Consider the following 144179-nt stretch of genomic DNA (forward strand, 5'->3'; position numbering starts at 1 on the left):
CAGTACATTGAATTCAAAGGGAACATAATCCAAAAGGGCACAAGGAAACACCAGGCAGCAGGGAACAAACACAGTGGGACACAAGGAGGTTGACATTATACAATGATCCAGCAAACACACAGCGACCAAACAGTGACTGACTGGGAAGAGGCCACACCTGGGTGGAGAACATAAGGTAGCTAATCAGTCAGAACCCAAACACAATGACATCACTTGGAGGTGGAGACACAAGGAGGAATACCTGGAACGCAAAGACAAGAGTCAAAAAACAACACAACCGATTTTATATATAAAAAAATCCAGATAACTACACATACTAGTCATTTCAATGTCACACTGGGCTGTTGGTGCACCGTATGAGTTCCTGTTCTCTGCATTGTGCTTTAATATAACCTGAAAATGTACAGCTGAATAAAACTTTATCAGCCTTTATTATGAGGCACTGATACTGTAACCTTGTTTTGTCTAAAAGCTGCTCAGAGCAACCTGACCCTGTCACCAGCAGGAGAGAGACAGGCTCATAACCCAAGCCAGGCCGTGGAGGTCAGAAACCCAATCAGCTGCACCTTCCTGGGTCACTGAGAAGGCCACAGAGAGTGAATGTGGGGGGATAAAAGCACAGATTGGATGAAAGGAAACATGTCTGTGATGAACAACAGAGTAACTCCATCTGCTTCACCTCACATGGGGAACAGGGACTGGTACAGAGAGGCAATATCCTGTCAGCGAGGGATCATTTTAGGACACTGCGTTTGTGGCAAAAAGGTTTATGTTCATTTTAGTTTCACAATGGGGATCAATAAACAACCATTTTGTTTCATGCCTACATTCGTTATCATAAACTTGTCATTGCATTAGACTAGAGCTCATGAAAGTTTTTACACAATTCAAGACACAAATAATGCATTGATTCCATAAAAATTGATAAGGACATTTACATCTTTCTGTAAACATTACAGTGAGTTTGCCAAACATTTCTAGTTTTTATTTATTTTATTTTATTCGAAATGATATCATTCAAGTGGGAGCGCAATGTACCTCCCCCTTCCTCGCTGACCTGCTGTACCCCCTGCACCCCCACCCCACTCTTCTCACGCTATAGGGGGAGCTTTTTATTACTCAAAGTCAAGAGATCTGATTGGCTATCGCAACTGACAGCGCGGACGGAGCCTGCTCTGTTGATTCAGCCGTAAAGAGACATAGATATAGAGCGAGAAATTCAGATGGAGGGCAGGAAGTGAAGCTAGAGAATCTGCCATCTGAAATAATCAAAATGCCCATGTTTTGAGTAGTTTACGGCTGCTCCTATCGTTCTATCCGAGAAAAGGAAAATAGATTTTATAGAGTACTGAAGATTGTCCTTCACAAAGGTGAGAAATGTAAAAAGCTCACAGAACAAACGCCGTAAAAAGTGGATTTTAAACCTACGTCTGGGGAGAAGCAGAATCTGCTGATGTCTGTAGCGACCACTATGTGTAGCAACCGATGTCTTTTTAACTTTACTGAACTTTCAGAGGTATGTTAGCGAGCTAACTTTGTTTTTGTGGCTGTGTTTACAGGGTGTATAGGGGTGCGAGTATGTGCGAAGCGTTCTTTGTGTGGCACGGTGGCACAGAGTGTGCCACACATACATTTTGTATTAGTCATGAAGAGACATAGCCTACATGTCTTTGGGACAGGTGAAGTCAGAGAAATTCCAGAGAAAATTGAAGAGAAAATGTAAATTGTGACGCCTGAAACTTTATTCATTTCTTCACAAGCACCAATACTTATCTATTGTTTTTTTTTTTTTATCTTCTTCACTAATAGATGCTTAAAGAAATACTGAAAGACTATTATGTAACCTTTACTCCTATGAATAAGGCCATAACATCAAATAACAAGATGACACATAACTAAGTGCTAGAATGTCAGATTGAAATGCATTTCCTCCATAGGCTCTCTATGGGAGTGGAAATATTAAGAATAAGCCTGACGTGATAAGAACATGATGAGGGGTATTACTTGTATTTGAAGGGTAAAAGTTGATATAAATGTCTTTAAAGACATTTCTTAAACAATTTAGTGACAAAGTTATCTTATTTAGCGTTAGATCTATGACCTAAAGTGCATTCATGTGATGGATAGCATTAAGTTTTACTCATATATAATTAGCTTGCATGCTATTTAGCCTCATGCTCACAACATAGGCAAGGCAAATGTATTTGTATAGCGCATTTCATACACAAGGCAACTCAATGTGCTTTACATGATCAAAAAGTGCAACAGAAAACATTCAACAGCTTAAAATCAATAAGAAGATTTAAAATCATCAGTAAAATCATTTCAAATCAACATGACTAAAAATCTCTCTCTCAATCATACATAGTAGAGGAAAAAAAGCGCCTTTAACGTCGATTTAAAATTGTTCACAATAGATGCTGACTTCAGCTTTGCCGGCAGTTTGTTCTACTTATTTGCAGCATAACAACTAAAAGCAGCATCACCATGTTTACTGTGAGCTCTGAGCTCCACTATCTGACCTGTGTTCATAGATCTGAGAGACCTGCTGGGTTTATACCTGACTAACATGTCACTGATGTATTCTGGACCAAACCCATTCACTGATTTATACACCAGCAGCAGAACTTTAAAGTCTATTCTGAGGCTGACTGGGAGCCAGTGTAAAGATAAAGGCATGGACCAGTTTCTCCTGATCTTTCTGAGTCATTAAACCTTTCACTCTGGAGATGTTCTTTAGGCTGTTTTTGTGATAGATTTGATCTGACGCTGAATGTCAGATCTGAGTCAATCAGAACACCAAGGTTTTTGACTTGGTCTTTAGCTTTTAGAGATCGAGACTCAAGATACTTGCTGACAGCAGTCCTCTTTTCCTTGTTACCATAATCACCTCCATCTTGTCATGGTTTAGTTGAAGGAAGTTTTCACTCATCCAGCAGTTTACTTTTTCTAAGCAGTCACACAACACCTCAATATTCCTCCTTAATGTAACCCATAGTCATCTGGATTCAGTGATAGATATAGTTGTGTGTCATCTGCGTAGCTCTGATAATCAACCTTACAGTTCTGTGAAATGTGTCCTAGAGAAATCATATAAAGGCTAAACAAAAGGGGTCCAAGAACAGATCCCTGAGGAACCCCACAGGACATTGGTAATCTGTCAGATTCAAAGTTGCCAATGCTTACAAAATAACATTGCTCCTCCAAGTAAATGGTAAATGGACTTGATTTTATATAGCGCTTTATCACCACACTGAAGCAGTCTCAAAGCGCTTTACATATGAGCTCATTCACCCAATCACTCTCGCATTCACACACCAGTGGGACAGGACTGCCATGCAAGGCGCTAGTCGACCACTGGGAGCAACTTAGGGTTCAGTGTCTTGCCCAAGGACACTTCGACACATAGTCAGATACTGGGATCGAACCCCCAACCTCTCGATCAGAAGACGACCCACTACCACCTGAGCCACGGTAGGATTTCAATCATTGCATTACTTTTCTATTAAGTCCAACCCATGTTTGCAATCTGTGCAATAAAATGGTATGGTCTACACTGTCAAATGCAGTACTTAGTTCCAATAGAATGAGAACAGATACTTTTCCTGAATCATAGCCATAACATGAGTTATCATTGCACACAACTGCAATCAAGAAACACGCTCATTCAATAATGGTTTTTAATTAACCTGTTCAAAATAACTGGAAACTTAAAATTGATGATAGAAATAAAGCCATGGAAGCCCCTGAAGAAAAGGTGTGACTTTAGCATTAAAAGACAGTGAACTCGTGTATGTTTTAACAAAATTTTATTTAAATGTTATACATAAAATTTAGCTTCTTTTTTTATTCAGCTAAACAAATATTTATATATTGTGTATTTTATAAAAAAAAGAAACATTTCAGACATTTTTAAATAGTATTATTTCTTCTTATTTACAATTCAAAACAAAACAGGAAATAATAACAGTACCAATGCAGTTTGAATTATAAAAATGTTACAAAACATTAGCTTTTGTTGGTTGCGTTTGAAAATTGCGAAGCTGATATTTCCGGAACGTTAGCAAGCATACAAAGTAGCAGTGTGAGGTTGCTCTACATTCAAATAAGAACAAGAGGTGCGTCCAACTCCTCACATTCTTAGTTTTTAAATCCCTGTTTTGAAATGTTTTTTTTCTTCACATTGTTTATCTTTACACTCATTAACAGTTTGAAAGACAACAGCCGATGTGAAAATCATAATGCACCAAAAGGTTTTACTTTTCACATCCAGCTGAACGCACCTCAAGCTCATTAAGGACACTGTTGTCTAAAGGGGTCAAGGTTGTTGAGAGAAGGCGTGTGTGTTTGCTTGAATGTGTGTGTGTGTGTGTAAGTTAATGAATTACTTTGCAGGGTAGAAAAATTCATACAACACGAGGATCAAGTCTCTAAAACCAAATAAAAAAAAAAAACAGAAGCTATAATCCAGCAGCCTAGCCTCTACTGTAGACGGTCAAAGTTCAAAAACAGGACAACAGACTACCACAACCACAGTCTACACACTTTTTCCCCTTGTTTTCTCTACATTACCCATCGGTCACAGTTCCACAAGTCCAAAAAACCACAGTCAGAAACAAAGAAATGAGCCAAGCAGAAGCTCAAACTGGCACAAGGAATCTCTGAAGAGTCTAGTGGTCACTCAGTAGGTGCTGTGGCGCTCCGTTCCTGGTTGTCTTGTGTGAGGAATCTGGACAAGAGCGAGAATAATAAGCTCACATTGGAAAAGGGTAGATGCAAAAGAAAAGACTGACTGCGAGGGACGGACTGTGGTTGTGGGAAAAGCCAAACCAAATGGATGTATTTCAAAAAACCTGATGACACAGCACATCTGGTGTGGAAAGACTGAGCAGAGAACTGGCAGACAGAGCATGTATTGATATGCCAAGCTGTTTTAACATTTAATAAGTAGCGGTACTTGTAATTGTAGAGATCTATAATTCAATTTTGACATGTAATTCCAAATCCACATACAGTATCCATGTAATTTTGACTAGTTGCAATTCTAATTATTGATATCTACAATTCTATTCTGACTAGTAACACTATTAATTGTAGATATCAACAATTCAATTCTCACGAGTGAAAATCACCATTGTAGATATCTGAAACTTCATTCCAACTAGTCAAAATGTCCCATTGACTTCCATTCAAATTTAATTTCAGATATCTACAATTCAATTTTGACATGTTACAATTCCAAGGCCACACATCCATTATATCATGTTGACTAGTTGCAATAGCAATTGTTGATATCTACAATTCTATTCCCACTTGTCATAATGTTAATTGTAGATATCAACAATTGTTCTTACATTTCAGATATCATAAATTGAATTTTAGATATCGATCATTTAATTCTGACTAGTCAGAATTAAATGACTGATATGTCAGCTTGGGAGTGTAACTCGTGAGAATGTAGTTTCAGGTATCAGGATTTGCATTTCAGATATCTACAATATAATTGTTACTAGTAACAACTTTCTTCTACATATCTAAAATTCCTTATATAACTAGTCAGAATTGAATTATAAATATCAAAAAAGAGACTTTCCACTAGTTAAAATAACATATCCCATTAAACCCACAGCCATGTCATGAAGCTATAGTGACTAAAAAGGGCTGAAAATTAAAATGAAAAAAGCAGCAATAGAAATCCATGCAAATGGCAGAAAATGTACCATATCCATGCAACTGGAATGGTAAAGCAGCCAAAAAAACAAGAGTAAGAAGAAGCCACAGTTTGGTAAATGAAAAGGTCTGGAGAGTCAGGGGCTGTTGTAGAGCGAGACCTGTTCATTCATGATGCTGCACAGCTCGGTCAGCATGTCCCTGTAGTGAGCTCGCATCTCCTCCTGGTATTCCAGCTGGTCCTCCTTAATCAGACGCTCATTCACATCCAACGCCTGACCACACGCTTCTGCAAACTGCCTGCAGGGTTGTTAAAGGACGGATTAGCTGTAGGATGTCAATGCATTCACTGAAGTTCAGTCTTCTGTCCAGCCTTTTAAAGCTTCTGTAAATTATGCAGGACTTATAATCAGGAAGTAGCAGCCACAGGAATAAGGTGTATCTAAATTTATGAAATTCATACATTCATATAATTAATTTAAAACCCAGCTAAGAAAATGGCTTTTGAATAATCAGATCTGCAATTATCAGCCCTGATAGTCATGAGTTCTCTTGCATTTTATTTTATTAATATATTTCAATTATATTTAGAACATTTGAATGAAATTGAATTATCGATTTAGATTTGAGCCAATATACACACTTATCTGAAACATAAATACACACTGGAAAAGGTTCATTCATGTTAAAATTTGATAGTTGGGCAGAAAGGCTACCGACATTCTTCACAGAGGAACATGAACTACTTTAATGAAACTGACTTTTAAACTTTCTAGGAAGATGAAGTATAAAGTTTTTATAAATGTTTTAGGCTGTTTTATTTTTTATTGTACTAATGTTGATAGATTTTGTTTTTAGGGGGACTTTTACCAGCTGTCCAGGGACAGCAGATGAAAATGAGACATTAAAGGAGCCTAGGGCAGGATCTAGAAATCAGATTCCATAGTGACACCACAGTGGTTAGATTAACTGCAGCCATCAGCCAAGCCGCCGCGGGGGAGTGCATCAACTGTTTATAGCTGATGCTAGAGGATGGATGCCCGACCGAACCCTGACGGCACCGGACGGGTCGGGTTCGGACAGATATTTAGTACTAGTGTTGGGGTTTGGTCACAGTGTCGTTTGCACGCAGCGTTCTTCCTTTCCTGCTGCAGCTGCTACAGCTGCTATAGACCTGTAGAATGCAGCTTAAACTGTATAACAGTGAGAGCTGTGATCCACGGGGCAAGAACAATGGAGCAGAGGACACATTTAAAGGAATACACTGTTGAAACAGTCCTTTTTCTGCCCAATAACACGGATTATCCTTACCCTTAGGTCACTTGAGTGCACTGCGCCTGTTTATGTTTGACGTTCGCTTGTTACCCGTGCACTGATCTGATATTAACAGTTGTTTGTTAATAAAATTGCTACTTACCACTAAAACAAACAAAAATATGTAATTTCTTTGATTAAAAAAAATGAGGTTCTTACTGAAGAAAATGTGGCCCAATCCGCACTTCAACTGTGACACGGTTATTTATTTACACGCCGTTCATGTGACGGTTTACTGCAAGACCTGTGCACATGCCTCTGCATACGTCTGTGGAACTAAACGGTAGTTTAGTCCACTGTGCTTGTCTTATTTCAGTCTCCAAGCGCACCAGCGTCATTTGATGTCACGTCTGCAGAACTGCGCGGGAAATTCTCAACCCAGAACAGCATTACAAAATGTATCACACAATCTTTTCAAGGCAATAACGAGAAACGTCTGTTGGCTCATTCTCTTTGGTTTAGAGCACTTCATCACACATTAGCATTAAAAAAAACTTAAAATGATTGTTTATTTTTTTTCAAATCCTGCCCTATGCTTCTTTAAACTATAATTTACTGTAATGTTGATGAATGCACATTGTCCCTGTCAAATAAGCAATAAATAAATAAAATAAATACACTTTTCAGAGAATCATTTTACCTGAAAATCTCCTTCAGAAGTTTCACCTGGTTGTCCGGATATTTCTTAGCATTCTTCTCCTCCAAAAAGGCCCTTGCATAGGCCATAGGACCTGCATTTACCTGTGTTTGGATGATTGCGCTGAGATTTACTAAAGAACAAACAAACAGCCAACCCAACTGTAAGAGGTTTATTTCACACGACTCCTCACCTTGACACTGACGCTGCCCTGCAGTTTTAGCTGCAGCCGGATCATGTCTACCTCCTCCATGTTACAGAGCTGATTGAGCTCAGAGACTTTACGAGACATCTCATCGATGGCCACTTCGATGGGGTTCATCTCTGTGCTTTGCTGCTCCACCACCTGGATACGCTTCTTCAGGTATGGAAAGCTGGAACACGCTGAAGAGAATCCAAAGATAAAGATTAAAATGACCTTTATTAGTCCCACAAAAGGGGACATTTGCACAGTTTCAGCAGCAGATAAATAGAATAAAATAAAATAAAATAAAGCAGCATAATAAAAAATAGAAGATAAATACTGTACACACAGGGGGCTGTACACCGTACAGAGAGAAAAAGGAAATACGTGGCAAGAAAGGAACATTGCACAATAAAAACAGAATATATAGACAATATAAAAACAAAATATATACATACACACACTAAACTAGCGCACTGTCGGTGGATTAGCTGCCAATGTGCTGGTTATAGACTCTGACAGCTGACAAAAGAGTTTAAGCTTTTCTCAGTCACAAGAAGCAGTTGTCGCAGCTCGTGATCTGTTAAATAGTACATGTCGTGTTTATAACATCAATCGTGTTTTATGTTTATGTGTTTCCTAATAAAACCACCTATTTTTCCAAAAGGTTCTATTTCTTAAAATAAACCAATATGGAATCAGCCATGTTTGGCTGGATGTGACGAAGCACAGTTGTTTCAGGGGCCGTGTTTTGCTTTAGCTTTTACCTTCTTATAGTGATTTCATTTATTGCTACAGAAAAGACAAGAATGTGTCTTGGAGGCTTGTTTGATTAGTCTGGCACTGTTTTGTGAATCAGAGCAGCATTATTTAATCAATGACCAGCTGCAGAACGCTCTGCATGACTAGAGTGAGCAGGGATCAGATGTCCTGGCTCAGGACACAGAGTAGATTTTCTAGTGATTCCCAGAAGGAAATTTCCACCAGAGACCTGTGCAATGGCTAACTCGAAGGCCAGTCCAACATAATGTTAAGTTGTATTGTAATTAAGCCATAATAGATGATAGTGCTTCTATACATCAGTTCTACAAGCACATTTTTATCAGTTAACATTAAAGCAGAACTAAGTAACTTGCGCTCCCTGTAAAGGTCCCTTTTGGTTATGTCACTGACGTAAAAACACCGCGCCGCCTGCCCCTCCCCACAGTAATATGCGCACATTTGCTCTCCCAAGACAGTAGCAACCGATCACTGAAAAATCCTAATACAACAGTAAGGCTGCTTTCACACATGTGACCATGTGAACAGTATGAGGAAGAGAGACAAGTAAAATAAATGAATGATGTGGGAGAAAAACAGAAGGGAGTGTGGAAATGTGTGTGATGTGTTTGTTTGTGTGCTGACAAAGCGGCTCTGAAAATGGATAGATAGATAGATGGATATTTGTGTGTGTGCTGCCTGATGGAGCGCTGGGTTGTGAGTGTGTGTGCGTGCCTGATGCCGCGACAACAGTGTGTGTGATTGCTGTGTGTTGCTGCTGAGCTGTCACTGCATGGAGTTGCTCCGTTCCTCGGACAAAGGTCTTCTCAACCATTTTTTTACTGGCTCTGCCATGATATGAGTTAGAGAAAATTGAATTTGTAGATAACCGTGTCCAGCCTCGTGGTCATAATCTAGCATTAGTCTGTATTGGGCTGCCGTAAAGCAGTACGTCTTGCCACCGGGTCGGAGACAGGAAAGTTGCAAGTGTGGTTTTCTAGCCAGAGGCAGCAGGGGGAGATGAAAGACCCCCCAATCACCCCATAAACACTTGTATTACCCTCACAGGGACTATGAGAAGGATTTATTAACGTGAAAAAAATACTTAGTTCTGCTTTAATAAGTGACAAGAGATTACGATTGATTTGTTTATTTAATCATCAATCATCCGTCAACAAAAATAGTTCCACAAGTGGAGACCACGGTGTACTGCTGTGTAGTTTTCCCAAGATGTAACAGTAATTAACAGCATTTGGATCAGCTGTATAGGGGAGTGATATGTTCTGTTGTTTCTCTATATCAGCACTCTTGTAATGTCTGCTATCCAATCAAATTACTTGGTCGCAACTAACTGTTGTATGATTGTAATTATTAACTGAGGAGGAGGTAAGATAGCACCGACCATTCCTTCGAGAGGAGCAGATATTTTGTACTCATGGCTGTTTGACAAAGACCTATGAATGCCTTACCTTACTAAACCTCTAGTATCTATACGATCGAGTGTGCAGGTAAAGTTCACCACAGGTGCCTTTAAAGTGTGTGGGACTAAATGTTGACTCACTCGTCAGTATTGTGCGTCTCTTGCATTGCTCCTCCACATCTCCATGTTTCTTTCCCGACAGAGTGAATGGCGTCTCGAACACAAAGCGATTAATGTTGTGATGCCTCTCGAAGTCGGTCCTTTTGTCCTGTTGTTCTTTCTCATCAAAGAAGGGTACCACATAAGTTACCTGTATGTAGGCAAACTTAGGGTCCAAGTCTTTGGGGTTCACCTGCGTTTTGCAATGTACCAAAATGCAACAAACAAGCAAAATAATAAGAAGAAGAATGTGCTTTATGTAGTAGTAAAAGCCTAGGCCCTAGGGCAATGGAGTCTACACTTAAAAGCTGGTCATTATTCAGTCACCTTATTAGAGTCCTGGATCATCTTCACATTATCAGCTCCGAACTTGTCTGAGTAGAGTTTCAGTAATCTTTGTGAGATCTCAGACAGCGCTGTCAGCTTTGGCTCCTTGTAGATGAACTCTTTGCTTTCTTCCTCCTCAAAGAAACCCTAAAACATATTGTACATACAAGGGCACAACAATTAACAGAATCCAATAGAAATGAAATGTAAAGTTTATGTGTGATGTGGTTTTGTTTCGCTCCCTTGTGCTTTTTTGAGCCACAGGTGGTAATACAAATATGGCCGTTTTTGTTAGAAAGACTGAGCAATAACAGAATGTTGCTTTTAAGTTGTGGATCACAGCAAGCAGGGGTCGTTTAGCTCAGATGTAAAATGTTAAATATGAATTCATTTAGAAGTTTCCTCCTGACACCTGTTGTGGCTTAACAAAAACAATTCTATTTAAAAGCAGCTTTTGAATTGGGTATAATGGGAAGTAAAATGGACCACAGCAAGCTTGTGACAAACCCTTTTAAAGGCAAAAACACGCAATGTTAATATTGGTTGAAGGGGAAAAGAGGGGAAAAAGAGGTTAGCACAGAGGATTATGGAAAAACATACACAAAACTTACCGCAACCTTGACCAAATATAACAAAAAGGAAGAAAAGAGCAGATACAAGCATTAAGAAGAGAGACTGAGACAGTGAAACTGGCCTCACTTTTTAATGCTGTGCTTCATTGACAATATGCTGCAACTTTCATAAACCATCATAATCATTCACTTACTATCCTTTTTATTTATCTATCTGAGACAGCGTTTGTGCATTATACCAGTGGTTCTCAAACTGGGGGACATGACGTTATGACAAGAACAGCCTTGCTAAACCTTGGGGGTAAAAATAGAAAGAAAAAAAACTTTGTGCTAAAATAACATTATTATTACTGTTCTAAAATATGTGACGGCACATTTTAAATTATTTTCATTTTGTTTTGAAGAAGAATAATTACACATTTTCACCTTTTTCAATAAGGGTTAAAAAATTTTTTTTTACCCATTTTGTTGAAAAGGAGGGAAAAGGTTTGAAAACCACTGCAATATTATGCATTGACTAAGAAATATACAATAAAACATGTGAGGGACCCTTAGTCTTTGGAAAAACACTGACTTACATACAAAGAAGTTCAAATTTCTCCAATATTCCAAACTTTATCTCCATAATGTTTTAAAGATAGGTAGTATATCAGAATGTAAAATAATAGAGAGGAGCAACAAATCATTCATTTAGTATTGGGTGAGTTATTATTGCGTTTTCACATATTAAATCAGGCCAAATTCACATATTTGTTGAACATCTTGAAATACAGAAACAGATCTTTTTTAAATATCCCTTTAATCTAACAAAATGTTTGAATTCCCATTATATGTAGTGTGTAAATTATACTGCGTCAGTGCTCACCTGGCCATAAAAAGCTACACGGTAGTAGCGACCAAAGAGCCGCTTCTCAGAGTTCACCACCTCCGTCACCTTCAGGTAGGAGCGATGGATGTCATAGTAGAGCTCTGATAACCTCTGAGAACACACAAACACTCAAGGTTTAATGTCCACTCATAACACGTATACGCCTTAATTCATTTACACATACAGGACCAGGTTTTACCTTAAAATCTCTTCTCTTTTCAAAGACGACAATCACAGGCTTGTTGATGTCAGCGATGAGCTCGTAGCGCTCTGATTTCCACAGGTAGTCCACGCAAAGCTCCAGCTGCTCCACCAGGGTGTCCTAGGGCCATTACATCACATGTGGTGGGTTTAAAAACCACAATAACAACACTAACTTCCTAAAAAGATAACAATATATTCAATCAGAATCACAATCAGAATGTTTTATTGCCATTGTTGATGAACAGAATTCACAACTAGGAATTTGCTTTGGCGCACAGGTGCTTAAAAATGGTGCTATACTGGCTCCCAGTCAGCCTCAGAATAGACTTTAAAGTTCTGCTGCTGGTGTATAAATCTGTGAATGGGTTTGGTCCAGAATACATCAGTGACATGTTAGTCAGGTATGAACCCAGCAGGTCTCTCAGATCTATGGACACAGATCAGATAGTGGAGCCCAGAGTTCACAGTAAACATGGTGATGCTGCTTTTAGTTGTTATGCTGCAAAGAAGTGGAACAAACTGCCAGCGGAGCTGAAGTCAGTATCTAATGTGAACATTTTTAAATCAAAGTTAAAGGCACTTTTTTTCTCTACTGCATATGATTGAGAGAGAGATTTTTTGTCATGTTGTTGATGTAATGATGATTTTACTGATGATTTTAATTGATTTTACTGATGATTTTAATTGATTTTACTGATGATTTTAAATGTTCTTATTGATTTTAAACAATTGAATGTTTTATCATGTAAAGCACATTGAGTTGCCTTGAGTATGAAATGCGCTATATAAATAAATTTGCCTTGCCTTGCCTATAGCAAACAATAGAATAGATAAAATAAAATAAATAAAATAAATAAAATAAATAAAATAAATAAAATAAATAAAATAAGGCATTCAATAATGAAGAACTGCTATTAATGATGACGGCTAAAAAAATTATATAATAATGAAATAATGTGAGAGGGAGAGAAAATAATTAGATACAAAGTGGAACAACAACAATGAACTGGATCACTTGAGAACGCACCCAAGAAATGTCCCTGAAAAATTGTAAAATTATTGTTTTTGTTTTCTGTTTTTTTTTCCTGTATTTTTGTATTTATTTATTTATTTATTACATTTATAAGTGGTTTGTATGTCATAAATTATAAATAAAAACAAAGTAAAAAAAAAAAAGAAGAAGAAAGGAAATCGAATGTGAGAAGAGTTGTTAGCATGAGACGAGATAATGTACGACCAAATGACAGGATGTGAACATGAAATGGAAAAGTACATGTAGTGAGATGAAGTAGTATTTGAGAGACATGTCTGATCAAAATGAATCAAAATGTACCCCAGAAAAGAAATATGAGATAACTGAGATAACATTAAATGTGAAACTAAATAATTGATTAGACACAAAATATGAAATATCAATGGATGAGATGATATAACGTAAGAAATGAGAATAAATAGAACAGTATGATTGAATGAATGAATTAAATTATATTTCATTGAATCATTCCGTGACCCTAAAAAAAAAAAAAAAAAAGGAGCAAGCGGGTCAGAAAATGGATGGATGGATAATGCTTTTAGATGATCAGATTACAGGTTAATAAACAGGGAGAAGGAATAAAGGTTTGACAAACTCTGACCTCAGTATAGGGTGTGTCTTGTGTCCCTGTGTCTTCCTTCATAGCGCTCTCCTCTTTAACATTAGGGCTGATACACATGAATGCTGCCCAGCCCAATGAGAACGACGCTGGATTCCAAACACATAAAAAAAAAACACCACATCAGCACAATGGAAACATGTTTACCAGAATCTTCCCTCAGATACACATAAAATCAGTTTTGAACAACTATTCTTTAATGAAAGCACAGGGAACAATTTTCGACATCAACGCATTCCGTGAACAGCATTAGAATATTTATCTATTTGTATTCTATTTGTTGGAAAAACAGTGAGAATAAAAAGGCCCCCAAGGCAAGAACGGTGCTCATCGAACACGTATGAAAGTGTGTGGAAAAGACAAACCCACTCCTCTGTCACTCCTAATATCTGCACACCCACAATCACCCCAAACAATGGATCTCTTTTCCTTGTCTTTCTTGACTCCCAGCCCCAGCCCAATCTCCCAGCAGGACCCCAGGCGCACACACTCACTGTCTTGATCTCGCGAGGTAGTTAGTAAGGAGCTACATTTAAACACAGGGCTTTCCTCAGGGGACACACTGGACATCCTGGCCTTGTCAGCTCTCCAGTAGCCTGTTCAGTGGAAGGGGGAGGAGGGAGGTTTACAAAGGTTGTGCCCACTTTTTTTTTTTTTTATTTAACACAAGGCTTGCAAATCAACCATGCTACTGACATGTCCAGCGAGCTGCTGGTCCACAGGCTTAGTGAATAAAGCGCATGCAAGAAAGATGTCAGAAACACGTGGCGAGTGATTGACACGTAAAGGATGGAGGCGAGAGAACGAGCGACATGCCGGCCAGAAAAGTGCAGAAAATATTGGTGTGAGGTTTGAAACAATGCATATGAATTAGATGATGAAAAGATGTTGGCTACAGACAGCAGCCAATGACTTTTATTGTCACATAAAACCCTTTCAGATACAAACATTAACATTCCCTGTGTTATGAATGACTAACAGTGCCACTGTTAGCAGAGAGAAAATGGCTTTCTGGAGATATGATAATAGGGATAGATCTATGAGGCAGGGTTGGGGTCAATTACATTTTTCAGTTACAATTATGTTTCAATTACCCATGTGCAATGACAGTACAATTCGATTATGATTACTGTGACCAGCATTTTTTCCAATTACAATAGATTTTTATCCTCCGAAAGTCAATTACAATTACGTCCTCAATTGCTAAAGTTCAATTACACTTACTGAGCCTTTAATAAATAAACCCCATAAAATGTAACCTTCCATTTGTGTTAGCTTTCTGTTAGCATCTAATATGACAATGGGTTCTAAATCAGCTGTAAAATACACGAAAAACAAATATTTATTTCCTATCTATTGGTTAATTTGTTAGGCTTCCTAATCAATGAAAATATAGGTTTTAATATTTTTGTTGAGGACATATAAGCCTTTATTGTGTCAGTATAATCCATCGATTTCAATTTTTTTTTAATGGTAAAATGTGTGAAAGCTTGATATGAAACATGTTTTATTAATTGTTAACTACATATGTGTAGAACTGTAACATGGTTCCCCAGTTTTGCATTAAATTCAAATTTTGATAGAATTTTCATGGCAATTACAAAGTGAATTACGTAAACTCAAATTACGATTTAATTACGATTACGACAGCAAATCTGCAATTACAGTTATAATTACACCATAATTGTAATAAATCATCAATTACGAGATCACAATTATAATTGACCCCAACCCTGCTATGAGGTTTTCAAAAATGCACAAACAGAGTTGCAATAGCACTGCTTATGCATGGGCTGGCTCACCCATGCAGCAGGAAGCTTAATGATAAATATAGTTGCACGTGTGCACTCACCTCTCCTCTTCAACGATTCAGCGATGAGAGCAGAGATGTGGATGTAGCACATCGCGGCCTTAGTAGGAAAATAAACCACGTCAGTCCCTGACCTGCACACATCTTTGATATTTAGATAATGTCACACAGTCAACCATTCCTGACCTCAGAGAGGTCTCCATTACGGACGTGAACCTTGGCCATGCTCTCCAGCCATGTGCGTCGAAGCTCCGGTGTGCTCGCATAAGAGTTGGCAAGACTGTACTGCAGATCCACCAGCATTTCTGGATCTTTCTCATGCTCTTTCATTTGTGCTGTGGCCATCAGAACAGTTCTGATTCGTTTAGTCAGGTCTTTCACCTCAGCAGGAAAAGGCGTGTTCTGTAACGAAACGTCAGATGGAAATAAAACACTGCAAACAGGGCAACAACAAAGCCATTTTCTTAGCAATGAACCAGCTTTACCTTAAGTACTGCATCTCCATTGGCAAAGTTATTAATTATTGCCAAGGACTGTTGAAACCTGGAGCCTCCAATACCAGCATCGGCTATCAACTGGCTCACTGCTTTGATTACCTGAAGGACAGAGAGAAAAAGTATCACTAATTCATTTTAGCAAAAAAAAAAAAAAACGAATTCCCACATTATGTAACAAACTAAGGTATAGCTGTTGTATTTTTTTATTACAATAGAACTAATAAATAATCTTTCAAAAACGGAAAGTTTTTAAAATGAGGGAAATTATGAAATCAGATTTGTGTCTTTATTATTCAATCAAAAAAAATATTTTCAATCATAAAAAATCTAAATCACTTCAATCAAAATAAACCACTTAGATAAAAAAAAAGTGTTCAAATGCAAAAAAATATTTGAGAGCCAAATAGCATTTGAACACTTCATCTTTCTTTGGTCTCTTTTTTTTTTTAAATCACTGTGTTTACTGAGTTTTCATTTGTTTTTCATACATATATAGAAAACAGTCCGTACAGAACATTCAATACAAACCACATTACCCATAACCCCCCACCCTCCCTCCCTCCCTCGCTTTGCCTCCATCCCCCACAGACAGTAAACTACAACATAATAGTAATATTAGTGGTATTGTTAAGTATTCAGTAATGCATTCACTCAAGGAAAATACAAATGACAAAAAGAAAAAGAAAATAAAAATAAAATAATAAAAAATAAAATCAAATCAAATTAAAATAAAATAATAAAAAATCAAATCAAATAAATAAAAATAAAAAATACAAATCAAAATAAAATAATAGCAGTAAAAAAATAAATAAATAATAATAATTGAAATAAAAAGAGAGAAAATAAATATGTAATTTAAGTTAAAGTATAATAGTTGTAAAACCAGGCAGTATACATGCATATATATACTGTACATTTTCTTCCTTTGATTGAAAATAAATACAGTAAACTGTTTTATATTGATTTTTTTTATTTTTTATTGATGTCATCTTTTTTGTATTTGGGCCATATTATGGGAAGTGCATTTGTGTCTTTATTATTCAATCAAAAAATATAACATTTCAATCAAAGAAAAAAAAGTGTTTGAACAGAAAAAAATGTGAGCCCCAAAAAATTGAGTTTCTTTTATTGAAGTGAAAAAAACTCTTACAGCTCTTTGTTTTTACTGAAAGTATTTTTTTTCTTTGATTGAATAATAAAGACTAAATAAAGACGAATTAAGATCACATTGAGATGAATCAGATTAATCAAAGGAAAGATTTGGTGTTATTTATAAAACACCGTATGCTGAGTCATACTGACCTGCAGATGTGAGCGTACGATAGACTTGCCCTTTGTAAACTCAAAGTTTTTCCTCATGACAAAATACAGCAGGGCTGCCGCCTCCATCTGTGTGGAGCTGGATCGATGGTTACAGCACTTGAGGATTTCATAGCACAAGCAGCCACACAGGTCTGCTTTACCCTGGAAAAATGCACCAGGGAACTAGACACACAAAAAAGAGAATAGATATCACATATTAGATCTAAAACACAAGGAGAAAATTATTATTTTTTTAAATACAAAGCATAAATGTTGCACCTTTTGGACAAAAAGCCTGAGTGCAGCAAAAACGTGCCGCAGAGTAGCAGTTGATTGGTTGATTTGAAAGTAAAGCATGTAGGTGTCCAGCACCTTCTTCATCAGTGTGTTCTGTCCATCATCCAGCAACAGCTGCTTCTGAAGGGAAGCAGAAATTACATTTAAGAATGCAATATTGTCGCTGCCACCAGGGAGCAGTATAACCTATAGAGATCACTTTGATAACAGCCATGTGTATTTGAATCTTGGTTGTATAGCATAAATAAATGATGAGAGACCTTGTGATGATGAACAAAAAGCTCCAACACATCCAGAACTGTGAGAGAAACCTCTGTCGACAGGTTGGCCTCGATGTCTGTAGGAGTCAGCGAGTCTCCATCGTGGATAGGTCCGTCTAAAATCAAAGCATACCTATCGTCAATACAAGCAACACGTTCCACTTTGTCCTTGTGTGTGTTTGAATGTAACCTGAGTCCATCATCTGCAGCAGCTTAGGGTTGTTCAGGGCGTTCTTGCCCCTGATGATGGGCATGGTCTGGGAGCGAGCCTGTCGGTGGCCGTCTCCTCCTGATGCCATCCTGGAAGCACCGGCAGGAAGTAAGGCAACAGCACAATTTGAGATACACCATAGAACATTTGTTGAGGACACAAAGCATGGAAAATCACACACTACACCAGATATGAACACATTTATTTTTTTTGTGGCCCCCAAAAGCAAATCCCCCAAAATTGTAATTCCAAAAATACACAAAATGACTCATAACTCATAAAATGACAACAAAGACAGACACAACAACCATTTAAACAAACAAAATGACTACAAAAACACATTGCAGAATAGCTCCAAAGACACATAAACTGTTAACAAAATTACACAAAATGACAGGAAAATACAAAAAACAACAACAAAAATACAGAAAGTGACCCCAAAAAACGCACAAATCGACAACAAAAATGCAGAAAATGACAGAAAAACACACAAAATTACAACAAAAACACAAAAACAAGTACAATACCACACATAATGACTCAAAACACACACAAAATGAGAACAATCAAAACCACAGACAAAGACAAAATTGTATTAATGCACATTTTCGCCATTATTCGAAATGCTGACATAAATGTTGATATTGTGGCCCTCGGATCAGATACAATCACTATGGGGATCAGGTTAAGGAACATGCATTATACAACTATAGTATAATAAGGACACAATGGTCACGTCAATGAAGAAGAAGAAGAAATAAAATATTTCCCAGTGTATGTCAGGTTACATCTGTATTTATGAGTCATTCTATAACTATATAATGAATCCATATTAACTCCGTAAACAAGGCTGGGGTGTTATTCTGGTGGAGGGTGATTACCATTGAGGGAAGAGGCTGGAGGGTTGAGAGGACTGAGGGTGGTTAGAGGACTTCATGGTGCCATTGGCCTGGGTTGACTGGGCCAGTTTTACTGCTGCTGCTAGTTTCCTGTTCACAAGCCAACCACATCAAAGCTAGCATTATAACACTCTTTCAGCAAAATTAGTCTATTATCCTAAAAAAAACAAAAAACGAGTGGCATGTGCAGCTGTTTGAAATGGCCTTACACTTAAGACAAACTGTGACCTTGTTTCATATTTATACCAGCTTGGTCACGTAAGGCTAAATCAAATGCTGAAAGCATTCAGGATCGCCAATTTGACCTTGGTTTGAGGATCAAACAGCTCTTACAGAAAGGCTGGAGGCACAGCGATGTGTCAATGGCTTTAGTTTGTGCTGGTGCACGTTTGTGTAAAACACACAGTTGAGTGTTCGTGCAAAGCATAAACCTGAGGGTTGGCATTTATGCTTAACATTTAACAGCACAGAATATAAAAGATTTCAGTACAATGAGCTTTGGATCAGCAAATCATGTCCCCGATATGGTAAAAACAAAGTCAAATTAAAAATAATATCTAATTGAAGAAAAAAAAACAAGTAAGATCATAGATGTAGGAAAAATAAGAAATGATGTGAAAGCCTGTTGGCACAGCTGTTCTATCTGTCCACAAATTGCTGGTGTTGCCCTGCTGATCATAGGGAAGCACAGGGAGACAGAGGGTTACAAGGTCAACAGCATGCAATATCAGGAGGAATGATGTGAATAATAAGCAGAAAACTCAGAAAATGAATGTCAACTAAAAGATATCAGCTCATCATTCCAGACAGAGAGCACTGCTAGATGTAGCAATTATTAACGTGCATTTCTGTATGAAATAGCATTTATCTACTGGGTGTGGAGAACGTGCTATGAAACAGCACTGAAAAATGCCTTCATTATGGGCGGGGCTCCTGGAGCAACTAAGACACGCCCAGTTTATACTATACAATCTTCAGATAATAATTTATGCTACGCTAACTACCTACTCAATACTAACTATAGTGTATATCTAACTTACTATATATATTCACAATTCTCTCAATCTAACCTACTTGAGTCGTCACAGATTGCACAGTACATAAGTGCTAGTTTTTATCAGAGGGGCGGGGCTAACAGTGACACGAGAAGCCACAAAAACGACCAACATTCTCAGCCAACAGCAAAATTCAAACGTAATAGCCAGATTAGAACCCATAGAGGGCAGTCACTCTTACATTTTTACAACAAAATATGCCAAATTGAAATGACTAAGAACAACAACAGCACTTCATACCCAAATACATCTGTTTTCAGCAGAAAAATGTGGGTTTGCCATTGAGCTACTCATTTGATTCACTCTGTTAAACATGGTTTACACATGTTTACCAGAGCTCACCATTAATAGTTTTGTTTTTAGATTCAATCTGCGTTAAATAAGCCAGAAACTGAATGAAAAAAAGGGAAACTGAATGCACATGTTTCTGTATTTTGCCCAACTCAGCACTATCGGAAAGAAAATGCAGCTTGTTCGACAAATCCGTGAGCTGTAATAGCACGTTATGAAGCGGTGATCAAACTTTAAACTCTCATTCATTTACCGTAACAACCAAAGCAGGGTTACATGATTATTGAAAACTATATATATAAAAACCATTTGTGAGCAGGGGCTTTATTGGATTATCTATTGTCTGACATGGCATCTCCAGAGCTTGGCTACGCTCTGCTGGTGTATTTCATCACTGCTGATCCTCAGTGGGTGCTCACAGTGACTCAGCCAGGCATCAAAGAGCTAACACAGAGACACACTGACACAGACACAAGACTGTGAATCCCCCAATGGCTCCGTGTTACAAATGAATGTTAAGTAGCTAAAAGACCTAGACGGTCTCAACAACGTATTAGAGCCAGAGCTCTGCTTCCAGCAGCTATCTTTATTCGCTTAATGCCTCCACACAAAGGAAAGCACAGACTTCTCCTAGCCTTACGCTGGCTTACATCTCAGCCTCCTATTGCTGTAAGGGGAAAAATGAAGACTAATTTAATTAGCTGGGAGGGAGGAGAAGATGGAAGAATCGTGCAGTGCCAATGGCACCGCTCCAGTGAGAGCATATGCACACGCGATACGAAATAAAAAACCCCAGCCTGCGTCTGCCAACTACTACAGTATGATATCCAGCAGTGATTCTCTGTGAACAGCATGATCCAGGGGTTTCACCCACCCCTCCCTCCCTCCCTCCCTCCTCCTTTTCTCTTCCCTCTTCTTGAAGCTCATCCCTGAGTGTGCCCACGCATACAGATCACATATTAGTATTTCTGCCTGACTGTGCCACATTCATTTGTTTGGGTGCATTTTGGCGTGTCTGCATGCGTGTGTGTTTGAGGCTGTATTAACAGTTGCGTGCATTCACGTGTGAGTATGATTGTATGAATTATGTATCACAGGGATAGGGTGTGCCACCTTTTGGCTGAGTTAATGAGCTGTTTTCCTATCTGCAGCGTTATAATGAATGCACCGTGGTTTGACTATTCAACAGAAATGCAGCAGCAGCAACACATGCTCACCTGGCGATGTGGCGTTTCCCCAGGAACCGGAAGTGCTGAAGACACAACCTGAGAAATCAAGCAAACGTTTTAGATTATATAAACTACAGAGACCATGGAGCCGAGAAGGGATTCTTGGATGAGGGGAGGAAACAAGAGAATGCCTTAGGGCACTATTGCACTTCTGATGGGTTTTTTTTTTTTAACGTTAAGGCCTTGAAATAGTACCACCAGTAGTACGTAGCTTTTTTTTTTTTTTTAAAGGTGTCTATTGGTACGGTTGCCCTACGGACAACCCCCGGTGCTATTGGTACGTTTACCAAAGTACGTGTACGCGTCTTAGGGTTAGGGTTATGTTTAACCTTAGTCACGTGACCTAAACTGGCCAATGAGGGGCGCTGCGTACGAATAGAATGTCGGTATATTGATACGGCAACTGTACGGATAGCCACTGCCTTTTTTTTTTAACCTGAAATAGATGGCACACTCCAGTACAGTAGGTGGCAATATGCAGCTATAGAAGTCGGTTTAAGCAGATGTGCATTTCTGTTGTTGAGGTTAAAATGATGAATTCTTTACATAACAACATAAAGAGCTGATTCAATTTAAGAGAATGTACAAAAAGAGACTGATAATACAATATGAACATGGTGTTTAGTATTATTTGTTTTCCTATTCTGGTACTGAGAGTAGGAATTGAATTTGTAATGGATTATTTCTAATAATGCTGTAATATCATTATCTCAGTTAGTGTAAACTTGGCAGACCAATTGTATGATGTTTTGATTGAGGCTTTATAATCATTTTTCTTTTCCCTGCTTCTTTCTGGAAAATCAATGTAACGAGGTTGAATATTCCTTGTGAAATGACATGATATTCCTGTACTATGACATAATGTAAATAAATGAAATTAAATTAAATGAAACATGCTCATAACCAAGAAAGAAGAAGAAGAACAGACAACTGACTGCCAGAAACCCCAAAACATCATCACTATATTAACTACCCATAAAGAACACAGCAAACTAAAGCTTTTATTTTCTTTAATGTAAACAAATTGCAAATTTAGGAGTCAAATCTTAGCTAATCTTCCCACTGTAAAGGAACACAGAAAATCCCTTTGTGACCCAACCCATAGTTTGAGAAACTCTCTCTTGGTGGATTTTTCAACCCCATTATGTAGAACAAAGACAGACCTTAATGTAGGAATCAAACAGGAAACACAAAAATGACTGGTTTTTTTGCACTCATTCGAGGGTAAGGAGCTCCCTTTGGAAATACAGTGTGTTTTTCATTCTCTCTTTCTCATTACTTTCATCTGTCCTTGTAGTCTCCTTCCCTTCCCCTCTTCTCTCATTCACCAATTCTCATCCCTGTCAGCTTCACCAATCATTTCACCAGCACATGTGGGCAACTTTCCACAGTCAGGGATGAAGAGCTCTTACTCTAAAATGTTGAAGAAGTCAGAGATCTCCTGATGAATGGCTCGGTACCAGTACGAAACCAGCACATCTGGAAAAAGACAAAAGACTTTGTATCACAAATGGAAGCAAATGTACTTCGACTAATGTGTCAGTGAGGCTTTTATAGAGAGCCAGGAAATGGATGAATGTTTGGCTCAAGTTAACGCAAATCCATCCACCTATTCATTCATCTTTTATACTCGCTTATCCTGATGAAGGTTTTAGGGCATTCCATTCTTTAAATCCATGACAAGCCACTTGGTCCATCTCAGAGTTAAAGCATTAGGAAGGACCATCAAAAGCCTCACACGCACAAATACACACATACAAAGACTGTCAAATAAGTGTATGTGGGACTCCACTTAAAATATGAGTTATTCAGGCATCAAAAAGCATTGTTTCACAGCCAAATACACAAAAATAGAGAATGAGAGTAAACTATTTGCACCCTGAAATCAAATATATGCGTTCACACGGTTCTTGCAGGTTTTAGACAAGCTTTTGTTTCCTCGTGTGTGGATGTCACAAAAAAAATGCAACTTCTCACCTTCGGATATGGTTTTCATGATGTGTAGAAAGCACATGAGGAGACTGCGGGTCTCAGCCTGGTCCAATTTGTCACAGCGAGAGCCGTAGCCAATCAGGGACTGAGGTCGGGCGAACTAAGGACAAGCATTCAGACAGGAATAAAGTGCCAGATGAAGAAGTGGTGCTATAAATCATGGACGCTCAGGTCATGACCTCAGTATTTATTCAGGTACATTTCTGTGCATCAGTAACAAGGAACTGCTAAGATAAGCACAATGAGTATGTTTATACGAAAAAGGCAGGATTTAGCAGAGTAGTTAAGATGTATGTGATGCACATGGCATATCTTCATGTTTCTTTTTTTGCATTTTGGATCACATATCATTTTCTTGGTCGAACAGTTATTTTTGCGTAAGTAAAAACTAAAAAAACAATATTTTATTAGTTAATATGTTTTAATTAACTGTAGACATTTGTCTGCAGAAACTGAAACTGAAAATTTGGCCACCTAAACACTTTAAATCACCAAAACAACCCAACCAAAATAGGGTGTTGTAATGAAGCAGCACACAGTCATCATCATAAATACAACGGTACTAATAATTGGCAAAATAAATTATTTTGGTGTTTCGGTTTTCGGCCTTGGTTTCTTTATTTTTGGTTTTTGCCAGGAATTGGAATTATCTCATTAAGGATCAGGCAGCATCACCTGCTGCAAACTTATTGTTATCCTGCATGTTTCTTCTTCTTCTTTGGAGGAGGAAAAGAAGGAGGAAATCCTCCTTCCCATGCGTGAACATTCACCAAATTTTGCTCAAAGGTCCAGGCCCATGTCAGATCACCTCAGCTGCAAAAACAGGCCAATCGTCCTAAAGGGGGTGCTACAGCAAGCCTTTAAAGTTCAAAATTGTAATAACGTAACATATAACATATCATATCTTCATAACAGATCAACCATATCTGCTACAGATTTGCAACTATCACCGAAAGTTCCATCAGCATTACTGAAAAAACTATGCAAAAATATGAATTTCATCACTATGTTATTTTCAAAACTATCTCCACCCCTAATTTTGCTCAACTGACACCAAAGTTGACAGTCCTAAAACGATCAAACGATCTGCACAGTTTTTTGATTAATCAGAAAATGAGCCTACAGTATGACAAAATGTTTGACTGTAAACGGTTTATGGAGCCAATAAATCATTACTTAAAACAAATGACCACCATCTCCACATTTTTGGGGTGCAATGTGTGTAGTTTTGTCTTAATAATTTCTTTTTTGAACGCTGTGAATACTTATGTACAAGTGATTTCTTCGTTTTTTATTTTTGATAAATTTGCCAAAAATCTCAAACAAACATTTTAAGTTGTCATTATGGGGTATTATGTGTAGAATTTTGAGGAAAAAAAGTGAAATTAATCCCTTTTGGAATAAGGCTGTAACATGATGAAATGTGGGAAAAGCGAAGCGCTGTGAATACTTTCCATGTGCACTGTAAATAGGAATGCTGTTGTGTTTAAGTCTTTTCATCCTCTCACCTTCTCGCATCCATCCATCTTTTCACTGTTCCTGTCACTGTTGCTAGGGTTGGAGTCCATGCTGATCAGGGAACCTCGAGAGTCTGCCTGGTTACCCGTAGCAACTACCAAAGATGAAAATGCTGGAGTCGGTGTGGGGGGAAGGGAATTTGGCATGACTGTCTTGATTCATACCTTAACAATTAATGTGGGCCCTACAAATACACATCACACATCTGGCGGTGCTACCTGTTATAGAGTTGAGCACTTCTTTAGAAAATGAGGCATCCACAGAGTTGCCATGGCGAGTTAAAGGAGTCACGCCACCAGCCACTCCGCCTCCCACACTGAGGTCATCTCGAGAGCCCTGCAGGACGTTTGGATGGATGAGCACCGAGAGGAAAGCGTAGGAAACATGACTTTGAACAAATTGGCCAACAAGTTTTATATTGACAATGGTCAGCCAACAATGCTTTTCAGCAGCTAACATGTGGTTATAAATGCCATAGGCTAAGGAGAAATCTAGAAACTTTGATAAAAACAAGGAGTTTGTATAATATACAGAAAATCAACAATTTTGTATTCTATAATGGAATTCTTACTTGATCACTTGAAGTGAAATATATTGGAAAAAGGTCTCTGAGGAAGAAGCGAGGCATGTTGTCCAGAATCAGGCCGTACAGAGGCAGATAGAGAGATGCAATCCTGGCCTGCTTTTCCTTTAGAGCAAACATTGTGTTAGTCTCATTAAAACTATAATGCTTGATAACATATACTTAACTGTTACTCTCATATACAGGTGTTTATCACACCTAATGGTAGAACACTTATGTCTTTATGAAGACAATCTAAAAACTTTTACAAACTGCTTCACAGACTTCCCAAGGTGCGGCTGGAACACTTATCACTGCTGAAAATATGAATCCCACAAACCGTACTCAACTGTTTTTATTATGTGTAAAGTCTTGAGTGCAAACTCAAGACCCGAGGGCCAAATCCGGCCCTTAAAAGCTCTCAAGTAATAATGACGGCGAAAACATGACTCACTTTGTAAGTCACCATCTGATTCAGTTGTAGATATACAAATACACACATTTTTTTTCCAGGGCTCACAGTTTTCTCACACTTATATCACATGATGGCAGTCATTTCTAATCTCAAATTGTTGTACGTACTCTCAAATATTCCAAAATTCTACAATTTTCCTCAAATTATTCCCCCAAATTAAATAAAAAAATGGACAAACTCAAGGAAATTTAAGATCCTGCAGGGATTATTGCCTGATATTTTTGGTGCCTTACATACTTTAAATACTATTATTTGTGGAAGTGCAAACTAGGGCACAAGAATGATGAAGACGCTTGTTTTCCCACCTATAATCTGCGGCCCACTTCAGATTCAACTGGTCCGTATTTGGACCATGAACTAAAATAAGTTTGACACCCCTGCTTTAATGGAATCATAGTAAAACCCTGCTACTTAACAAGTAACATTTTGTTAATTTTTTGTCATTAAGGCACAACTATGTTGGGACTATTCAAATATAATACCAAAACCTTCTTTTCTTTTCTCTGTGTATTCAAGCTACATTGCTTTATGTTGTGCAGTGGGCTGCCGCACATGGGCACTGCAGATGGTCATACAATGATAAGTGATTCTGATAGATAGACAGGTGTATAATCTATCTACCTTGGTGGCATAGCGTGAATCCAAAGAGTGTTTGGCCATTAAAGTTTTGAGAGTGGCCAAAGCGAGGTGTCTCAGGTCCTGCTCATCCTGGAGGGCCAGACCAAGTTCCCGAAGCAACAGCCCCGTCAGGAAATGCTTTCTGCAGAACTCTCCAGTCAGGTTGTACTCAGGCACTGACACTAAGGAAAAATCACACACCATCAAGGAAAGTTAAGCGAGGCAACTATTAGCGTTACATCTAAACAAAAAAAAAAAAAAAAATGGCAAGCAATGTGACAAATGACCTATAATATGAATTTCATCACAACTTCATGATGATGAACAAATGGATGACAGAAAATGACACAAAGGAGTGAATGAACATATTTACCATGACTGCTTTGTGGTTCAGGGGATGCATGGTCTGAAATGGGCAACGATGTTGAAAAAAGATGACCGAGAGAGTTTTGAGAGGAAATGTTAATACACAAATGTGCACGGGAGTAACTGGACGTATGACACTAATAATAAACAGCTCAGACACAGATGCTCACCTGAGATACGAGCCGAAGGCAAGGGCAGGCTGAGAGGAATGTAGTGTTCATGGTTACACACGTCTCTCAAGAAATCAAACTTCAGCTCGCATAAAATCTAAAAAAAAAAAAAACACCCAAAAACAAATATTTTGATCAGTGCTTTGAACTTTAATTAGGCTGAAGATGCTCTTTTGGATAATTGCATATTTTTCACCTTGCTGTCAGTAGCAGTGATCATGTTAATGTAGTTGCTGATCAACTTGAATGTGAAGCCTCGGTCCATCAGAGTAAAGCAGCGCTGCCAAGAAACAGAGTCAATATTATTTGTTTAACTTGATGGATGAATCTCTCAGCAGGGTCGGTGTCAATTATATTTGCAATTGTATAATTGATAATTAATTACAATTAGGTGTAATAATAATTCTACTTGTAATTTTAAAAATCTGTTGCTGTCGAAATAGTAGTTAAATTGCAAGTGAGTTCAAAAAATGTACTTTGTAATTGTAATTGCCATGAAAATTCTATACAAGTTGTCTGTTAATTTGACAGTTCTATGTACAGCTCTACATATACAGTATGTAGTTAACAAATATTAAAGTATGTTTGGTATCAAGCTTCCCACATTTTACCATTTAAAAAATATATAAATTGAGGGGTATACTGACACAAAAAAGGCTCAGCTGCCCAAACCAAAAATATTAAAACCTATATTTTATATACAAGTAGGGGTGTCCCGATCCAATATTGATATTGGACATTGGTCCGACACCAGCCATATAACAATATCTGATTTTTTCAGACTGCATCTAAAATCTCTGATATAATATATATTGGTTTTTTGGATTTATTTTTCAATATTTTCTATTTTATTTTTTTATTCAGTCATAGAATATTCTTATTCTAAAATGTTTATTATATGTAATCCATTGGTTTATAATAAATGGGTCTGTTTTTTTTAATAAACAAGCCTTTTCTAATATTCCACATTACAAAATAAGTAATAAAATTATGTAAAGGGTGATGAAACATGATCCGTTCGCTTAGTTCAAACATGGAGTCCAAAGGATCAGTTTTAAAAAACATGGGATTGACAATATTCTAGAAATCATCTTAAAGTCTATTTAAATTATTTCCTCACCTTAACAAAAGAAGCAACAGCTGAGTTGGCACTGCGAGTTTCGTCTGCCAGGTCTTTATTCTTCCAGAAGATGTGCTCAGATACCGTCTCCACCAGTGTCTCCACTCGGCTCTGGTAGGATGACGGGAAACGCTGAGGCCTCGGAAGCTGTAGAACCAAACACAGCACAATATTTGGAAGTTAAAACAAATATATAGAGATATTTGAACTGTAAGTTATGGTTTGTAAGTAAAGAAGACACCGTACCTTCACCTTATCAGAGTCCACCAAACATTGGGCCATGGATTTGACAATAAGCTCGAAGAAGAACCAGGAGAACTGGAACCAGGATAAATCAGACCATAGTTGACGTCGTTCAAGGAAAAGTTTAATCTTAAGTGAGCAAGGCAGATCCTGAATGAATGATGAGATCAGTAAAAGGGACAAACCTTGAGGATGTTCCTGACTGCTGCATGATCGTTGCTCTTCAGGTCAAAGGTCATCCCCTTAGCGAGCTCTTCGTGAACTGTCCTAAAACCATGAGCCTCTGACTTGAACACATACTAAAAAACAGAAAAACATCACCTTTCAGTTCTGTGACTTTTACTCGGTTTGATCCATTATGCTTCGTAAATTATGATAGGTACTTATATGGTAAGTGCTGTTTCTTGTTTTTGCTAAATAAACTAAAAATAGCTTTTTTTCCGAGTCCGGATGTATTTAAAAGTGAATGCTTTGATAAAGATCGATGCAACATAAAAGGCTGAACTTGATTTATTAGAAAAGATTCACAACAACAGACACATGATCTGTTTAAAAGCAGATTCAATGTTTTTTTTCCAAGTACATCATTCTGATTCAAGAACAAAAACGATTCTTTTTGGTTTTATTGGTTTGCATCCTTTCTAATTTATGCTACAGTGAATAAATACACACACACACTCTTAGCAGTTTACATTGAGCAACAATAGCACCGAGCTCCCTGCCAATCGGTTACTATGGCAACCGCCGCTGCATTAGATGTCCTTTTTCTCCTCCAGCCTCCCATCATTCCTCAGACTCCTCAGTTTTCCACCAACACTGCCAACATGAAACGTTCTTGTGGGTTTTCCTGTTCTGCGCTCTAATCCTCTCTCTGATTTCCACTCATAAACAAACACGCTTTGTCTTTCTGATTGAGCAGGCCGACTGTCATGTGCTTGCCTTTTTTTTCCCCCCTAACATTCTTCTTTCTCGTGTGTGTGTTTGCACAGCGTTTTGGGCATGTGGTCCTAGATAAACTCCTGCTGGCCAAACTGCACACAAATGCACAAAGTCCTGCTTATTTTATTCTCCATGAATGGAAAAACCAGTGCAGTGAATTGATTTTATGTGCAAAAACATGCCTATTTTTTCCTTCTTCTTTTTTAAAGTATCTAAACTATTATCTTTACTCTGTTCAATCACAAACACATGACTTTAATGTAAAATGCCTCTATTTTGTACCTTGATGTAGGAATACAGGTAATGATCCAGGTTTTCCTCATGGAATTTTGCAACAATGTGGACCAGGACCCTGTAGGGAAACAACAACAACAAACATCTTTAAAACACTCTTATTTTGTTCTTAAATGTTAACCTAAGTCCTTTATGGTTGGATAAGATTTTGTGCAATGTTATAAAAAAAGGAACGATAAAAATATTTAATCAATATAAGGCTTTCTTTAAAAAAATACACAACCTTTGTAAAATCAGACTGTTTTATTGTTTCCTTTGCACAAAGCGCAAGAAAACTAAATAAAAAATGACAGTGCTGTAGTGCCAATGTCTACCTGGTGGTGGCAATGGTGACCTCATCATTGTCATTCTGTGTCAGAACCTTAAACAGCTGGTTGAAGATGACTGGGAGAAACCGGACAATCACTGGGATTCTCTCCATGCTGAGGAGACCCTGGACAATGAGGGAAAGGTACAGTAAGTGAAGAATGAGAAAGAAACGTGAAATATACACAAGGTCTTTGCTCTGACCTTCAGGCAGTTGAGGAAGTTGGAGGTAGGAGGCTGAGAGAGATCCAGCTCTCTCTTCTGGCACTGCTGGAAGAATCGGTTCAAGTGGGGGTCCTGGAAAGAAGATGAATTTATAAGACTAGTACAGTGCCTGTTGGAAGCATGTATTCATATAGTGGGAGCTTAAGTAGAGTTGACAATTATGGACAAATGAGTATGTGTTTGAATATCGATAAATATAAATATCCAACAGTTCTGAAGAAAAAAATGTAAGTGAACACAAAAATAAAAATAAATCAAAGCCGCAAGCGGCGTCGTAGGGTCCTAAGAAGTGACCGGGGTCGGTAAGCCAAGGTCGTGTATCCCAATGTTGGCGATTTGGGTTTGGACTGAGCAAATTCAGTGCAAACTGGTAGAAAAACAGCTGAGATATTGCATTTCAAATGCTTTAGGAGTAACATTAGCCTAGCATTAGAATTAACCTAGCAGTAGCATTAACATAGCATTTTCATTAGTATTGGGATAACATTAGCATTAGCCTAGCATTAGCAATAACCTGGCATTAGCATTAGCCTAGCAATAGCATTAACCCAGCAATAGCATTAGCCTAGCAGTAGCATTAACCAGAAAGATAAGCAGAGCCAATATAAAATACATGTGGTAAACTATGATTACATCAATTAAAGGCAAAATATTCATAAACACGTGTCTTATAAGCCTGATGCACTTTATGAATGCTTTAACAATCTGGTGTTACCTGAGTGTATACTGTAGACAAAACATTGGTGGATACTTTAAAGATAGCTTTTCCTCCATCGACCCATTTCACATCTGCTCCACTCTGTGAAAGAAACGCCAAGCTTTAGTTTGATCATTTTTATCTCCACATGCTGTGATTGATATCCCCATTATACAAAGTGGTAAATGTATCACTCAGCTTGTCTTTATTTTTCATCCACCCTGCTGGTTTACTGGAGCTTACCTTGGTGCCCCCCGCCTCTTTGATGGCCAGGTATCCTGGTGGCAGGTTACAGGAAACTGGGATGTTGAACTCATGAGATGACACACGGCCTTCTCTGAGAAGTGGCAGCCATGAGTACCCCACTGGAGAAAAAAAAAAACAAGGGATAATGATTAAAATATAGCTCACATGATGTCAGAAACATTAACCATCACATTGCTTGGCATGTGATTTGTAACTATCTCACCGGGGGTCTCCAGGGCCTCTTTCCTCTTAGAATTTGTCTTAGCATTGATGTCACATGTGACATGGTAGAAGGAAAAAAGGAGATGGTGCTTTTCGTGGAGCTGGGTAGGAAGCTCGATCTTCACCTAATAAACAACAGGAAGTGTTGAAATCAACTATTTAATCATGGCTGACATTAGGAGCATAAGCTTTTACATCTAAATGATATGTATAGCTTCACCTCATCATAAAAATCCGGGTTCTGAGAGTGATGAAGGACTGTGGAACAGGCTGCTGTGGTAAAGAGTGGTCCTCCTGGCTTTCCATAGATGCACTAAAAATCAGTTTTTCCAAGATATCAATTAAAAGGGGTTTATTGATTTAAAATTAAATATAATATCAAAAAAAATGTTTTACCTTTAAGGGTTTGGCCACCTCTTCATCTGAGCTGCGAAACTCCACATACACTGCAAGATTACGAGCCTATGAACAAGAATGCTAATGAATAACCAAAGAGCGACCAAATAATAATTCCAATCAGTGATAACGACAGTCTTTATACCTTGGCGAAGCTTTTCTGGCTGTCATACTTGAGGTGTTTTGGGTAGACGTAGATGTGGTTTCTATAGACACGGTGTGGCTGAGTGAACCTAGTGCTGTCCTGGACAAACTCCTCCATCTCCACGGTGGGCTGCTGTTTGCTCAGCTCCTCGAAAGGCTTGACGGGTACGTAAGAGGATGTGACACAGTCTGAAAGAGGAAATCAACCCAAGGTCGGATCTTAGAAAAAAAGGAAAAATAATCAAATGGCAAACGCAAACACAAATGCAGACATACTGGGATGCTCCAGTGGAACGTGATCCAGTGCAACGTCCAGCGTTCCTGGAATAGTTTGCAGTTTGCTGGTCTTCTCAGCCCTAAAGAACAAAAAAAAAAAAAACATTTCAAACTTACCTGCATTCATTTTATCCTGAATAATTAAGTCCAAGGCTTGTTTGTCTTGCCACGTTTTACCTCCTGTACTCTGACACTAGCTTTATCAGGTCATCTGTAGAAATTTTGTTGCTTTCTTGCTTGAAAAGAGGTGAGAAACGAGACTCTCGGTCAAGAGCTCCATGGTTGTCTTTAAACACTGGCCTATGATAGACGTAATAGAAAAAGAGTTAGATGAAATGACCACTGCCCTTTTCAATGAAATCCTTTAAGAGCTACAATGCAGTGACCTTTATATGGTCACAAATGCAGAGGCTTCAAACACTAACCTGACGGACCAGGCGAAAGGCATTCGGTACTTTCCCAGTTTACTGCAAAACTGCTTGTTAGATTTTAAAATCTTCTGCACAATCTGATTGGGATGAAAAATAGGAGAAGGTGAACAAAGAGAGATGTTAAGAAGAAGCCACAGTAAACATTCTCATAATGGGATGTGATGGGCACTAAATTGTGTTTGACGTAGACAGAGAAGTGAAGTAAATCAGATGCTGTTAAACACAGTCAGTCTGGCAGCAAGTTCAATGTCTGCTAATTCACTTGGCCATTTAAACATGGGCCACATGGAGCGCTGCCAGTGAGGGGGAGAGCCAGGAAATGCCTTGGACAGAATCACGGGAAAACCTCCTTTCTGAACTAGATGGCAGTCAGCAATGAAGACAAATTCTGTCCTTACAGGAAAACCACTTTGGAAATGTTCACCATAAATGCTTGGCTGGATGTAGACAATAAGAAGCCTAACAGCACTTTCTTGACCCATTATCAGTACAGTACTCACTTTTCTATGAAACATGGCTCTGTATTGTTACAATTGATTATAACAGTTTAAAACCACTTGCAACAAAGAAAGAACTGAATGACTTTCTGACCTTGGTAGAGTCTGTGTTCTTGATATAAGGCTCAGTCCCACAGGTGATATTTCCCATCAGCACCTTTTCCACCCGTGCCACCATCACTATATCCGTGTGGGGGTTTGTGACTGAGAAAATAGCCTTCAAGGGTAACATTGCAGGCAGTCAGTCTAAATACTGAAGATATTTGCTCAACCGTATCTAAGGGGAATATTGTGGAGGTGACAACCTTTTACCTGCTTAGGATAGCAAAGCCAGTGCTCCAAATCCAGGCTGGGGTGACAATCATCTGCTTTCTTCTCAGCAGCAGAGCACAAGCCATTCTCCTGACTTCCAAGCACCACACGAGAATCCGCCATCCCGTTGGTGCAGCAACCGAGCATCTGACGCACCGTCTCGTGGTTCAGGTCCACGTGGAAGTCAGAGGAGACTTTTCTCCCTTCTCGGACATCCAGCAAAGCCAGCGACACGAAGAAGGGTTCAATCTAGAGGTTTCGGTAGAATAATCGATCATCAACTTTGAGAAGCACCTGCTTTGCTAAGGAAAGTCATAGATCCTACATCTATTGTCATCACGAGAAAGGGTGGTAACACTTGGAAGTTTTATACATAAAGGCTAACATTACACTGTCTTTATAATGACATGACACCTGTCATTAGCAATAGCATTAACGTTAGCATTAGCTGTCATTAAGTGTCGTTTGTTACCCTAACCCTTTGTTATTTTAACCCCTAACCTTAACCACATAAAATCTGATTTACTTTACAGGATTCAAACTCACAAAGATAAATACATATGAGAAATGTAGTTAGTACTTAGTAAAATTAAATACTGCTGATACATTTTTAGTGATAAATTAAACATCTTTAAATGTTTTTTTCAGTAAAACATTGTGACATATTTTTATATGTTGCAGATCTGGTGTATCAGTAGTATGTTAAATACAATATGATATATAAGATATATTTTTTTAAAATAAAAGCAAGGTGGATTTTCAATAAAATGTAATGAAAAAGAAACAATTGCGTAAATAAAGTGAAAAATAAAGTGTTTCATGTTGAAACCTCAACATTTCCTACTTTTTCAAGTAACTACTAGCCTTCTTTATTATCTTACCCTCTAATTAAAGTGAAACCGTGAAAATGTAGAATTTAAGAAGTGCTTTTCTAACTGGTTTTCTACCCTTAGGATTATACAGTACTTATGAAGTAGCTCACAGTTTCAGAAAGGTTGGTGACCCCTGCCCTAACCCTAACACACATAACCCAAAAAATTCCAACATTGCTCCTAAGGTGTCATAATTTAGAGAACGACACTTAATGACAACATAATGTCAGCCTTCTGTATAAAACATCAAGTAAAGTGTTACCAAAAGGGTTTTAAATGTTACCTTACAACTATGCTTTGGAGAAGAAAAAATGGCAAAATTCCAACTTAAACAATAAGCCTGGTTTAAGCAAAAACCAACTCTTTATCCTCACATTGGTGACAGGTCCAGTGTCATTCTCATTGACACAGGCCTGCATCATGAGATTCAGGGATCGACACGTGAGCATAAACCTTTTGCCCAGCTTTTCCTCAAACGGACGCACGGACGTGTCTCCACTCAGTGAATGTTCAGTCCGTGGGCTCCTCAAAACCTTTAACGAAAGAAAACCAATTCACTTTGCTTTTGTTTATTGCTAGTATAAAAACTCTTATCTTAAGCCAAACCTTACATTGATATTATAAAACAAAGTGAAACATTCAAACACTTACAGGGGTGTCAGGATCAAGAGAAAAGAGATTGAGTCGTTCTTCTCTTCGGGCAGAGCGAACTCCTTCATCTGTCTCAGAAATGTACTGGGGAAAGGGAATATGGCAGGAAAACTCAGATTCACAGGCACAACTCAAAAAAGTTTTTTGGAGCTAGTGGTATAAACAACATCTAGGCCAGGGATATTAAACCCAGGTCCTCGAGGGCCACAGTCCTACTTATTTTCAAGGTCTTCCTGCTCCAACTCACAAAAGTAGTTCATTATAAAGAAGAGCGGGTCAAAAAGTGTCATTAAAATCAGATTGAAAATTTTTAAAATAAACTGGTTTGTGGCCCACAAAGACCCAGTTAAACTAGACAATGAAACATTGATCCATCTATTTCTGAGATTTTGAATTTTGGCTCTGCCTTTGAAAGTATCCTCCAGAGTTATGAGTCATTTATTTATACATTTTAAAAAGCCTATTGTCTCGCAAGCATTCATTTTTTGTCGAAGTAGTGGGGAAATTCAATTTAATTCAGTTTGTTCAGATGAGCTCCTTTTTTAAGTGTATTGCAGACCCAGCTGACCTCAATGCAATGTCCAAAGTTTAATTGCAAACATTATATTTTGATTATTAGCATTTTTGTACTTTTTTGTCACTAAAGCACGCAAACATTATCATTCCCCAAGGGATTCAACTGAGATCAGAATGCCAGTCTAACCCTTTTGCGTTTCTTTGCATGCAGCTTACAATCCAATTCTCAACGTACTGTTTAGAATTACCATAAATCCATACAGGGTTTGTGGACAAGTGATAATTATGAAGCTCATTTTCAGTTTCTTAATGTTCAATAACAGCATTGTTTGTGTAGCCAACCTTTGCCAGCTCTGGATTGATGCCATTCTCCGTCGTTTCTTCATTTTCATGCAAACATCCGTCACTCAGCGACATGTCGAACACATCTGGAAAGAGAACAAACATCACTAGGACTGCTGAAAGGGTGCGTGATGAATGGACTATGACGGCTTTCATTAAGTGGATAGGAAAATGTATCTAATGTAAATCAGTCGATGTACTGTATATCAACCAGCAAATACATTTGAACTAAATATGTGGTGTTTATGGATAATAAGGTATGTGCAGACATATAACCCACATGTTGTGTGGAGCTAAATAAGACGGGCTTATTATTCCCCCGCACCTTGATTTAGAGGCCTACTAAAGAACCACAGAGCCGTAACAGCTGTAAGGATTACATCATTATTCAATTTTGAATACTCTATCAGTTTTCTAAAGTTGAACAGCAGGCAGTGAGCCAGTGCCTAATCTCTTACAGAGCTGGCACTAAAGGTCAGCAATAACTCCATTTAGAGTGCTAGAAACAGGGGAAGTTCTAAGTCCTTGGCCAGGTTTTATTTCCTGTTAGGGACGTTATAGGGAAAGCCTCCACCCAACTGAAATCCCCCATTAAGGTCATGGGATGATCGAAAAACAGATGACGTCAGAAAGGCTACGAAGAAAAGATTGTATTTCTCCAGAGCACTGAGTTACATTTAAAAAGCACTGTGATAAATCTGGTGATAGATAACGTCTCTGCCTCTCACATGTGTCAAACTCAAGGCCCGGGGGCCAAATCCAGCCCTTTAGAACATCTAGTTTGTATCATTGTGTAAATTACATCAAAAATTCAGTTTTAGATATCGCAGTCCCTCCAAATACACATGAATATTACTTCATACATTTCCCATGCTTATGTGACAGTCAATTTTTAATCTCAAATTGATGAAAAACAGTAAATATTTTCAAAATCCTGCAAATTTCCTCAAATAATTCTACTACAATAAATAGCAATTGTTCATAATAACAAGGAAGCATAAGTGAATTTATGGTTAAAGTTGATATCTGGAGTTTCTGAGAAATCTATGTTTATGTATGATTATTTTGAAATACGAAAAAATACCTAACTAGTGTTTTACTATGGTCTACTGCCAGTGGTCATTCATATACATTAATGTAAATAAGTCCCTCCTTCGTCCTATAGACCCCAATACAAATGGAAACAAGTGCCGTGATCGCCCAGCCAATAGGCTTTGACTTCCTGTTTTTGAGACTGTCAATCAAAGTGAATGCGGAACTGTGCACGGAAACAAGGCCGCGCTTCACAACAGCAAACAGGTAAATATGATTTTGGCTCTTACTGTACCTGACCCATAGACCTATATCAATGCGACCCGATGAGACCTTGTTATGTCCGCGATGCGCTTGCAGAAAAGTAGAGGCGTGGCTTCTCTTAGATTGGCAAAGGCAGGGAAGGAAGTGGAGCAATTTAGGGCGGGACATCTAGATGTTTCGCAGAAACTCCGGGTAGCAGCTTTAATGTCACTTAATGCTTGGATATTGTCGGTCTCTTATATACTTTGTGTAATTTATACGTGGAAGTGCAAACTAGGGCCCATTAATGTTAAAATTGCCCCTTTTTCCTAAAATCAGTGGCCCACTTGAAATCAAACTGGTCTGTAATTGGACCCTGAGCTAATAAGAGTTTAACACCCCTGATCTATAGAATATGTTCTTCTATTTTGGTCACTGTACTGAAACTATTAAAAAAATCCAAAGTTTAAATGAACGGCAGGTCTTTCCGTTTTCTTTGTGTGTGGACAAAAATGACATATTATCACCCTGCCGATGCTCTGTGAGATCCAGACTCTTCCGATCTGGGGCGGGTCCGTCAGGAGGACTGATCTGCAGGATACGCGTCAACGTGCTGATCCACTCCTCCATGTCCTGTTCATTCTCTGCAGCCAGCACAAAGTACGTCACCTCGTTCATCTTCAGCTCAAACGCATGTTTCCTTAGGCGATTATTCTGAGGAGATGAATAGAGGAACAGAATTGGAAACAAAAACATAGTGATAATTCATCTTTGAAAAAAAAAATCATTCAAAAACCCACCAGTACCACACCAGTGCACGAGTCGAGGAATATGCATCCCTTGGGTTCTTTTGAGATCTTCTCATCTTTGTAGAAGTTCATGATGTAGGAGTTATCTGTTAGCTGAGTAAGCTGAAAATACCTCCTCTTGAATGACTGCACACATAAAAATACAGTACAGAAAATTGAGGTGAACAGTAAAAAACAGGAATAGATGCATGTGCTTATCAACTGATCAACACGTTGGCTCACCCTAACAGTGATGCTATTGTTGACTGTGCTGTTAAAGTTGCCTTTGTACAGCCAGCCAGAGCGAAACACACCAATCCCTCCCCCTCCTCCACTTCCTCCTCCTCCTCCTCTAGACGAAGACAGCGAGGTGGTATCCTGTCAACAAACATTTACAGATCCATCAGCTTTCCATTCATCAATGATCAATAGAGGAGGCTTTCTAGACAATTTTCTCGCCTCTCTGAAAAAAAAGGTCATTTGTCAGCCATTTTATACTTACAAACAATGGAATACTGACCTGTGATGAACCAAGTACAGTTGCAAAGTATCTTTTAACGGCTTTTACAACACCAATAAAGTGATTTGAACACGAGCTCTCCGATGTAAGCCGTATGTGATGCAATTGTTCTAAAAAGCATTTGACACATAAAGGGGCATTACTGACCTCATCCTTGTCCATATCCTCATGATCGATCTCAAAAGAATGGGATGGCAGCTTCTCTGCTTTGTACAGTTTCCTGCAAAAATGTAAAAAAAAAAAAAAATGTTGAAAGAAGAAACTAAATACATGCTAAGGCTGGGTAATTGGATGGATAGACGGATGGATGGATAAATGGAAAACTACACAGAAATTGCCACATGTTGTTTGTGTTCCAATGGCGGACACTGCTCCATCGCTCTCTGTCAGGAGTCAACAATAGGTAGCCCTTACTTGATCCCACTCTGCTGACTTCACAGGCAGGCTACTCTTTGTGTGAGAGGCATGGGATAAAATGTTGCTGTGTTTGTGCTGTAAGCTGCAGACAGCGAGGCTGCAGTTTGAGGAGGATAACACAGAAAGCTAAAAGTCACAAAGCAAAGCCGTAAATGCAACCGAACAAAAATCTCAACTGGCCAATGTTTAAGAGAGTTACGGTGATTGTTGAAGTAGAAATGTTAACACCAACTTAACAAATGCAGACTACTGCCCTGTGAGAGCTGCATATAATGAGTGGCTGTAGATCACTATTGGTAGTCAGGGTATTCCTCACCAATAGAGTGGGACGATATATTGAGTTCACAATACGATATTATAGACCAGAGATGAACAACTTTTCTCTCAGTGGGGGCCACAAAAATGTGATAATCTGATCCGTGGGCCACATTATTAACATACATGTGTCAGGTTCTGTTTTAGTTGAAGTTTTCTTTAGCCCTTCTGTTTTGCTTTCTGTGAGTCTTTGTTTATTGTGTTTTTAATTCTGGTTTTATGTTTTAACTCTTGTCTTGGTGTTCCCAGGTCTTCCTGCTCGTGTCTCCTCCTTCCAGTGGTGTCATGTTTTGCACTCAGGTGTGGCTCGTTCCCAGTTAAGTCTCCCTCACTATTTAGCTGAGTGTTTACTTTGGACACAGAATGATGGCTGGTTCATTGTTGATGTTACCCTGTGTGTTTTATCTGCTGCTTCCTGTTTTGCTTGTGCCTTTTTTCAGATTTAGTTTTTTGTTAGTTTCTGCTATTAAACATGGACTGGTTTTATGAACACTACACCTGCCTGCTGCCTCAATTGCTTCCGGTGCTACCACCACCGCCACCACACCCCTCCCATTGTGGCATGTCAACAATATTACAAGAATTAACCAATTTTAGCAATTCACACATGGAAGGAGAAAATGTTTTACGCAGTCTTTCATCTTTTGTGTATTTTCTCTCATTTTCCGTATTTCTGTTGCCAATTTTAGTATCTTGTAAATTCTTTTTGTGTATTTTTGTTGTACAAGGGTGACCAATACTTGTCCTCAAGAGCCCCTATCCAGCATGTTTTAGATGTTTTCCTCTTCCAACACACCTGATTCAAATGATTAACTCACCATCAAGCTCTGCAGAAGCCTGGTAACAATCCTGGTCATTTCGATCAGAGGGGTATTCCATAAAGCGGGTTATGTTCTTCTCTGAGTATGTTACCCTGGCAACACTGTCCGTGAACTAAACCTGGTCGCTGGCAGGTTTTATCAAAGAAACCCAGGGTTTCTACCTGGCTCCGCCCACCTGAACACCATTTCTTAACACTTTAATGAACCTTAACACTCTTCTCTGAAACACATTAGTAACATCACACACCACAGACGTGCTCACATCATTACTAATGTTGTGTTGCTTTACGTTTTTTTTTTTTTTGTGCAAACGGTAGTTTTCTTTATAACGTTGTGGATACAAAGCATTAAGTGAAAGTCACTGAGAGGTTGATCTGCATTAAAACATCTACTGACGTCTGTAGTAAAGTTCACTGAATACAAACCTGTGGATAATGTAAAGGAGGAGATGACAATTTAAATGAATCCACTTTTAAGGCTCGATTGTTGTTTTATATTGTTATATAGTTAAATCTGTAGATCACGCATCTTTGAAGGTATGATGGCGCAGTGAATTGTTGGGAGAGATGACTCGCGGTTTTGCGTCCCGCTTCAGTGTTTTTTTTATGACATTTTTAGGACGTCGAGATGACTCTGGCGACAATATTACATTAAAAATCAATATGATTGATTCAATATCAAGCGGCTGTCACTGTCTTTATATCCAGTGTAATGGGAGGGCCCTCTATGCAGCCATCCTTTGCTGCTGCTGCTCATATTATTCCCCGCTCGTCACGTCACTGAAGCAATAAAGTGATGAAGCGACCAAAAAGTGTGACAAATTTACGGATGATTTAAGCCACTATAGTCACTGAAGACTGAACGCACCTTTAGAACAGGCTCATATTCCTGAAACACCGGCTTATTTCACCCATTAGGGTGAATAAATCACTCTCTTCCGTTTGGTTGTCATGGTAGCTCGAGTAAATCTCTGATCCATTGATGATGGCTTTTTATCACACGTAAGTAACCCAAGGTTTACATACTCAGGGTTGATTGACCCACTTCATACCAGCTGTAATGGAATCAGATATCCAGAGTTTCCCATCGCTGGGTATGTTGACCCAGAGTTTATGGATAAACTCTCCTTTATGGAATACCCCTCAGGTGTGTTGGAAGAGGGAAACATCTAAAACAAGCTGGATAGTGGCTCTTGAGGACCAGGATTGGGCACCCCTGGTCTAGAGTGATCTTGTGTGTTGTTCTGTGTATCTTTAGAGTCTTTTTGTGTTTGTTTTGGGAATAGCACCAAATTAAACTGAGGGCCAACAGTTGCCTTTGTCTGGGATGGACAATATAGGGCTTATCTAAGATCTCTGCTGAATGCTGGAGAGGTGAATGGAAGGCTGGCTTCTGGCACGTGATTAAATAATGTGAAAATGTTTTACAAATGGCTCGTTTTTGGAGCTGTGTGCTCCCACATTCTGTATGTAGAGAACAGGTCGCTGAGTTGTGCGTTACATTACAGCAGTGTCAGACATGCTTTACGGCAGAAATAAACCAGTACGTACATGTAGCAGCGCTTGAAGCTGCTTGCCATGTTCATAGTTGTGTGCAGAACGAGTGGCAAGTAAATAAAGCTGAGTTATTAAAGAAACTGGCCTTGGATCATTCTACATGTGTGCACACTGATTTGAATAGTGTCAGACATCGATTTCAACTGGTTTGGGACGTATTCTGTCGGGCTCGGGCCAGGTTGGGCCTAATTTTTGCGGCCAGATTACAGCTCTAATGGGGTCACAGTCACATACGATACAATATTTTCGTTAAGACCAAAAACAAATTGTGACTTTAACTCTGGATGTACTTACTCTTGGTATGACATTTGAAACTCAATAGGAATAAAACAAATAAAAAACAAACCAGAATAAACGGGTGTGTACTTGATTGCGTAGATTCTTTTTAATACAAACGCACACCCCCCCCTCGCGATACCACTCGTACCCTTGACGACACATCTTGTGATGTTTTAACATCGCAATATCTTGCTGCACAATACATCATCCCACCTTTATTCACCAACTCCGTGCAAGTTAGCATGTACATTAGTTTGCTTCAAGATCAGTTATTCCAGTAGTATAAAATAATATTGAATATATAAGATCTATTAGTAGAGACTCTTCACTTTATGGTCTCAGTTTAAAGTGAGTGTCATTTTAAAGGTCGTGTGAACTCAGGGAAAGAATACAGCGGACACACATGGGACAGAGCGGGGACATTCCTGTGGCTGAGATCAGTGAGTGCTGGGTTCCTCTAGGTCAGTCTCTCTGGGAACAACAAAACTCTTGATGACTGACAGACTGCAAGATTTAAATAAATGCCTGTATAATTGAACAGAAGTCTGAAGGGATGACTGACATTCAAAATAAGGAAACGATAGTTTGGAAAATCAATAATCACAAGTCTTCCTCACTCAACACCAGCCACCATCTTAGCCTTGCTAAAGACCTTCCACCTTCCATTCATAAATAACACTTATTCTCTATTTTAGCAGGTACTTAAGGGACTGAGTGGCCAGATGGAAAAATGCAGCACATCATCATTCAAGTGGGAAAGCCAAACAAAACCAAATTCTTAAGAAGAGTAATACAGTGGTGTCAAACATGGTCTGTGAGCCAAAAGTGCAACATCAAAAGTTTGAATCATCCGGTAGGGTAGAGAACTTTGATTCATTTGTGAAGAACAATAATATTCCAATGTTACAGATTACTGGGCTTGACCTTGTATATAAATCTATTACACACAATGTTTTTTAAATGACTTCAGGCTGTTCCTTGTATGTGGAATGAATGTAAAACAATATACTTTCGTAAATGTCTTAACATGTACTTATTGGTCAAACCCAAAAAGAAGAAAACATTTGCCTTAAAACACACATTTTTGCTCAAAAAAAGCAGAGGCCTATGTTTTTTTTTTTTTTTTTTTAATTTTTGTGGGGGTGGGGGGTTGATTATTGTTTTCTTTTCTTTTCTTTTTTCTTTTTTCAATTCTTTTTATTAAAGGTTTTGAACATTTTAACTGAACAACAAACAAGCAATATTATTAATAATAATAATCAAATTAAAAAATAATAATAATAATAATAATAAAAAATAAATGAATAAAAAAAAAATTATATATATATAAAAATTAAATTAATTAAAAAAAAAGAGGGGGGGTGTTTTCTTTTCTTTTCTTACTGTAAAGTGCAACTCCATACGACTCTACATGTGTCTTACCTTGGAAGGAGGCGATAGTCTCCAGCGTAGTCGTCATACTTAAACTGGACCACATTTAACTCAGCGTTATAATACCTACAGGCCTGGAGTAGAAAAGGATCATTAGAATTAATTATTGATGAAATAAAACGTTATATCTCCATTATTCAAACCTGTGGTGAATGGACATGTACAGGCTATTATTTTGGAATTATTTAACATACTGTACTAAAATTAGGCTGAGACCCCAGGGAATCGACAAAGATATTTTTACTCTTCTGAACATCCCATGTCACGCATGTCGAGAAAGTCACACAGACTTTCAGGGTTTCACATCCTGCCTGATTGTTGACAGAAAATTTGCTCTGCAAATGTTTTACTGTACACCTTACCATATGAGTAGTTGCACAGTGCATCTTACCTGCCTGACCAGCAGACATTCCGCCTGAAGCTCCGCCCCCTCAGGAACTGTTGAATCGAGAGTTCGTCTCTCCTGAGGCACTGTGGATACCTGAACGCAGGAACAGTTACCTTAACCAAAACTTTACCAAGATAAGAAAAATACATGCAGTATATCTGCCATAAGAATGGAGGACTATGGTCCATAGGTCTTTAAAGTTTACAATCAATAATCCTTTAAATGACCTTTCAGTAAGATGGTATACATCCACAGGTCTCCCATCTTTATTTGACAAACAGTAGAAGGGAGTTCATTTAAGTTTATAATACAGGATTATATAGATTAGATAGTTTTCAATTTTTTTGTTCTGGGGTTTTGCCACATATTGTTCAAGCCTCATTTTGATTTTGTCAATCTTTCAGGCTTGGATTGAACTCTGATCAGTCCACTACATGTATAGTATGTGTATCTGTGACATTTCTATGTTATTTTCCTCTGCACTGTGAGTTCATCCACCCCTCTGTCTATAGTGGGAAGGCATGGTGTTACTGTAGTTGCTTAGTGTTGGATCATCTCCAACTAAGTATTTCTTCTTTAGCCCTGCTTATGGACCCTTACTGGGATCTATACAGGCATAGCATTGTTAAAAATGGTGAGGGAATGAATTGTTTTACATCTTAATACAAACAGGTTGATGCTAGAATTTAGCGCAAAGAACAGTCAAGAAAACAAAGTCCTGGAAGTAAATACTATGGTTGACTTAACCTTATAAAACAACATCTGATGGATGATATTGGAGGAAATCAAAATAAAATCCTATGAAATTAATGCCATTCATGTTTTTTTAATCAATACTGTCAACATTTTTGTTTTTTGTTAATGTCAATTCTATAAGAAGTTTTTCATGTGTTCCACAAATGAGAAAATCAACATCTTTTGACAAACATTGAAAGAAAAATGCTAATATTCTTCAGATATTGAAATACATACTATTCACACACACACACACACACACACCCTCAAAGGCTGAATATGGGCTTCAGATTTTGAAGACAACCACAGGTTGTAATATGAATAGTAGAGGTAGTAAGATCAGAACTACAGTTTATTGGTCTACAGGCAACTAAATCTATTGTCCAGAAGAAGCATTCAAGCCATTTAAAAACAGTAGTTGTGAATCTGTAGCAATGAATTAACACCGTAATGAAGGTTCATATGAGCAAGAAGCTAAAGCGAGCCAAAGACAATAAATTACCTCCCTAATGAAACAACCACAGTGCTCATAATGAGTGATTAGTGTGAACAAATGTGCCACGTCAGGGTGTAAAGGTGCCACACACTGCATTTGAAACATCCATTTTTTCCGCTTGTTCCTGTTCTTCAGGGTCACGTGGATGTGCCGGTTAGGGCTGCAACTAACAACTATTCTCATAGTCGACTAGTCATCGATTATTGAAACGATTCATCCACTAATCGGATGACAAATCATACATTTATTTGCTCTATGTTGCTACAATCTTTTAAATTTGGCTCGGGGCAAATTATGACAAATAAAAAAAATAAATAAATAAACAGGTTCTTTACAAACACAAAATAAATTGAATGCATCAACACTAGAATCTGCTTCAGTAATAGCATTTACACATCAAAAAGTTTGTGCATATGGGTCATGCCATTAGTGTTATTGTACGTCATTAATTTATTTCCTCATTAACAAAGAAATAATTTTCTAAAAAAAAATAAAAAGCACATGAAAAGCAAAAATAACTACATTAGTGTTTTTACTGTTTAATATAAACCCCTCTTGCTGAATCTAGTTTAGTTTTTATGTAATGCATTACATAAAAATATGGTTGATAAATATCTCTCTGATTACTATACATAAACCAGATCAAACTTGATAATTTAATAATTCAGGTGTAATAATCACAATAGTTTAATTACTGTCTAATGGGACCAGCTTTGTCTGTGAACACGTGAAATATAATTAAATATATTGCGTTTCACAAGCTGGGACGAATGAATAGTGACATTATTTATGTTTTTATGCTAATATTTATTTCACACAACGTGTGACATGTTAGCTTTTATCCTTCCATAAAAGTGTTAAATCTGACCATAAACAAATCGATGACTCGCTGAGGTTTGATGACAGTAAGCTGTGTAGTTTTTATTTGGTCTATTCCTCTAATGCAATGGTTAGCGTTAGCTCTTAGCCCAGTCTGATGTGTCAGTGTGTTAGCTTAGCATGCTTAAGTAGAGCACCGTCACCGTGTTTGTGGGAACTTTGGGTGGATCCGATGGAGGAACTTAAACTGGTTCACTTTGTTGGGTGTGTGTCAGGTCTAAACTAAGAAGCGGTGCGTGATGTATCGCTGCTCGTCACAGCTTCAGGTAGACTGTGACATGTGTGAGCGACGTCGACAGCGCTGAGCTCCTGGTAAGAGGGACTTATTCTTACCAGTGGGAATGTTTTTGACGATATAACTCCCGCTAATCACGTCTGTAACGTGCATACAGCTCTGAGCACAGATATATAGAAGGTGAGATGAGTCACTCCTCAAGAAAAACAATGTTCTGTTTCGTCCACAGCTTCAAAAAGACGGCGAAGACGTAACCGACAATTGTCGACAAATGTCAACTAATCGTTGCACCCTTACTGCCGGTGCCTAATCTTCGGCTCACACTGGGCACTAGGTGGGGGTACACCCTGGACAGGGCGCCAGTCGCATTTAAAACATCCAGCGTCGAATTATCTTCAGTAAATCAGCAGCCTGGACACAGGGCAAGGACTTGGTATTTTCCATGAGAAGCTGCAACTGAATTATTTCTGGTGGACGTTAAGGCAGATGCAAAGGGATTGTATCTCAAAATGTGTTTTAACACAACAGGAACCCTGAGCTGGGTCGCTCAGAAACAGGATGCCTCAGCAGAGGGTTGGAGAATGGTTTGGGATTATGTTAGAGTTAAAACAATTCCAGGTCAGAGCCCTGAGGGCAAAACTCCAAAGTGTAGTTTGTGATGACATCGCTAAATTCATCACTACAATCATTACATCGCCGGTTTCCTGTGCAACCGGCGATGTAATCAAACAAAAGAATGAGCAGCTGCCGACATGTTTCCTTATCTCCACCGATCAGCAGTGACTATTATTATTTGTGCATCGGTCACATTTAATACAATTCTTTCATTGTCTCGTTGGCTTTGCTGCCGATGTTAAACGGCACGACAGTGAGTCGGTAAAAAATGCAATCACTGGTTCTTGTTTTTAGTACTTTGTATAAATTACATTACATTAAAGGATACCTGTAGTGAAAATGTGTATAGCAAAAAATGCGTTCAATGTATTACCGATAAACTAAATATGAGCACCTTTTAATAAGAAAAAAACACATTAAAAGGACTTTTCAGAAGGATTTTATACCTTCTGGCATAAACTATGAAGAGCCGCCATTTTGACGCACTTTTGTTGAACGGCCCGGCCTTTTTACTTTACATAAGTGGTGCATTGTGGGAGGTAGAGGCATAATAGGTCTGTTTACATTGTGGGAAGTGTAGTTTTTTTGTTGGCACCCGTGTGTGACCTCTCCTTCAGTGATAAAATTGCAGCATCCAGGTTGTATGTTAGGAGAGGATTAAATGTCACCTTTCAATGTTTTTAGTGTGTACCCCGTACCAATATTATGGAGCGAACATCTGGATTACTCTGACTTAGTGTCGTTATGTGGCTCAGAGATGCATAGGAAATGTTTCTGTGGGGTAAACCAACGGAACACTGTTGCCTAGCAATAGCTAACAGGAATCATAATAGTGCGTCATTTCTTGTCCATAATGGCGACTGTTCATAGTTTATGCCCCAAGGCAAAGGTGGACTGACCATCTGGCATAGCGGGCATCGTGGGCCGGTCCGGCCGGGTCGGTCCACTACTTTTTTTTTTGACGAGTGAGTGGAGGCAGATTTGTTAACAGGTGGCCAAAAATGGTCCAAAAGTGGCAAAAATATGGAAAGAAAAGAGTGAGAAGTGACTAAAATGGGCCAAAAGCAGTAAAGTGTGGCCAAAAAAATGAGGAAACAGGTGGTATGAAATGGCAAAGAGTAGCTTAAATGAGCAAAATATGGCAAACAATAGTGAAATAGGGCAAAAATGTGGAACAAAATGAAGGGGAAAAATGAAACAAATTCTATTTATTGGGCAAAAAGTAGCTTATTTGGAAGAAAAATTAGAGAAAGGACAAAAATTGGATAAAAGTGTCAAAAATGGACAAAAATTGGATAAAAGTGTCAAAAATGGACAAAAATAGGAATAAAAGGGTCTGAAAAGGGATTAAAATTGGACAAAGGACGTTGCAAAATGGCCAAAGGAAATAGGTAAAATGAGGTTAGTAATGTTCCCCTTTTAAGGTTTTCTGGGGGAATAATAATTAAAATTAGGACATAAAGAGCCACACATTGAGCATCACTGACTCAATAATGGCTTCTACATGGCGTCCTCTGATAATGAAGTGGGCTGGTCTGGACAGAAAATGCCATTTTTGTTCCAGTCCACCCCTGCCTCAAGGTATAAAATCATTCTAAAAAAGTATTGTGTTTATTGGTGACACATTAAACACATTTTTTGTTATATACATTTTCACTACAGGTACCCTTTAAATTAAATAACGTCATTTTTGTCGGTCAAAGGTGTGTTTTTAAAAGTTTCAAATGTGCCTCATACCTTCTTGACATGGCAACTGTCAAACCCGACAAATATCCATCACTGAACAATGATCAGACCAACTTCTGGGAAAAAGGACGTGGAACCTGCTTAGCACTCTGCTATGTATCCACGACCACAAACCACATGAGAAGACCTTTGAATGTGTGTGCAGTTTGCAGAGTTTGACCATCACATCCTTTTGAAATGAAAAACACACTGACCACGAAATCATTGTCAGGGAAGAGGAGCAGGTCTCCCAGAGGGTCTTCCTTCAGCTCATCGCCCAGTTCCGAGATGACGGCTTCATAGTCAAGAGGATCGATCAGTTTGGGCTTCTCTTGCTGCAAAGACACAGACACACGTTTGGATGAAAGCATATCAACTTAATGGCACTACTTGTATAAATAAGGGCTATAAATGAATAAATAATATGTTTAATAGGAAACGCAACGATACAAAATATTAAAAATGTTTGTATTGTTCATAACATGCCGATATACATTATGAAAGCATTGCAAAGTAATAAGGCAAATAATATGACATTCTCTTGACTTTACCCTAATCCTAATCCGGACAAAAAAATAAGACTGCTTTGACCTGATATGACATAATAAAACTATGACTTATTCAAATAAATAAACTCTAAGTATAGGGCTGAACGATTTTGAAAAATAATCTAATTGCGTTTTTTTTTCCCCTCAATATTGCGATTTAATATGCGATTATTTTTTCAAGGGCATCTTGTCATGTATTTTTCAATGAACACAAGCAATGAAATCAATCTGTTTCATAAAAAAAAAAAAAAAAACAATTTCAGATTTATTTAAACTTTAATAAAATATCAAATATAAATTTTACAGCACAGATTACAACAACAAAGCAAACAGATTTACCTTTTTTTCAACATATCTAACTAACTTCACGTTTCATGAAACATGTAAACATGTGGACTGCACTTCTTAAACACTCTCTGAACTTAACAGGACAGTACAAGACAGGACAGGAAAAAAAAAAATAAAAAAAAATTGCAGCCTTTGCGATTAGAAAATTGCGTTTTATGATATTGAGATAATATCGCACGTGTAATTAATCGTTCAGCCCTAACTTTGAGACTACTAAGACTCAGACCAAATGGAAACAAAGGCAGGTTAATTAAATATTTAGACATTAAAACCAACAGGACTCATTTTGTCCTTTCAGGGAGTCATTTCAAGTTAGGGGCAAGTCAGTGTCAAAGGGAAAAACATAATGATAAAAAGGGAAATAATCTCTGTCAAGGAAGTAAAAACATACCAATAATCATTTTGAACTCATATGACGGAGGATAGACTGAAACTCAAAAGTTTATATCTAAAATAATAAATAAATAAAAATATGAAATAATCACAAGACTAAAACAAAGGCTTAATTTGAAATTTTGTTGCGACACTAACTAAATTAAATAATTTCCCTAGTAATTTTATAAGCTTTTTTTTTCCCTTTTCTTTTAGTTGCTCTTAGGTCCAACCCTGAGCTAATAAACTCTGATAAGAAGACCTGCACTAAAATAACAATAAATAAATGAACAAGATTATTTCCAAAGGATTATAAGGACTATTGATTAAGATCTGCCACTAAATTGTTGTTTAACATGACATGACAACATTAGGAACTAAAAAAGTTGCAGAGGAAGTGAGCATTTAGAGCCTAAGAGGAAATAAAAAATGTGGTTTTATTTGATCTATGATCATACAACACGGTAAATGTTCTTTCCTTCAACATAAAGCACACAAGAGCAAAATGTGGCGACGTTTTTAGCAGAGTAAAGACTAAGACCTGTTTAGAAAGGCCTTTGATACATAGTTCTGTGGCACTTGTTTTAAATGTGAAATCAAAGCGTCATGAACCGTGTGCTACAGAGTGAAATTTATTTTAAGTTTTTTTTTTTAATATTTGCTGCATTTAAAAAAAAAAAATGGGTAGCATAGTTATTTGAGTATGCCATAGAATGGTACTATGTGCTTCAAAAAAACATGATACCCCCCCTTTAAGACCCGAGCTGCAGCGTTCTGAACCATCTGTAGCTGTTTGATGCTCTTTTGGGGGATTCCTGTCAGAAGACCATTACAACAGTTCAGTCTGCTGGAGATAAAAGCATGGACCAGTTTCTCCTGATCTTGCTGAGTCATTAAACCTTTCACTCTGGAGATGTTCTTTAGGTGGTAGAAGGCTGTTCTTGATCTGACTGCTGAATGTCAGATCTGAGTCAATCAGAACACCAAGGTTTTGGACTTTTTAGCTTTTAGAGATCGTGACTCAAGATACTTGCTGACAGCTGTAATCTTTTCCTTGTTACCAAAGACACACCTCCATCTTGTCATGATTTAGTTGAAGGAAGTTTTCACTCATCCAGAAGTTTACTTTTTCTAAGCATTCACACAACACCTCAATGGGACCATGGTCATCTGGGTTCAGTGATAGATATAGTTGTGTGTCATCTGCGTAGCTCTGATAATCAACCTTACAGCCTAAAAAGGACGACAGTAGCCACTGCACACAGTGAAAAAGTCTGTCCTCCGAATAAAAACTAGAATCTGTAGAAAAGAGTTTTATCTTTTTCCAATCAGGCTTTCTATCAACTCTCAAACACTCCTACTGTTTTGTACAGTAATTCATAGCTGTTCTGTGTGTGTGACAAACTCCAACTGTTTTACAGTCAGAGTCAATGATATTTTACTGCTTTTACTCAGAGTGTAGCAGCAGAAGCAGCATAACGAGAGCTGACTGTGGTCGGGAAGGCAGAGGAAGTAAGAATATTTGGTTTGGTTCACGCGCATCACGTATGCAGACACAAGCTTTCCCCCACCTCAACTTCTCCAACTGTCAGCTCAGACCTCATGGCAAGAATGCATACCTAAGATCTACAATTTGTAACACATAACGTGCCTGGCCCTTAATTTTCCTCTTGCCATGCACTTTTAATGTAAACTCAATGGCATTTCACAAGTCAGCTGATACACAGGCTTTTACAGCCTTTGTTTCAGTGAAATTCAGCTTATACATTAATCATCAACAGTTTCCAATAAAAGGATTGGTAATATTATAATGAATTTCTAACTACAATTGTATGTAGTTGTTAATCACAACAAAGTGAAAAGAAAAAGTTTAGACCCTGGAATTAAAAAAAAAAGTCTATCTAATCTAATTTCTAGCTTTGTTTTGAAGTCTGTAAACATTGCGACAATCACATTAAAAATGTACATTTATTGTTTTCAATGATATATTGCCGGTTTTAACTCTGCTGAGGTCACACAGCATATCTGCATTGCGTCAGGCACACTCCCATGTGTCTTAGATCAGTGGTTCTCAATTGGTCCCTGCAACCCAATTCATTAAATCGTGACCCACGACCAACCAAATTTTATCTTATTAATCCATATAATCTTTTTTTTTTAACATAAATCTATATATTTGCCTATGCAACAGGCCTGTCAAAAGCAAAGTTTCTTTCAAAATAAAAGACAAGTCCAACCCAACATGAGACATTAAGTATTTATTTATTTTTGACAGCTGTCCGCGACCCACCCAGTACAGGTCCGCCACCCACTTTTGGGTCCCAAACCACCAGTTAAGAATCACTGTGTTAGATAAATGCCACAAACCCATCCAATTTTAAGATTTTAAATACAAACATCTGAAGAATTCAACTTATTATTTGTTTTAAACTTGAACGACAGATTTAACTCTTATAATCGTGTACCATAACACTTCAGGCAGTGAAAGTTCATGATGTAACAATAACTGTAAAGGCTGAAACATGTCTGGTGTTTTATCCACTAAAACAAGCACAAAGAGACACACAGACACGTACAATACTCAGCTGATCAAAGGCAGATCGCACTCGCGTTCGCTTTTTCCTCCTGAAGGTGATTTTGCTCCTCAAGCTCATTGCCATGCGAAAGGCAGCAATAGTCAGATGAAAGTGGAAAAATGACAAAACAAACGATGTAGACACGCGATATTAAAGCAGAACTAAATCTGAATGGGGTTATGAATATGCGCCAGCACACGTGGATGAAGAGGAAGTTGATAGTGTTCGAAACAGACGCAAGCACACGCACGCACGCACACCCACACACACAGCACAGCAAACACAAAATCTACAGACAGATTCTGCAGTTTCTACACGTAACATTCAAATATGATAAGGGAATTATCAGCCACACAATAAATGTATGTTTACATTGTCTTTCTATTGAAAGTTGACAGAGTAATTTATAAAACCATTTTTCCTGTCAACACTAACATGCACAAGTCAACAAAGTGTTGCAAAATAACATGAAAAACCTCAAACTTCTTACTGTCTCTCGTGTGCAGGGTATTATATAGATCAAATTTACCATGTTTGGTAAGAAGTCTTCTTTATCTGCACCTGCTTATCCTGTACAGCAGCACCTGTGTCAAACTCAAGGCCTAGGGGCCAAATCTGGCCCTTTAGAGCATCAAATTCGGCCCGCTCTAGAAAGTAAAAATTATAGCAAAAACATGAAACATTTTGTAAATGACCAACTGATTCAGTTGTAGATATCTCAGCCCCTCCAAATTCAAAAGTTCAATTAAACTCAAATTAAAAGCACATTTTCCTCTAATTATTCCATGAAATGTCCAATTCCCAAAATCAGGGTAATTTAAGTGAAGTTCTTGCAAGGACAGATATACTCATAGTTTATCATTTATACGTAGAAGTGCAAACAAAAGCACATTAATGTTGATTTTTTTACTTTTTCCAACCAAAAATCTGTGGCCAACTTAAAGCTTATATCCGGAGTTTGTGAGAATTCTATGTTTATGTATCATTCTTTTGAAATGCGAAAAAATACCTAACTCGTCTTTTACTACAATGGTCTACTGCTGGTGGTCATTCATATACAGTATGTACGTTAATGTATATAAGTCCCTCCTTCGTCCTATCGACCCCTATACAAATGAAAATGATCGCCGAGTGCGCCAAGGCAATAGGCTTCAACGTCTTGGAGCGAGGACTGTCAATCAAAGTGAATACGCGTGCTGTGTAAACTGTGGACGGAAACGAGGCCTCTCTCAAACAGGTTTCACTCTGAGCAGCAAAGCATCATGGAGGAGCGCGCCAAAATTCCAAAGTTACCCATTCCATAATTGCCAACATATAAAGCTTCTACTAAAAGACAAAAGAAAAGTCCGGATACAAAGCTTGTGGATAAACGTCTTTGTGACTGCAACAGAATTTATTTCGGAGCTGCTTTTCAAAGATGGAGGGACTTGGTGCTTTTAAAAGGATTTCAAAAGGACCAGAATTTAGCGACATTTCTCATTGACAGGTAATAAACATGTTTTAATCAAAAGTTATTGCACTCCAACAATGAATGTGTAGTTTTTGTTATGCGACTTTGTTATGTTTCGCAATGCGCATGCACAAACATAGATGCGTTGCTTCTGGTAGATTGGCAGAGGCAGGGGAGGAAGTAGAGCTGTTGAGGGCGGGACATCGAGACGTTGTCAGAAACTCCAGATAGCAACTTTAAGGTCAGACTGATCCGTATTTGGCCCCTGAACTAAAATGAATCTGACACCCCAGCTGTAAAGGGTTTCGCTTAGCCCATTTAAGATGACTTGGGTCACACCTGAGACAGGACTCTAGTCTGTCTCAGAGTTATCCTGTACAATAATCACAGCTACTACTTGAAAAATGTATATTTATTTACAGGTCTCTAAGAGTATACTACTTCTTCAGATAATGCAGGACAGAGAACAAACAACAGATTCATATCTTGTCAAACCAATGAAATTGTAACAATGTATTTTGCAGGATATTGATGTCGTACTAAACAGCAGGATGCAGCAGTCCTTGGAGAATAGCATTAACTAATGTTTTTACTACGTTTATTACTTTTTCATAGAAAAACAGGAAAGCTGAATGTCTCACTGCACAGGAGGCCACAGCTACATATTCTATGTCTGTTTGCTTTATGCAAGAGTGACTCATAATAGGAAGATACATTTTGTTGTCTTGCTTTGTAAGAAAAGTGAAAATGAAAGCAATAAATTAAAGAGAAAAGGAGGGTTATTAAATAACAGCAGTAATCTTTCATCTTTACATAGAGCCAAAAGTATTGAGATACTGCTCCTGATAAATGAATTCAAGTGTTCCACTTCCTATCACTTTTATGGTCACACATAAATATAATATCAAGCTCTCAGACATGCAGACTGTTTTCAAAACCTTTATGAGAGGAGAAGCCGCTCTCAGGAGTTCAGTGACGTTGAGTTGCCACCTGTGCAATAAGTTCACTGAAAAAAAAACTATTTCATTAAAGCTGCTATCCGGAGTTTCTGAGAAACGTCGAGATGTCCCGCCCTAAACAGCTCCACTTCCTCCCACAGCCTCTACCAATCTACCAGAAGTCACGCCACTTTTCTGCACGCGCAATTGCGGAACATAACACGGTCGAATCGGGTCACATTGATATAGGTCTATGGGTCAGGTAAGAGCCAAAATCATATTTACTTGTTTGCTGTTGTGACACGCGCGGCCTTGTTTCGGTGCACGGTTCCACATTCACTTTGATTGACAGTCTCAAAAACTGGAAGTCAAAGCCTATTGGCTGGGCAATCATGGCACTTGTTTCCGTTTGTATAGGGGTCTGTAGGATGAGGGAGGGATTTATATACATTAATGTATATGAATGACCACCGGCAGTAGACCATAGTAAAAGACTAGTTAGATAATTTTTCATATTTCAAAAGAATCATACATAAACAGATTTCTCAGAAACTCTGGATATCAGCTTTAAGGATGCTGTGGCATACATTGGCTATTGAAATCCTATATTAACCTTTACATTTTTTGTAGCTTTCAAATAAGCTTGAAAAAGTCTTAATGGAATGAGTTACCTTACATCACCAAATGCAGTGTACCCCGTTGGATGCAGTGAAGTAAGTCCCACTTTATTCTGAAATCACCAGTCACACTTCCCTATCTGGTAGTCCGATGGACAAGTCTGGCTTTATGGGTGTGCATAAACCAAGGTGTTTTTGAGCACCTAAATTGGTTTCGAACTCACACCAAAGTAGTTCTGTCACACTAGTGTATGTGTGCATGCATGCATGTGTGTAAACCTGACTAAAGTTAACTGTTTTTGGAAATACTCAATTAGTGATGAACGAGCTTTTTAGTAAAGTTCTTTTATAATCTCCCATTTAGTGTTGGTTAAGGCTGGGCTGTGCTAACCTTGCCTGCAAGATGGATTCTCCTGGTGTTCACAAACACCAGAATCCATCTTGTACTGTTCCCGCCTTTGCCTTTCGAAACCGAACTGAAACGGTTCGAACCAATCATGAGGCAGTGTTGTGGTTTAGGGCGGGATATCCAGGTGTGACAAAGGCGGAAGCGCCAAAGCAAAACAGAAAGATGTCGACGCAGGAGGATGAACGCGTGGAAGCTGCTATTAACTCAGTTTTAGAAGAATCCATTTCATTTTTGAAATAGCAACAACGAGAGGCGCTTTGTGCATTTTTGGACGGTAAAGATGGCAAAGCGGAGCCTTGTTGTTGTTGTAGCAGCGTCTCTGCTGTGCATGCCGATGGCAACATCATCATTTGTTATTGTGTGATTGGCTAAAACAAATCATGGTGGACAGGCGCTTCGCCCAATCAGCTTCAAGCATTCTGTTATGTCTCTCCCTGGTTCCAAAAGGATTCTTCAGACACAGACCCAGATCGATGTGGAGAACTCAAGTTAGAGGGAGGGCTACACATCAATCTGGCTCTTGCCAGGTTAGGGTTGTGCTTGACCTTTACAAAAAAAACTCTTAATGCTTTAGCCTTTGGGCAAGTCCATGCTTTCTATAGCATGATGCATTCATCTGTTCTTCTTCTCTTCTAACACAACAGAGGCCAAATGCACAAGAAAAGGAATGAGTGAGTGTGGTGTGGAGGAACTAACTTTAGTCTGGTCCAAATGATATCTGATCTCACAATGCACTTTTGGAGAACTAATTATAAAGACAGACAAATCCCTAAATCTCTGCATAGATTGTCCATGTTCTGTTTTTTGGTATACCTGTATGTAAATTCAAACAAAAGAGCAGAAATATCAGTTCTGTTTTTGTGTAAGTTATTGTTACAACAATGCTAAGATAAAACTTGACACCATCAAGCTCCCCTTTCTTCTCCTTGACCTTTATTAATTTGTTTTAAGGGTACTCTGCTTTACCCTTGTTCAAAATGATTGAAAAGCAGGTTTGAATAACCTAATTTGGCCTGTTTGGATAATCAACTGTCTGATGAAGAAACCATCTGCCCTGGGTGTTCCTTTCCATGCTCCCTGAGGCTCAAGTGCTCCATAAACCTTCTAAATATAAGCTGGTAAAGAAGAGTCTAAATAAAGCATTCGTCTTCCGTATTTTTACTTTTATTAAATCGAATATTATTAATAGATGTTTTAAGTTTGATATCTGACACTGTGTAAAATAACTCTGTATAGGAGTGCACTCTGTAATTAATGTCTGAAGCAGTAAGTGCCAATAGTTGCATCCACCTCCTCTTCCTTCACATCTTTCTTCTCCTCTTTACCAGCTGCCATTCCTTCCATCCATCCCTCTGTCCTCCCATTAAACACTCTAAGCAACATAGCCTGTTCTCACTCTGCTTAGCATTCATTTCAACTAATCTACTTTATCTTAGTGGACTGATAAGTTGGTGATGTAGTAAAGCGTCCAGTACACAAAACGAGAACTACACTAGAGGTGCCATGCTTGGTTTTCTCAACCTTAAGGCAAAGGCGAGGCAAAGGTATTTGTATAGCGCAATAGGGGTACACATACCCCTAGGGGTACAGGAGCACATTGCAGGGGGTACTCAGAAGGATTTAATAATAATTGGGAAATGTTTTTAGGCTTTTTTTGGACATATTCACCAAAAACTAACAGTACTATTGCTCAATAAAAATTTTCTTGTGATGTATTCATTTTACATCGGAGGCCGCATTTACTTACTATTTAAAGCTAGGGTACTTGATTTATTTTCTAAAAAAAAATATTATTAGCATCATATAGTATATGATAGTATCGTAAAAGTAATAATATGTATGTCTGCGAGCTGTCTGTGCCTTATGATGAAGTATTTTAGTTAATAAAACCCCGGAAGACAAAATCTTGGCGGTCATCCCCTCCAGCTCCAATCACAAGATTTAGAGAAAGGAGGGTTGAGCAGAGCCCACGAAGGAGCCTCCTCATTGGCTGCCGCGATACATAGTGAAGCACGTGCACGGTGCAAACTTGTTTTCAACTTTGGACTAACTTTGGACACGCAAGTGGGATAGCGCATTTTATACATAAAGTAATTCAATGTGCTTTACATTGTTAAAAAGTGCAACAGGAAACAGTTTAAAAATCAATAATAACATTAAAATCAGCAGCAAAAACATTTAAAATCAACAGTGACAACTTTAAATCAACAATATGATTCAAAGTCTCAATCATACGCAGTAGAACAAAATAACGCCTTTAACTTAGATTTGAAAATGTTCCTATTGGATGTCGACTTCAGCTGTGCCAGCAGTTTGTTCCACTTCTTTGCAGCATAACAACTAAAAGCAGCATCACCATGCTTGCTGTGAACTCTGGGCTCCACTATCTGACCTGTGTCCATAGATCTGAGAGACCTGCTGGCGCTGGGCGATATTTATCGAGATTCAAGATATATCGAGTTTTCTATTTTGGCGATACCGAAATTTATCTATATTGATATATATATTTTTATAGCTTATTTTGTATCAAAATACTTGTTTTAGGAGTCGCTGCTTTCACTACTTCTCAGAACAGCAGGAAAAGTCCAGTTAGATGGATTTCTGATTTCAGTTGATTTCAAATTATCGAGATTTATATCGTATATCGCCATTTTGAGAAAAAAATATAGAGATATGAGTTTTGGACCATATCGCCCAGCCCTAGTTCATACCTGACTAACATCTGACTGATGTATTCTGGACCAAACCCATTCACAGGTTTATAAACCATAAACTGGACTAATGTGCTTTGACCTCTTTTCGTTCTGAACCAGCTGTAGCTGTTTAATGCTCTTTGGGGGGGAATCCTGTCAGACGACCATTACAATAGTCCAGTTAACAGTAACTAATTAAGACAAAACAATGGAAGAAGTGGTAGAAATGAGCTGAGTTTGTCCAGCTGTAGCACGCACGCACACACACACACACAAACACTCGGGATGGGGGAGGATGAAAACAGATAAACATGCACATGTAGCAAAGAAACAATGGACGTCACATCCCACATGCAAGCTGGATTGTGTCCGTTTTAAGTACACAATCATAGCCTGATCATCATGGTGGATGAGGATGAATGGGATGCAAGTCCAACAGAAATAGAGAATGAGCGTAACATGGGGAGAACTGATTGATAGTTGCTAAAGAGAGAAATCAGGAGAAAGCCAGCTGCTGGGACAGCAGCTCAGACAGAAGCCATCTGCTTTACATCGACAGTGCTATTAGACACATTGTAACTCACAGGGAATCAGACTTCTTAGAAAAGTCACAGTGAAAAGAAGTGTCTCTTTAATATTTGGTGGTCCCCATTCTGTCTTCTATACACGCTGTGCTGTGCACACATCTTGTTGATGTTTGAGTCACCACTGAAGAAGACAGAAGAGTTTAATATCAAAGAGGACAGAGAGAGAACAAGGAGAGACGTTGGGATACAAAGCCTTCCTTAATCATCACATAAGAGGAAATGTAGTATAGCTCTTTAGAACAAACCAATAGTGTTTTAGCTACACATATAGGATGAAAACATTAAACCATCCAGTATGCACACCATATCCTGACAAACGATGTAAGCAAGGTCTATCCTATATAGAAGAAGAAGAAGAAGAAGAAGAAGAAGAAGAAGAAGAAGAAGAAGAAGAAGAAGAAGAAGAAGAAGAAGAAGAAGAAGAAGAAGAAGAAGAAGAAGAAGAAGAAGAAATGTTCAATTTCACTAAAGCCAATTTAAAAGTATTACCGCTAATAACAATTCTGAGGTGAATGTATTTGAGCTGTGAGAGAAAACTTAAATAAATGAAGAAAACTGTCTTAGATGGAATGCCAAATCACAACAAGTCACTTTGGTGCTCTAGTTGTCCATGTCCACCATTTATACCAGGAAACAAAAACACGGACAACGTAGTTTTTCACAATGAAATGTGGCAGAATCCCAATTTGAGTGACTCACCCATCAGATTGAGTCCAAGGACCTGCTGTTATTAACTTAGTGCTTCTAAACAAATCTGGTAATAATTTTTACAAAAAAGAAAAAGAAAACGCCCAACAAGCAATGATGTGTTTATGTTAAAAAAAATGTTTTAATAATTTAACTAAATCTATAAATATACAACTTCAGTGAAGTGAACTTAGACATACATTTAAATGAACTTATCAAATTACCGTACTATTGTCAAAGACATTTTTGCTTGAAAGCAAATTTAAAAAGCAAGTGTTTTAATGTAGTCCTTCCTATTTGAGAACCGCCAAGCTTATAGGAAAAAAACTGAATCAAAGTTGAACTTTATGTGCAGTATTTCAGTGAGATCTATGCTTTATTGCTTATGCTTACATTGGAAGGAGTGTAGGGATGTGGGAATACTCTGTGCGAAGAAAGAGAGATGAAGGCTGCAGTTGGAGGCGCAATACATAAAAACAATAATGCCTGAACAACTCAGCTGATGTTGTATCATTTTCAGAAACAAAAACTACTAAATCTAATAGAAGATTTATAGAGAATAGGTCAGAGGGGGAAAATGCCCTCTGGGAGTCCATCCACTGACCTGTTAGCACGGTCATACACATGCAGCTTTGAAATCATACCTCGATGTTTCTTATCAGATCATTCATTTTTTTCAATGACTTCATGCGAGTCAAACACTTCTCATCCACTATCTTCCTCATGCATGTCTCTCTTGCAGATGTTCCTTTAATTCATCTTTTCTTATCGCCTTAAACAGAGAAAAGGGATTTTTTCCACAGAAACTAGACTGCTCATGTCTGAAACCCAACCCCCCCCCCATACATTTCCGTTGTTCTGTCTGTCAGCTGTGAGAGGAAATAACCAGGCCACAGCAAATTAATGTTCATTCACAGCAAACGCAGCAGAAAGCAACATGATCACAAATACGTTTATGTTTCCAATCCAATCCAACTTCATTTGTTAAGCACTTTAAAACAACCACAGCTGACCAAAGTGCTCTACAGATGAACATAAAATACAGAGCAGCTCACATGAGATATAAAAACTACATTCATTGAAGTTTAAAAGTCAGTAGATAAACCAAAACACCCACACTATTGAGATTGTGATTCATATACAACCACTTCCTTACTTATTACTAATAATCAATGAAGGGAAAACTCTTAGTTAATGGCTTACTGGTTTTATAATAAGGCCATGCAGAATAAGGCTTTATCAAGTACTTAATAATGACTAATTCAGTTTATTATGTTACTAATTTTCATGTTAATAAGCCACTAATTAATGGTTAACTGGTGTACCTCAGTGACGTGCCGTGAGCACTAGGGTAGGGTGGGCTGGGCTTTGCAAATCGAGACCACCAATATCGACACCAATGACAATTTCATATGTTTCTGCTGGCAAGTGTTAATCTAACAAAATCAACATAGTAAAACTCCATTAAAGAAACATGAATGATCATTTAATATAGCCTCCATCCTCTCCCAACAAGACACATTCATATGAAACACGGAGAAAATGACAACAACAACAACTAGGAACAGCCTCAGTGAGGGACATCCACAAAGCCAATCCTTCTTATTGTATCATTCACTGTGGAAAGTACCAACAATGTTCTGACCTTATCTTTGCTGAAGGTCTGGTAGCTCAGGTGTTGGTCTTCCATCTTTTAAAAGCTTTTGTTTTTCCTCAAAAGGAAGTTTCTCTATCGTCTCTAGCGCTGTCATCTTTCCTGTAGTGTTATCCCGCTTCTAGCTAGAGAATGTAGCAGCTGCAGCAGCCACGCTGGATCAATTCACTAATACACTGTGAACTTACGTATAGCATTTACATTTAGCATTGCATGGTTACGTCCAAAGGCAGCGTAGAGTGCTGCCTTTTTACGTAAATGGTTTTTATCTTGGAGAACTGACAGCGCATGCGCAAACACATAAAATCACGCTATGGGGCCAGAGGCAGAGGAGCAATGTGATTTTGGAAGAGGGTGTGGCCTCCTCCTGGCTCCTCCTACTGAATTACAGTGGAGTGAGACTGTCCAGCGCCTCTGCCGTACCAGGAAATAGCAATGTTTAGTCATTTGGGCTAAGAAAAGCAAAAAATGCTTTCACTTTCAAACTTATAGGTACTGTAGGCTATCATTTATAATTATATTATAATTAAAACAAATAATCAAAATATCAATTCACCCTTGGGTAGGGACTGCCTACCTTGCCTACCCTGACTGCACTGTCACTGGTGTACCTTAATATAAAGTGTTACTCCACACTAGATTTAGCAGTGCTGTGACATCACAGTTTAAACCCCACCAAAAAACAATAATATGCCAGGGAGTAAATACTACTACTCCACACTCCAGCATTTTTTTTGTGTTATGATTGATTCAGTCATATAGCAAAATCCATTTAAATTAGAAAAAAAATGTTGCTTCGTGTTAGTAGTGTTAGGCGATTAATTGAGATTAATTAATTACAAAGTCTCTAATTAATTAAAACATTTTTAATCGAGTCACACTTCTAATTAATTGATTTACATATATTTATATTTAATTTCCTTTCAATGGCCTGATATTGAAATCCTAAAATTGATAATTAAATATGTCTTTTTTACTGAGTGTTTTAAATACTGCTCAAAGTTAGAAATTTGCGTTAGTTTCTACTGTTTACAGAATTACTTCTCTGATAATCTATTCCATATTCAAGTAAAATTGGTACTGGGACTGAAAAATCATTGAGTGAAACACTGACATCACAGTTTAAAACCCCAAAACACAATAAAACATAATCAATGACAATGCCAGGCAGTAAATACTACTGCTCTACTTCTTGTTGATTGGTTGTTAACATGAAGTTGCTGGTTAAAGCTGGTTACCATTATGATGATGGTCACAGGTGAGCTGGTAGAGGTGTAGCCTTCTAAGGTGGGTGTGGCAGCATCCATTGACATCTGGTCCCGTTGTGCACACATGTGTCCGCAGTCAGCCCCACCCACTGATCGTAGAAGCAGGACCACACTGGCCGAACAACCCATAATCCCCTGCTGCGAGATTCCCCGTAGTGTCCGACCCAGACCCGTTCCCAAAGACCAGGACTTCACCTGAGCTGAGCTCTTGTTCCTGTGTGACAGCTGACCTCAGCCCCTGGTCCAGCCAGTGCTGCTGCTGTGTGATCCCAGTGAGATGACTAGGACTCCCTCCATTCCCCTTCTCTGTGTCCTGCTTTCCCCTCCAGCTCCACTGCAGTGCTTCAAAAATCTTTGCTCCACTGCTCTGCTTTAGTCGCCACCCCCTGCTGGTGCTGTAGCAGTGCTTTACACCCTGGCAGCCTTACATCTCTCTCTCTCTCTCTCTCTCTCTCTTTCCAAATGACACACGTAGACCCACACACCCACAGACGCACACAAACTGCAGCTGTTCAAGGTTCAGTCCAGCCCAACTCATCTATAACAAATCACAGTCAGCCATAGCCGTCAGCTGACCAGAACCAGCTGCTGCAGCTCCACACAATGTCACACACACACATGCATTTTCCCCCCGTGATTTCCTTTTCTCTACTTTCTCCTTTACCATTTATCTCCCATTGACACAAACCCTTTCAACTCTGCAGTGTGTGTTAGTGCTATTGTGGTTTTTACTGACATTAGCACTGAAGTTGTACAGTAAACTGTTGCTTCATGTTCTATAAGAGTGCTGACTGTGGTCCTTGGTAATGCATTTGCATTTGCGTACGCCAATAAATTGTGTGTATTGTTCCACTGTGGAGGTTGATAGAGCGTGAGGCTCCAGGAAGAGTGTTGGGAATGGGTGATTTTACACATAAAGCATTGCAGCAGGCAGCGTCTAAGGCCAGAGGAGCTAATGAGCTGAATTCCCTCCATCTTTCTTTCTTTCTGCACATAGAAAAACATTAGCACAGCATCTGAAGTTGGTCTCACAGCAAACTCAATTACACGACTTCTGAGGTTTGAGAAGACGAGCAAAAGCCACTTTTACCACACGTTTTTTTTAATGTCACCATAGCATCTGGGTCTGGTTTAGTTTTCTTTTTCATGCTCTACTTTCAGTGTGTGTGGCTCACTTTCATCAGTGTATGCCCTGACCTGTCTCCATCTACGGGTGCAGGCACTGTTTTCTGCTACCAAGTTTGTCTCAAAGTGGCGTGTATATGGGTGTTTGCGTGTGCGTATGGTGATTAAATGTTTGCTAGTATGTTTATGTCAGCCTTCTTAGTTCTTGCTGTTTGGTTTAAACAGAGCAAGTTGAGTTCATCTACTCAGCACTTTTTCTCGACCTTTTTTTTTACTGTTGGCTGAATTTGTCAATAAACCCTTTGAATCATTTGAATCCTGCCTGCTCTACATTCTCTGCTATACATCACCACTCCTGACATTTATAGCTGCTCGGTAATAATGTAAGGCAGGCAAAATAGGCCAAGAGATTCTGAATTTCATTAAATGCTAAATACATGTGGTAGTGGTGGTGGTGGTGTGTGTTCAGCTGATGGAATTAAAATATGCATACTACAAAATATAAACGCAACACTGGTTTTTGCTCCCATTTTTCCATTTTGAGCTGGAGTCAAAGATCTAAAACATTTTAAAGACCTATTTCTCTCAAATATTGTTCACTAATTTGTCTAAATCTGTGTTAGTGAGCACTTCTCCTTTGCAGAGATAATCCATCCCACCTCACAGGTGTGGTGCAGGAACCGCAACACGCTGTCGTATACGCCAATCCAGAGCATCCCAAACATGCTCAATGGGTGACCATTCAAGATATATATATTTCAATAAATATCACATGGTCATAAGTATAGGGAGATGGAAGAAAGTTACACAAAGTCAACTATCACTGCAGCCGCCCACCAGTCGGGGTTTTATGGCAGAGTGGCCCGACGGAAGCCTCTCCTCAGTGCAAGACATATGAAAACCCGCATAGAGTTTGCCAAAAAACACATGAAGGTCTTCCAGATTATGAGAAATAAGATTCTCTGGTCTGATGAGACCAAGATTGAACTTTTTGGCATTAATTTTAAGCGGTATGTGCGGAGAAAACCAGGCACTGCTCATCACGTGCCCAATACAATCCCAACAGTGAAACATGGAGGTGGCAGAATCATGCTATGGGGGTATTTTTCAGCTGCAGGGACAGGACGACTGGTTGCAATTGAAGGAAAGATGAATGCGGCCAAGTACAGAGATATCCTGGAACAAAAACCTCTTCCAGAGTGCTCAGGACCTCAGACTGGGCCGAAGGTTCACCTTCCAACAAGACAATGACCCTAAGCACACAGCTAAAATAACAAATGAGGGGCTTTGTACCAACTCTGTGACCATTCTTGACTGGCCCAGCCAGAGCCTTGACCTAAACCAAATTGAGCATCTCTGAAGAGACCTGAAAATGGCTGTCCACCAACGTTCACCATCCAACCCGACAGAACTGCAGAGGATCTGCAAGGAATAATGGCAGAGGATCCCAAAATCTAGGTGTGAACAACATCATCAATACAAGAAGACTCATGGCTAGCTCAAAAGGGTGCTTCGACTCAATACTGAGCAAAGAGTCTGAATACTTATGACCATGTGATATTTCAATTATTCTTTTTTAAATAAATTTGCAAAAATTTCTACATTATTGTTTTTTTCTGTCACAATGAGGTGCTGAGTGTACATTAATAAGAAATAAAATTTCCTTTTTTGTTTTTAGCAAATGGCTGCAATGAGTCACTGCTCGGAGGCATGGACCCATTTAATTTACACCCATCAGCTGTTAGCACTCCGTGCTAATGCTACACCAGCTTATGCAGCGAGACCCGATATCCCTCGTGAACTGAGCATGTGTCATGAGGGGATGTTTATGGATTTGTGAAAATTGGATGGCTTCCAACTTTTACGCGGTGACAGGACGACCCTAGACGGAGGGTGTCCTGTGTTAAAGTTTAAGTGGCGACCATTCTAACTGGCTAAAGACTTCTCTTATCGTAGCTAGTGGCTGCATTTTACAAAGGACAAATGTTGGCTTGCTTGTGTAGAATTAATTTTAGTTTTAGGCCATCAACAGATCTACAATGAGGAAAATGTACTGGTCTCAACTCTCAACATGAGCACATTCTTCCCTGCAGAGAGGAGGAGGTAGCCATGGTGATGTTGTTGCGTCCTGATTAAGGTTATTAGTGTCTGTGTCAGTATGGAAGCGTGTCCCGCCCACCTCCCACGTTAGTGTTTATTACTATAATACTCTACATAGCTAAATATAAACAGGAAAACAAGCACAAACACATGTACAGTACAAAACCATGCACATGGAGGACTATAATTTCATGCCCACACAGTGAACAAACACGAACCTGCCCCATACAGACATGACAGTGCATAACGTCTAATGCAAAGTGAACAGAAAGAAAATCACAGCCTCTATCTCAAAGCTATTCAATGCCATAAATCAGCAGCTATTACACTCAGAAGAACACAGAGATGGGCTTTGTTTTCATGCCTGACAGCCACAAAGCTCTGCCATACAAACATGCCCACACAAATACGCTCTCTACTCAGCCACAAAGTCCTCATGTTACACAGCAATCCCTCAATCACACTTTCACTCATTCATAAGGCCTAAAACAGGCTAATACCATATATTAAGTTTTTACTCACCAAATAATCTTAATTAATGCCACAAAAGCAGATGGAATAAGAAGATAATGTTCTATTCATCAAAAGATATAAAAATACCGCTTTATTTTCAATGTATGACCATTTTTAACTTCTGCATCATCATCAGGGTCTATTTATTTTTGGTAAGTAGAAACATACAGTAATTTATATACATTGCTACACATCCACCACAAGGTAAATGGTACCAACTAAGGCTGAGCGATTAATTGCATTTGCGATATTATCGCAATATCATAAAACGCAATTTTCTAATCGCGAAGGCTGCGTTTTTTTCTTTTTTCTTCTGGTCCTGTCTTGTACTGTCCTGTTAAGTTCAGAGAGTGTTTATGAAGTACTGTCCACATGTTTACGTGTTTCATGAAATATGAAGTTAGTTAGATATGTTGAAGCGGTAAAGCCACAGATTTGTTTGCTTTATTGTTGTAATCTGTGCTTTAAATTTTATATATATTTAAAGTTTAAATAAATCTGAAATTGTTTATTATGAAACAGAATGATTTATTGCTTGTGTTCATTGAAAAATACTGTATATGAAGTACTTAACAGATTTTGACAAAATTTTAACCAAATATAGACCTTACACCATGGAAAATTCCATTAAATGTTGGCGGGGGTCTGGATCAATTAGAAAAAATCAGAAACCCTTATGTCTCATCATTGGCAAAATTTCAAAAATGTATATCTTAGTTTGTATTTGACCAATTTTTATGAAATTTAACTCAGTTATGTCGGGTTGGATATATAATTACCCCAACAAGTATCATCTGGATTTTTGAAAAAATGGGGGTGCCCATACATTTGAACCTACTGTATCATTATTAATGAGGATAGAAATTTCTTCCAAGCCTTTAAAGAAGGTATGGGCAACTCTATCACAGTGGGGGTCACAAACATGTGATTGTATCTGATCTGAGGGCCACATGGTCAACATTCATGTCAGAATAAAAAAGGGTTTTGTATTTTTTTTAAATTTTTTTGTCATTGTGGTTTTGATATTTTGTCAGTTTTTAGTCATTTCGTGTGTTTTTGGAGTCATTATATGTGTTTTTGTGATTTTTTTTTTTTTTTTTGGTGTTCTTGTAATTTTGTGTATTTTTCTGTAATTTTCTGCATTTTTGTTATTGTTTTCTGTATTTTCCTGTCTTTTTGTAAAATGTTGTTATTGGTTTGTATGTCCTTGGAGCTATTCTGTGATGTGTTGTGTTTTTGTAGTCATTTTGTTTAAGTGGTTGTTGTGACTGTCTTTGTTGTCATTTTATGTATTTCTTGGACCTTTTTGTGTTTTTGTGTACTTTAAGTTGGGCTTCATATTCATTCTAACTTCTTGAATTATAATTTTTGGGGGTTTGCTTTGGGGGCCGCACAAAATGTGACTGAGGGCCACATGTGGAACCCGGGCTGCCAGTTGCCCATGTCTGCTTTAAAGTGTGACTGATCAGGATCACTGATCAAGATAACTGCTAATATCTGACAAAGAAGATATTTGGCGCTTGGCTGAGGTTTGTTTTTGATTGTTTCTCTTGGTCGTCTTTAGTTTAGTCCAATAAATGATACATTTCCACAGAAAGCATAATTTAATAATCTATCCTGGGTTTTCCCTAAAACATATGATCTGCAAAACATGGATTTACCAAATCTAGCTTGTGTTTGGGTTGGACTGCATAAACCTCAGTAAAATATGACATCATTGCAGTGTTTAGGGTAAGGTGCTGCCATCATTTGTTGAGTTAATCTTTTCCAGATGTAGAACCTCAGTTTCTAACCCTTCAGTTCACAACAGAGCCATTACAAGTTGCTTTAAAGCACTGAAAGCAACAGTTGGGCTGTTTTGGGCTTTAATAGGAGTGTGCATTGTGCCCATGCACGTATGCTAATTATTTATCTAAATAAATAAACAACAGGATATTTTACAGACTTCAAACACCTTGTCCAACTAGGCCGAGTACGAAACCACAGTCCCAATAAATCTCCTGCATACTGCCTTGTAAGCATTTAGCTCGGCAATAGTTGGTCTCCCTGTAGAGCTGCAGGATGACTCATGGCAGCAGTGTTTGATGTGGTGGAGCGCTCCACTGAATTTAGTTGGGAAAACAATATCCTGTTCCCATGGCAACCACAATGGGAAAGATGCAGCTACTCAAGGGTGCCGAGATCTCAGCATATGCAGTTTTGGCCCCTGGCACTCAGTGAGAGGTCAATCTCTTCCTGGATACACTTCTCCCACAGCAAGGTTTATCACTGACATGATTCACATGGAAGAATAATTCACTGTCTGGGTAAATAACTCAAAACAAGTACAATAAAACAATACATTTTACATAATTATTATCAGTTTGACCTTCTTTAAATCCCTAGAAATATTTTTTGTGCTAATTTATTAATATAATGATTATACATTACGCTACATTAAACAGAATACTTTTGTTTTAAGTCAAAGTGGAAATATTAATACATTTCTGCCCAGGTGCTTTTCACCCGTGGGGGATGTGACACCCGAACTTTCATAAAAACTCAAATTCATCCCCCTCATTTTTTACAGAGGGATTCATTGTTGGTCCAGTTTAATTGAATGGTGATCAAGCCAATCACAGCCAGCCATTCCAAGAATATAAACAAAGAGTTAAAAGCAATGAGTAAAGTGACAAAAAAATTAGCAACAGGTGGCAAAAAATGAGTAAAAAGTGATTAAAATGTAATGGAAACAGTCAAGAGTGGCAAAAAAAAAAATGACAAAAAAGAGGAACCAGGTAGTATGTAATGAACAAAATGTGGCAAAACAATAGAGAAAAGGGCAAAAAATGAGGAACAAATAGTGTTATTTATTGGGCAAAATTGGCTTATTTGGATGAAAAGTGGCAAAAAAAAAAAAGATTTAAGAATAGACAAATATTGGATGAAAGTGTAAAAAAGAACTTGCAAAAATAAAAAACAATTAGGCATAAGGGATATTTATTGGCAAATGGAAGCGAAAACCTGAAAAAACTCAAAAGAGTCAAATATTTGGGAAAAAGGGCAAAAATGGGACAAAGGAAGTTGAAGAATGGCCAAAGAAAAAGATGAAAAAGGGGGTTAAAAAGTTTCACATTTAAGGTTTTCTGGGGAAATAATAATAAAAATTAAGACATAAAGATCCACATGTTGAGTATCACTAACTTAATAACAGCTTTACCTTTGTTTTACGGTTGCCCTACCCTTAGAACAACATCACTTTTAAAATCGCTGCTCCACCCGTTTCTGCCTTTTCATCACATCAGTTTATTCAATCAGCTGATTTTTTCTTGAAAATGTATCGCCCAAATTTAAATGGGTTATAGGATTATAGTTAATTTACTGGAGAGAAATGTTCCTGCATTTACTGCATCCAGTGCAACCCACAAGTCTGAATTACTGATGCATCATGTGTAATTGCATATCCTAATCATAAACGATGTAGAATAATGGAGTCAATTCCAATAAAGCTGAACAGGGTTACAGTTTATTGCATCTGATTTGATATTAAGTGCTGGTTTGTGTGTGTGTGTATCTGACTCTGAGGCATGTTGTGTCCCCAAGGAGGTCAAAGATGGGATCAGTTTAGGTCTGCAGCACATTCCCAATGCCATCTAGTGCTGAGAACATCACACAGCAGCCTGAGTGGATTACAGTAGGCCTCATTGGGTGTCAGCTTCTCCACACCCCCTCCTCTGTGCTGCTACGACTTCTGCTGCTGATGCTGTGATTCATGAACAACCTACAGGAGGCGCTCCGTGCTAGAGATCCTATCTGTCCTCTGCTCTGGCAGCTGGATTGTTTAGAAAAGGAAGCTATTAAAATGTCTTAAAGTGAAGACTATAGTCCTTAGGCAGGAGGGATGTTGGGGGAGGGATGAGAGGATGAGATTAAGACTAAAGGAGAAGGCAAGAAGAGGCGAGAAGAATTCCATTCTTTTTGGAGATTCTTTCCAAAATAGTCTGATATCTGTAAACTTCATCTTAATACTTAGCTACACAAACAGAACAGGTAAAACAATTTTTTTACGTAAATTATGTAACAACTAAAACAAAAACACACAATAAATGTCACATTGACCACATACTTATTTCACCTAAAACCAAATAAAGGTTGTTGTTTTTATTTCCAAGAGTAATCTATCACTGCTAGCATGTAACCTTTGATTGACTGTCATTTATTTTAGACTATTTACACAGCTGGGATGTCTCTACTGTATTTATTCAGGTAAAATGCTCTGTAGCCCTTGTGGAAATGTACTGCCTGCTTGACTGAAGCCCCCAAAGCTTGCACCTTCACTGAAGTTACTTTTTTCCCAACAATTACCACTAATGATCTGCTTCCTGCAACATGTCAGCTTAGGAAATACATCCTTTGTTTTTTGAACCTGCCACATCCATACTAGTGTTATGGAGAATAACATGAGCTTAATTCCAGATGATCATAAGTCAAAAGGATTGGTACGTAACGTTATTAATCAGCTTTACAGTTAAACACAAATATACATTTAAATGTCCAGTTTGCAATAAATCATTTACTCATAATACCAACGTGTATATAACACCCACATAGTAGTACACATACTGTATAACCTTTGTATAACATCTTTACCAGCGTTAACAATCTCTCAGACGCCCACTCAGCAGTGCTGCCTCTCCTGTGAGGTCCCAGTTTAGTCTGAGGAAACGGCTTTCCCGCATGTGTTTTCATGCATTATTCTCATTTTTCTCTAATTGTACGCCTGTATAACGCTTCACCACTTTCCACCATGCTCCTCTGACCATTTGTCCACAATTATTCCAACTCTTAAAAAGCCGACTGACTAAATAGTACAGCTAATAAGCTGCTCCCTGTGAGGTTTTGGATTAAACATTTAAATCTTTTTTCTCCAATATCCATCCATCCAGCTCCTGTTTTACAGGGTCGCGGGGGTCTGCCAGTGCCAATCTCCAGCTAAAAAATATTATTATTATTATTATTTTCTTATTAAAAAAAATAAATAAATAAAAGAATAGCCACCTTTTACTGAGAACAGGTACTAATAATAAAGCACATTACTGCATCACTGATACACAGCAATGCTGGTATGCTAACCAAACATCAGTCATCCTGTGTAGAGACATTAGAACATTCATGAATCTTTGTTAGTAAATGCTTTGTCACCAAACTGCCTGTTTTGGACTTTGACCAATGCAATCCAAAATATTACACTGTAGCACTTACACATAATGATAAAGCTCCATTACGGTCTCTGCAGAATAATATTTTGCTTTTCTGGATGAAGTGCCGCAGTACAAAGTGAATATAAAAATTGTGTATGTTGTGTTTTTATTCTTTGGAAACACAAAAGAGTAAATGTAATCATTGCAGAGTGAAAGGTGTTGATTAAAGCTTATAATCAAATAAGAGAGAATAAGGTCTTTGGCAACTTTTCAATTTAAAAACAATTATTTCTTAATAATTTATTGACTTTTTAGAAAGACTTCTTTAAAGACACATTTTTAATTGCAGTTATAAATGGGGGTATGTGTACCCTAGGGGTACGCGACAGCACTACAGGGGGGACTTGAGAGTGTAGAAAATTACAAATGAAAGCATTAAAAATATGGGGTTTTATAATAAATGATAATCATACTAAATATTACCAGCAACAACAAAACACACAAAATAAGAGAAAAATATATATTGAATAATAAAAAGAACAGACAAACAATGACAAAATACACAAAATGACACCAAAAACACACTAAATGAAAGAAAAATACACAAGATCACTACAAAATACACAAAAATAACAGAGAAATATACAAAACAACATAAGAAACACCCACAAAACACCCAAAACAATAAAATTATTAAAATAATACCAACAACACACAAAATAAGAGAAAAATATACTGAATAATAAAAAGAACAAACAAAATACACAAAAATAACAGAGAAACATACAAAGTGACATAAGAAACAACCATAAAACAATAAAAAAAACAAAAACAAAAACACACAAAATAAAATAAAAAATATACGAAATAATAAAAAGAACAAACAGAGAAACATATACAATGACATAAGAAACAACCACAAAACAACAAAAACACACAAAATAGAATAAAACATATACTGAATAATAAAAAGAACAAACAAACAAGAAATACACAAAATGACATAGAAAACACACAAAAGACCTGTCTTGATTATGATCATGAACTGAAAATACAAGAGTCAGTCTTGGCAGAAGATGACTGTAAATGATAAAAAGTATAGAAATAATTATATTAAGGAGGCACTAAATACTGTTTCATTCCACTTATTTACATAGTTAGATTCCTTAAAATGTGTGTGAAATGTATTTTGCTCTACAGTTGTTTTTAGTATTTTGAGCGGACAAAGGGGATACTTGAATTCAAAAGTTAGAGAACGGGGATACTTGAGCTAAAAAAGTTTGAGATTACACTAATATAGTAATTGAGGTCAATTCCACGTCTTTTATCACAGTGAACAGTGTGTTTGTGCCTGTGTGGATAGGATCTGCTGTTGGAGGAAAAAACATATTCAGACCTCCTACTCTGGAATGCAGCATGAGGGAGAGAGACAACACTGCAATTCACTCAAAGTGAGTCGCTGCACTATTCTTAGTCCAGTATGTAAAGTGGACCCCTTCCAGCACCATCATCTTCTGAGGGACTAAAGAGGAGTGCATGGATGATTAAAGTAAAGACACATATGGTGAGGCTGGGTGAGGAGTTAGGGGAGAGAGGGGTGGAGAAAGATAAAAGTTAAGCTCCAGTGGGGCGAAGCCAAGCTCAGCTCACTTTTAAATGGACCAGTTCAGTGGCTGTGAACCCTCTCCAAAGAGCCTATTGTCTGCGTACATTAGTCCGATGCATGGAGCCCCAGGGACCGCTCTCACTCTGTCACTCCTCCTCTCATGTGACCTCTCACCAAACACTAACCTCCACAGTCCACACACTTGCATATTTTCACCCGACTCTTTTCCCACACAGACTAAACAAACAATTATTTTCTAAGACAACTAAACTAGCAGTTTGACAGAAAAATGTATTATACACACACACACACACATCTTCCCTGTGCTCACACAGCTTAGTATCTGCTGAGATCACTACTGTAGAGTTCAAACAGTGAGAGGATTCAGCAGGAGACAGATTCCCAGTGATGGACTTTTCTCTCTCTCTTTCACTCTCAGGCGTTTATTCCTTTTGTCCTTTGTGAATGAGTCATTGAGAACATCAGGATGGACAACACACCATGGCTTGGCAGTGCAAGATAATGTCATTTGGGCAAACACAGCAAAGTCTGCAGTGGCTCAGTCACTGCAAAAGTCAAAGAGCTATTTATCTCCTCCAAACCCGTGTTCTGTTCTGTGCCCTGCATAAACATAATAAGAAGACTGGAACAGGATTTTCCCAACATGACAGCTCAAGGAAAAATTGATAACCGAAAGACTGTTGGAATGTATCTCAGTGGAACTATTTTGGAAAATGGAAAATGGAAGACTGAGAGAATGAGCAGGTTAATGGGAGAAATCTAGTTGGAGAAATGCAAAAGGAATGAGTCAGCGTTGCTTCTTTTGGACATTGATATTCTTCTCTGCACTCATTGAAATAATCTTATAATCCTGTTTCAACAAAGTTCAATTGAAACAGGTTACCTAGTAGGGCTGGGCTGGACCAAAACTCATATCTTGATATGTTTTCTCAAAATGGCGATATATGACATAAATCTCAAGATTTTTAATTCAAATAAAGTCAGACTAGAAAAAAAATCTACATTAAATTTGCTGATACAATATGCAACACAGTAGGGCTGGGCGGTATACCAGTTCACACCAAATACCGGTGTCAGGGTCTGAGTTTAACTTTGTGCTGAAATTATAACCCTAACCCTAACAGAATCCAATAAACAAATAAAACATGTGTCCGTTCACTTTGAAAGCAAAAATAAACAAAATTGAATTTTTTTTTTTTTGAATTCATTTTTCAGTAGTGCGCATGTGCATATACAATCTCAGTACGATGTGAACTCAGAACATGACACCGGTATATATTTTTGTTACGATATTAATTTTTAATATACCGCCGTACCGATGTATTTGATTATCCAACTTTCGTAACACTAAGATGCGCCGCGTTCCAGACCGGACCCTTTTCACCGTTGCACTTCTAAATAGGAAGGTAAACAGTAGCGCTCTGATGTTAGCTGCGGTGTAAATTATACGTCTAAATTGATAAGAAAGACACAATTGAAAGCTTTGAAGCTGCATGTGAGCATGTGCCTGTGTGTGCATGCCTCTGCTACAGGAGAACAACACTCACGGACACAGAGTCATGGTTAGCTTAGCATGTTGGCAGGTCGGCAGTATTACACAAAAAAGAGAGCAAAGCAAAAAAGAGAGCAAAGCAATTTGTAATTCCTATAACGCGGAAATAAGTCCTGGTGGAGCTGCAAAACAAAACGCTATCTTATTCACCACACCACTGAGTATGCAGCATTTAAAGCTAGAACTCAAGCTAATGCTAAAGCTAAGCTAGCACGGCAAAGAGCCATTGGGCTGCTGTTACAAACTTATATTACTAATAGTGTGGAATTACTCTACAACAGTGTTCTCCAACCTTTTCAAACCCAAAATAAGGCACAAATCAAAATGACCGCATTATGGGGAACACAATAAACAAACCAGAACAAAAATGACATCAAGCTAATCAGTTTCTTGTCTGGCTAAAAAACACAAATAGACAGAATGAAGTAAAACCACTTCTTAAAGAAACGTTTGTGCTTTGGTGCCATCTTTGCACTTTTCTACAAGACTCCCAATCCCTCAATGCAATGTGCAAAACTTAAAGTCACATGAACGTTTGATAATAAACCCATTGTTTATGTTGGAGTCGATAAACTTGCGATCAGCAGTTTATTACATATTTATTTATGGTTTATTTGATAGGCACAGATACCGATACATAAACCATGGACAACAGTCCAATGCCAGCAACATACTGTTATATTATTTGTTGTTGGCTGAAGTGACTGCAGTCGCATTCGGTGTGAAGAACAATGGCAGACTTTTGCAAAAGTTGTCATCAGGTTGGGGGTGGAGTCCATGGGTGGGGTTACCAGTGGAGGGGAGGGTATTTTTTTTCCTGATTTCACTTGTGACGTCACAAATGTAGAACATTTGAAATGGAGCAATTTTCTCTGTGTTATAAGACTTACACAGACCACAAACAAACGACGACATGGTTTTATTTCACATTTTGTGTGCCGGTGGACCCTCAAGTGACCTCATATGTGATCAAAAAACTGCAAAGGGGGATTTTCCATAATATGTCCCCTTCAATTTAAAAAAAAAAAAAAAATAATAATTAAAAAATTTCAGGTGACCCCAATTAAACTCCAGGCAACCCCAAGGTTGAAAAACCTTGAGGTATATGGGGTGCCCAACACAAGACGTAGCACAGCAGATGAATCCTTTAACCTTACTACTCTTACTATTATAATATTGTTCATTTTCATTCAGTATGGAAGCTAACAGAATTTTCCATTGCTTTATCTATTTATTTTGTTTTGCGTTTTAAATTTCAGAGACATTATGATATCATATTCATTTTATAAGCCTCTAGTCTGAACTTCTCAACCAAGGAAAATAATGTTGCTGTTAGAGTGGAATCAAGGCACCATAGAACACTTTTTCATCAGATTTTCTTTGTGTTGCTTCAAAGTTCAAATGGAACAACCTCAAACAATCTCTGAAGTTGGAAATGCTTCCTTTATTTTAAGACTTTTGAAAGCCACCAAAGGCACTATTATGTCAATAGCTAAACCTCCAGTAGTACAGTATATATTATCTTTTCATAGAGCTCACAATTAAGATTCACTACAGGTACTCTTTAATATTAGAGCAACATGGATTTAATTAAGCAATTAATGGCATCTAACTGTTCTGGCTTTGTTTCTGCACTTTTCTTAAACATTAACTATGATGCTTTTACCATGACACAGTGGGGTTCGCTTAAGATTGTGTGAAATCACTAAAGAAGCACAAGCACAACACATCTTAAATTTCCTCAACACCTACAATAATATCAAAAGGCGAAAAGTACTGAACATGCAACTAATAACACTAATACTGAAAACTGCATCCGTACACAAAAAGTGTGTTAATGCACGAAAACATTTATGAGTCAAAAATGCTGCATGAATCATTACACAAACACTAGTGTGTATGTGTGTGTGTGTGAACTAACCACACACACTAGAGAAGTGAAGGGGACATGAGGTTATCATGAACTAAGTTGTATCTGGGTGGATATGACAGAGATAGTAAATCTCATTTCCATTTCCTTCACATTCTCCCTTATACTTTTTCTCAAGCTTAGAGAAGAAAAACAACTATGGACTTCTGAATCAATATTAGGCTTTAAATACACAGGTAGGCAAGTCATATTTACATTTATTTTGTACGGACCACCTACAGATGTGTTGTTGGTGAAGCCATACAATTCAAAAAATAAATAGTGGTAGAACACGAGGTTAAGAAAGAACAACTGGGCAGTAGAGGGAGTGGGTTAAAGCGACTGAGTAACAGCATGCAGACGGCACATGTATAATTTCATGAATAAAAAAACATTAAAGTCATTCATAAGTGAGCATGCGCAAAAAAACCAAAAAAAAAAAAAAAAAAAAGGTGATGAGATGAAGTTAAAATAGGATAGGAGGAAATTTAGAGGAGCAATTGAAACGCTTCCTGTTGAATTCCATCATAATTGACCCCTCTCAGTTACCATGGCAACGGCTGCATGGCGATAGAAGAGTAATTGCTAGCAAGTGAACCATTCTTTCCTCCGGGCCAGTTGATTTGCAGAAATGTTATTTTTACAAGCAGAAATGAAAGAGATGGACGGATGGATGAACGGATGGATGGATGGATGGATGGATGGATGGATGGACAGTATCAGCGCTGAGGCTTGCGGGGATCCCAATGACTTACAGGATGATGAGATAACATGATGTCATAGGAGGTAACATAGATGATAAAGGTGAAAAAAAGATGATTGAAAAAAGTTACAGAAATTGGGAGAACAGAAAAAAGGCAAATCTGGAGGGATGTAAAAGCCCTTTTCAATATTTTACCACATTCAATGCAACCCTTTGCCCGTGTATTGAAAGTGCAAAACCACTCTGATGAAAAAGCACTTTTAAAATTCAACTTAAGTGTGTGCTTCTTTCTGCCCGTTATATCCTACACCAGTGTTTTCCAACCTTTTTTGTCTCATGTACCCCCGAGGCCTCTCTTCAGATTAGGAGAACCCCTTCGTCACTCCAATTTAGTAACCTTTCTTGTTTTATTTACATGTTGTTAATAGCTTGAAAATATCAACCTGTGCGTTTAACGTACACTAAATATCAATTTTGTGCATTACAATTATTGTATAGCAGAGAATATATTCACCTCACTTTTTAGTAATGTGCATAACATGTTAGTAACAATTTAGTAGGATATTAACACCACAATAATGTTTATTTCATTAATGCAGTTTATTGTCAACGGGTGGGAAAGCTGTTGGATGAGCATGTACAGTGTCTGAAATAGGCTTAAAAATGACTCAGCATGTTGGAAATAGATTCATCAACGTTTCCAAGTACCCCCTGCAACGTGTTTAAGTACCCCTGATTGGGAACCACTGTCCTACAGGGTGTCTTTTATTAGACCAGGGGCTGAAACCGCTACAACGACCTCAGCGAATAAAACACAAAAAAAGTATTACATTATGTGCAATATATAATAAAGTGTGACCTTTTATTGTGCCGGATTCTGTGGTTTCTCAAATCCTTTCCCAGAGTAGTGAATTCTCCTTGAATAGTTATTTACTGAAATTATAAATGAATGGCTGTTTTTAAAATCTGTTTAAATCTTCATTCTTAGATTATGAGGACATGGTCCCTCTCCACCACAAATTGAATAAAATCGGAATAAAACTAATGACTGGAAAGAGAGTGGGGTTAACAATAACGACCAGTGGTACCATGAAGACTGAAGCTGCCAAGAGTGGAGAGTGACATGAACGGCCATGGTGAAAACATTGTGGGTGAAAAAAGCTTGAAAATCTGGACACCGTGTTAAAGAGGAATCAGAGTAAATGTGTTCATCCTTAAATTTGTGTGGTTAGTGTTTCTGGCATCTCTAAGGCTTGAAGAACACAGTTCATCCCAACATTCAGTGGGACTACTTTGATTTGTTTCCAAATCTGTCCACTCTTCAGATTTGCTGGAAGCCATAGGCGAGCAGTCTCACCCACAACACAAAGGTCAGCAGAGGTTAATGTGATGAACAGAAGGCTCCATTTTGTTATAATGAGCTTTAAATTATCCTCTTTAGAAATACTTTTACCAGACTTTTATTTCTTTATCCAGTCCCTAATTCATGCTCTACGCTCACTTAATCCATGTGCTACAGCAGAGACGGGCAACTTCTATCAGTGTGGGGCCCACGGAAATTACGATTATCTGATTCGAGGGCCACATTATCAACAATTATGTTAGCATTTATAATAATGACAAATCTGAGCATTAATACAGGAAAGAACAAATGGTTTTGTCTTTGTCCTTTTGTGTGGATTTTCTTTTATTATTTTTCAGTTTTGACGTCTATTTTCTTGTCAATATGGTACATTTTTGTTGCCTTTTTGCGTGTTTTTGTTATATTTTTGTGTTATTGTTGTCTTTTTGTGTATTTTTCTGTCATTTTGGGTACTTTTGTTGACATTTTGTACATTTTGCTGTCGCTTTCTGTGTTACTGAAGTTTTGTGTGTTATATCGGGCTTCATATAACTTCCAACCTCATGAATTACTATTTTGTTTCGGTGGCCACACAAAATTAGACGACCTTCGGGCCGCCAGTTGCCTATGTCTGTGATTGAGCCTGCTGGAGCCTATACCGCACAGCCTTCTGGGTGATCTCATTCTTTAATATCTTTTATTTAAACTTATCTTGAATGCCAGTTATTCTGTTTGTGTTGTTGTTGTTGTTGTTTTTGTTTGTTAGTTTTTTTTCGTCATAACAGTATAATTATATGCACTGAATATTTCTGGGAAGTAGCTAAAACAGAAAAAGCGTACTGATCAAAGCTTACCAAAAAAAAAAACAAAAAAAAAAAAACTTTGCCTTAGCAAAACATTTGTGTCATTCCACTGTTTCCTTTGCCAACATGTCTAAGGTTTGATGAGTGTGTTATAAAGTTGAAATTACTTCCGAAAAGTGGTTTATCAGAAAAATGCATTGATTACCCTGGAAAAAAATATCTTGATCTGTACGGCTGATTAATCGGGTCAATTTCACCAATTAATCGACATGGGTAATATAATAATAATGCTAATATGTAAGTGATTAACTTTTTTGTTGCGTGTAAATTCTGTCACTCCGTGCTGTGCTTTCTGCATTATAACCTGCCTAGAAGGACAAGGAGTGAAGTCCAGAAATGAGGGGTGACATTAATAAAATGAATATCAAAGGCTCTGAAAAGAGGGAGGAGGTTATTGAGAGAGAATAAGGGGTTAATACTTGGTTGAATGTTACGCCATAGGGCTCCATTCTGCTGACCTGGTTTCTTTCACCAACAAAGGCCATGAATTAACACACACACGCACAGAAACAACCACACACGTGCACACAACACCGCTGGACATTTACGTTTAAACTCAGTCTTTGACCACCGTACCTGCACATTCACACCCACTCTTACTATGCTATTATCCAGTTGTGGTTCCACATTTCCACATATACTAACAATAAACTTCTATAGCTACTTAAAGTATTCAGTTCTGATATTTCTTCTTTATTCAATCTTTGATATACTTGGAAACAGTTTGATAAAATCCAAAAAGATATACCAAGGATGTGGGATCGCAGTCACCATTAACATTTTGAATGTCATTTTCAGGAACTTAAACCATATTTACCACCTTCAGAGAGAAGATATTATTGAGTATTTGTTAACTGGCCAGTTGTAATAGAGCTATTACCCAGGTTCAATTGTAAGGCAGTCGCTTTTTAAATCATGTTTCGCTCTGCCGGATGGATGGATGGATGGATGGATGGATGGATGGATGGATGAAAGATCCTCTAATAATCTGGTATCTGCATATAATTTGACCTGCAGCAAATGAAATATATCCATTTCTTTAACTAAGTAACTTAGTCCATTGCATGGTTCTCAACCTTTTCACCCCAAGACCCGCAAAATAAAGTGCCAGAGCCCATTGAAGAACAGTCATGTGGAGACAGGGCCATTTATAAGAGGGAATAAAGGGGGGAGCTTTCGGGGGCTCAACCATAAAGTAAAGTGGTTCATTGTTCTATGAATCTGTGATAACCACATTTATTTATTTATCTGAATAATATCCACTGTTATCCAGGAAGTTTATTTATGAAGGAACCAAGGTTGAGAACCTCTGACATAGTCAACTGCAAAAAAAAACCAAATAAAATGTAAATCATCTAAAGCAGGGTTTAATGTATCCTCTATTACACTTGCTGAGCAGAAATACAGAAGCGCACTACAAATACAAATATGTTGCCCATATATGTAAATATGAATGATTTTCACTCATGGAAGCTTTCTTGGTCACGAAAAAAGATGTTGATCTTCAAACTCACAGATATTACAATTGTTCTGACAGACTATTGTCACATTTAATGAAAATAAAAAAGATATGTTTATTGATTGTGCATTCTTCCTTTTGTTATATCCTGGTCCTCTGCCATGCAATATTACATTTTCCCTCTTTATTCCAATCAATGCTCAGTGTACAGTGGGCTGTGTGTGCCCCACTGACACACTAACACCAGAGTGGAGAGGATAGGAGTAGCTGCACAGTGACTGGATGGAATGACCTTCCTCTATGCTAATCTCTGTGCACACACTGGAGTAAAGCCATGGAGAGAGAAAGGTGGAGGATTTGTCCACACTTTGATTATCAAAAGAACATCATCTGAATAAAATCCTGCTGCTCTAATGGATTTCTATGGCAATGCTTGTTCTCCTCCTCCTCCTACAATGTGTCAAAGCATCTCTTTATAAAGCCTGTCAGACTATGTGGCACACCCACTAAGCATCTTCCACATTGCAGCATAATCCCACACATCACACCAGTCGTGAATGAAAACAAAGGTGTATATATATATATATATATATATATATATATATATATATATATATATATATATATATATATATATATCCAGATGCAAACCACTGTCTGTGTCCGACATGCCGCATCCCTCTTCCCTACAACCACAGAGCCTGTTTCATTCATTGATCATGGCTATGTTGTTGGGCCACAGTGAAAATAAACTGGAACCCATGGCTGGATCACAACAAACGTGGGCAAATCATTAGCAAATAAACGCTAAATATTAGAAGTCCTGCTAATATTTGTCCATTCAAACGCACTGGGAAAGGCACAATGCAAAATCAATAGCCAAGAGGAGGCGTAAAGGATGGTGCACATCCATCCGCAAACACAGATGTAACATCAAAGTCAGCAGCTCCGCATCCCGATTCATCTGCGCGTTAAAAAAAAAAAAAAAAAAAAAACACAACATCTGGCCCAGATGTGACCCGCATCTGAATGTGGATAACATGAGCAGAAAGGAGGCCGACAGGTGGGGATGATGTAGTAGTAGTAGTAGTAGTAGTAGTAGTAGTAGGTCCACCACTCACTCACCGTCACTGCGGAGTGTCTGACCGCGTTACTCGCAGTCTGCCGTATCTCCGCCGCGCTGCCCGGTTTCATCAGGTTCTTCGTGAATCTACGGCTCGATTCCGCTGCCATGTCCGCACCTGAGCCTCTGATCTGCGCTCCTGCTCCCCGCTCACACCGCGGCTCCTCTCACTCCCGACATGAGCTCTAATCTCCGAGCTGTGTTTACACACACATACTCATACGCTCGCACACAAACACATACACACGCACGCACACGCACGCATGCACACAAGCCGGAGAGCAGAGCGCGAAGTGGAGGATAATAGGCTCCGTCTATGCGCTCACATATTGGGTCAAGTTGAACACTGTCAACGGAACCCAATAGGTATTCATTTTCAAAATAAAACAGGGCTATATATACGTTTGTCTATTACTATCACACACACACGCCACACACACACTTACTGTATTATATTGTATACGATTTGTAAATACTGTCTATGGTCTATGGTATTTTTTCTGTAATTGTCTGTGGCATTAAATAATAATAATAATATTCTAAAAATAAAACACGGCTCTTTATGCCTATGCCAAGATCATTTACAGTTCCAAAGGGGGCTTTTATTTTGAAAAACCACCAGCGTGCTTCTGCTATTCTGCATTTCTTCACCTTACCAAACTGAACGAATCAATGGGACGCATAGATAGAACCAAATTGAATTTATGTTTCTAGATGCTCTATAAAAAATAAAATTAAAATTAAAAAAATGAAAGTGTTGCATCATGATGTGTCTTCAAACAACAGCAGAAAAAAAAATGATTCATCTGCACCAACGTGCCTCTTTCAGATCAGATTGTAAAACGTTTTGCAGCTTCATAGAAAGCTTTGAAATGTCATCTGATCATCTGCAGTCCTGTCACGACCAAAGGAAAAGATGGGAATGCATTTACTGTACAGTAAGGGTTGGTGGAACCAAGTAGGCAAGATGCGACACCTACTGGACTAGTATGTATACTACAACTAAAGTTTGATTTGACATTGTCTTTTGATTAAGGGCCTGATCCAGCCCTATGTTTCTAATAGCAGCTTAAGGTCTTCTTCTCAGAACCTGTTGATGGTCCCCCGCACTCGCTTTAAAACCTGAGGAGATTGATCGTTTAAGGCGGTAGCTCCTCTACGCATGGTAGACTCTGTGGATGATTTTAAAAATCAACTAAAGACATACTTTCTTAGGGAGGCTTTCTAGCCACAATTTTGTATGTGTCCAGTGTAGGCTTCGTATGGACCCTTTCATTTTTTTGCATTCTACCGACATTGCACTGTACTGGCATGATATTATATGTTATTGATATTGTTTTTTAACTGTAAAATGTGAAGCACTTTGTGACCCTGGTCTGTGAAAAGCACTATACAAATACATTTTACTTGCCTACTTACTTACTTGATTAAAATCCAACTTAGTTTTAGTCAAAATTTAAAAGAATGTCGTGATGATGACATATTTCAGACTGTCAGGAATTATCAGCCTCTGTGTTTGCATTCTATTTGCAAAGATGAACTTTTTGCACTTTAAACATGATAAATTGGTCGAATTTATGTTATTATTTATTTTATATTTTATATTGCCTTAAGTTGAAAATATTATACACAGAATATATGTAAGTATGCCCTCTATTTGTCAAATAAAAACATGGTTATTTTTCAAAATTATTTTTGCTAATTTTTTCTCTTTCCAAAAATATCATCTTCTATCGTTAATCATGAGAAAAGTATTGTATACAGTCTTGTGAATATTGTATATCGTCCCAACCTGAGTGAATATGTATATAATACCAACTTTAGCATGTATTATAAAGCCTAATTTGTGATTTCAGGAAATCTACAAGTAAATGGTAGAGGGGTTTCATTAACACTTGTTTCATTGATAATATTGATATTCATCCATGTCCAATTATGTCAAAAAAGTTAGTAATAGCACATACCTAGGATGCTATACAAACATTGTAAATGACATGAGGATCAGGGGGAGTTTCTCCACCTCATCGTAAACACAATGTTTCACTCCATTCGGAAAATCCAGTGAATTTTACACGGAATATGAGAAATACAAGAAACCACTATTGATTGTGTAGGTTCATCAACCACAGTCATTCCTTAGAAGGCAGCGCCACCTACAGTCTTCTCTTGTTCCGAGATCAAGGTGGTAGAGATTAATTTAAAATTTCCCATATTATACAAATGTAACTTTTTAATGGTTTCCAACAGTAATATGCATCTCCATAGAATCATTATGAGGCTCCAAAAGTGAAAATGTATGATTCCTCCCCTTCTTGTTTGCTTCACATTTTGTGAATTGTGTGCTGAAACAGGCGCGTTTGAGTTTGCTACGTTTATGATGTCATAATTGGAATAACTCCTCCTACTGTCCCTCCCTCTGACCCTGCGGAGAGTTTAGCTCCACCCTCACTATTTACTTCGTGGTTAAGGCGGACATACACTGTGAGCCGATTTTTGACTTGTGCGTCTATTTTTTGGAATCGTGCGAGTCTCTACTAAATTGTGTGTCATGCATCATGTAGTATACATGGGGTCACGAGAAGCGATTAACACCTCACGACCAGCTCCCGATCAGCAATCATATGGTCGTACGGAAATCAAACATGTTTGAAATCCAGTCGCTCACAGCTGAAGCAGTGCTACAGACCGGCTTACCCCCAAACTCTCACACTGCGCATGCGCGAATACCGTAGAACCGCTGTAAAATTGACGGACTGTACAGCCCACTTCTGTCCAGCCAGCTCCTGGTCCACCATATCACTGTCTTTTTGCTGAGATTTGCGAGTGTCTCTCCACTTCCGGGTTCTTCTTCTTCGTCTGTTTCAATGTCGACGCTTCAGAGTTCTGCTTCTTTTGTACGTTGCATTTCCGTAAACAAGACCCCGACGTGTCGTGTATGGACGTACATTGTGAGAACATGCATCATGAGCTGCGCACATTCGGGCTCTGCACATGAGTCGCACAGTTTGAGCTGGAGCTGAGTACAACCATTGAAAAAAAAAAATCGCACAGTGTATCCCAGGCTTTACACAAACATGGTGAAGGCAGGACGAGCCACGCACACGTTTATTGAGACTCCCTTCAGCTGAGCCTCTCAGGGCCCAGTGGTTGGATTTCGCCTTTGCTGTTTGTTAACAACGATTCATGACTCAGGCACAAACAGGAAATGTGTAAGTTCATATCATTTTGTGTTTCTTGTACTTACTGCACAAGCCTAGGTAGCATCATGATAAGCTGCTGGTTGTTAAAATGCCAGTGTAGCATTAGCACAGAAGCTAACATCGCTCAGTCACTGCCACTGAAGTATTGTCTTTAAAACACGCAGAAGCAAATAGTATCAGAAGACAAAAAATATTCAACATTAGATGTGTGAATGCTACCTTCCCAGAGCGGGACGTGAAGTAGGCGTGGCCTGGAACAACTAATTTGCATACCCGGAAGTACACTAATGAACGGGTGTTCTGAGGGAAGCTAATGAGAGCATCTCTTTAGACCGCTGAAATTCGAGAATGAGGCAGTAATACTCTTCAAATACTATTTTGTTGGGCTTCTATGTCCTATGTGAAATGGTATGAAAGGCAGTATAATATGGGACCTTTAAAGAACACAGAGAAGCAATCGTGTCGAGATAAGTACAGTCAAGTAAAGTAGACAGCAGTGAAAATCAGCCAAATGTCTGGAAGAGCTTTTTCTTCTTTTACTGGTGGTGCAGTGCTGCCCTCTAGTGGTCAAGTGTTGTCATTAAAAGACGTTCGTGAATTTATGTGCGTTGTGTACCCCTTGTGTATTTTTGTCTTACTATGACTACCCAACCATGTTTAATACCATCATAGTACGTATGTGTACACTGTTCATATAGTGTAGGCTATGTGTCAGCAGTCTCTCATGAAGCTTCTCAAGCATCTTAAACTAAACAAATGCAAATAGGTTTATTACGCCATTTATCCAGTCTAGGACTTAGTTGTCTGAAATTACTAGGACATCTTAGCTTAGAATCTTGTTGGGGGGAAAAAAATAAAATAAAAAGATTATTGGCACGCAATCTCTCCATAATGGCGCACAAACCAATGGTTGGAACAGTTCTAGAGACTGTTTGGGGATCAATGTGTAACAGAGCATTAGTCTGCATGTTTGGATTCCCACACTCTAAAGCAGTGTTTCTCAAAATGGGGGTACACGATGGCACTACAGGGGGTACTTAAGTGAGTGGAAAGTTTACAAATACAGTAAAGTGTCAGTCTTGGTCCCACCCCATGGCGTGAGATGACCGGAAATGATAAAAAATTGAAATGGAAATAAATTTATTCAGGAGCCACTAAATCGGTGTTTTTCATCCTTGGGGTCACCTGGAGTTTAAATGGGGTTGCCTGAAATTTCAGAAAAATTTTAATAGATTTTTGAAATTTTTTAATTATAATTCAACACACAATCTTAAACAACTGTATTTTTATACTGTGAATCTAGTTCAACTAAAATGCAATAAAAACAATAATCTAAGCTCAAACATGATCAAAAACTAATTCTAGAAAAAAATGTCTTTGGGGTCGCAGAAATTGTCCATCAAAATGGGGTCATGATCCAAAAAAGGTTGGGAACCCCTGCGCTAAATGCTGTTTCTTTCTTCTTATTTACAAAATAAGATTCTTTAAAATGTGTTTCATCACTCGTTCATTCCATTATTATGCTCTACAGTATAGTTGTTTTTAAATAGTTTTCTAGGCAGAATTTTGTAGTTGGACAAAGGGGGTACTTGAAGGTAAGAGAAAGGGAGTACTTGAATTCAGAAGTAAGAGAAAGCGGGGTACTTGAGCTTAAAAAGTTGAGAACCACTGCTCTAAAGGAAAATCCCCCATCATTGCATGTGTCCCCATGTCCAAAGGTGATGTCAGATGGTTGGTCTGCTGGCTGGGGCGCCGGGCGCCGTGTCGGGGCGGGGGTGTCCCAGGGGTGGGTCTCGAGTTTGGGCGTCTCGGGGTGCACTCCCCCGCCGTCTGGTAGGGGGCTGGCCGCAGTTCGGTGTGGCGGTGCGCTGCCTTGGGGGGGGTGGGGCTGTGGCTTGGGGCCTGCTGTCCTCCGGGCTGTGCTGGCGTCGGGGGGGGGGTGTCTTGTGTCGGCGCGTGGGTGGCCTTTGGGGGGGTGGGGGGTGGTGCTCTGCTGGTGGCATTGGTGTGGGGTGGCGGTGCCTGGCTGGGAGTGCTTAGCTTCGCCTGCCTATTGGCGGGAGGGCCGGGGCCGCCTCCCTGTGGAGGGTGTTGTATCGTGGTGCTGTGCAGGCCTGTGCTGGCCCTGGTGCGGGCGCTAGCCACTCTCCTGCTCGGCCGCCTCCTGCTTTGGCAGGGGCTCTCTTTGCAGGGTCTCTCCGGGCGGTGCCGGGGTTGGGGCGGGGTTGCTTGGCGCTCCGGAATGATGCTGTTTGCTGGGGGGCGGCTCTAGCTGTTCCAGTGGTTGAGGTCGGTATCGGCCGCTTGTTTGGTCTGTCCTGCAATCTGCGGACTGGTGGGTGGGTCCGGGGCGCCTTTGGCTGGGGGCTGCTGTTCCGCACCAGATGTGTGCCGTTGGGGTGCCTCCTTCCCGCGGTGGCGGCCGCTGGTCGCTCATGCGCCGGTTGGGGGCATTGCCCTGTGGCCTGCGCTGTCCGGTAGAGGGCGGTGCCTGAGCTGCTGTCCTTGCGCCGGCTGGGGCTGTGTGCTCCTGCTGGGCTGTGGCCGGTTCGTTGGCTTGGCCCGGGGGCTCGCCCTTGGGGGTTCCCTGTCCCGCGGGTGGGCTCTTGGGGTCCGGTGAGCCCGGCCGGCTGGCTGGGCCAATCTTGGCGTCTTGGCGGGGATCTTCTGGACCGGGTGGTGCGCTGGGTGGCCCCTGCTTGGGCGGTGACCTGCGAGGTCGGGCTCTGCGGTGTGGCAGTCTGGCTGGGCCCTTTTGGGGGGGGAGGGGGTACTAGCGGGGGGCCTTGGGGTTGGGGTTCGGGTTAGTCTCATAATGATTGCACTTCTTGTAGTGTTGACCTTTGACAGCATGTGCAGACAAAAAAAAAGGTGATGTCGGATGATTTTTTTTTTTTTTTTTTAACAAAAGTTTACTCTATCCCCAATGTTTGAAAATTTAGACCCAATATTTTATAATTATCATTCTGTCTTTTTGAGCATATTATCAATAATTAAAAAAGCTTATGTTTTTTATTTAGTTGAAATAGAAACATTATGTATAAGTTGTTAGAATTGCAATTTGTTCAAAAACTATAAAGATAAACTAGATGCATAATGCATGCACCTTTACTGTGAAATTCGACCTCTTTACCTCTGGGTGGCAGTATCATATCATAAATGGCTCATTTTGTCAGTCCATTGCAGACATACAATCACTGACTGACACAATCATAAACCTCTGGTTGAGCTGCCTGAGGGAATCATGTTGCACCTTTGTCTCAGAAAAAAATAAATAATCACATCTTGTCCCTACCTTCAATACTTTATGAGCAGACAAAAACATTTCATCTCAACTTGTCATGATGCAGATCTTCTTTTGTTTGTCTGCTATGAAAACCAAGCAAACCAAGAATACCAAAACCATTGAAAGCTTTGTGTTTACTATTATCTTTTATGATGTATTGCAATCTATACTATAGTTATACATCATTTCTTTTAGGCAGTGACTATCCGTACGGTTGCCGTATCAATATACCGACGTTCTATCCGTACGCAACGCCCCTATTTGGCCAGTTTAGGTCACGTGATTGGTCAGTCATTGGTCAGTTTAGGTCACGTGACTAAGACTAAACCTAACCCTAACCCTATAAATTGTTGTGATATTGGGTTATAACTTAAAGCTTGGTAACCGTACCAATAGCACTGGGGGTTGTTCGTACGGCACCCGTACAAATAGACACTTTCTTTCTTTTAATCTTCCAGCGACTGTTTTAAAAAGACTTTGTTTTGGCTGGCATTTAGAAAGTGTTCACCAAAGAATTGGCAGCAAATGATCGAATGCTATTTGCAGAAATGAAATATAATAGACATGTCGTATCAGAGCTGCAGAAAGGGTTGACAAAAAATAATCTCCTAATGCTTCAACCAGACGGTCAGAAAATGCACTCAGTTCTACCGTAATCCCAGTCCTGTGTGGCTGGCAGTAAAGGTTAGCCGAGAGGTGTGAGTGAAGCACAGGATATGGAAAAGAGAAAGTAAAGCAGCCAAGAAGCATGAGAGGATGTGAGTGAGGAGCGTTGGTAAAGTGCTGAAAAGCTCTCCAGGCAGGAGTTGGACATAGTGCAGCTTTAGGTGGCCTATATTTCATGTCAAATTCCAAGATTCAATACCAAGATATCACTCTAGCGTCCACAGGTTTCTGTTCTCGAAAAAAGTTCAACAAAAGCCTTCGGGGAGAACTGCAGGATCACTATTTGCAGGCAAAACTTTGCCCTTGTGTCCAATTCAAATTTCCTCTTTCTTAAGTAGGTATATACTAAAAAAGTATGTTCATCTGCAGTTGAAAATCAGCAGGGAGAAACTGAGACGAACAGTGCATCCAGGGGTCTGGATCTAGTGTATGTACACGTGTGCTCTTGAATCTGTTTCAGTTGAGATCACAGCTGGGAATCCAATGTATAGGAGGAAAAGTTACTGGACTTGGACAAGATCAGAGGAGAAAAAGGAGGGAAAGCACAAGCTGCTGGTGGATATACAACCACAGGGAGAGAATGGTAATGTAGGGAGGGTTATTGTGTTTTAGGCTGTAACAAAAGGATGAAGAAACATACAGTGAGGTAAAGTTGTTTAGGATGTGGGAGTCAACAACAGAGAGAGAGAGTGAGAGGTTACAAGAACAAGTGGAAACAACTCTATTCACAGTCAGAAAAGAGAACAACAGCCTTGCTTAACCAGCTGCAGAGAAAAGAGTTTGAGACTTTCAATAACAGACTGTCTAGGGCTGCACAATTAATCACATTTTAATCGTCATCACGATTTTGGTTGTGACAATTAAATAAATCTGATCGTCTTCAATATTTACATTTAAAATATGGGGTCTGTAATAATCTATTTATTTCATTAGCCTTTGGTACTTTTTACATTTTTGGGTTTATTTTTTAAAATTATTTTGTGTAGTGTAAATCTTATTTAAAGCTTTATTTTACACTGTAAAATGTACACATATTGTTTGTTTAAAAGTAGTGTAATAAATTATCCCTAACATGTAGGGGTGTCCCGATCCAATATTGATATTGGATATCGGTCCGATATCAACCTGAAAACAAATATCGAATTCAAATTTCCGAATTATATGTTTTTTTTTTCCAGTTAATTTTTGAATTTATTTTATTCAATTGTAGAATACTGTAGATCATATGTTGAAGGTTAAAATGTATGTAACCAATTGGTTAATAATAAATGGGTCAGTTTTTCTTATACCCACTGTTGCTGACTATTGTTCTGTTTGAGTAACATCACTTGATCAAGATTTTATAACATTCCACACGACAAAATAAGTAAATATTATTTTTATTAAAAAAAAAGTAATGAAAGTATGCATGAATCATGCTGATATTGGATCAATATACTGTAGGTATCGGCTCATACGTAAGGCTGCAATATCTAAGTGTCTTATCAGAAATGAAAAAAGTTGTATTGGGACATCCCTATTAACATGATAAGGAATTGTGATCATAATCATGATTACAATGGTGATCAAATTAATAGTAATTATAATTTTGGCTATAATCGTGCAGCCCTACTGTCCAGCTGTCCATTGGCTGTCCATTCTTGACACTCTCATGTCTGTTATCAATATGACATTTCGTCAAATCAACTGTCCCACAGGGATAAAAATGAAAGTAACGATGTCTTGTGTCTGTGTGTGTGTGTGTGTGTGTGTGTGTGTGTGTGTGTGTGTGTGTGTGTGTGTGTGTGTGTGTGTGTGTGTGTGTGTGTGTGTGTGTGTGCGTGTGTGTGTGTGTGTGTGTGTGTGTGTTGCAGATAAGTGTCTGTTGCCTGAGGTGAAATCAGGCAGTGACGAGGTCTGAATTCTCATCTTTCTGACAGCTGTAGATTAAATTAAAGAACTTCTGACAAATCAAACAGACCTCTCTCTCTCTCTCTCTCTCTCTCTCTCTCTCTCTCTCTTTTCTTCTGCCTTTCTGACACTCCATCCCCCTCTCTTTCCACCCTCACCCCAGAGCTCTCATCAGGTGAGGACTTGAAACAAAATAGATTTCATCTTTAAGGGCTTGTACAGGCTTTGAAACAGCACCAGCTGCTGGGCCTGCTCGTCTCTCTTCTCTTTCTTTTTGGGGCTCATCAGTTTGCCTTTTTCCCCAAGACACTTCAACGAACTTGAGCCATATTGTGATAGATAAAGGTAGAACATCAGTGCTTCAAACACAGACAGTAATTGAGAGATGAAACGGACACATTTTCCAGGTTTCTGAGAAGCCTACTACGATCAGCACTTCAAAAGATCCCACTCAGGATTCCAGGGAATGGCAGAGAGCAGTGCTCCGCTCCCACTGGATCTAAATGCTGCTGTAATAAGATGTTAGTACTTTCTAACGTGGTCTGTTGGCAGTTAAAGCCACTCTAATATAAAAACATGTTGTCAAATAGGCCCGTCGTCGTCCCAGATAAGACACTCAAGCTCTAAAGCAGCTACCAAATCATGGAAAAGTGTTTGTCATCATGTGGAGCGGATATGAAGGATGAGCAAACACTAAACAAATTCACATCACAAAAGGTTTTTTGTGCTGCCTTTGCATATTAAATCTGATTTATAGGATTTGTAGCTTTTATCTTTCCAGTAGTTCAACTAAAGCTAGAGTTCCTTTCAACATGTTTATGAAAATTGATGTAAATTAAAAGTACTTAAAACCAAAGCCTTTGGAAATATACAGTCAATGCTAATTTATTCTTAAAGGGATTCCTCTTTGTTGCTATATAGGACAAAAAGTGTCCAGCAAATGTCAGCTATCTATTTATTTAGATATTTTAGATAGAATGCATAAGGTTTTTTTTTTTGTTAGGTTATGGCTTCACCTTTATACTCACTAATAAGTCAACAGCCATTATGTCAATTATTCTATCAAATCATTTTTATTTCTTTACCATTTTCTGAGAAACAAATAAAGATTAAAAAAAAGTTGGTTTGTGTAAAAACCTGAAACTTTTCTTTTTTTAGTTGAAGCTGACGGCCTTGGAAAAAAAAAATTACAGACAAAAAGTGGTTCTAAGTAGTTCTAGTTCTAAGGCTCAACAAAAAACACCCCCAAAAAATTAAATTAAACGTCAGAAGACACCAAAAGAGGGAAACCAAAGAACATTTTACCTGAAATAAAACTGAAAGAAGTTGACAACATGGTTCCTTTTTGGTCCATACTTTGGGATTAAAGTATGGACCAATTAAAATAAAAATTAGTAATTAATAAAAATATTAATTTTATTAATTTTAAAATGAGTAATTTTAAAATTTGTTGATGGACTACAGGTTTTCGATCTGACTAAATTTAGACTAAGGCTAAATGAAAACAAAGGCAAGATGACTAAAACCCTGACAGGTACTAATATTATATCTGAAAAGAATAAAAAGATGAAAATGCTAGAAAAAAAAAAACTAAGATTGAAGAACAATTTGTATCCATTGAGTTTAAAATACATTGAGGCCTGTGTTAAGTCATGAGGCAAGTTATTAAATGAGCCAATAAGACAATGTAAAATTCTCCAATAACAGTTAAAAAAAATATATATACAGTACATGTATTTTACACATAGACTGGTATATCTTTTTTTATTTATTTTGTTGTTTGAATGTTCAAAATAACATTAGATAATATTTAAACAGCGCTTCAACAACCTCTCTAAGCACTAGAGAGCAGTATTGTGTGTGTGTGTGTGTGCGCGCTGAAAGGAGGCCTTCTTCACACCCCACTCCTCAGCCCGGCCGCTCAAACCAACAGAATTAATAGGCTCGTTTGCCAAGAAAAACACTCTAATCAGTGGGTTTCCTCTCATTAAAAGTTAATTAGTTTGACACGAGTTTCCTGCAGAAGAAAGTATTGGCTACTTACGACTCATTAGAAGCAAAGAAAACATCATACCGAGGAAAGCCGCTATTGGGATGGAGACACTTACATTCACGTACTGTAACAAACACTGACAGACTCACGCTAGCTGGCATATGTGCCGACATGTGCAATACTTTGTTATTCCAAAATGCTAGTGACAGATGTAAACATGTATGCCAGCAAACACAGCCACACATTACATAAGCCTGTCCACATTAAGGGCTTTGTCAGTGGTCATATAACTTACATACTTTGAATGCCCACTGACCAATGAGAAACACTTGTTCTAGAAACATCTGTACACACTTACTTAGCTTTCATTAGTAATATTGTAAGGCTAAAACACTCATATGAGGGCACGTCTTTAATTGCAGGTATAGAATCTCTTCAGCCTGGTTTTCCCTATACTTGTAAATCATGCTCTGACATTAGTTACAGTTGGCATTCCGCTCAGTGGCTTGGCACACCACAATGACCTGTAATTACATTCCACATTTCATGTATAACGACAATAAAAGTATGTTGTCTAACCAAAAGTATTTTTGAAAACATTGGTCCATATGTAGAAGTGATTAAATAAGTAAACCCTGACTTTATTAAGTACTAGCCTATTCAAACAGTGACAACAAACCTTCTACATTCATTGAACACTAAAGCCACCTGTTACTGTTATGTGGAGTTTTGGAATGTGCCAGAGACTTATTGGAGTCAGTGCAGATAAAAACATTTTTCAACTGCTGCCACTTTACTCAGTGGTTTTAACGTTATAAAGCTAATGGTATGTCAGACGTCAATGGAGTTGTAATATTCTATAACTTTTTCCAGCATCCTGTTTAGGAACTGTGGTGTGCTGCCATACGTACACCTGATGTGAGCTTGAAGAGGGTCCAGTAGCCCCTCCCTCAGACCACGTACAGCAGTATTTTTCGAGATTGATGCATTGCTGGTCTAAGTGCTGCCACATACTGACAGGGGAATTTACTCACCTTGCAACATATAACTTCATGAAAGCATTTTGTAGCAAAATAATATTATTAATAGCAGGAGATTTGATTCTGTATGCTGGGCCAACTTGTAATGATCTGATGAATCTTCAATAATAAATCAAAAAAATGTATAAATCTTAATAATTTCCTGCCACACTGGATATTTTCATTCTTGCGTAAAACTTTTGCATGACTAAAAAACAACGTAAACTTGGCAGCACATGCAAACACATGTTGGTTGGTGGTGGATCTACTACATTTATTTGGCATGTTTGACATGCTGGTCTTCATTTTCACAGCTCTACTCACAGATGGCTGCAGTTATTGACATTGGTAAAAAGGCAAAAGCGAGATCTGATCTTTTCTGCTAGATCAATGGTTTTTTAAATGATTCAATCAAAAGTAATATATATTTTTACAAGCTATTTTTGCTTGATTGTTCTTGTAATGGCTTGCTGTCTTTTTCCTGACTTTATCTGAAGTTCTTCTTGTTTTTCATAACCCTGACTTTCCCAACGATAACCTTCCATTCTGTATTTTTCCTGCTAATATTCAGATTTGTTGTCAGTTGGATTGCTAATGTCCCAGATATCTGCAAATATATGTTTTTGATAGGTAAGAGTTTCTAAAAGACTTAACCTTTAAACTGCTAAATTTCACGGGATGACTCAAACCTAAGGTCTAGTTGCCCCGCAAAGTTGGATAAAATTACTAGTCACATGTTCTTCCACACCCTCTCCATTTCCTCCTTTACTCCATCTCTCCACTGCCCACTGATCTGTCCAGCTCGCTCAGACTTCCTCTTGTTAATGAATCATGAAGCTTGACTTTTACTTCTTAATAAGTGGTGCTTTGCAGAGAGTGAGTGGAATGCATAGAGTTTGTTTTTGTTTAATTAGTGAGGCTGGTTCCTCGTACACGGGGCTCAGTGTGGGAGAGGGCTGGGGGCCCTAAAAGCAGCATCAGACAAGGAAATGCAGAGCGGCAAGCCGCACTGCCAGGTGGTCATAAGACGAATGGACACAGGGCAGGCACAGAGTTAGTCATGGCAGGAAACATAGCAGCATAGTGCTGCCAACTAAAGAACAATGATAGGAAAGGTCCTGAAGAAAACATGCCAGCCGGTGGTGAAAGAAGACTAGAATGAAGGAGGAAGAGGAGAGCGAAGGACTAAGGAAACTGAGAAGTTCAAGCATGTGGTTTTAAAGCAAAGGATGTTTGGTTGATGTGAAGGAAACAAAAGTGGTCAATGAGTATTTGCAGTGTGTTAAAACTAAAGAATTTTGAGTATAAATTGATATAAGTGCAGAATTTCAGACTAATCTTTGCATCCTTAACAAACTAGGCCATTATGGATATTTTACTCATTAATCTATTTTGAAACATTTGTACATTACTGAAATCAAAGTTTTAATTAATGGAGTTTGTTTTTTCTTTAAACTCTTCTGTCCTATTGTCTGTGTGTTTCAATGAACTGGCTACCTCTTTGTGGTCTCGTTACGTAAACTATGAATGGCTGCAGAGCTCCATCACCTTAATCATATATAACAAATGAATTAGAATTGGAATAAAGTTTGGTAATAATGATTAAGTGTGGATTGATTAGATTAGAAGAAATAAATGCTAGATAAAGTCCTTACAAAGTTGGAGGATTACTTACGCTATATGTATTGTGTGTGTGTGTCTGTGTGTGCGAGTGTGTGTTTAGTGTTTACACCGAAGACCTTTGGGATCACAGGTATTACACACTCATCAGAGTGAACCTTTTGTCGAGTCAATATCTGCGGCTTTACCTCAGAAGCTGACCTTTCCAGCTTGTCCCTGACTAAAACAGCACCACTTCACCACACACACACACTCACACACACTAAACCACCTCCAGCGATCAATCTTCTTTGGGCCACTTCAGCAGCGAGGCACAGAGCCAATCACCCAAACATGGCTGGAATGCCATGTGCACCTTTGTGACAGAATGTCACTGGAAAGGTTTGGTGAGGAGACCTTGGGCCTCTGAGTGTGCATGATTGTGTGTTTGCAGGGACAGAAGATCTTAAAGATTAGGATGGTGTGTAAAGCGTGGATTAAATTTAACTTATGAACTAAGACTTTTACCATCTGATCTTTTAGGATCCGTTTTACTAAATTGGCCTTTGACTGCCAAGATTATCTAAGAGTAAGGGTGTAACAAATCATCCATTAGATTAATTCATCGATTTCTATTCTTACGATCCAACTTCATCGATCTGTGCTCGACTTAATTTTTTTATATTAATATCGTATTATTTTGATGTATAAAAAACAAGCCGAAGAGTAAGGTAAACCTAATATGTATACACTGGCAAGATGGCGCCGCGGATGGCTGCTGTGGTGTGTTGGTGCGCACTTTTTTGTCTTGTTTTTGTCGTAAAATCCGCAACTGGCTGCTCTTATTCAAGAGAAGAGCTCTTGAACGTCAGGGCAACAATCCCCAAAGATTTATTTCCCACTTTCATCACTTCCTCTGTGGATTTACTGGACATTTTACTCAAAGGTGCACTCACATTTGCTCACGCAGTGAAGCGCCGGAGGAGAGGAAAAAGAGCTGGTGCGCTTGTGCGCCTCCGCCAGCGCGGCCGACGCACACCGTTACCGGGGATATTACTCTCTAACGTGCGCTCACTGTGTAACAAAGTGGACGAACTCCAGCTGCTGTTGGGTAGGAACAGAGACTTCTCCTCATCTTCTGTTCTGTGCTTCACGGAAACGTGGCTGTGTGGAGCGGTACCGGACTCTGCGCTGCAGTTGGCCGGCTTCCAACTTCACAGAGCGGACCGAGACGCGGAGCTCACCGGGAAGAGAAAAGGTGGAGGAATCTGCTTTTATGTGAACAGCAACTGGTGTAACGACGTGACAGTGATCCTCCAGCACTGCTCTCCTCACCTGGAATCCTTGATTATCAACAGCAAACCCTTCTATTCTCCCCGTGAGTTCGCTTCATTCATCCTGGTTGGTGTGTACATCCCACCGTCAGCTGATGTGCGCGAGGCACAGCGCTCACTCGCCGACCAGATCCTGTGCATGGAGTGGACCTACCCGGACTCTTTTATCATTGTGCTTGGTGACTTTAATAAAGGGGACCTCTCACACCAGCTCCCCAAATATAGACAATTAATTAAATGTCCGACCAGAGAGGAGAAGACACTGGATCACTGTTCCACCACACTAAGCAGTGCTTATCACGCCGTTTCCTGTGCTGCACTGGGCCTTTCGGACCATGTGATGGTCCACCTGATTCCTTCATACAGACAGAGGCTGAAGCTCTGTAAACCTGTGGTGAAGGAATCTAAACAGTGGACCAGTGAAGCAGTGGAGAAACTCCAGGAGTGTTTGGACTCTACTGACTCCGATGTTTTCAGGCCTGCGAACAGTTCCTTGGATGAGTTTACAGACGCTGTGATGTCTACATCAGCTTCTGTGAGGACAGCTGCATTCCATCAAAGACCAGGGTGAGTTATAACAATGACAAACCCTGGTTCACAGCTAAGCTCAGAGGGCTGAGGGCAGACAAAGAGGACGCTTTCAGGGGTGGAGACAGAGCCAGGTACAGAGAGTCAAAGTACACGTTTGGAAAGGAGGTGAGAAAATCCAAACGTTTGTACTCAGAGAAGCTACAACATCAGTTCTCTGCGAATGACTCGGCTTCTGTCTGGAGAGGGCTCAGGCAAATTACAAACTACAAGCCCAGAGCCCCTGCTGCTGCTAACGACCTCTGCCTGGCCAACAGTCTGAATAACTTCTATTGTAGATTTGACAGACAATGGGACGGACCTGACTCCATCCCCCCTCACACCGCTGACCAGCCTCACTCCAACACCTTCACTCCCCACATCAAAGCTAGAGTCTCACCACAGCTGCTTACAGAGGCTCTCTCCCCTATCTTCCCCCCCTCCCACAGAGACACCTTTCTCCATCAAAGAGAGAAATGTAAATAGACTTTTCAGGAGACAAAACCCCCGTAAGGCTTGTGGACCGGACTCTCTCTCCTTCCACCTTAAAGCACTGTGCTGATCAGCTGTCTCCAGTGTTCACAGACATTTTTAACACCTCACTGGAGACATGCACCGTACCAGCCTGTTTTAAGGCCTCCACCATCGTTCCTGTCCCTAAAAAGCTGAGGATCACAGGACTTAATGACTACAGACCCATCGCTCTGACATCTGTGGTCATGAAGTCCTTTGAACGCCTCATGCTCTCCCACATCAAGGACATCACCGACCCCCACCTGGACCCCCTGCAGTTTGCTTATAGATCCAACAGGTCTGTAGACGATGCTGTAAACCTGGCTCTCCACTTCATCCTCCAGCACCTGGACTCCCCAGGCTCCTACGCCAGGATCCTGTTTGTGGACTTCAGCTCTGCTTTCAACACTATAATCCCAGCTCTCCTTCAGGACAAGCTTTCCCAGCTGAACGTGCCAGACTCCACCTGCAAGTGGATCACAGACTTCCTGTCTGACAGGAAGCAGCACGTGAAGCTGGGAAAAACCATCTCTGCTCCCCGGACCATCAACACTGGATCTCCTCAGGGCTGTGTTCTTTCTCCTCTGCTCTTTTCCCTGTACACCAACAGCTGCACCTCCTCTCACCAGTCGGTCAAACTCCTGAAGTTTGCAGATGACACGACCATCATTGGTCTCATCTCTGATGGAGACGAGTCTGACTACAGGTGGGAGACAGACCGGCTGGTGTCCTGGTGCAGCCAGAACAACCTGGAGCTCAACGCTTTAAAGACAGTGGAGATGATAGTAGACTTCAGGAAGAACCCAGCCCCCCTCACCCCCCTCACCCTGGGAGACTCTACAGTGAGCTCTGTGGAGTACTTCTGCTTCCTGGGGACCATCATCACTCAGAACCTCAAGTGGGAGCTGAACATCAGCTCCCTTATCAAAAAAGCTCAGCAGAGGATGTACTTCCTGCGGCAGCTGAAGAAGTTCAGTCTGCCAACAAAGATGATGGTGAACTTCTACAGCTCCATCATCCAGTCCATCCTCTGCTCCTCCATCACCATCTGGTACGCTGCAGCTACGGCCAAGGACAAGGCCAGACTGCAGCGTATTATCCACTCTGCAGAGAAGGTCATCGGCTGCAATCTGCCCTCCCTCCAGGACCTGTACGCCTCCAGGATTTTGAGGCGTTACCAAGACAAATTCCTTGTACTGTCCTTAAAACTGTACATGGCCATTAAAAACATTTCTGATTCTGATTTCTGATTCTGATAATTTTATAGAAAATGTATTGAGTATTGAAAAGAATGTGTCTATTTGTACAGTTGCCTTATGGACAACCCCCCGGTGCTATTGGTACGGTTACCGAAGTACAAGTACGTAGCGTCTTAGGGTTGGGTTTAGGGTTAGAGTTATGTCATAACCCAATATCACAACAATTTGTAGGGTTAAGGTAAGGTTTAGGGTTTGGTTTAGGGTATGGTTTAGTCTTAGTCATGTGACCTAAACTGGCCAATGACTGACCTATCACATCACCTAAACTAGCCAATGACTGACCTATCATATGACCTAAACTGACCAATGACTGACCTATCACATGACCTTAACTGGCCAAATCAAATCATTACTAAAACAAATCGTTACACCCCTAGCTAAGAGAGCATAGAGTGCTAATACAATCCTATCAGTCTTTAATTAAGAGCAACTTTTTCTTAGTTACAGTAAAAGCCAACTGTAGCATAAAAAAACACTTAATTCAATAGGACCTTACCCTAAACTACAACACCCTGCACCCACTAATTAAACAAAAGGTGATCCTCCCTTTTCAATGTACAATACAAGAATAAGAACAGCAGCCAATAAAACACATGATGGAGCCTTGCCAATGTCACGCACTGTATACGATTGCATTACCTGGTGACATTGTGTATTTGTGTGAAGTGAGAAGCCAAAATGAGGCTTCAGAGCCCCTTCTGAGTATGACGTCCCAAAGACAGCCATCTGCCAAACTCACCTGGACTATCTCACCTGTTCCCATGACCCAGTGATGCAGTGCAGCTCTGTATGTGTAGAGCTGCTGGCTGAATCAAAGAACAGTGTCGTGTTACACTTCTGTATAAAAAGAAAAAAAAGGCTATTGAGGTGCGGAGAATGAGCGAACCTCAAATGTGCCAAATGTTGGTTTTTTGGCAAGCTTGTAAAGCGACGTTGAGCTTGTTTCTTGTTGTGACATACAATAAAGCACATCCAGCACGACACAGCACCGTCGCATTTCAGAATAAAGCTTTGTTTTTGTCAGCAAGATTAAGGGAACCTTCATGCATGAAACATAATATATAATCTTTGGGCTGCTGCAATATTAAAGACAAAAAAATCAATATAATGTTTGCAAAATCTAGGACACGGTAAATACTGGATCAGCTTTAATATTGAGTGGTTTGAAAATGATCCAAAGAAAGTAACACTTAGCTTAAGTGATAGTCATGGGTGTTTGTCAGGTGGTCACATGATCACATGGCATTAGAACTGACAGTGAGGAAAATTGAAAGAGGCATGGTCAATTTAAGGACAGTCCATTATTCAGTACCTCCTCTTTAGAGAAAATATAACATTTCTACTGGTTTACAGTTTTACAATTATTTTCAAAAATATCTATAAAAATGAAAGTGCTCTAGTGTTAGAATTTGCATATAAGTACTGTTTGATTCTGTCATAACAATGAGTTAAGAAAAATCAATTGCAACATATTGCTGAATTCATAAAAATGCTTTGCTTTTCATTGTCTTCTGAAATTGAAACCGCAGTTATTGCGAGAGTTCGTCAGCTTGCGCTGAATGTTTATTTTAGAGAAAATCTCTATATTAAGTGGATGTACCTTATGTATATTGCTCCAATTCATTCCTACGACTTCCTGATGTGACTTTAGCAGAGATTTAAGCCCAATATGCACTTTTTGTTCATTTAATGTACAGAATATAATGTTAAAAGCTATAATGAGAGAATGTTGATTTATACATTAATATTCTATTTATATTTTAATAATTTTATTTTGCTGGGTAAACTAAGCTAATGAATGTATGTATATACTATGTTTTGATTATATTTGAGCTGGATTTATAGACAAAATGTAAATTGTAAATGTGTTTGAAAAGAAGTTGCCTTTATTTTACAGATACATTTTTTTGTTATTGTGGTCGCCACGCCTGGGACCAATAAAAAAAACAAATTCATCTTTAAAGTGATTGACCAATGTCCGGCGCAAAACTTAAGTTCACCAGCAATCAGAATGTGGGTTACTGGAACAGCTAGATACAGCTGTTGGACAATGGCTAAACAGTTATCTTTGAGCAACTTTTTCAAAAACCTTAGACTGTGAAATTTAACAGAACAGAGGTTCAGTTGTGGAGTAGCGGTCTCTACTGTATATCCTCTCATAGGTATATTATTTGTACCATAGGCTATTTTGCAGATTTTATTATAGCCTATCATAAATCGTTAACATACATCTCATATCAACTTTAAAAACAATCAGGCCCATCTTGATTTTTCCAGGCCTACCCAGTAGCTTTGTTCTGGTACTGCCACTGTGCACAACCATTACCATTATTGTCAACCTATAGAGACTGTAACTAACCCAACTACGGGTTTTCCAAATGACTGAAAAGGTAAGAGGAACAAACAAAGAATATCTATTTGGCAAGTATTTCATATTAATGCAATTGTGAATTAAGTGTTTTGCCAAAAGATGGCCAAAACCCAATTAATTTTAATTGATTTGCTCCAAGGTTTCATTTTGATCTCATGCTTGATTTCTATCTATATTAATGCTGACCTGCCAGCAATGAAAGACACCTCAGGCATAATTAGCCTATACAACTCAGTCTGCAATGAGATGACAAAACATTCTTCCTGTTGGCTAAAGATATCAGCATTCATATGCAGATATCTGTAGATTACCATGGCACTGAGCCAGCAAGCACATTACCAGGACTCTGACACTGAAGAAGCTGAGTGGAATTAATTAAATCATTTATGCCGTGCCCTTTTTTTATTGCTGGGTGCTTGAATAAAGGCCTCTTTGAAATTAGATTTAATTATCTGCATAACACTAAATGTGAGTTATTATACTTGAGTAATTGATGTTACTCAGTTCGAGTCAACAGTTTAGACAAATTAAACTTTTGGGGTTATTTATCAGAAAGTGCTTGCAACTTGAAATTTCTAAGGTTTAAGTGTTTTTGTTGTCTGTCTGTCCATCCATCTATAACTTTAAAGCATAAATGCACTTTCTGGCCTTCTTCTTCCTGTTCAATGTTTGGGTCTGCTGGTGCACCCTGGACATGGCGCCAGTTCCTCACAGGGCAAAAACAATAATATGGACAATCTAGAGACTCCATTTACTACTTACCTAACCTATATTTTTGTCTGGTGGGATGAAACCGACACATGCACGAGGTCCAGAAGAACATGCAAACTCAACACAGACAGAACCTAAGTCACCCCCCAAGACTTGAACCCAAAACAGTCAGAAAGGCCAATCACTATACCACCATGCTGACTTCTACTATGTAACCATGACTAGGGCACTTCCCAATGTTAAAAACTATTAGAAAAAACTTTTAAATTGACCTTTTATACAAAACATATAAAAGAGAATCATCACAACTAAACTGTCTATGATTAAAAAAATTCCACAGTATAGAGCAGAGGTTACCCACTTCTAAGTTCTAAATGGTTAATTGGGGTAAAAGTGACGATAGATCGTGCGATATTAAAATATCTCAAGATGTAAAGGAGAGTATCATCGAAGAGGGTCAGATGCAAAGAAAAATCTACATGATCTACTACACACCAGATTGTTATTGTTCTTTTTGTATTCCTATTGAGTTAAAAAGGTCATAAAGGTTTATAATATCATTATCGCAAGTCCATTATCATTTATCGTAGCGTGAATTATGTGTATCGAAACATCGAGAGAAATTATGTAACCAACACTATTACATTTCCCAATGTTAAAAACCATCAAAAACAACTTGTATAGAGACCCTTTTTATACAAAACAGGAAAAAGAATAACCACTACTAAACTGTCTATAATTAATCAAATTCCAGTGTGCAGATTTTACCCACTTCTAAATGGTCATTTGCAAGACTTTATACATCTTATGTGCCTGTAAACCTCCAGCTCCTGTTTACACTCTCAAGAAACAATGAAGAATGATTGACTTTTATGTGTGTAATGTAGCCAAATACTTATTTTTGAAAAAGTATTTACCTACAGTAACAAATAAAGGATCCTTCATTTTGAACTGACTACCACACACAGTATGTTTTATTATTCACATGATTTCTGTTACTGGAGCTTTATGTTGTAATTCGTGTTCGATCACAGTGAAGGGTTTGTAGTGTGTGTTGTAAGTAATACTTGTCTGCACTCACAATAGGTTTTGTTGAGAATAGCTCTGAGGCAGTGGATCAATGCTGGCTGGAAGCACCTCCATCTCAGATATCAGACACATTTGCATTGTTTGATGGTGCAAAAACCAGGTTTGGACACTTGGGGCCAAATGTTTACTTTATGCTTTGCTTTTCATTAAATATCTGGGGTTCTGCTTTTTGTTTCAGGCAAAGTTGAATGATGTGGAAGAAATAATATTCTCCATCCACAGAATGAATTGTATTACCTATAAACAAAAGGTCACTGGCTCTGGCTTTTAAGCCAGGACTACGGGCTTGTCTGGAGATGAACCGTAAGTGTTTGATTTTTTCTTTAACCCAACAAATGAGCACAGTTGATTCACTCACACTGAAGGAAGAATTCTTGATGTGGTTTCTGTGGGAAAATGTTGTTGATTGGGATTTTCCGAGGCTGGTCCATGTGAGAATAATTTCAAGGTGCTATGTGACTCTTGTAATTCAATTCAATTCAACTTTATTTGTATAGCGCAAATTACAACAAAGTCATCTCAATTCAGAATAAGAAAGAAAAAACCCAACATGATCCACATGAACAAGCATTTCGTGACAGTGGGGAAAAAACAACTCCCTTTTAACAGGAAGAAATCTCCAGCAGAACCAGGTTCAGGGATGGCAGCCATCTGCCTCGACTGGTTGGGGTTAGTGGACAGAAGGATGAATAGAACAGGATAGAGTGATAGAACTCCAGAGTGTTCCAGACTAGTTGAGCCGTGAACCACAGATCAGGAACTGCCATCATCAGCTTCACGACACCTGAAATAGAGAAGAGAGAAGAACGAGGAGAAGGCACTGACTGCAGAAAAACATGATACAGTATTATCAAGTCAGCCTGCCTTGGCCTTGGGCCTCACTCCCAGTGGCCTAGTCAACACTTATTATAAAGGTGACAAATCTCTTCCCGTTTATTGGTAAACTAACAGCGACTCCAAGGTCTGTAAATACGACCGTTCACCGAGGAGCCCATGTTCGCTCTAGCGGTAAATTATGATTCAGTCCTGTTTATGCAGACTGTAAATCATAACTAGCTACATATCAGAATTTGAATCTTTTCCTGTTTATTGAACCAGTAAATGCAACCGTTCACAGACAAGCCCATATCTGCTCTAGTGGTTAGGTTATGTTATGATGTAAGCACACATTCACCCCCTCTGTTCACTTCTGTCTTCATAGTATCTGAGCAGTGGGACTTTCTCCCTCTAATACACTTTCTAAATACAGTATGTCACTACACTGACACCTCACTTTTCACTCTTAGCAGCATCACGTTATTCCAACGGTGAAGCCAAAAATGGTTTTGGTAATATTCTTTTTCTTGCACTCTCAAACTCCTTTTCCCTTGTTTTGCCCCCGATCACTCGGCTAACACTGCCCTCTCTTTTCACATGTTTCTTCACAATAAAGTCTTATTTACCCGTCCCTATAGGGAAGGCTGATGATGGTCGCAACTAAGCAAAAGTAATAAATGTATTAGTACATAATTTTTTGCAAGAACAAAACATGCGCAGTTGTCGCAACAATATTTCACTTCTTATAGTGTTAACCTCAGATGACATATGCAGACATGGGGGGAAGAGAATAATTTAAAGTTTCACAGACAGACACACATAATTACAAAGACAGTATAGAAAATACAGACCGTGACAACAAATTTAAAGAATTTGAAAGAAAGGAAAAAGAAGAAGAGAGAAGGAAAAAAAAAGAGCAAACGAGCCATTGAAATAACAAAGGACTCCTTGTTTCAGAAACAATGACTCTCCTGCCAATGGAAAGTGATGGCTGAGCTGTTGCAATATCCATGTCTCTGACAGAACTTAGAGCATATCAGGCTTATTGCATTACCCGAAAAAAAAGGGAAAGGGTAGAAATAATCAAAAATGCATCAGAAATAATGCACTTTTCAGACTCTATCCATCATTGTTTCGGCACCCTCAATCCTTTACCAGAAGTGAGCGAGCAGAAGGAGGGGGAGAGGCGCTTGCTCTCGCTCCCACAGCCAAACAGGAGGATGGATAATTAAATTGTGTGTCGCTCTCTAAGAACTAAAATGAATGAAATAGATGAATGCTATTGCATTATGCCACAATCGTGACCTGCAGAAAACTAATGGCAGAATAATAGTTTCAAGTACTGGCTCGGTTCCTTTGATGCAGACAGCCACAAGAGTGAATATGCAACTGAAGTTGCTGCCAAAATAGTTTCGCCCTACACCTTGACAATGAAATGGTCCGCCTGTTTTCCTTTCTCTCAGTCCACTCACGCACGGATCAACCTTAAGTTACGACACTCACATCCAAAGTGGCTCAGCACATGTAGTTATTTGTTTCTGATGCAAGCAGCCAAACCAGCAGCCTTTTTCTCCATTCAGCTCTCCACTCAGAGACAAGGGCCTCACTTTGTAGTTTGTTGACTAGAAAGAGTTGGAAAAAATTGTCCTGAAATCCTGAGCAAAAAGGAGTGTAAATAAAAGATCAAACCAGGCCTGTGAGCAGAACCAACGGCCCAGTGCTCAGTGCAATAACTCAAATATGTGTCACCACATATTATCTTGATGCGTATCACAGAGAAGTGGTTTTGTATTTAAAACAAAAGAAGATCAAATGTTACAGTTTTTATAAATGAAATTTCATGTTTGAACCCTTTAATAATCTGCCTCGCTGGGATGGATGGAAATATGTGTTAAATGATCAGCAGACATGAGCTCAGCAGAAGCACATCGAAAAATGGCTGACCACTATAATATTACCGAGTAGGAGCTCTGACTTCAGGTAGGGTTCCAAGTAACTTTTTCTATTAAGATGTCGGACAATCCAGACTTCCAATTTGCTTGGATTGCACTATTAGATTACTAAATATGATATCAATAATAACAGCAAGTTCATTTTGTCTTCTTTTTTTAAATCTTGCTTGATTAAATAAGATCATATATATAAACTGGCATATGTTATATATGTCAAGGTTACATTTATTCAGACAAGTTTTTTTTCAGGAAATTTTATCTCCTGACATGTTTCCACACATGAAAGCCATCAGATGCTTTGATGCTTGCTTTCCTTATGAGAGAACTCGTTGGGATACATCAAAGCATTTACCTCTGAGGAAGACAGTCGGGTTTGGGTTTGAAGGAAGATCTTGGTGGGACAGAATCCTTAAATTTGTGTTGTGCTGTGTTGAGATTATCGGAGCACACCATAAACAGTAATATTAAAACTTTTCTGTGCCTGATTTTAAATCTTCAGGTGTGGGGTCTGTAAGAGATGAAAAAATCTCTCCAGACTTAGAAAATCCTTACCCGTGTAGACCAACCACGACTTCCCCTTGCTGCCTTTTATAAGTCTAAAGCTTGGAATGGGTGTAAAAGTGTTGAATAAACAACATACATGATTATTCTCCCTCAAAGACACAATTGCTCTCCTCGTTGGAGTTCAAGCCAGAAGATGGCAGCACTCTGCTATAGTTGATCCCTCACTGGTCTGCATGGGGGATAATCTGTGTCAAAGACGGATAGAGATGTTTCCTCTCTGTACTCGTTGTACTTTGTGGGTCACAGGGCTGACCAGGGGTGTCTGGTTCTCCTCGCTGTGCTTTCCACAATTGAACATGCTGAACCAGTTTTACTGTGGCTTTCCTGGATTGCTCACAAATCAACAGTTGATCAACAAAATCACTCATGACACATCCTGGCAGTGAGCACTCAACATAAACTAACAAATAGCTGTCAGGGGAAATAAATGAGAAGATGCAATTCGTCTCTGAATACAAAGTAGACAAATACACACAAACTTCTTTAATGGCTGCTCAAACTTTGCAGCAGCCTTGAAGTAAAAGTTGTTGTCCTATTGTTAGATATAGACAGCTTGACTTTATTTCTGTTTGCATATGCTGGAGGGGATTGCCACTCTGCTTCTGTTGGCCCTGTTATTTGATTTCCTCTTTTACAAAATCCCGAGTCAGGGTTCATGTCAAAAGAACGCCTGCAAGAACAAAACAAGCTTGACTGGTAAATACCCGCTTTTCACTTCGTTTGTGCATTTTAACTTCAGGGCTGTGCTGCCAGTGATCTTTCTCGAGTGCGTTTGACTGAAAGGGTCACACACACAAAACCAAACTACTTGAGACTCTTCCAACCCTTTAATGATGGGTAATGATACTTATCGGTGATAACACACACACGTGCACACACACACACACATACACACACATCACATTATACAGCCCTCTAGGAGTACCAACACTTTGCCGACTGTGAAATTACAGTCAGGCGATAATCAGGTCAGCCCGTAGGCCCTCTGGGATTGAAGGTGTTCATAAACATTCCTGCTGCTCTTTTGTGTTACTTCCTGCGGTAAAACAGCAAGGCGCAGCATTCGAGTTGACACAGGTTAGTTAGCACGTTCGTTCGCCCCTGGGTGCACCATCTCTGCCTCTGTGTGCAGACACACACACACAGGCATCATGTAGATACAACAGCCAGTACTAACCACCTCATTAGCATTAAAAACCCTCCCAGTCATCTTCATTTTATTTGACATTTGGCATTGAAATCGGTACCTAGACTTAAAATAATATCTAACAGCACTATACGTTTCTTTTAAAGACTGAACAAATGCATGTGTGTGTCAGTGTGTGTGTGTGAGTGTGTATTATTACTCGAGGTTGAAACTCGGAGCCAACTACCTCCTCCTCCTCATACAAACCTTCTACAAACAAAGACCAAAAGAATAGAGCGGCGTGGGTTCAGTGCATTCTACTTGTTTTTCTTCTCAGGATGTCAGCCACAGCTTTTCAAAGACTTGACTCCTGCTCTGCAGTCAAATAAAATTATTTTGCTAAATTGATCACGCTACCCAAACTTTTCAGGGTTTTTTTTCCGTGCAACTTGATATAAAGTGTTCCCTATTCAGTTGTGCTGCAAAGTTCCCATTTTTGTCTTTGTGTGACTTTTCTGCACTTGCTGACTTGCAGGTCATCGAGGACAGAAGAGTCTTGGAGCCCAGTGGGGCCAACAGGAGCAGGACAAGGTGGCTGTGGACAGGACAGCAGCTCTGTGACAGTTCAATGAGTAAAGTTTATATCAGGAATTAACTTTATAGTCCTTGTGGTGGAATACTCATCAATACCTGGTTGTTTTTACCGGAATTGTTACACATTTGACCATTTTTAATGCACTTAAGCCATTGAATTACAACTTTGCCATCATAGAATACACAATTTTAAACAATAATATCTAATGTATACACTGGATATACTTCTAAGTTACATATTAAAAGGTTTTTACCTTGGTTTCACAATCAAGTTTCTTTAGTTTTGTGACGTCTGTGATGTAATGCCTGCCTCACAGCAAGAAAGTCCAAAAACATGACTGTTAGGTTGATTGGAGTCTCTAGTTTGTTCACTCCTAGGGCCCAATGACAGCTGGAGATAGGCACCAGCAGACCCACACCACCCTGAAAAAAAGGAGGTTGGAAAATGAGTATTAAGTAGTAAACTGCACAAAAACAGCATAAAAAGAGATTTTATTTTCCTTAATCTTTTGCAGAGCTATTGGTGTTTTATCAACAGATCAGCGGAAGTTAATAAAAATATGTAAAACTAATAACATAATAGCTTATTGCAAGCAATATTACATTTTGGCAAGGTATCATCAGACTTTATTGCATTTAAAGTGGCCAAAGTTTAGGTATTTGCAATTGGCACCATACCGAACATTGGGCCTAAAAATAAAACAATGATTTCACTTCAAGTTTCTCTCATAATAAATTGAAAGTGTAAATAGTTAAAGCAGTATACACAATTCCAATGTTATCCATTTTGCTTATCCTTCATCCCATTTCTTCACCTATAAATGATTGTTATGCCAACATCACATCCAGACACTGTCCAGACCTCGAGAGAAGTGTGGCATGTCGTCTCAGCCCTCCTCAGCGTCAACATGTATCCAATGGAGACATGTAAACAGCTCAGCCACAGTATAGCGCCCACTGTCAGAGCATGATTATCCTAAAACAGTCCAGAATCAGATGAAAGTAGGAAATAAATCACAAGTGATTAGCACTGCTTGGAGGGTTAGTGTTTGGTTGCTGTGGCCAAAACTAAGGATCAGATTATATGCAGCAAAACAAAAAAATGCATATCAACTTTGTTTGCTGTACACATGTAGACTATACAATATTGTAGTTTGTTTTGTGCTGTTTCAGCCATGAATCAGTGAGAGGACTGGATGATGGGAATGATGTAAAGCTGGGACAGGTCACTAGTCTGGGGTGAGTCTCAGAAAAATACAAATGCTCAACAATTCCTTTCTACTGTCATTTTTATTTATTTATTTATTTATTTAGCTGATTTTCTCTCATTTCTAATCACATACTGGGCATACCCTGCTTTTTCCCTTGTTCACCCATTAAAAATGGAGCTTGGAAGACTAGGGCTCGAAAGATTAAAGCAGAAAACATGACAGAGTTTGGTAAATGGTAGTAATCTCAAAATAACACTTTAATATGCAAAAGAAAACGAAAAGAATGGAGGCAATAGAAAGAGTGAACCTCTATACCAGGGGTCACCAACCTCTCTGAAACTCACTTAGTATAGTCCAAAGGGCTACCAGTTAGAAAAGCACGTCTTGAATACCAAATGTTCACAGTTTTACTTTAATTAGAGGGTAAGATAATATGGAAGGCTAGCAGTCACTTAAAAAGGTAGTTTTAACATGAAATACTTTATTTTGCCTAATTCATGCAAATGTTTCATTTTCATTACATTTCATAGAAAATCACCATCTTCCTATTTTACTAGCTACTAACAACTTTTACCATAACCAAATCAATAACATGTAACATTTGTCAAATGCAACAATTATGTCATATTTTATGAAAAATCGTATATATCGTATTATATATAATAACATACTGTACCACAAACCATATACCAAATCTGCAACACTTAAAAACATTAGTCACAATGTTTCAGTGAAAATAATCATTTAAACATTATTAATTTGATACTAATACTTCATCACATGCAGCAGTATTTAAGTACTAGCTTCATCTGACATATATATTTATATTTGTGAGTTCTAGGGAATCCAGGAACGTAAATCAGAATTTAGATGGAGCTCATTGGTCACTAGAGCCCCCTCACATGGTCCATGCGGGCTACCTCCTCCTCTAAATTCTTTTATGATGAACATATTAATAAAATGCATTACACCTGATAATAATATGTTCCAAAGTGTACATTCATAATAACTTCCAAGTTCTTGTCTTGTGTGAGATTTTGAATATAATTATTTTTTTGTTGTCACACAAAATACAATTCCGTTTTAAAGAAAATATGATTAATATATGTATGCACTGAATTAATTTGCTTGATATATTTTCACATGAACTCGAGACTTGCACTAATGTAACCTGCTCCCACCTCTGACCCATGCTGTTGACGAGTCTCTCGGACCGAAGTAGAAGGCATTTGCAGGCTTCTACATAAATAAACATAATAAATGCAAACCTGGAGAAAACAAAAGCTCTATGGAATTAAACTCATAGCTCAAAGGCAGCACTGATACCATCTATACATGACATGAGCTGCCTACAAGAAATGTAAGATATCAATTAAATCATTGGAGTGTTCTGACCACAGGGTTTGTTATGCAAACATTTAAATTACTGTGTGGATGTTTTATAGAAAGATATTGATGTTGAGAATTGTTTTTTTGTTTTTTAAGTTGCGGAATAAAACTATACTTTAGGGGAGGACAACATATTTGTTTTTCAGAAATATCGTGTTTCACAAATATTATTTTAAAGCAATTCCAGAGGAAATGGCATTGATGAATGTGTGACAGAGAAATAAGAAATCTTAAGCGTTAATACTGAAGAAATGAAGGCCCTAAAACTTGTGTGCTCTGTCTGTCGTGTTAGAAATAATGTTTGTGTGATGGTGCAGGTGTGATAGCATGTCATTATGATTGTTATGTTAGGTGTCTTATGGAAACAAACTGGGCTGTAGAACGTGTGCAGGATGTGTGTGTTCAGCAGTGTGTGTCCTCTCATCCCAGTGCCTAATCTGAGTTCTGCATTCATTATGAATCATAGTCTGTATACATATGGATATATACTTTTTTATTTCATTTTATTATTATTAATTTTTTTTACATTTTTTGATCTTTTGGCACCTTATCATTTAGTTTACCTTACAACCTTTTTTTTTTCTGCATCACTGTATAATTTACTGCTGTAGATTAAAAACATTGTGCGATTAATTAATTATGCTCTGTGATTAATTTATCTAATTAAATAATTGCTAAGAAACACCGTCAACTTCAGGTATTTTAATTGAAATTACATTCTTGTGGCAGATCTACCACCGATAGTGGTCGACTGACTGTCCATTATAATCATTTATCCACTGACTCTGTTCATTTGTCACTCATGGTCTTCATTTTGGCTCTGAACCCTGTCATCTTGTCCATTGTTGATTGGCCACTCGGTCTAGTGTAGCGTCCGATTCCGAAGGACCGCTGTCTGTGCTAGTTGCTACATAATTAGCATTGAGGTGGTAGAGCTCTAACCTGGAAAGAGCCAGATTGATGTGTAGCCCTCCCTCTAACTCGAGTTCTCCACATTGATCTGGGTCTGTGTCTGGAGAATCCTTTCGGAACCAGGACATGAACAGAATGCTTGAAGCTGATTGGGCGAAGCGCCTGTCCACCATGATTTGTTTTAGCCAATCACACGGGAACAAATGATGATGTCACCGGTAGGTAAAAAAGCACATACGTCTTTACCATCCAAAACTGCACAAAACGCCTCTCGCTGTTGCTCTTTCAAAAAGGAAATGCTGGATTCTTCTAAAACTGAGTTCATAACTGCTTCCACACATTCATCCTCCTGCGTCGACATCTTTATATTTTGATTCAGAGTTATGCTATAGCGGTAGCCCAGCTAGTTCCTCTCCCCGCAACTGTGCATGCGCCAGTTTTGCTTCGGCACTTCGGCCTTTGTCACACCCGGATATCCCGCCCTAAAGGCAAGGCAAGGCAAATTTATTTGTATAGCGCATTTCATACACAAGGCAACTCAATGTGCTTTACATGATAAAACATTCAATTGTTTAAAATCAATAAGAACATTTAAAATCATCAGTAAAATCAATTAAAATCATCAATAAAATCAATTAAAATCATCAGTAAAATCATCATGACATCAACAACATGACTAAAAATCTCTCTCTCAATCATATGCAGTAGAGAAAAAAAGTGCCTTTAACTTTGATTTAAAAATGTTCACATTAGATGCTGACTTCAGCTCTGCTGGCAGTTTGTTCCACTTCTTTGCAGCATAACAACTAAAAGCAGCATCACCATGTTTACTGTGAGCTCTGGGCTCCACTATCTGACCTGTGTCCATAGATCTGAGAGACCTGCTGGGTTCATACCTGACTAACATCTCACTGATGTATTCTGGACCAAACCCATTCACAGATTTAAACACCAGCAGCAGAACTTTAAAGTCTATTCTGAGGCTGACTGGGAGCCAGTGTAAAGACTTTAAAACTGGAGTAATGTTCTCTGACCTCTTTGTTCTGGTTAAGACCCGAGCTGCAGCGTTCTGAACCAGCTTTTGGGGGATTCCTGTCAGAAGACCATTACAATAGTCCAGTCTGCTGGATATAAAAGCATGGACCAGTTTCTCCTGATCTTTCTGAGCCATTAAACCTTTCACTCTGGAGATGTTCTTTAGGTGGTAGAAGCTGTTTTTGTGATAGATTTGATCTGACTGCTGAATGTAAGATCTGAGTCAATCAGAACACCAAGGTTTTTGACTTGGTCTTTAGCTTTTAAAGATCGAGACTCAAGATAATTGCTGACAGCAGTCCTCTTTTCCTTGTTACCAAAGACAATCACCTCCATCTTTTCATGGTTTAGTTGAAGGAAGTTTTCACTCATCCAGCAGATTACTTTTTCTAAACAGTCACACAACACCTCTATGGGACCATAGTCATCTGGTTCAGTGATAGATATAGTTGTGTGTCATCTGCGTAGCTCTGATAATCAACCTTACAGTTGTGTAAAATTTGTCCTAAAGGAAGCATATAAAGGCTATACAGAAGAGGTCCAAGAACAGATCCCTGAGGAACCCCACAGGACATTGGTAGTCTGTCAGATTCAAAGTTTCCAATGCTTACAAAATAGCTTCGCTCCTCCAAGTATGACTTAAACCATTGCATTACTTTTCCATTTAGTCCAACCCATGTTTGCAATCTGTGCAACAAAATTGTATGATCTACAGTGTCAAATGCAGCACTTAGATCCAACAGAATGAGAACAGATACTTTTCCTGAATCAGTGTTCAACCTTATGTCATTGATCACTTTGATAAGAGCAGTTTCAGTGCTGTGATGAGAACGAAAACCTGACTGAAATTTATCAAATATTTTGTTGAATGTTAAGAATTGACTCAGTTGGTTAAAGACCACCTTCTCAATGATCTTGGCCATGAATGGAAGGTTGCTGATTGGTCTATAGTTAGCCAGTATAGAGACATCCAGTGTTCTCTTTTTTAACAGAGGTTTCACAGCAGCTACTTTCAGGGATTTTGGTACGGTGCCTGATTGGAATGAGCAGTTAATTATCTGACACAAATCAGTGACAATTGACTTTACAACAGTTTTAAAGAAGTTTGAGGGTATTGTGTCAAGGCAACACGTTGATGGATTCAGCTGCTGAACAGTCTCCTCTATTGTTTTTGGGTTCACTGTAATAAACTCTAACATTGTAGTTGACTCAGAGAACTTGTTCTCTGATGTTACATGTTGTCCTCTGTCTTTATCAGAACTGATAGCAGTGTGACTGGTGAAGTAAAACAAGTTGGAAGTGAAGAGTTTTACTCCAGCCTTGTTTAGACACAGTCCATCTGCTCTAAAAAGATGACGACGTTCCCAAAAATTAGGAAAATTTTCTATAAAATTTAGTGAAAGGGCAGCACAAGCCGAAGACGGAAATTTATTCAAAGAGTAAATCCTTGAAAATTTCAGATCTCCTTTGCGGACTGGAGGTATTGGGCCACTGATGAACACTTTAGGCTGTAAACAGCTCACAGTTTTTAGCAGATGGGTGAAATCCTGCTTTAACACCTCAGACTCCTCCTTGGCTAAATCATTTAACCCAAAATGAATCACAACATTTTTCAAATGTGGGTAATCTGCAACGATATGCAAGATTTTGTCAGCCAGGTCTGATACTGTGTCATTAGGTAAGCAGATCACTTTCACGTTGCTGCTAAACATCTTCTGAGCATCTTTAACAGAAACGTCTCCCACTATCAGTGTGTGAGGTTGTTGTCTTCGCAGTTCCAGAAGGTTGTGTGTTGACCTCATTAGAGCCAGATCCTAGGTCATTCAGCAGTGGGGCGAATCGATTACCCAGTTCTACATGAAACTGGGTTTGTGACTTGGTGATACTCCTGCCTTTAGCAGATGTCCACTTTTGTGCCTGGGCAGACAAGGGAGTTGATGTTGAGGCTGCAGTCTGCGAAGCCAGCGCAGGCCAGTCCGTCTCATTATTGATATCAGGGCGCTTTGCTCGGCCCGTTAGCCTTTGAAGTGGATATGACTTTTTCTTAGGCTTAGCTCCCAGGGTATTCAAAGGAGGACTCGCACCTGTTGGCTTATCAACGGGAACAGGATCCTCCCTAGGCCTGATAGCTTTGTTAGCACGGGCTGGTAGCGAGTTAGCTTTATCCACTTCGCTGTTTTGAAACAGCGGCACAGTCGTATCATTATCATATCCACAGTGTCCATTAACCTCAATGTTTACTTGTATTCCTCACACTGTAGTCTCCAGTTCAGTAATCTTTTGGAGAAGACTGCTGTATTCTGTTGTGGAAAGAGCCATTCTTCTGCTAGTTAGCTTTCTACTTGTAGCTAGCTAGCTTGCTACTTAGCTTTCCAGTTGAGCCAGCAAATAAAAAAGCAGTAGATGATTACCTCAGAGCCAGAGTCAGATGGTAAATGATAGAGTTTGATGTTGAGGTATCGTATCATTTCTCAGAAGAAAAAGTTCATGTTTAGTAAATAAATTCCTCTGTGAGCTCCGCTCTGCTCTTTTGCTGCTGTCAGCTCAGCTGCCGGAAGTCAAAAAAAAAAAAAAAAAAAAAAACCACAACACTGCCTCGTGATTGGTTCTCATCGGTTCGATTTCGAAAGGCAAAGACGGGATGGATTCTGGTGTTTGTGAACACCAGGAGAATCCATCTTGCAAGTAAGGCTAGTAGAGCTCCGCTGGAAGACGGGAGGCTAGAAGACCTCTCGTGATCGACATACTCTTTCTTGCACAATTTGCACACAGCTAGGCTTTAGCTTTCCATCCGGTGTGTTATTAATTACTAAAATTAACATGCACAAAGAATGTTCTGCACTGTTTTTGGGTGCAAAAAAGGAGCAATTAATGGCGTATATTTTTTTTGTGCGTTATTTTTTCCTGTAATTAATTAATCGCAATTAACGCGTTACAGTGACAGCCCTAGTATAATTATTATTATTAGTGCATTTTTTTCTGATAGCTAGGTTTCCATTACAGATTTTTGCAAAATAAAAGGGATATTTCTAAATGTCGACAAAGTATAATTGCGCTTCAAACATAATTCCATTGAATGTTGTTTTGGGCTGGAGCCTCGCAACTCCCGTGAAATCTCATCCCGCGAGACTTCGCTGCAGGAAGAAGGATGCTCCAAACCTCCTTATAACACTACACATTCCTTTGCTGTTTCATGTTCAGTGTTGCAGCAATAATTTTAAAATATAATGCTGAGAAATGTCTCTTCTGTTTACACATACCGCGCCATGTTTTTTCAGAGAGAAGCGATCACGTGACCAGGTGCGTCACATTCTGACGTGTATTTGCGGAAAAAGTGTTTCCATAGCACTTTTGTGACACATTTCAATATCAAAACGTCTGAAATTCCTCCTCATTAAAGCCTAAAAGCTTTTGAACAATATTTGAGTGTAACGGAAACACAGCTACAGTTTACTTAAGCTCAAGTGTGAGCATTAAGTACAGGTTTTGAAGTGCAATCCCATAGAGACAGCACACTTTTGAACTCCTTTGTATTCGTCTGAGTGATGGATTAAGTAGAGAGGAGACGACATAAATGAGGGAGTTAGTGACTCACTTATCACTGTGGCTGAATGTTTAAGATCGTGACTCAAAGCGCTTTTATTGATTCACCTCAAGTGACCACTGAAAACATGGAGACATGCTTTATTTGTTGACGGAACCCTGTATCTATAACACAAGTGAAGCGTCCCGAGTGTTTACAGAGCACAACCTTGCAGGCCTTATTCTCATCTGTGTCCAAATGCGGTTCCACCTCCGTGCCCCATGCCAGAGTCGGTCCCTCACTACTTCTCCTCCTCTCACCACAGCTGTGAGTCAAACCTTTAGAACATAGCCAAATTAGAAATCTCTGTCCTGACCAATGTTATTACGATCTTTAACATGCCAGTAAACACTGATGAAGGCGAGCAGTAATGTGATCTCCATCTGGATTTATACAGCCCCGTGAATGCTGGTTCGCAGCTCAGAAGGTTAAAGGGAGACTTGCCGTCTGATCTCAAGCCTGCTCTCCATCTTCTCTGCTAACAAATCCCTTTTTCGTTTACTTTCTGGAAAATATGTTTTTCATAGGATTACACACAGAGAGAGGTGGAGTGGGAAAGTGGGAAGATGCCAAGGCGAGGCAATGGGAGTCGGAAAGACTCCAGACACACAGTCTTAATTTCTATCAAATATTCAGTTCAATGTGGATATGTTTGGCCTCCCTGCGCAGGGCTGACAATGAGTGCTGGTCAAAGACAGAACTGAAAGGTCTCTAAACAATGCAGACAAAGAGAGAATTAGACATAAAGTAGCTGAAGGCTATGGTTGAGCTTCTCACTGCTTCACCACAACTAAAACACAGACCAAAATTTTTAAATGCTCGAAACATTGTGTTCCTAAATAAAAACTTAAAGGGGATTAAAGCTGTCAAACAGTGAATGCTTGTGTTTGGGGCATTTTATGTGAAGTTGGACCATAATCGGTAAACACAACAGTAGTTTGATGCTGGAGCTGGAACCTCATCCGATCCAAAAGGTAAAATGATTCTTTGTCTTTAATATTGTCAACATCAACCAAACAAGTCATCTTGTGTTCAAAGGTAGAACATGTATTGGCACTAGTGATCAAAACCTGACTTTACTAACAAAACCAAAGATATGGTGGTGGTTGGGTTAATCGCCCTTGATCATAGTAAGATTAAATCAACAGTATTCATTGCTTTTACAATGGTTTCCTTTGTTTCCTTTTGTAGTGTCAATACTTGTGCAGCTTTCCTGCAAAAATGATGTAAAAGATAAGCTGAAAGTTTAATGTAAGGCTTTTTTCCTTAGTTCTTCTTATATGAATAATATTTATTATATACTTTGTGTTTGTGTTGGCATTCCTAGATGCCGATTTTTTTCCACTTTTGCTCATATTATATTATATATTATTTTTCTGGTCTTTGACAAACTGAAGGAATCTGTACTTTGTTTTTTTTTAGAGAATATTACTAAAGAAAATGTTTTATACGTACAAGATATCAAATATCCAATACCATTAATATCATTATTCTCCATAAACTTTATGTTAGGCAAGCAATGGGATTATTTGTGATGATTTGAAATCTTAGTTGACGGCACTTAACTTGACTGCTGAATCATGCAGATATTCGTAGTTTTTAGTTGTTGTTGTGTTTTTTTTTTTTGCCTCATAATGCAGCAGTAAACACTTTCTTAACACAAATAAACAGTTTGTTCCATCTTATTGAAATTTAGTAGAAAAAAAAAAGTTGTTGTTAAATCTATAATGTAAATCTTTAGTTCGACTGCATGAGGAGCCGACAGTGACTTTTTAGTGAATGATATGGTAATAATACTAGATCAATCTAGACATATCTGTTTACATCAGTTTGTGTTTAATGTATTATTGATTCACAAAATATCAGTCAGAATTAGAGATAGAGGATTGGATGTTTAGTAAAACAAAAATTCCAACAAATCCTTTTATCTTTGCCAAACTTCACAAAGAAAACCCAAGACCTGGTAGCCATTGGAATCTTCTCAGTTATAGCGTTCCATTGATATTTCAAAATAAGTGAGTTTGTGTTCTGCATGTGTGGTCACGATGTTTGGTTCATATGAAGAAAAACTCATTTTCTCTGAACGAAAAGCGTAGACTAAACGAAAAGATGAATGACAAGTTTTGTAATTGCAAGAGGCGGCAGTAACTCCGTATAATAACCTGCAGTCAGCTTGACCATCGGTGATCGCTGCTGTCTGCCACACTCAGAGCTAAAGAAAGCTGATTCACTTTCAAAAAGCACATCACTTGTCAAAAGGAGCTGTCAGACACTAAGGCAGGAAGGCACTTCAATTAGAGGATACAAAACTAAGCCCCTCATCCTGAATGTGACGTTTCTGTTGATGTAGCATTTTCCCCCGAAAAGAGCAAAGAGGCAAGGGAAATACCTTTACAAAGGAGGTAAAAGAAACCGTCATAGTGTTTAATCTATTATCCAGCTCTGATCCACTGGATCCTGTGGTTCTTTACAGCTTTTATTAAACCCAACTAACTACCGTAACATTGTGAGTTGAATATTTACATTAAAAGCAGTCCTTTAAATCCAATACAGAGCAAAGGGGTATACCTGTGTCCAACTGTCAATATGTTCATTTCAAAACGATCACGTGGAATAGTGATTTTATTTTACAGTACTTTAGTGTTTTTCTGTTACTTCATATCAGCTTTACGTGCTGGCCCCAAAAGCTTCAGATTTCAACCGTTATGGTTGAAAGACTTCAAATACATTAATGTTGAGACAAAACATGTTTTAGCGAGACGGATTAACTTACACAATGGTGTAACTCTAATGATTTAAAATATATTTAGATTGATTGTGTTCCTCATGTATGTTTTTTTTCTATTGAGTTAAAGATGTATTTATTTATTTTTTTTTAGACAAAACTACATATATATGTGGTAAGAGACATCCTTACCAAATAAATATATATAGTTTTGTGTGAAAAAAATATATGTTTAACTAATATACACACCCATATAATTAGGAAAATGCACATTTTCAGGAGTTTTAGGAAGATGTAAAAAAATAATCAGTTCCAGTCAATATCATTGATTTGTCTTCAGTATTGCTGGTTATTGAGATGGTGATAGCTTTGGTTATTTTTACAGAAAAACAATGAAATGCACACATGTAGCTGCAATATTTCTAATTCATTCTCCTATGCAAGCATCCTTTTCATAATGCATCCTATCTTTTATCTTCCTATAACTTTTTTACTTAATCACCACTTTTCCTTTCCCTTTTCCTTTCCCTTCCTCTTTGCCATATGTCCTTCCTCTTCCCTTCTTTTTTCATCTTAACCTCGCGTTGAAAGCAGCAGAATTTGTTTTGCTGCCTCTAATCAGATTAGTGTTGATTTTTTTTCTGCCGCTGAGCTGCTGTTCAGCAGAGTGGACAAACTCCTTTAACTGTTTATCAGGGGTACATTTACACTGCAGCGCTCAGCGGACACGGTTTGTTACTTGCCATTTACTATGAAATAAAAATCGATGGGCACTGAGATGTAATTTTATGGCCCGCTGTTAGTGGGACCAATGATAGTTTTCTGCTTCATAGAATGTGGGATGTCAGTCGGCGTGGTGTGCAGTTTAAACAGAGGGAAAACACTTCATCTGCGGCTTTAAGCTGCAGCAGTGATGAATCTGTTGTGATAACACAGCTTGACTTTTGATTTCAACATGAATCATCCATTTGTTGAGAAATTTGATCATCTCAAGACAACCAGATCGATAGGCTGCAAATCATCCTGTAATGTTGGACTAAAGCACCTGTTGCTGATTCTATCTTGAAACACCAGTCGAGTCGAACCCGCTCTGTTTGAACACAACTGTGCACCAGACAATGATGACACAGTGTCCTGTCAAAGGAATAGTGACTAAGATTTACACTCTATTATTACAGCTGGGCCCCTGCCCACTGCCACCAGAGAGCCGTTCCTCTCTTTATTCAACAGAGAAAAGCAGGTTAGAAATGCGTTACATATACATATATATATATGTATATATATATATACTGTATATGAGGAAGAAATAAAAAAAGGCTATAATGTGTGACCATAACACAATGTCTGTTTTCGCCCTGTAACCTCAACAGGCCAGTCAGCACTGGAAGCTTAATTAAGAGGCTGCACAGCTGAAAGTGATTTTTAATTGTTCAAGCTCTAGTCAGAACTAAGCACCTCATTGGAGGAGAGACAAGGGCTGCGTCTGAAAAGTCCCTCCAATCTTTCCTATCCACTTTTCCATAACCCCTTGGATGACGTCACGGGGTTAAGGAAAGATGTTAGGGAACGGCCATCACGTTTGTTTTGACAATCAGATGCATTTCAACTGGGTGACGTAATAATCTGACGGCCGCGAAGGTTAGTGACGTCTGCCGTGGTGAAAAAACTACACATTTCTGAAAATGAACTACTAAAAGCTCATTTATAACACTTTCCCTTGATATAATCTCAATAATCACACGGTTTGAATGTAAATCAAATGAAAAGTGGCTCCCAGGCTACGAGGAACAAAAGTGAAACTAAAAGAACGTCACATTGAGAATGGTTGCTCACACTCAACTTCCACTCAGAACTATGAAATATGTTGAATAAAACATAATGTAGCTAAAAAGGTCTCTGATCCATTTTTCTTGAACCACAGAGTGTCTGTTTTATGTCAGTTATAATCTAATATAAAGTCTTACATATAATAACATGTGGTTTTTAGATTATTTAAAGTTGTTCAAGGCATATTATTGCATTGGGAACTTACATGATCTCTGTTACTTGTTAGCTGTCGGGTGTGCGTGTCCCTTTAAATGTTGTTGCCGCAAGGAATTGTGGGTCAGCATTATCTCGTCTCCTTTGGTAAAGGATGCATCAGTGTTTCCTAAGCTAAAGAAGGTAAAAAAGGAAGCATTGAGCCTCTTTTCTTGAGCTCAAAGAGAACCCGGACACTCTTTATCATGGCCACCACTTAAACACTTCTGGGGGTGAAGGAACAGTGGATAGGAAAGGAGATAGGAGGGACTATTCAGACGCAGCCATTGACTTAAAATATGCAACTTTAGCCAGTGAGAGTCAGTGAGCGCAAATCTCCGCCAAGCCAAAAAATCCTCTTTGCCAGATATTGTCAGTTACTGTATCTGGATCAGTGATCCTGATCATGGTACCATGATCATTCACACATTATACTGTATGTGTGTAAGACATTTCTATCCCCATTAATAATTATACAGAAGGTCCAAATGTATAGGCTCCCATATATTTTTTTTTAGACAAATTGCGATGAAATGCTTGATCCGGATGAAACTTTGGTGGGTTTAATTGAGAAACCAACTCGACAAAGCTGAGTCAAATTTCATAAAGATTGGTCGATTACAAACCAAGATCTAACTTTTTGAATGTCCCCAGTGATGAGAGATAGGAATTTTTACATTTTTAAAAATGATTGAGAATCAGTATATTGATGCGGAGGAATTTTCCATTGCATAAGGTCTATCTTTAGTTGAAAATTTGTCAAATCGCATTGAGTAACTTTGATGTAATCCAGCTAACAGACAAACAAACAAAATATTACCTCCTTGACAGAAATAAAAATGTATGTAATGACAAACAATAAAATAATGAATTTTAAAAACGGAATTATATTAGACATTGGATTAAAGAAAACCTGCTGTATAACATTTTTGGGAAAAAAGACACATTTTGTAATTATTATTACTATTATTTGATTCAGGCACATCTCAAAATAAAATTCAACAAAAAGTTCATGTTTTTTTTTGGTACATTCTATTTAACATACAGCAATGTCTACAATGCCTGTAAAATTGATATAAATAAGTTTTCAAGATTAAAAGTAGCGTCTTATTTGAAGGAGAAACCTAATAAATATCTCTTTACTTCCTTCATTGCTGCTTGTGTGCATTGAACAGATCCTTGAATGTTGCTTTCAATGTCTGTAAAAATATCTGTCAAAACTTTCAGAGAAGTCGAGAGTGTTTTGCTCAGCGTTTCAATGGGGGATTGTCAACTTTCTTCATATCTGTTTATAATGTTGGCTCAAATAAAAGTAGTAACACGATAACCCTAACCAGAACTGAAGCTTTCCTGGTCATAAGCTAAATGTTATCTGGCAATCTGCTGTGAAATAAATTGATGGACAGACACAGAGATGCAATCGAAGGAAAGGTGTGGGTGTAGCTTTTAATTCCCTTAAGAAAACAAGAATTCAGAGAAAATGCTATGGCAAGGTTCAGTACAACTGCACAAACAAGGCCGGGTAAGAAACCATCCACTACTGATACATCCTATTAGTTAGTAACAACAGATAGGGATAGAGATTAGGGGTGTGCCATATAAGGAGCCTCGATTCGATTACGATTCAGGGTGCTAGTTTCGATTAATCAACGATTATTTTGATATTAACAATTATCCTAATTTTTTATGCATCTTTTTTTATTTTCCTCACTTTGTGGCTACTTCCTACTTTCTATTACGGTATACGTGTCGGCATCCATTCATTAAAGTAACCAAACAATTGTATCTGCATTATTTTTTATTTACCGTATGTCAAATCACCAAATCCAACAGTAATCATATTACAAAAGAAATAAATATAACAATATAACGTATCTAGGGTTGGGGTCAAGTGTAATTGTAATTGTGTAATTGATAATTAATTACAATTATGGCATAATTATATGTGGTGTTGTAATCATAATTGGATTGTAATTGAGTTTAGTTAATTGACTTTGTAATTGGCATGAACATTCAATAAAATCTGTCAATCATAATTGAATTTAATGCAAAACTTGGGAGGCCGACACATCGACCCACAACCTGGTCCACAAATTAAAGCTGCAGTTTGTAGAATACTTTCTCTGGTCTTTTTTGAAACAGAAACTGAAACTAGCCTCCCTTACCAATATCTTTTGTGAACGCTTTTAGCAACTTTTTTCTCAATAGAGATTAGTGACAAATGTAGGGACTTTACCTTGTGTCAGTGGAGATTTTTATGGTATTTTAGAGACTCTGACATGAATACTCTCATTCTGTAGTTACTGCCCTGAGCAGCGGCTGATGCTATTAGCTCGTCCCCGATCTAGGCTGCTGCTCAGGACAGAGTGACAACCATCACTCCGCATCCAGAATGTAAAATTAATTAACCTTAAATAAGGTTCTCTTAGGTTTACCCGCAATTTATCCTGTCTGTTCTCACTTTCTTTCTGACGCCAGTATGTGCGAAGGACCCTCCGCAGTCACTCCCGAGTATGTTTGTCCTTTAGGGTGTACTCACACTGGCAACCAGGGCCGTTCCTAACCAGCTCTGTGCATGTGTGAAACCATGGGGGGCCATTGTCTGGCCTGCGTAGGTGTGAACTGCACTGCAGGGGGGTTAACGGCCCGATGGTCCTGCTGGAAGAGGTGGTCCAAACACCGTGCCAGAGTGGCACGGTGGGCCGCGCATGCGCACGCACAACTCGACTCGACCCGCGCGCAAAATGTGATGACGTTGGTACCGCGCGACGCTTTACGGCACATAATCATCCGCATTCCGCAATGATGGCGGTGTCAGAAGTGCTCGTTAGCCGATGAAAAGTTCAAAGTTGGCGTTACCTGATATATATGAACAACACCACAGAGAACTCATGGAGGAAGAGGACAACATGACCGTCAGGACTTCTCTTTGTTCAGCCGACAGCGGGACAGTAACGGAGTGTAGCAGCTCATCATCAGGTCCGGGTATTTCCGAGGGTTTAAATATACATATAAACACATATTACTGGTATATTAACCCATATAAACCAGAATGTATGGAAATGGGAAGTTTTACTGCTGCAAATGTGTAACATATTACTGGTATTTTGTGGACAGGACACATGTGGTTGGCTATTATATAACCCAGAAAAAAATGGAAATTGGACATTGTACTGCTGCTAATGTATAAATAATATAAATAAATATATATATATGGTGTTTCAGTGTTCTGGGACACATACTCACAAACTCTGTACAATGAAAACAAACACAGTGTCTTGGGGAGCAAAGTGTAGTGTATTAATTTATTTATCTAAATGCAACCAAAAACAGAACATCGCAAATACAAGCCCAAATAAATGAAATGTCTGAAAGAAAGGGTAATAATTTTCCAAACAAAAATCAATAAGCCAGAAATAAAGTGCAACCTTTTGCAAAATGTAACATGAACCTTAAAAACAAAACATTTAAACATTGGAAGTACAAGGATGGGAATATTATGACAGCAGAACCTGGAACAAGACTGCAAATTGTTGCAACTATTTATTTATTTTTAATCTTATTTTAGTTCTCTTCTTAGGTCGTGTCGTGTTAATGCACATGTGGCAATACCAATTTTCAGTATGTGGAGTTCCTGTTAGTCCTGCACAACTATAATGAATTGCTCAGAAATCTACATGTGTCCTGTTCTCAAAATACCAGTAATATGTTACACATTTGCAGCCGTAAAATGTCCCATTTCTATATTTTTTGGTTTATATGGGTTAATATACCAGTAATGTGTTTATATACATGTTTATACCCTCAAAATTACCATGGAATTTTGGGTTTTACTCAGACCCCTCATCATCACGTCTCTGCAGAAGAAGACCCTCCGCTGCACCTCAGCACTTTAACAACTCACTAATTTCATAATTTAAATAAACTATTTCTACCTTTGTTTTTCTGTTTGCATGTCGTTTGCTTTGTATTTAATAAAATGGTTTCTCCAACAGTTGGTTAAATCTACACATTAATACTGTATATAATGCACATACAGGATGATGTGTAACAATAATTAGCTGTAAACACATTGTTTAGAAATAAATATAAGGTTATGCTGTGAACAGAAAGAAAGGAAGACGAGCCAGATAATTCTAAACTTGCGAATATAATACAATCATAACTTTTAATCATAAATATGACTATTCTCAAAACAACAAACTTTGATATCTTTGTCACACAATATCTAAGCTTCCAGTGAATAATTTACAAAAAAACAAAAAAAAGTTCACTGATGGTGACACTGAGATCTCAATGTCACCATCAGTGGTTGTTATTATTATTATTATTATTATTATTATTATTATTATTATTATTATTGTATGAAGCCAACATTACTGCAGCTCTGCACATCATTGTTGTCCTGTTAAAGTATTTTTATACAAAGACTTAAAAACAATCTGAAATTAGTGATGACTCAAGTAAATCACCTTTATTATGCATTATAACAATCTGTTCCTTAAGTCTCTAAATTATTGAAACAATTAAAAACATCTCCTAAAAAATAAAATTACAGAAAATTAAATAATCATTTAATATACATTTCAATAAATAAGTGCATCCCATGTTGACTCTGAGCTTTATTCTGTCTGTTGTCTGTGGAAGTGATGGGTCTAGACCAGATGATGGAAACTAGGATCAGCTCATGGTTTTAATGTCCAGGGAGGGGTGTGTCCACTCTGCATGGACTTAAAGAAGAAGAAATAAAAGAAGAGTTAGATAATGTCATGTTCATCAAAAGGAAAACTGAAAGTGATGGAGATAAATATGCTCAGATGGACACAGACACACACACACAAAGTTTAAACAAACACACATAATCTGTCCTAAATTGTCTCACACATTAAAAGCATCTATTTACACTTATATTAATGTACATAAAGACTAGCTACACAAAATCAGAACGACATTTATTGATCCAGAAATTAAACTGATCTTACCTTTATAGGCTCAGTTTCCTCCTTTGTTTTTAAATCCATTTGAACCTCCATTCATGGTGGTTTTTTACCGTCAGAGAGAGTCATTCATTTTTAATAAATCCAACGTTATTTGGTCTGTTTTAATCTTTCTTTCTCACTCACTTGGTTCTCTCTGTTCCTTGTGTCGATTTCGTCAAAACAAAACAGCATCTTTAATGTTTCCGTTACGTGTGAGTAAAATTACCGCAATGTACCGACACTGAAGAGCAACTTATTATCTTTCATAAACTGGTGGAATTTCTCCGATAGAGCAAATATGAGCAGAGTTACGGTCATTTAAATTAACGTGATGCGTTCAGGGGCCCTGGGAAACCCAGTCCGTGAAAAGAGCACGTGTCTGGGTAAATCTTGGTTTATAGTTACCCTACGCAACAGAAAATATGAAATTAACAGAATGTACTGTCAACAACAAACCCAGAGTCGCTTAACGGTGACGTAACGCCATACGTGTGTCATTAATTAACGTGATGATGTGTTTCTCTGTGGGAACCGAGTTGAGCTGGTGATCATGTCCGTTCTACCGTGTCAGAAAAGGGACAGGGAGGGGGGGTTCCTGCTGTGAGCTTGGAATGGCCCCAGTACACCCTTAGACTGTTGTTTCTTCACGTCAGTCTGCCTTTTTCCACTTGTTTTCCACTTGACTTCTGCTGGAACATCTGTCATTACACATTTACTAGATGATATGTGAACGCGTACGACTTCAGTCGAGCAGCCAATAGTAATGCTCAAATCAGCTCATGGAGCACGCGTGTTTGTAGAAAGATCTCTGATTGGCTGATATCCAGCGTCACACTCCTGGATTTCTAAACTTCATTTACAGAGCCAGGAGAAGGAGAAGAGATTCTAAGAGGGACACTGGGGGTGAGCTGGGTGATGCGAGCAAAGGGAAAAGGCCCACGGTCTCAGCAGGAGGTTCAGAGCTGCTTGGCAATGTCACCCTGTCATCGCCATAGGAACACAGAGCCTGCAGACTCCTTTGGACTAATAGGCAGTTGTCAAGGCAATGATAGGATGAATGCTGTGTTTGATGGTAACAGAGGGATGAGCCTGCTAGGCAGCCAAGAAGCACCCAAACAATCATCAGAGAGCTGCAGAGAGGGCGCACGGGCAGAGGGCACGGGTCTAGGCAGGGTAGAATGTAGGGATGCACTACCAGGGAAAGGAAAATGAAGGATGGATAATACTCACCAATAGTGGCCTGTAGAAACAATCTAAAAACTCCTGGTTCCTGCTGCTGTGTGTGTGATGTGTTCATCTGTACATATCCCTGCACAAACACACTCACACAGGCACATGTATGTAAAAAGGGGAGGGGGGGGGGTGCTTATCTAATGCTGGGATTGAATCCAGTTAGCCCCAGTGGGATTGGGTTAGGAGATGTCAGAAAGATAGATGAGCATCATGGTACGACACCCAGCGTCCCTGCACCCCACAAATTGTTTTGCATGTGCGTGTTTATCAAAAAGATCACATCCAACCTGGGAATCCAAAACATTTTGTATAAATCTGCTTTGCATACTGCACATAGGTGAAGAAGAAGCACTTTAACGGGGTTGTTTATAGCAAATTTCATCTTAGCTTGCAGTTTGTTTTCATCCACACATAACCCCAGACAAACTATAGCTTGATTGGAAACAACTTCTTCACTGTGTGTTTTGTACATTGGATTTTCCGTCCAGAAAAGGATATTAAAAACAAAGGATGAGTGGTTATTTCATCTCGCGACCCTGAAAGAAGGAGCAAGCAGGTCAGAAAATGGATGGTTGGAAGATTGAAATTCAAGGCATTTGTCTTTATAAGGGTTGAGAAGGAATAAACAAAACTTTAAAACCAGGTTAATTTTCATTTTCAATTTCTAAAAGCAAAAAAAAAAAAAAATGTTAGAAGACAAAAACAAAAAATACTGCATGTTTTTTTTACATTGTCCGACCCGAAGTTGCCATTTCCAGAGTAAGAGCGCGTTTGGAGTGGTGCTGTGTAGGAGTTAGAAACTATTTCAGCGCTGCTGTGTAAGTTGGTAATGGACATGGATCAGTATGTTTATTTTAAAAACAATAAAAGAGTGTGTCTTAGGGAAGAGGAAATTATAGCAGAAAAACCTCTTCCACCCCCACTTTGGTGTGATATTCGAGCAGGGATTTCTTCAGACATTTTAGCCTGGTTTAGGGAAACCACAGGTCGAAGTCATATTTTGGTGCTTTTGCCAAAAATAATTCTTCTTTGAAAACAGCAGCTTTTGGTCGCACCGTTGGAATTAAACAAGTGGGGGTTTATTCTGCCTGTTTTTAGGAAGAGAAACTGAAAATCAACACGCTTTTGAAGTTAAGTTTATACCCTTGTTACCTTGAAAAAGAAAAATACCTTGAATTTTAATCTGTCATGCCAGCGTGCTGCCTTTGGGCTTTTACTTTGAAGGCCAACCTTCCTCCTATAGTAATCTGTGTCAGCTTCAGTCCTGCTACCTGTGCAGCTGTTTGCAATCTGGTAATCAGGTCAGCATGTATATAAAGGCTGATTTTACTCCTGGCTTTACTGGATCATTGACTTGAGTTGTTTTTGGTTTGGGCTGCTTCCTTGTGCGACCAGACAGTCGAGTCTAGGTCTTTATGCTTTTTGTCCTGGACATTTTCTTTGAATTTCCAGACTGTGCTTGGGCTTTGTTTTTTTCTTGTGCCTGCTCCAGGATTGTTACCTGCTTGATTCCTGACTGTTTGGCTATGCATGACCTCTGCTACACTGACGCTGAATTTTGCTGTGCCCTGTGGATTTTTTTTGCCAATGTTTCGGACTGCCTGTGGGGGAGACGCATGATATCATACCATGCGTATGTAATGGCAAATGGTAGCTTAGATGTAGCAAACAATACTGAAAAAGGGCAAAAATGTAGGGGGAAAAGGAAAAATGTTATTTATTGGGCAAAAAATAGCTTATTTGGATGCGAAGCGGCAAAAAAAAAAAAAATGTTAAAGAACTGACAAATTGGATAAAAGTGTCAAAAAGAACTTCCAAAATGTACAAAGATGAGGAAAAAGGGATATTTATTGGCCTAAGGAAGCTAAAATCTGAAAAAAGTCCATTTTTTTGGAAAAGGGGCGGAAATGGCCAAAGAAAGGTTACAAGGTTTTCTGGGGAAATAATAATTACAATTGAGACATAAAGAGCCACATGTTGTGTATCACTGACTAGATAATGGTTTTAGTTAATAATTTAATAAATGAATTTAAAAAAGGTTGCTCACCCTTTAAACACCCTCACTTATAAAAAATTGCTGCTCCATCTCTGACCATGACCAAAATATATCTTGGAACCAAAGGAAAAGAAAGCTGCCATTTGCCACAAGTCCCTTTATAAACAAAGTAATTGTAAGAACTGTAGCCTAATAAAAAAGCGAGAGGGATCTCATGGATGTGTTGTGGTCATGTATTGATTTGCAAACAGTAAAATGACAGGCCTGGCTTCTCTTTCTTGGTTTTCCTTCTGGTTCTCTTTTGACATTTGCGTACCTACACACACGTCATCTTTAAGTTATATAAGACTTAGGACATTTCATTATTATTAAAGCTCAAGTTCACAGTCCAAGGATCTTGAAAAATGGTTTTGATTTCTACATAGAGGGACATTGGGGTTTCTTCTCTCTAAGAAGCACAGATGAATGCTCAAAAGCCAGACGAGACACATTTTACCCACATAGATGTGTTATTGTCTGTATGATCTTTTCTCCAGAGAGTCTGATGTAGTCTGATGCCCCGCAGTAATGGGTAGCCATACCTGGCCATAGCTGCCTTCTCATGGCCTCAGGCAACTGCTTAGCAATTCCACTTTGAATACAATGGGCTTAAACACACGCACACACACACACACAGATTGACAGAGAGAGACAAGAAAGAAAATAGAGAGAGCCTATACATCTTTTACAGCACCTGCCTGTCCAGTAATGAATTTGTAGTCCTTGAAAAGCTCTTTCTGATACACTTCAAACAAGTAATAATAAAAAAGACAACTTAAATATTCTTCATTCTCTACCTCCACTATCTATAACTCTGTTATTGGTGTAATAATGGTCAAAGACCAAGAGAAATAATGTAATATGCACTGAAAAGTGCTCTCAGCTCTGCATTTAATAACTTCCCATCATTTTCTTGTTGGTTTTTCAAACAATGCATTGCAATATGTTCTCACATATACTCTACATTTAAAGTGACTTCTGTCCTCCTCGTCTTCTACTTTGGGATGTTTTGTTTGACATTGGCTTGTTGTACAAAGGAGCCATGTGTAGGAAGCACAGGATCCACATATGAAGACATGCCAATCAAAGTCTTTGAGAAGGCGGTGAAGGAACGAGGACAAGAAAGGTTCCTTATCTCCTTGCTTTGGAAAAGTGAATACATTCCTCTCATATTACTTCCCGTCTGCTGGATCTCCTGACACTATTGTTCACACCACGCATTTTTAGGATAGTGGTAAGCTTGCAGCCATCACATAGAGATAAATAACACAAATGTTTACTTATTTATTGTGCTTGCACAATGGACTCTTTAGCATGTGGAAGGGCCATTTTTATTCATTAAGGGATTTATTCTCCTGTTTGGACTTAAGCGCTTTTTTGAGCGCCTGCAGTTACGCACTTCTCTCCTACATGTATTCTCCGGTCCAGGTTCCTGACACGCCCACCGTGCGTAAGTAGAGCAAAAGCGCGTAGTCTGTGAATGAAGGCGGGCTGAAGGAATGGAGGCAGTGATGTCATTTTTTGGGCTGTCTAGAAATTATGTAACATGGAGTTTTCCCAAAGCTTTTAAATGTCATTCAAATTCGTGAAATTTATAAAGTTCACTTTTAATTTGAAACGCCTTCATTGATAAACAATATAACAAGTTGATTTGATCAGATCATTGATCAGATTATTGCAGTGTGACTGAGGATCAGCTGCATTCTTCTGCCCGAGTCACAGTTAAAATCTCTCCTTGATCATCATCATCGTCATCATCGCTGTAAGGCGTGACCGAGTTGGATGTCCTGGAGATATAAGGAAATAACGTGGCCGCAGAGCAGCCTGCTTTATTACAGAGGGATGTTTGTAGTGAAACAGAACTGTTGGCTTCCATAATGCGCAGTTTTAAATATAAATTGTTTAAAGCGACCTGAGTTGAGCCTGATTAAAATATGTGTGGGAACAGTTTGTGGTCTATCCTCATCTGCATATGACCGCTTGTTTCACTCTGTCGTGGATCAAACTGTGACTTTACGTTGAACATAGTATGAAAATAGTTGAATCACTGTGACCAACGTGGACAGAAGTCTGCGTCTGTCAGAGTTTGTGTGGCTTCAAATGTAACTAAGTCCATATTTCTAGTGCAATATAATGTTTCACCTATCGGGGCGCTGCACTTATTCCAGGGTTAGAAGCGTGTACGAGGAAAAAGACTTAGACCGGAGAATGTGCCCAAGGCCAGATTTGAATGGGAACGCCCACATTTCAGGGACGCTCAGCCCAGAGTGCGTAATTTGGATGAAGGCATGCAGCGACTGACTTAAGTACAGGGGGAGAATAGCACATAAACAGCGCCGCTGTGCAGCTTTTTGGACTTAGGGACATGGGAGAATGGAGCCCTAAGTGACCTTCCATATTTTGTAATGGAGCAGTGGTGGCCTACTGGTTAAGGAAGCGAGCTTGTAATCGGAGGGTCACCAGTTCAAATCTCACTAGGGCCATCACTGTGGGATGTTGAGCAAGTGCCTTAACACTAACTGCTCCCTGGGTGCCACACTGTGGCTACCCACTGCTCCTCAGGGATGGGTTAAATGCAGAGAAAGAATTTCATGTACTGTATATAGCTCTACATATGTCAGAACAATAAAGGTGATCTATCACCCCTCTGATGTTAAAATATTGTTCTTAAAAGCATGGACTTCCTTGATATTTCTATCTAAGTTCTGTTTTAGGACTAGATGAAACAATCCCATAATACCTGAGGTATAAGTGGTAACGGTGCAGTGCTTGAATGGTTTAATCGCTGTAGTGGTGGCAGGTCTGGTTTAGGGGAATCAAGGGGTGGAATGGGTTGTATCCTTCATTGAAGGCATGAAGTGGGCACCCTGCTTCACTGGTGTTTCAATGATAAGCCCACAACACCTCCAGAGGGCTCATCGGCAGCACCTGGCGTCCCAGGCATGCCCCCCTCTACTTCCAACCCTTATATTCTAATATGGGCCCAGGTGGTGTCTCGCCTTTTCATCCATGGCCACCGACTTGCTTCTTTTGCTGCCACTGAGATGGCTTTGATGGTTTGGCGTAGAGTTTGGCCTTGAACTCCTAGGTCCTTAAGCAGCCTGATGGTTGATTTGCTCACAAAGCCCCTGCAGAAAAAATCTTGATAAAATACGCAATCCAGATCTAATCCAGAAGAAACCTAGTGAGATAATTGAGGAACCAACCTGACACAACTGAGAATCATAAAGATAAATCAATTTCGAACCGAGATATGATTTTTGAACTTTCACCAATGATGAGAAATAGATGGTTTTTACATTTTTAAAATACAAATTTTAAAAGAATCTTCCATGGCATTAGATCTATCTTTTGGGGAAGTTTTTTCTCTAAATCCAATAGCCTACTGTTGATGTAATCCTTCTAACAGACAAACAAACAATAAATAAACGCTGGTGAAAATATTATCTCCTTGGCAGTGGTTACATAGATACATGATTAGAAACTTTATTTAATGACGGTGACAAACAAGAACTCCACATTCCCCAGTTTATGCAAAAACAAACATTAGGACAAACAATACATGTAATATATAGCATGTTACACTGTTACATACACTATTAGATATGAGTATAAAACTAATCAGTTTCAGGTTGTATCTACCTTAAGCTGCCACATACTGTGGTTATGGAAAGTCCAACCTTGGTCACAACAAGATTGTGTGTGCGTGAAGAGTTGTGTAAATATAAAACCTTGACTTCGTGCCACCTCCTCCATTATGGACACCTCAGAATCATAATCTGCCTGAACACTGGAGCAGCTTCTCTCACTCTTTTCATCCTGACATCACCTGTTTAGAGTAGTTCTACTTCCACTTTTATATGTTACAAACAAGCTTATAAGGTGTAATCTTTTCAGGTGTGTGAATATTTGTGTGTGTAACATTATCTGCTATAATAAAACGTACAAGATATATCTTCGATACAAGGTAAAATAAAAGTGGTATTGTGATATTGCAAGGCGGGGCTACATTTGTTTCAAGCAAGTGTGTCTTTTCAACTGCAGGAAACAGTAGCTGAGTTTCCATTGCAGATATTTGCAAAATAAAAGCGATGTTTCTAAATTGAGTTTTGTACATGTTTCCTTTGAAGGTTGTTTTGGGCAGTGGCCTCGTAACTCCCGTGAAGTCTCATCCCGCGAGACTTTGCTGCAGGAAGATGGACGCTCAGAACCTCCTTATAACACAGTATTCCTTTGTTTTTTCACGTCTAATGTGGCTGTAATACTAATAAGTATATAATGCTAAGAAATGTCGTGGTCTCCACTTCTGTTGCCATGTTTTCACGGAGAGAATTGGTCATGTGACCAGCTTCGTCACGTCATGTGACGATGTTGTACGTTACGCTCTGTGACCTGTATTTGCGGAAAAAGTGTTTCCATAGAAACGTCTGAAATTCCTCCTATCAAAGCGTAAAAACTTTTTGCGATATTTGGGTCATTTTTGTAAATGCAGGTATTTCCATTACCATATTTTTTGCGCATTTCCAAGAGTAATGGAGCAATGAGACAGACAAACTGAGTGAAACAGAGACACAGGAGGATGGGACACAAGCAGCATGCCGTGTAGTTGTAGTTGTACGCAAGTATTATTTGTTTTTTTTATTGTTGGTGTTTAGCACGCAAGGTGGTAACCCAAGTAGCATTTTTTGTACCTTGACCTTGTGCATGGGGTTATTTTCTAGTCAGCAGAATGCTTTATCTCTGAAAGCAACAATCAATAAGGATAATTAATGATGCCCGCTGCAATGATAGCCTCAGCAGTCATTACCAGGCATTAATCCATGCAGTCAGCGAAGGGTCAAGGCCGGCAGCATCGCTCACTTAGAGGCGTGGCACAAATTAAAATAATCTACACAGTGGCCGCTCTGTCAGGCCTTTTCTGATGCATTCACCTCTATTGGACCATAATTAAAGATGGCCTATTGCTAGGCGTCGGGGCGCCTGGATGACAATCCACTGTGTTGTCTCTTTAATATACAACACTTTGCCTAGAGGGTGACACTAACAGCAATCTGTAGGAACTCATCTCACCTGCATGCACAAGAGGGTGGATGATTTTTTTTTTTCTTCCTCTTCTGAAGATATGCCGAAACATAAATCAAACGCACAACATGCAATTTTCTAATAACGTGGCGCCATCAGAAATGCGATTTAGCAGTAAATATAATTTGGTCTGGGTGTGAGACGTAGCAAGTGAATGTATTATCTTTGCAGTAATGCTGTGCTTAGAGAATGAAACATCACAAGGACGTGTATTAACAGGTGATCATAGGATAACTGAGCATTAGGGAATGGTGTAATGTCTTAATCTAAAATATAATATCAGATGCTGTGATAAATTACATTGAACAAATGATGGCTTTAGCAGAGATTCAACAGTTTGCCCTGTAAATATGTTTGAAGGTAGAGATGGTACAATATATTATTGTGACTGCTGTGCCCCACTATAATCTGATGTGGTTTTTTCATTTTTAGTATTTTCAAGCACATGCACAGTACAACACATCATCGTCTGTACTGCTGCACTACATCATAAGGATGAAGCTGAACAGCCTCCATGTGCCATCTTGTGATCAAGGACATTTACGTTAACAGTTTGAAGGTGAAATTCAGCTTGAGTCCATTATTCATGCAAAACATTTTTGCCGTACTTAAACTTTCGAAAAATTGGAAATGTGAGATTTAATTTCCTGTAATGTTTGAATTACTTTATTCTTGGCCGACATCCAAACGCGGGGAAGCGCCAAGGGGCAGAGAAGAGATGTTTTAGCAGAGGTTGCTCCCACTGCCAGCGGAAAAGAGGAGAGAATCTATAGTAATGAAAAATGTATTATCGTAAGCGGTCATTCCTACCTTCCTCTAAAAGGAAGTAGCAGCAATAAAACAAGCATAATTGTAAGGCAAAAATAATGTATGTCACATTTAAGAAGCATTCGCAAAGTAAAAAAAAAAAAAAAAAAAAGACTATGAGAAACCTTTAAGTGTGTGGAGTTGGAACTCATCCTGAATAATGTGGAAAGTCAAACTGCAAGCATCAAGTAGGGCGCTTGATTATGATTGACAAGCATTGGTTGTATCTCACTCCTACGCATGATTACGCTGTCTTCATCTATCTTCCAGCAGCTCTCTCACCTTCAGCTCTGTTTGGTTAAAGTGAAGAGGCGTGCAGGCGCAGCCAGAGTCACTCATGTGATTTTTTTTATCATGTAATTCACACAAAGTTAACTTCTCTCTTTCACTCTTAACACATATCATCTTATTAAACTGGTCAGGAAAGAAAGCAGCCTGCAGGGAAGGGTATGATCTTTGCAATGAGATTGAAGAGCTCAAAACATGATGTTAAGAGTTTGAATATGAAACTGAGATCCAACTATTCAGAACCCAGCTATACTTCCCCTTTATTACATTGTTTCTTAGCGACATTGGTGTTTTTATCTAAACACACTCTATGTCACATATGTCAAACTCAAGGCCCGCAGGCCAAGTTCAGCCCGCCAGATCATCTAGTTCGGCACGCAGGAAGATTTGGTTCAAAGTAGAAATCTCAGCACAAACTCTACTTTTTGTAAATGACCATATAAGTTGTAGATAAATTACGATAGGGGTCGCTATACTGCATTATTTCCAGTGATATTAAATTATTTTTAAAAAGCTGCGAAAGTTCTCACAAATTATCCCACAAAATTTTGCCAAAAAACAATGCAAAATTCAAGAAAATTTGTTGCAGTCATCTTTGTTTTTTTTTTGGTTTTTTTACCAATACTTAACATTCAGGATTTTGTTTGAATTTGTGTTTGTTCCTTCACAAAAACATGGATTTTTCTCATCCGGCCCATGACTAAAATGAGTCCCCTGCTCTATGTCCACTCATGTTATTTGTTAAGTTGCAGACGTTCCAGTGTAAAACTGACCCCATACGGTGTGTTCTGGTGCATCACTTGGCATAGAGCACAACAATCCCATTGCACTGTAGACTGAGCATAATATTTTCTTTGCAGAATGCAAGACACATCTTAGATCTTAGTCCAACTTAAACTCAACTCCAGTTTAGTCACCAATTGTCCTAATACCAACTATTTACAAATGTCTGTCTTATTTAGAGCTTTTCACTTATGCAACAAATTGCCTTGGGACCTGAAAGACATGTCACTTTACGCATAGGCCCTACATAAAAATGCTTTAATATCATATTATTACCAATCTTAATATATATATATATATATATATATTTGTTGGTGTAATGAAAATGTGTCTTGATGTAAATTTGTATGTAATGTTTCTGTATATTTTTTCTGTTCTTACATGTACTAGATTTTTTTTTTTTTTTTTCAAAATGAACAAATAAGAAAGTATGAAATATATAAAAAAAAAAGCTTGATGTCCTCCTACAGTACACAGAGGCGCCGCCCTTCTCGCACATGGGTGTGGTTCCAGCACCTCTAACAGACACGCCCCCAGCGTTCAGAGCAGAGAGAAGTGCTTGTTTTTCCATGATTTTGAGACCTAATTTTAGATACTTAGCGATTTTTTTTCATCTTTCAAATTTGGCTCAGTGGTCAATGACACATGTTTCTGTGGTGTGACAAACTTATAACACAAATGTATTTCTGTTTACATGGACCTTGAGGACGTATCCATTGGTGGAAGGTCTCTAGAAACAACACCTGTTTGTTTATTGATAAGCCCCTTTCGCTCTATTTACATTTATGATAAATGCAAAAATATGAGTTCTCTGTATTGAACAGCTTCCTTAAACAAAATAAGTATATTTCTGGTGATCAAGATTATTTCCCAGTTAATATGTCTGTGTACAGTATTAACATGTAGCCTCTACTACTATTTTCCTCCAATGAGATAATTATTACAGGGATTGCACATATGCATACAAGTGACTGTCAATCATTTGAAATTAGTTCTGTGAGTGTTCGACACAGATTTTGAGACATGAGCTTTCATTAGTCTGTATGTGGAGTTATTAGTGTGGCATTTTTTACCTTTATAGCCTGTTGGCCCAAATGTCTGGCTTGTTTTGAGACTATTTCTATAAAGACATGAAGGACAAATGTAAACAACAGGAAAGTATCAGGTGCATGTCTAGAAAAGTGAGTAAAAGTGTGTAAAACCAAAATTAATGTGCTCTCTGGTCATTTAATTTGGTTTGAGCACAATATGCTTTTTTTAATTATTATAATTTTGCTAAAACTAAGAGTTGATTCATTGAAGCAGGTATTTGCTCTCGCCAGACACATTTTCAGCCGCTTAGGTTTTTGCAGAGGAAAAATCCAAACACAATGTAGTACAATGCAAATATATATGTAAATCATATTCTAAAAGTGTCACGGTAATCTTGAAACACAAGACTAACAATATGATAATCATTTATCATCACGTTTTTTAAATTTGTATGCATACATTATATACAGTATTTGTGATAACGATGCTCTGAGCAGGTGTGTTTTTGTCCGAGTGTGTGGACTTGCTTTTGTCCACTTTGTCACACAGAGCTTTAACTTTTTATGGGTTTCTCTTCATTAATTGAAAACATGATGGGGTGCTCTCAGGGCCTGATGGATGGAGCCGCAGAATTGAGAAAGCCATTAGCTTTACTGGAATCACAGCCTGTCAAGCAGTCAATACACACTGCTTTATGCGTCTGCAGGAGAAGATGGAACAATTATCCCTTTTATTAGGAGGCTGCGAAGCGCCTAAATGTGCACGCACACACGCACACACAGGTATTGCATCGCAGGCGTGTAGAGGGCAGCAATAAGGAATCAGTCATTCATTACTGTCAAGTACACCCGACTCACAGCTTATTAAAAACAGGCTTAATAGGAGCAAGGAGATCCAGAAACTTAATTAGTAAACAATTGTGATTAGTCACCTTTACAATGAATGAAAACTTTCCTTGACTTTTAGAACAGTGTAACCATATTGTATATACAATTAAACTACTGGAAGCACACATGGGTTCATTTTAATTTGCATATTTTATCTGTTGTTCTTGGCCTTGCTGCTCTATACACAGACAACTGAAAGTTAGCAGGCACTTTATGTTCCATTATCATTCCTGCAGACAGCAGCTGGAAATATAATCATAATATTATCATCAGTCACATTACAGCACTGTATTGAGAAATAAAATATATATTTTTGTTTCAGTTTTTTATATCTCATTGCTTTTTGCACTACAGAGCTGTTCTCACTTGTTTGTGTTTTAATGATTCGTAATGCATGATAAACACATGCAAACACATGAGGATCTCAGAGTAATGAATACAGAAAACAGATTCACAGCGTGTTCCAGGCCTTCTTAACCCAGTGTGGGGGGGTCATACCCCCCTCCAGGAGTGCTGCAGAGTTGCAGAAGGTCACAAGTTCAAAACCCAGGGGCTGCTTCAGTAAAGGCAGGCCACTGCAGACTCTCAGTGGGAGAATGGTCAGGGCTGCAATCAATACAACAGGTACAGAAAGAGCACGGAAGGTGCAGAAAGAAGTGTTCGCTAAGGAGACGATCACAAATAACTCGGAATATAAAAAAATGTGTGGAGTGTAAAGGATAAAGACACACAAACTTGATTTTTTTTTTTTCAGCCTAGCCACGAATAATAATGTTTGTATAAAAACAGGATGTATCTCACAACATAAGTTAGTAGATTTGATAAAGAATGGGGAAATATGAGAGGATCAATTGAAAAAGGGTCCAAACGATCACATCACAGCCTTTTCTGTATAAGCAGTGAAGCACTTTACATAAGATTTATTACATCCAAGGAGAAATATTATCTTGTGCCAGTACCATTCATCACCCAGGCCATCAGACGCTGTGAATGATACCTCCAAATTATGTAGATCAGCCATGTCTGAGGGGACGATTCAATTTGGTAACCTTGGTAACCCCAGGTACTCCCAACCACTGAATTCCCCATAGCATCCTCATTTTTAACACACACACACACACTTATGGGGGAATAAAGGTGGCCAGATCAAAGTGAACCTCAATCGGGCTCACCTTTGCATGATCTTGTCATAATCCACAATTTTTGAAGGACAATGTGATAAAATATCCCTGGTTTAACAAGAGTTTTTAAAACAGAATGTCTTTGTCCTGTTTTTAAATATCTTTTCTTTCTTTTTTTAACTCAGGTTCTCTTATTCCAAAGATTAGTTTCATTAGGGTGGAAGGCCTTATTACTAATTAGATTTATTTGATATACCAACAATCTACTAAATGGCTAAACTAAAAATATTGTTTTAGTAGCAAAGATCTAATATTTCCATTTTTCTAAATTTGAGTGCTCTGTTGAGGTAGGAAAACTACTTTAAATCCACTAATGCACCAAATGTCCTTAAAACCATGTTAAGTTTGTCTCAAGGGTGCCCTGCAGTGAAGTTTTAATGAAAATAAGAAGTATACAAAAGAAAACGTATTCAGCCTCATTTCCCAGGTGTAAGTTTCATGTCTAATTAAAGATCCAAGTCAGAGTCTACAAATATTAGATCACTGTGTAGCCTATTTCCTAACAAAAAAACCATCAGTATCAGTTATCATCATGGTAGATCAGGGTTTGCATACATTGGAAAGGATCATCAGGTTACGTTGTCTGCATTTATGTAGCAGAGACAAGTGGTCAGAAGAGCCAAAAAAGTAATCTTGAAAGTAATCTTTCCTTATTATGAGCCCATGGTTTCTTCTTCTACTGTAAAGCCTAATGACAAGTTTAAGGGGTATACCTTATGATGTCCTGAAACAGGTAAGTTCTTGTACTAAAGTATTGGCTGTGAACAAGATGGCCTCGTCATGTGAAACAGTCGCCAACAAAAGCCAATCACCCATTCAACCATGGAGTAGATGCTGTGTGTGACCACCTGGTGCTGTATGACACAACCTTTATAACCGGGATCAGACTAGGAAGGATTTGGCGTGGAGGAGTTGGTAGCAGGTTAAAGTTCTCTCTATAGTTTTCATCTTTGAAAGTCGGATACTGAGCTAGGATAGCATTAGCCGCTAATCACACCGACTTTTTTCACTGGTGGTGTATGTTTATGAGAGGAGAAAAAGGAGCACAGCTCCTCGTTTCAGCAGGCACTGAAACTCACTGAGTTGAATGTGTCACTGGTGGGCAGTGCTTCGCTTCAAATGCGCATTGAAGCGAATGAGGAAATTTTTTGATCCTGCAAAACCCGCAGACGCGTCCTGTGCCGCAGAAGACGCATTCGATGTGAACGTAGCATAAGAGAGGTTGAGTTTCGGTTTCAAAACGGATTCTACGTATTGCATCTTTAAGATGGTGCTGCTTGACAAGGATTCATGGCAAACTTTACCTAACTGAACCTCTACTATTATACACAATCTTTTGTAAGAATGTTCACTACAAGTAACCTTTAAGATCTTAGTCTGTGGTGTTTGAAGTTTAGCCACTTGTTTTTATTTGTTTATCCAATCAGACATTTCAGTTGATAGAATGGGTTTCAAATATATATAAAGGTATTTTTTTCTTTAGTTTTTAATCAAACCAAACCATTGGTGAATGAGCTACTCAGTAGTGTTCACATATTTTAAAGGCAGTACAGTAATCTGGACGGTTGCCGTATCAATATACCAACATTCTATTCGTACACAGCACCCCTATTTGGCCAGTTTAGGTCAGTGATAGGTCAGTCATTGGCCAGTTTAGGTCGCATGACTAAGACTAACTCTAAACCTAACCCTAAGACACTACGTACATGTACTTCGGTAACTGTACCAATGGACCTTTTTCACGACAACCGGAAGTAGCGCCTCCTGGTCCCGAGTAACTTCCTGTTATTGCGGGTCCAAGGGACAATAGCACCTATTTTTTCAACTGCGTTGCTCAACTTGCCAGTTGTTTCGTTCACTGATGCGGAGGCAATCGATAATTGGTATAAGTTCTTCCATGAAGAATATATCCACAGCTATCAAGATAAGAAAAGACGTAGCTTCATGAAATAACTGCTATCTACAACATAAGAAATATAAACACCTAATTTAGTCTGCTAAAATATTCGGAATGTTTAAAGAGAGGCATATAGACTTTTAAATCGTATTTTAACATTCTGATACATTCTTATTTAGCAGCTTTAGCATGGCTAGCTTGCTGTGAGAGGTCAAGCTGCCGTTTCTGAGCCCCCTCGAAGGCAGACTCCCTCTTTGGTGGTACGATAAAATTATTCCAGGGAAAGAGAGATGGAACAGCTCCACTTTTAAGGTGGCTGATAGTGACTGAATCCGCTGACAAAATCCTCACGAGTGAAGTGCCGGTCGATGTAATGTCGAATACAGAATCCGGACCCTCATCCCTCCTAACTGCTTAGATCCACTGCCTCCGTTGGTCTGGGTCCGTGGAAAAAGCGTGGTTAGACAGGTATGACTGTTTTCTTGCCCCATAAGAGCAACCAGGAACAGAACAAGAGCAACCACGACGAGACGGGTGGGTATTTTTGTCACCGTCTAACGCTAAAGCTATAGCCACAGGAAGTTGTTGCACACTACTTCTGGTTAAAAATGCAGAAGTGTGAAAAAGTTCTATAGCACCGGGGGTTGTCCGTATGCAACCGTACAAATAGACACTTTCTATTTTAAATGTACAAAAAGCTGATCCATCACTGCACATAGTGACCTAAGATGAAGCTCATTACCAAAAAGGTAAAATCAGCCAAACAGAAAAATAAAAAGCTGTTCAAAGATTGCACAAATATTTTGAGCAAGACAAATACACCTTGCTGTATCATAATTACCAATCATCTCAGAGTGTGTTCAAAAACAGACATTTCCCCCCCACTCGCTGCTGTTGATCCAGCTCTAAACTGACTCAATTATAATGCAAAGGGGTGTTTTTGAAAAGCCTGGCTCATTTCTAATTAAGCCACACACTCATACCTATTTGTAGCTCATGTCCTGACATAATGCAAATGCTATGTAAATTAACTTCACTGATCTCCTTCTTTCTCCGCACTCGCAGCTCCTCGGAGACTCGCAGGGCATTTAGTCTCACTTTATTTGATTTTAGTTCCTCAGTGGCTGAAATACAGACACAGTTTGGCATACTTGTGTTTCAGTTAAGTATCAAAAAACACAATAGCGCAGTAATAAAACAGTTTCTCTAGCTGCCACTTTGTTTGCTGTTATCATGTCAACACAGTGATTAGTGACGACTGCAGGTTTCCTCTTTTTAAACATCACGGAGGCCTTTACAGACCACATAAGGAACAGGGCTGCCCTTCCTCCCATTACAGCTGAGACAGTTTAGACAGACCATTACACGCTCACTCTGCCGTCACTAAACAACCAAACGATGGTTGGTTTAACAGCTGAGTGACTGAGTCGGAGGGGTTATAGTCCTGTGGGTCTCCTAACAGGTGGGACATAAGACTCAGTCTATAGCAGTGCCTTTCATCAGGTATACAAGTGTTTCTAATTTGTTATTTTTGCTTTAGTTATGTGGGACAAAACACATTTTTGATCATTGATCATTTGAACAATACAATTACTTTTAATAAAATAACAATAGAATTTTGCTGAAAAATACTATTATATAATGGTTTTTACTATATTAATACAATTGATCACCTCTTTTGCACAAAAATACCATCATTTTATTGTTTTTTACTAAATCATTACTATCAATGACCTTCGATAAATACGAAGCGAGAATAATAAAGGATCAGTCTTTAGCTCAAAACACAGATAGGACATCTTTTTCAAATAAGAGCTCTTCAAAATAACAAAAAACTGGTAATTTTCAACTTGGTATGCACATTTCACCTTTCAAAACCAATTTGAACCCTTTTATAATGCATGTTTATTAAAATTGTGAATTGTGGAGTTGCTTTGATAAACCTTCTCTCTATTAAACAGTGCTTTTACAAAATGTTTATACAAGTCAGAGCATTTCTTGACATGATCTGATTCTTTTTTTTTCTAAAGGACCTCTCTCTATTTGGATGTGCATAACTTTGCTTGAATTTCCATTGTATTTTAAAATTTCTTAAATAATTTGTACAGGCACCTCTAATTCAAGCTTAGCGACACAGAAAACAGGAGAAATAAATGCAACAATAGAAACCATTACCGTTAATCTGTCCAGGTCCAGCCTTTGCTCGCTGTCGACTCATCTGTGCCACCAGTCATCTTTTTGTACCTCTGTCTCTTTATTGTCTTACCTCTCCATCCCTCCATGTCTTATGCTCAGCCCATTAATTTGAGCCAGAACAGTGCCACATGCCTCAATGAAAAATAAATTGCTTTTAATTCAGGCTTTCCTTTCTGCCGTGGCCGGCATCA

At 38.7% G+C, this 144179-nt stretch overlaps 1 protein-coding gene across 11 annotated transcripts; it reads right to left on the reverse strand.

Moving 5' to 3' along the window:
• Positions 1 to 3928: 3928 nt before the first annotated feature.
• On the reverse strand, positions 3929 to 82489 carry dock10 (dedicator of cytokinesis 10). Of its 11 annotated transcripts, none has more exons than XR_003675327.1 (57): positions 62640 to 62798; positions 48738 to 48857; positions 43841 to 43930; positions 43441 to 43523; positions 38778 to 38850; positions 38354 to 38488; positions 38123 to 38257; positions 37850 to 38036; positions 36048 to 36133; positions 35190 to 35273; positions 34913 to 35071; positions 33667 to 33915; positions 33449 to 33571; positions 32852 to 32934; positions 32604 to 32726; positions 32427 to 32506; positions 32152 to 32339; positions 32007 to 32072; positions 31831 to 31923; positions 31612 to 31735; positions 31386 to 31507; positions 31161 to 31244; positions 30425 to 30517; positions 30229 to 30347; positions 29903 to 29972; positions 28867 to 28980; positions 28685 to 28756; positions 28439 to 28585; positions 27515 to 27598; positions 27319 to 27415; positions 27156 to 27188; positions 26786 to 26964; positions 25699 to 25815; positions 25346 to 25463; positions 25118 to 25239; positions 23595 to 23709; positions 23030 to 23096; positions 21606 to 21653; positions 19025 to 19132; positions 18123 to 18232; positions 17933 to 18048; positions 17655 to 17792; positions 17376 to 17558; positions 16062 to 16172; positions 15763 to 15978; positions 15619 to 15676; positions 14261 to 14362; positions 13749 to 13855; positions 12110 to 12232; positions 11908 to 12021; positions 11082 to 11087; positions 10471 to 10617; positions 10126 to 10336; positions 7815 to 8005; positions 7625 to 7725; positions 5106 to 5970; positions 3929 to 5066 (listed from the first exon to the last, which is right to left on the reverse strand). XR_003675327.1 is itself a non-coding variant. In XM_028463795.1 (57 exons), the coding sequence occupies exons 1-57, from the start codon at positions 82273 to 82275 to the stop codon at positions 4682 to 4684; spliced, it is 6519 nt and encodes a 2172-aa protein (XP_028319596.1). In that variant the 5' UTR covers positions 82276 to 82489; the 3' UTR covers positions 3932 to 4681. The 11 variants fall into 11 exon arrangements, 10 of the variants coding, with proteins under 10 accessions (XP_028319600.1, XP_028319596.1, XP_028319594.1 ...); XM_028463795.1 differs by lacking the exon at positions 62640 to 62798 and adding an exon at positions 82168 to 82489 and having other exon boundaries at positions 3932 to 4729; positions 5832 to 5970; XM_028463793.1 differs by having other exon boundaries at positions 3932 to 4729; positions 5832 to 5970; positions 25118 to 25221; positions 62640 to 63101.
• Positions 82490 to 144179: the final 61690 nt, after the last annotated feature.

This window comes from Gouania willdenowi, chromosome 13, assembly GCF_900634775.1.
Source record: "Gouania willdenowi chromosome 13, fGouWil2.1, whole genome shotgun sequence".
In the NCBI taxonomy this organism is placed as follows: domain Eukaryota; kingdom Metazoa; phylum Chordata; class Actinopteri; order Blenniiformes; family Gobiesocidae; genus Gouania; species Gouania willdenowi.

Bases quoted from the DNA above. Each gene is read 5' to 3' on its own strand.
- dock10 (XM_028463790.1), bottom strand. From the start codon at position 62,798: ATGGGTTGTTCGGCCAGTGTGGTCCTGCTTCTACGATCAGTGGGTGGG. The intron at 31,736-31,830 runs GTGAAGCTATAC...GTTGTTTATTAG, and splicing joins ACCCGGATTTTTATGATGAG to GTGAAGATCGAGCTTCCTAC. The intron at 4,730-5,831 runs GTCTCGCTCTAC...GCTCTTGTCCAG, and splicing joins GCAGCATCATGAATGAACAG to ATTCCTCACACAAGACAACC.